The sequence below is a fragment of the Primulina tabacum genome, chromosome 1 (genome assembly GCF_025594145.1).
Source record: "Primulina tabacum isolate GXHZ01 chromosome 1, ASM2559414v2, whole genome shotgun sequence".
In the NCBI taxonomy this organism is placed as follows: Eukaryota; Viridiplantae; Streptophyta; class Magnoliopsida; order Lamiales; family Gesneriaceae; genus Primulina; species Primulina tabacum.
This window is the reverse complement of record NC_134550.1, coordinates 11,919,596-12,063,774: the sequence shown is the minus strand read 5'-3', so window position 1 is coordinate 12,063,774 and position 144,179 is coordinate 11,919,596. Positions and strand designations below refer to the sequence as shown.

At 36.2% G+C, this 144,179-nt stretch overlaps 9 protein-coding genes, 1 non-coding gene and 2 pseudogenes across 18 annotated transcripts; 7 read left to right on the top strand and 5 right to left on the bottom strand.

Annotated features, from left to right (window-relative positions):
* Window positions 1-911: 911 nt before the first annotated feature.
* Window positions 912-2,236, top strand: LOC142517972 (cyclin-dependent kinase inhibitor 3-like). Of its 6 annotated transcripts, none has more exons than XM_075620543.1 (4): window positions 912-1,313; window positions 1,428-1,471; window positions 1,599-1,775; window positions 1,904-2,236. In XM_075620543.1, exons 1-4 carry the CDS (start codon window positions 1,086-1,088, stop codon window positions 1,968-1,970), a joined length of 516 nt encoding a protein of 171 aa, XP_075476658.1. In that variant the 5' UTR covers window positions 912-1,085; the 3' UTR covers window positions 1,971-2,236. The 6 variants fall into 6 exon arrangements, with proteins under 6 accessions (XP_075476658.1, XP_075476667.1, XP_075476652.1 ...); XM_075620552.1 differs by having other exon boundaries at window positions 912-1,335; window positions 1,447-1,471; window positions 1,602-1,775; XM_075620537.1 differs by having other exon boundaries at window positions 912-1,335; window positions 1,447-1,471.
* Window positions 2,237-35,983: 33,747 nt separating this feature from the next.
* On the bottom strand, window positions 35,984-36,835 carry LOC142517964 (ethylene-responsive transcription factor ERF109-like). Its single transcript, XM_075620506.1, has one exon. The coding sequence runs from the start codon at window positions 36,760-36,762 to the stop codon at window positions 36,037-36,039; it is 726 nt and encodes a 241-aa protein (XP_075476621.1). The 5' UTR covers window positions 36,763-36,835; the 3' UTR covers window positions 35,984-36,036.
* Window positions 36,836-42,645: 5,810 nt separating this feature from the next.
* Window positions 42,646-45,345, bottom strand: LOC142541625 (cold-regulated protein 27-like). 2 transcript variants are annotated; one of them, XM_075648115.1, is made up of 4 exons: window positions 45,144-45,345; window positions 44,219-44,362; window positions 43,852-44,113; window positions 42,646-42,755 (listed from the first exon to the last, which is right to left on the bottom strand). In XM_075648115.1, exons 1-4 carry the CDS (start codon window positions 45,258-45,260, stop codon window positions 42,670-42,672), a joined length of 609 nt encoding a protein of 202 aa, XP_075504230.1. In that variant the 5' UTR covers window positions 45,261-45,345; the 3' UTR covers window positions 42,646-42,669. The 2 variants fall into 2 exon arrangements, with proteins under 2 accessions (XP_075504230.1, XP_075504236.1); XM_075648121.1 differs by having other exon boundaries at window positions 43,852-44,098.
* Window positions 45,346-48,922: 3,577 nt separating this feature from the next.
* LOC142505003 (uncharacterized) lies at window positions 48,923-50,083 on the top strand. Its single transcript, XM_075617830.1, has one exon. The coding sequence runs from the start codon at window positions 48,923-48,925 to the stop codon at window positions 50,081-50,083; it is 1,161 nt and encodes a 386-aa protein (XP_075473945.1).
* A 5,451-nt stretch (window positions 50,084-55,534) lies between these two features.
* Window positions 55,535-68,819, top strand: LOC142504996 (methylcrotonoyl-CoA carboxylase beta chain, mitochondrial-like; annotated as a pseudogene).
* Window positions 68,820-69,203: 384 nt separating this feature from the next.
* LOC142541608 (thioredoxin M3, chloroplastic-like) lies at window positions 69,204-71,724 on the top strand. 2 transcript variants are annotated; one of them, XM_075648106.1, is made up of 2 exons: window positions 69,204-69,627; window positions 71,124-71,724. In XM_075648106.1, exons 1-2 carry the CDS (start codon window positions 69,429-69,431, stop codon window positions 71,435-71,437), a joined length of 513 nt encoding a protein of 170 aa, XP_075504221.1. In that variant the 5' UTR covers window positions 69,204-69,428; the 3' UTR covers window positions 71,438-71,724. The 2 variants fall into 2 exon arrangements, with proteins under 2 accessions (XP_075504221.1, XP_075504217.1); XM_075648102.1 differs by having other exon boundaries at window positions 69,218-69,627; window positions 71,118-71,724.
* A 7,404-nt stretch (window positions 71,725-79,128) lies between these two features.
* On the top strand, window positions 79,129-82,043 carry LOC142541596 (uncharacterized). The gene is made up of 2 exons (XM_075648093.1): window positions 79,129-79,309; window positions 80,171-82,043. Exon 2 carries the CDS (start codon window positions 80,202-80,204, stop codon window positions 81,777-81,779), a length of 1,578 nt encoding a protein of 525 aa, XP_075504208.1. The 5' UTR covers window positions 79,129-79,309; window positions 80,171-80,201; the 3' UTR covers window positions 81,780-82,043.
* Window positions 82,044-82,459: 416 nt separating this feature from the next.
* LOC142541585 (putative receptor-like protein kinase At1g49730) lies at window positions 82,460-87,151 on the bottom strand (annotated as a pseudogene).
* A 2,577-nt stretch (window positions 87,152-89,728) lies between these two features.
* Window positions 89,729-90,791, top strand: LOC142504990 (protein FAR1-RELATED SEQUENCE 5-like). Its single transcript, XM_075617821.1, has 2 exons — window positions 89,729-90,360; window positions 90,512-90,791. Exons 1-2 carry the CDS (start codon window positions 89,729-89,731, stop codon window positions 90,789-90,791), a joined length of 912 nt encoding a protein of 303 aa, XP_075473936.1.
* Window positions 90,792-92,196: 1,405 nt separating this feature from the next.
* On the bottom strand, window positions 92,197-92,598 carry LOC142504984 (chromo domain protein LHP1-like). Its single transcript, XM_075617816.1, has one exon. It carries the CDS (start codon window positions 92,596-92,598, stop codon window positions 92,197-92,199), a length of 402 nt encoding a protein of 133 aa, XP_075473931.1.
* Window positions 92,599-112,113: 19,515 nt separating this feature from the next.
* Window positions 112,114-115,377, top strand: LOC142517949 (PI-PLC X domain-containing protein At5g67130-like). 2 transcript variants are annotated; one of them, XM_075620495.1, is made up of 9 exons: window positions 112,114-112,304; window positions 112,390-112,468; window positions 112,601-112,723; window positions 112,865-113,002; window positions 113,801-113,899; window positions 114,054-114,357; window positions 114,439-114,662; window positions 114,774-114,860; window positions 114,965-115,370. In XM_075620495.1, coding segments are annotated over exons 1-9 (1,212 nt in total). In that variant the 5' UTR covers window positions 112,114-112,302; the 3' UTR covers window positions 115,121-115,370. The 2 variants fall into 2 exon arrangements, with proteins under 2 accessions (XP_075476610.1, XP_075476603.1); XM_075620488.1 differs by having other exon boundaries at window positions 114,054-114,662; window positions 114,965-115,377.
* Window positions 115,378-130,438: 15,061 nt separating this feature from the next.
* On the bottom strand, window positions 130,439-130,547 carry LOC142521557 (small nucleolar RNA R71). Its single transcript, XR_012814268.1, has one exon. It is a non-coding gene; the product is annotated as a small nucleolar RNA R71 (small nucleolar RNA).
* Window positions 130,548-144,179: the final 13,632 nt, after the last annotated feature.

Genomic DNA, 144,179 nt, shown 5'->3' with positions numbered 1-144,179 from the left:
TTTTCAACTTTCACTATATGAACAAGATTTGTATTATTGGTACATCGGCGCCATCTAGTCGTCGATCGGGGTTCTAACGAGTTCACAATTACTTATTTAGTAAATTTGGAATCTACTAATTAAATAATAATGTTAGTAATTGTGACTACTATATGTATATGATTCACATAAAATATTTAGAGGGGTTTAGAATTGATTAATTAATTGATTAATAAACAATTAATTAAGAAATTAAATAATAGTTATTTAATTTTTTATATATATCTATACATGGACATGTGTGTGTATCTCATGTATTATTAAGAGTTGGCTTTGTACGATATATATATAACATGAGAATTTTTATTAATTAATGAAAATAGGAATCCTAATGAGATTAGATTATGAATCCTAATATGAGGGGATACTTGATGTGATCATGAATCAAACTTATAAAAATTTCATTGAGGGTCATATAAAATAACACAAGTTTTATACATAGCTTTCGATAAAAAAATTTTATGCCTCATCTCCTCCCTCATACCCCAAATTTTCTCAAAGAAAATTTCGGCCACTTCCACGGTCACATTGCCGCCAATTTTTTGGAATTTAGGTGATATAAACTCTGCACAAATTGTTTAAGATTTCTAATGTAATATATACGACGAACGAAGTCTCCGACCGTGGACTTGATTAGACAATCAAAAAAGGAAGACTGTGTAACAAGTCGCTAGTATATAATAAAACATAACAATTAAACATCCAAATTATGCTTCTTCTCTTTTTAGGTAAAAACTACACATTTATTTTGTATGTGTATGGAGGTCGAATCTGTCTGGTAACGGCGAGGACATGTGCCTGTCACCGTTAACGGGTTCGGGACCACATGCTACGTTAAACCGTCCAGTTAATCTGGATCGAACAAGAATCATTTTCCCGAATCTCCCATTTTACCCCTACCCCCCCTTCATTTCTGGTACTGAAGCTAGAGCAAAAAAGAAAGCCAGCTTTTAACCTTTTAAGATCACACACACACACACACATATATATATCCTCACACGCGCATATATGTAGAGATACGTGTATGTATAGGTAGCTAGGGGGAGATGGCGGAATACTACCTGCAGAAGAGAAGCGAGGAGAGCACCGGAGCGGCGGAGGAGGAAGATATGCTGCTGAATTTCATCAAGAAGAGGAAGCTGTGCTCCGAGTGTGAATTGCTGGAGAATTCCGTATCTTCTGCGGCGTCTGTAGCCTGCGGCTGCTGCGCGGATGACGATGATGATTCGAGCGGTGGAGTGACGGAGAGCGTCGTCGTGTCGCCTGATCTAGAGGTGAGAAACCTGGAATTCCGAGGTTTTGGAGGTTCTGTTCGCTTATCGAGTCGAGATTATGTATATGGTAGCTGATTTTTTGAGCTGAGCTTCTAGGATATCGTTGATTTGCAGTGCGAAAGTTCGGATGGAGAAGTTTCCATGGCGATCAATTGCAGGTATGGTTTGTTAACGAAATTTTGCTTAGTTCAAACAAAGTCCGTTCCAAACGAATTACTTCAGTTATTCATTCACTTCAGTTCCACTGTTTTCATATTTCTTTTCTGTCATTTTGATTCTGATCAGTAGAATTGATCATGAGTCGACTCCAACGAGCGAGACTCGTGGAGATTCCGAGCATTCGTCGCTGGAATCAACGCCGCATGCAGCGTGTCCTCAACGTATCAGCGCCTCCTCGAGGACGGAGATAGAAGAGTTCTTCGCGGCGGCGGAGAAGTACGAGCAGAAACGGTTCGCCGAAAAGTAAGCCAAACCCCTCCCCCACCCACGCACAATCATCGATCCCTACATGGTGCACATGTTAAGACCTATCACCCCGGCTCATTATAGAGGAGCAATGACTTGATTGAATGATTGTGTATCGTTTTCAGGTATAACTATGATATAGCGAAGGACGTCCCATTGGAAGGCAAGTACGAGTGGGTTCCTTTATGGTAGTACCCTTGAAATCAAATGAAATCAAAATTTGTTACTAAAAAAAGAATGGATTCCTCTCTTTTCAAAAAAATTTCCCTTCATATTTTATTCTCTCTTGTTAGTCTTCTAGCTGCTGTCTGGTGTATATGTATCTTCTGTTATGTTGTTCTTTTCCACAATGTTGTTAGAGAAATTATTGGAATTTGTAGTTTGGGAAACATAATATTGGTGTGTGTATATTGCTAGAAGTGTTGATTGATCCAAAACTCGTATGAGCTCATTAGAGACCCGTTGCTTAACCACAACTTGATAAATTATGATATTGGACCTGATTTGATGTAAAAGTAATATCAATATTAAAAAATATCATTTTACAGGGTTAATTTTGTGAGATATATATACGATCCGACTCGACTCATGAAATTTTTATTTATTTTTCCAAAAGTAATAGTTTTCACTGTAGGTATGGATTAGAGTGATATGTCTAATATATATTTGTCTCACATGAGACTTACTTATGAGTTTAAAAAAAATGCGAATTTAGTTGTTTTTTCGTCATACTATGTGTACATTTATGAGACCAAAATATTTAAAAAAATGAAATTCGGAAAATATTTACAAAAATAAAAAGTGCATAATTTACATATAAAAGTAGACTTCAGAAAAAATAAATAAATAAATAAAAAGGGTAAACGTAGCTGGAATCAATTTCGATTTTTAAGTATTTTATTGTCAAAACAACAATGATAAAAAAGAAAAAAGAAAAAGAAGATGTTATTTTTCAATGTCGAAATAATGGAATTTGCCCAAAAGATATTTATTACAAGACATAACAAAAAGATATGTTTTATTCGTTGGCTCGCTTCTACTGGAAAATCTTTATTTTTTTGGTTCACAATATTTGGCGCATTAAAACAAAGAAACTAGCTTCAACCCATCATAATTGTACATGGTACGTCTTAAATGTAAAAATCGTTTATCTTCAATATTTGAGAGGAACAGATATATAACTTTTTCCATATATATATATATATTGTAATGCCCAAATTCAGTACACGTATAACCCCTGCATTAATTAAATTGTTAAATATTGTATTTAAATTTAAAATGATCCTAGTGATACATGATTTATTTAAATTGCATTAATTACGTTTTTGTGATGCACGTTAAAATGATTTCTCGGGTTTCATGTTTCAGGCGATTATTCGATGCGGGATCGAGGAGATGAGACCGGGGACGAAGTTTGGTAATTTTAAAACGTGGTAGTTTATTTTAAGTTGGGTTTGAGGCATTTTAAAAGGTTTAATTAAAGTTTAAGCATTTTAAAGTCTAAATTAGTTATTTAGTGATTTTATGAATTGAAAACTTTTAAAGATTTAGAACTTGTGCATTCTATTTAAATTAGAGAATTTTATTAGAGGTTAGTGGGGAGTAATATTTTAATTACCTTGCTAATTATTGATTAAGCAAATTTTACTCTCCCTAATTAACTAATCACACGTTTTACACACTATTACACACACTGAAATCGTAAAACACACACACACGTTCAGATTTTTATTTCTTTTAAAAGAGCAAAACCTAGGGTTCTTGAGGAACTCAGCAGCCGCCCCTCCCTTTAAAGAATTTCAGAAGTTTTCGGTGATTTTATTTCAAGAAAATCGAGCCACCATCGTTCCGGATCAAGCCTCACTCCGTCTCCGCTTCGGTATCGCCGTATCGTGGGTTTTTAATATCAAAAGGCACTATATTATGTTATTTCTGCATCGATCTCGTCATATTATGCGTTGTGTTGTTATTTATGCGTAAAAATACATTTGTGATGCGTAGAAGTTTGAGCAATTATGTTTAGATCACTTTTGAAACATTTTCAGATCTAAATTCACGTTTTTACTGTCTTTTTTAAATACTGCGATTTTTCGGTCGCGTTTTTGAGAAAACTTTCAACATGAAAATTGTAGAACTTTTTGATACCTTCGATTTGACAGTAAATTCAAATATTTGGATAAAAATTGAGTGAGTTATGATGTTTTTCGTGGGACTGCTCAAACTGAGTTTTCAGAAAATATGTTTATTAATGTGTTCTTGAAGTTTTATCGTTGCAGGCTTCGATGGAATCGACGGATGATCGTTGCTACATCTAGGTATGATTAATATGACGTTGGGTTGGTATTTGGTATGCCGGTTATTGTCGATAGGCACTTGAATTCATTAGACGTCGTAAGAAACGATGGGTGTCAAATTTCTGTGTTGGTGAGATTGTATTGTGTTAGGATGGGCGTCGTTGTTTCGGGGTGTTTGCACAGGTTGTATCAATGTGGTAGCACCGTAGGGTGAGTCTCGAGGTGTCGGTTCATAGTCCGTACGAGCGAGTTTAGAATACTAAGCAATACATGTATTAAATTTTCGTGGATTTCCAACTTGCGCAGGTATCCGGACCCCGGGACGGACCCTTACACGGGGTTCGTGCCCTTGTTTCCTCCTTAGTGTTAGTAAACCGAGTCTAGACAGACCCTTCCACGGACCCTGACACGGAGTCCATGCCTTCGTTTTCCTTGAAAGTGTCAAATTTGCGAGCCTACACGGACCCCTAGACGGACCCTAGCACGGGGTCCATGTCCTTACTTCTTTTCGAGCATTTCTTTTGCGAACCTACACGGACCCATACACGTTCCCAGGCACGGGGTCCGTGTACTTCATATATCTTGGGAAATTCTAATTGTGTTTTGGGAGTTTCATGTCTTGGGTTAGTACGATAATTAAAAGAGGTCAAGTCCCGAGTGTTCTAGAATGTCTTAAGTTATTTATTGAATTAATGGGTGAGTACGTGTGCCTACGTCTAAGCTATGCAAGTTAAGTATTTAAATTCATGTTAGTATGTGCAGCAGCGACCCCAAATGAAATCCAACGAATCCCTCAACGCCAAGTAAGTATATTGACGTGCAAGAAAATATTTTCAAGTTTTTGAGGTATGCTAAATGTCTTGTGATCAATGTATGTATGGGGTTGGAAAGCGTTAAATCATGAACGGGGACCAACCCACCCCGTTAAAGCATGAACGGGTTTAGATCAGGATTGAAAGCGTTAAATCATGAACGGAGACCAATCCGCCCGTTAAAGTATGAACGGAGATCTCATGTATGTGACAGTAGATTCGTCCCTATCAGCCCAGTACTGTGGTTTAGTCTCATCAGGCGAATTATGTTATGGGTCACATTGCTTTGAAACATGCCTCTACACAAAATAATGAAGTTCATGTATGTTTATGTATGTACAAGTATGTAAGCATGTTTATGAAAGTTTTCACGTTATGGCACGTCTAAGTTATGTACGTATGTTCATGTTTAGTGTAAGTTCAAGTTTCAAGTATGTATGTTCTATTTTAAAGTTGCATGTGGTTTTATTACGTATTATTCGTTACTCCCAGTTTATGTGTTGAGTCTTTAGACTCACTAGACTTAATCGATGCAGGTGAGGATGATTATGAGGAGACTGGAGGTGGTGACCAAGGGGCAGGCTTGGACTTAGTATGAGGCTAGACCCGAGGACCGCCAAGTTTTAGTTTTATGAAAATGTTCAAATGCTTTTGTCAAACTTAAATTTTTAGATCTTTTGTTGCAACAGATTTGGAGACGTACAGTTTATTTTATCAAACTTCTGGTTGTTCACGATTTATTTAAGAAAATTTTTAATTTTTTCCACAAATTTTTTGAATAGTAAAAGTATGGTATGTTACAGTTGGTATCAGAGCGGTGTTCTTGTAAAGGGTTACGCCTATTGCCAGTCGCAAGAAGCTCACGAATTCACACCTCGAGTCTGTAAGTTTTAAGGTTTCAAATTTATGTTATGTAGTAAGCATTAAGTTCTGATTTCAGCATGTGCATATTTTAAAGTTCAAGTATGTGCATCTTATGTTGTCTATATCATATTCATGCATGTGGGGTTTACGTGTTGGGTCAATTATTGGAACAATATGCCTCCTAGACGTGTGATCGACTGTGAAGCAAGTGATGAGGACAGAGAGCCTCGAGAGGAGAGAAGAGACACTCCTCCACCTCCACCTCCGGACATGCAGGCACGGATGCTTGCAGGTATGACGCAGTTGTTCGCACAGTTTGCGAGGAACCAGACTGCAGTAGACGCAGGGGAGAGGCCAAGATTGAAGGCAGTGTATTAGAGGTTTAGGATAATGAACCCAAAGGAGTTTTCGGGGACCACCGACCCGATGATAGCTGAAGGATGGATTAAGTCTATCGAAGTAATCTTCGATTTCATGGAGCTGCCAGACGTAGACCGGGTCAGGTGTGCCACTTTCCTTCAAATAGGGGACGCCAGATTATGGTGGGAGAGTGCGTCAGTGGCAGTCGATTTTCAAGTGTTGCCTTGGAATGGATTTAAGGAAGTGTTCTACTCCAAGTACTTCACTGAGGAAGTACGCTCTCGCCTAACCAGGAAATTCATGACACTGCGACAGGGAGACAGTAGTGTTGCAGAGTTCGTCAGGAAGTTTGAGAGGGGGTGTCACTTTGTGCCCCTCATAGTTAATGACGTCCAGAGCAAGTTTAGACATTTTATGGATGGGTTGCGGCCGATATTGCGCCGTGACGTTCGAGTTGCTGGTCCTACTACCTATGCAGTTGCCGTGTCCAGGGCTTTGGCGGCAGAGCAGGATCAGAGGGATATCAAGGCCGACAGGCAGGGCAAGAGGCCCTCTCAGGCTCCACAGCAACAGCAACAACGACCTCAGTTTAAGAGGCCTGTTCCAGGGGCCGCCAGGGAAGAAGCCATATCAGGGACCGCCAAAGGGCAAGGGTCCAATTCAACAGCAGAAATCTCCTCAGAGGCCGGGAGAGTACCCGGTGTGCCCGAAATGCAACCGCCAGCATCTGGGGCAGTGTTTGTATGGGTCATGCAAGTGTTTCAAATGTGGAGCCAGTGACCACATGTTGAAGGAGTGCCCACAGTGGAAGCAACCAACCCAAGGCAGAGTGTTCGCCATGCACGCACAGGAGGCGAACCCAGACACTACACTGCTGACGGGTAATTTATTTAATTCCGTACAGTATTAAATTTTCGCCTTGCATGTTTATTTGAAATGGGATTATTAGGATGTTAGATGTGATTTTTGGTGTCTTTTGCTGCCTAAGACTACTATTAGAACTTTGTGATATAAGTTGTGTGGTGCTAACGTTCATCAAGAGAATAGCTACTCGGGCCTTGATAGATTCAGGAGCCACCAATTCATTTATCTCGGAGACGTTCGCTAGTCACTTGGATATCAAGACCATTGGACTCGATGTGAGTTATTCAGTAACAGTCCCATCAGGGGAAGATATATCAGCTACTAGCGTGGTCAGAGACATCGATCTCGAGCTGCAGGGCCACCTAGTGTATGCAGACTTGATAGTGCTGCCAATGCCGAAATTCGATATTATCTTGGGTATGGACTGACTGACGAAGAACCGAGTCCTGATTGATTTTCAGAAGAGATCAGTATTGGTTAGCCTGTTGGGCATGGAGCAGTTTCTATTTGAACCCGCAAGATGGAGGAGTTTCCCTCGCATGATCTCTTGCATGCAGGCGCAGAAACTTATTTTCAAGGGGTGTCAGGCTTTCTTGGCCAGCATCATTTCAACACCTGACATACCCACTCCGTCACTATCAGATGTGCCAGTAGTCAGAGACTTCCCAGACGTCTTTCCTGATTACGTCACAGGTCTTCCGCCGGAGAGAGTGGTGGAGTTTGCGATTGATTCATGCCAGGCACAGTGCCGATCTCTAAGGCACCGTACCGATTAGCTCTAGCTGAGATGTTAGAACTCAAACAGCAGATTCAGGAGCTTCTTGAAAAGGAATTCATCCGCCCCAGTTTCTCACCATGGGGCGCACCATTGCTCTTTGTGAAAAAGAAAGATGGGAGCATGAGATTGTGCATCGATTACCGGGAGCCGAACAAGGTAACGATCAAGAATAAATACCCATTATCAAGGATCGAGGACTTGTTCGATCAGTTGCATGGAGCTACCAGTGTTCTCTAACATAGATCTTCGATCAGGGTATCATCAGCTGAAGGTGAAAGACGAAGATGTTCACAAGACGGCCTTCAGAACCAGATATGGGCATTACGAGTTCTTAGTGATGCCGTTTGGATTGACGAACGCTCCAGCAATTTTCATGGACTTAATGAACCGAGTTTTCCAGCCCTACTTAGACAAATTCGTCATAGTGTTCATTGACGATATTCTTATCTACTCGAACAGCCAGGAGGAGCATAGCCAGCACTTGAAGACAGTTTTGCAGACCTTGCAGGGTCGTAAGTTATTTGCGAAGTTCAGTAAGTGTGAATTCTGGTTGGAAAAGGTAGCGTTTTTGGGTCACATAGTGTCTAGCAGTGGAATTGAGGTGGATCCAGCGAAAGTGGCAGCCGTTAAGGAATGGGTTGAACCGAAGAATGCTTCAGAGATCCGTAGTTTTCTGGGTTTAGCCGGTTACTACCGTAAGTTCATTCAGGGGTTTTCTTCGATGCAGTGCCACTCACTTCACTGACCAAGAAGAATGCTAAATTCGTTTGGAGCGATGAATGTCAGAAGAGCTTCGATACTTTGAAGCAAGTTCTTATTTCAGCGCTAGTGTTAGCCATGCCAACAGGGCAAGGAGATTTTGTGCTATACACCGATGCATATAAGCTTGGGTTAGGCGCAGTGTTGATGCAGCATGGTCGTGTAATAGCTTATGCTTCCAGACTAGTTGAAGGTGCATGAGAAGAATTATCCGACTCACGATCTGGAATTAGCCGCTGTCAGTCTTTGCGTTGAAGATTTGGAGACACTACTTGTATGGCGAGAGATGTCAGATATTCACTGATCACAAGAGTCTCAAATATTTCTTCACACAGAAAGAACTGAATATGAGACAGAGACGGTGGTTGGAGTTAGTGAAAGACTACGACTGCGAAATTAGCTACCATCCGGGAAAAGCTAACGTTGTGGCAGATGCCTTGAGCAGAAAAGTCGCAGTTGTAGTACAGTTGTCAGTGCAGAGACCTCTTCAGTCGGAGATTCAGAGGTTTGGTTTAGAAGCTTATCGCAAGGGCAGAGCACCGAGGCTGTATAATCTGACAGTCCAATCTTCCTTGCTTGACCGTATTCGTACAGGTCAGCCTTCAGATAAGCAGTTACAGAAATGGAGGCTGAAGGATGAAGCCAAGGGCAGTGTACTCTACACAGTGTCAGATGGTGTTGTGAGACACAGAGGCAAAATGTGTGTAAGGACCGTGTATCGTATTATCGTAAATCCCATGTTGATTATCGATAATTATGAAATTGTCATGTGATTATGTATATGATGTATATCATGACAATGAAAGTGAGAAAATAAGTATTGAATATGAATGGACGTTGTAAGAGCTCGAGTAGAGAAGCCGGACGCCAATACATTATAAGACCAATAATTTTGGACAGAACGTATGGCGCTCGGGCGGTAGAAAATGACCGCCCGAGCGCTAGTGTAGCACAAAATTGTGCTCGGACAGAACTTTCCGCGCTCGAGCGGTAGTTTTTGACCGCCCGAGCGTGGTGCAAGTGACACTCGGGTGCAGAATATCTCGCGCTCGGGCGCAAGAATTCTACCGCCCGAGCGCGATAGCGGTGAGGATAAGAGTAACTTTTTTCCTCTTTTCTTCTTCGGTTTTTATTCGATAACTTTGAGAGAAAAGTTGAAAATTCAATTTCTTTCGTCTGAATCGACTTCGAAACGTTGTCCAAACGCGAAACAAATTATAGATTCGGAATCTTCGCGTTGAGAGCTTCCTTTTGAGGTAAATTTCTTCTAGTTTCAGCAGCTCTAAATATGAAAGTGCTGAAATAGCATGTATTTGAAGTCGAGATTCATATATGTGGTAGAATAACCGATAAGAAACTCATATTCGAAGTCGGAATTGAATTATGTTATGATATCGATTTGATATGAATTTTTAAAGTTTCAAAAGATATTTGAGACTTATATTGTCGATTTTTAATGATGTTATTGATTGAAATGAGTATGTTATTGATGTAGATAAATTATTATACTGATATCTTCAAGTTACATCGACTGGAACGAAGAATTGAGATGTGTTGCGACCGGGTAACAAACGACAGGTATCTGTATTATATGATATATGTTGGATTGGTTTGATTGATTGGAATGAGAATACATATCTATATGCCTTATTTGTTGAGTTTATGTGGCATACATGACATTGTGATTTGAATATCGATGTATAAAATAAATGTTTTGTTAACACACATCGTTTGATGCATAAATCGATACATGACATGCACGTTGAGCTATGATCCTTGGATACCCTGATATGATTTGATTGGATTCTGGGGTTTGTGAACACAATGCTATGTTTGGTATTACATGACCCTTAAAACATAGACATTTGTGGCCCCGACGATTGATTGAGATTTGGGATTTGATGGCGCTTTGTCGACGCTATCATATGAGTATCCCTAATTGAGGTCGGTGTGCCAGCTCGAGCATTGATTTGATAGCGATTCGTTTGATTCTGACATGTGCTCAGTGGATGGACATTTGACCTGATACCTCCACGACATACATGCATTGCATACCATATATCATTGTTTAGATACTTGTGGTATATATGATGGTTGTTCCATACGGAGCTTTGCACACCCCCAAGGGGGGGGCTGTTGTTGTCTTTGTGTGTGGACAATGGCAGGTACTCCAGGATATCAGGAGGCCGGAGAGGGTACTTCTGGAGGGAGTCACAGTTTGGGCTGAGGTTTTATGTTTTGTTCCCAGTATATATATATGTATCTATATACCGGGGCATGTCCCGAGGATATGAGTTGTTTGTATATGATTGGATTTGATTATGTGTGGGCAAGTTTTATGATGTGAGATGAACTACTATTTTTAGTATTCAAATTATAGAAGAAATATTTTGGGCTCATTGTAAAGAAAATTTAAACTCGTTTTCCGCTGTAATTAATTAACCCTAATCAGATTGTGTTGTTATAACGATTAGGAGCTAAGGGCCCCACACAGAGTGTATATATATACCGGGGCATGTCCCGAATATATGAGTTGTTTGTATATGATTGGTTTTAATTATGTGTGGGCGAGTTTTATGATATGAGATAAAATACTATTTTTAGTATTCAAATAAAATGATTTAGGGCTCAATGTAAAGAAAATTTAAATTTGTTTTCCGCTGTAATTAATTAACCCTAATCAGATTGCATTGTAATAACGATTAGGAGCTAAGAGCCCCACAATGTGGGTGCCTAGCGTTGATTCGATCAAGAGAGGATATTATGACAGAGGCACATACATCTCCGTATTCCATTCACCCAAGAGGCACCAAAATGTACAAGGACTTGCAGATTTTGTATTGGTGGCCAGGATGAAGCGAGACATCCGCAGATTCATGTCTGAATGCCTCACTTGTCAGCAGGTGAAGGCAGAATATCGGAGGCCAGCAGGAATACTTAAGCCACTCCCTATCCCCGAGTGGAAATGAGAGAATATTACAATGGACTTTGTGGTTGGTTTGCCGAGGTCAGTCAGAGGATTTAACGTCATTTGGGTTATAGTGGACCGACTCATCAAGTCAGCACATTTCCTGCCAGTGAAGACGACTTTCTCCATGACGCAGTATGCAGAGCTTTATATCAGGGAGATAGTTCGATTGCATGGGATCCCAGTTTCTATTGTGTCCGACAGGGACCCGAGATTTACATCGTCCTTTTGGAAGAGCCTACATGCAGCCATGGGGACGAAGTTGCTTTTCAGTACCGCTTTTCACCCGCAGACAGATGGCTAGTCTGAGCGAGTGATTCAGATTTTTGAAGATTTATTGCGAGCATGTATGATCGATTTCCAGGGAACTTGGGAATCAAAGCTACCTCTAGTGGAGTCTACCTACAACAACAGTTTTCAATCATCCATTGGTATGGCTCCCTACGAGGCGTTGTATGGAAGGAAGTGCAGATCACCAATTCATTGGAATGAGGTTGGTGAGAGAGCAGGACTTGGTCCGGAGTTAGTTCAGCATACTGTAGATGTGGTGGTCAAGATTCGAGACAGAATGAAGACCGCCCAGAGTCGCCAAAAGAGCTATGCAGATAAGAGGAGAAGAGATCTCGAGTTTTCCGTAGGTGATCACGTTTTTATAAAGATAGCACTCATGAAGGGAGTTATGAGATTTGGAAAGAGAGGCAAGCTCAGTCGAGGTTTATTGGACCGTTTAAAATTCTAGACAGAGTTGGGACACTAGCCTATCGTGTTGTCCCTTCCGTCGAATCTGGTCGGGTGCACAATGTGTTCCATGTCTCGATGCTGAGGAAGTACCTAGCTAACCCCTAGCATGTTCTGAGCTATGAGCCGTTGCAGCTTGCTCCAGACCTGTCATATGAGGAAAGACCCGTCCAAATCCTAGAATGACAGGAGCGAAGACTTCGGAACAAAGTGACCAAGTTGGTCAAAGTCCGGTGGCTAAATCAATCAGTAGAGGAGGCCACTTGGGAAGCCTAAGCAGATATGAGAATTCGCTACCCGGAGTTGTTCTGTAAGATTTAATTCGAGGACGAAATTTTTATAAGTGGGGGAGGAACTGTAGTGCCCAAATTCAGTACACGTAAAACCCCTGTATTAATTAAATTGTTAAATATTTTATTTAAATTTAAAATGATCCTAGTGATGCATGATTTATTTAAATTGCATTAATTACGTTTTTGTGATGCACGTAAAAATATTTTCTCGAGTTTCATGTTTCAGGCGATTATTCGATGCGGGATCGAGGAGATGAGACCGGGGACGATTTTTGGTAATTTTAAAACGTGGTATTTTATTTTATGTTGGGCTTGGGGTATTTTAAAAGGTTTATTTAAAGTTTAAGCATTTTAAAGTCTAAATTAGTTATTTAGTGATTTTATGAATTGAAAACTTTTAAAGATTTAGAACTTGTGCATTCTATTTAAATTAGAGAATTTTATTAGAGGTTAGTGGGGAGTAATATTTTAATTACCTTGCTAATTATTGATTAAGCAAATTTTACTCTCCCTAATTAACTAATCACACGTTTTACACACTGTTACACACACTGAAATCGTAAAACACACACACACGTTCAGATTTTTATTTCTTTTAAAATAGCAAAACCTAGGGTTCTTGAGGAACTCAGCAGCCGCCCCTCCCTTCAAAGAATTTCAGCAGTTTTTGGTGATTTTATTTCAAGAAAATAGAGCCACCATCGTCCCGGATCAAGCCTCACTCCGTCTCCGCTTCGGTATCGCCGTATAGTGAGTTTTTAATATCAAAAGGCACAGTATATTCTGTTATTTCTGCATCGATCTCGTCATATTATGCGTTGTGTTGTTATTTATGCGTAAAAATACATGTGTGATGCGTAGAAGTTTGAGCAATTATGTTTAGATCACTTTTGAAACATTTTCAAATCTAAATTCTCGTTTTTACTGTCTTTTTTAAATACTGCGATTTTTCAGTCGGGTTTTTGAGAAAACTTTCAACACAAAAATTGTAGAACTTTTTGATACCTTCGATTTGACAGTAAATTCGAATTATTTGGATAAAATTTGTGTGAGTTATGATGTTTTTCGTGGGACTGCTCAAACTGCGTTTTCAGAAAATATGTTTATTAATGTGTTCTTGAAGTTTTATCGTTGCAGGATTCGTTAGGAATCGACGGGTGATCGTTGCTGCATCTAGGTATGATTAGTATGACGTTGGGTTGGTATTTGGTATGCCGGTTAGTGTCGATAGACACTTGAATTCATTAGAAGTCGTAAGAAACAATGGGTGTCAAATTTCCGTGTTTGTGAGATTGTATTGTGTTAGGATGGGCGTCGTTATTTCGGAGTGTTTGCACAGGTTGTATCAATGTGGTAGCACCGTAGGGTGAGTCTCGAGGTGTCGGTTCATAGTCCTGTACGAGCGAGTTTAGAATGCTAAGCAATACATGTATTAAATTTTCGTGGATTTCCAACTTGCGCAGGTATCCGGACCCCGTGACGGACCCTTACACGGGGTCCGTGCCCTTGTTTCCTCCTTAGTGTCAGTAAACCGAGTCTAGACGATCCCTTCCACGGACCCTGACACGGGGTCCGTGCCTTCGTTTTCCTTGAAAGTGTCAAATTTGCGAGCCAACACGGACCCCTAGACGAACCCTAGCACGGGATCCGTGTCCTTACTTCTTTTCGAGCATTTCTTTTGCGAACCTACACGGACCCAGGCACGGGGTCCGTGTACTTCATATATCTTGGGAAATTCTAATTGTGTTTTGGGAGTTTCATGTCTTGGGTTAGTACGATAATTTAAAAGAGGTAAGCTCCTAGTGTTCTAGAATGTCTTAAGTTATTTATTGAATTCAGGGATGAGCACGTGTGACTACGTCTAAACTATGCAAGTTAAGTATTTAAATTTATGTTAGTATGTGCAGCAGCGACCCCAAATGAAATCCAACGAATCCCTCAACGCCAAGTAAGTATGTTGACGTGCAAGAAAATATTTTCAAGGTTTTGAGATATGCTAAATGTCTTGTGACCAATGTATGTATGGGGTTGGAAAGCGTTAAATCATGAACGGGAACCAACCCATCCCGTTAAAGCATGAACGGGTTTAGATCAGGATTGGAAAGCGTTAAATCATGAACGGGGACAAATCCGCCCGTTAAAGCATGAACGGGGATCTCATGTATGTGGCAGTAGGATTCGTCTCTGTCAGCCCAGTACTGTGGTTTAGTCTGATCAGGCGAATTATGTTATGGGTCACTTGCTTTGAAACATGCCTCTACGCAAAATAATGAAGTTCATGTATTTTTATGTATGTACAAGTATGCAAGCATGTTTATGAAAGTTTTCACAGTTATAGCACGTCTAAGTTATGTACGTATGTTCATGTTTAGTGTAAGTTCAAGTTTCAAGTATGTAGTTCTATTTTAAAGTTGCATGTGGTTTTATTACGTATTATTCTTTACTCCCAGTGTATACGTGTTGAGTTTTTAGACTCACTAGATTTGATCGATGCAGGTGAGGATGATTATGAGGAGACTGGAGGTGGTGACCAAGGGGCAGGCTTAGGACTGAGTAGGAGGCTAGATCAGAGGACCGCCAAGTTTTAGTTTTATGAAAATGTTCAAATACTTTCGTCAAACTTAAATTTTTAGATCTTTTGTTGCAACAGATTTGGTGACGTACAGTTTATTTTATCAAACTCTGGTTGTTCGCGATTTATTTAGAAAAATTTTAATTTTTCCGCAAATTTTTTGAATAGTAAAAATATGATACGTTACATATATATATATATATATATATATATAATGTTGGTCATACGCCTGAAATAATACACGTTTTTTCAGCTCTTTGGTAAATCGAAAATGAATACAAGGGTATTGTCAGGGAGTTGGAATTGATGATATTTGTTGGGGTAGGGTTTTTATGGTTTAAAAGAGCGTTTGGGAATATTTTCAATTTCTTCTTATAAATGTTCAACGTGGGTATATATATATATATCGTGGGTATATATATATATATACATATATTATATTTATATGGCTCATTGGTAATGATATATATGACAAAATATATAATCTAATGTGTCGATTGTTAAACAAGTGTTGTTCCATTTAGTATATTATATTAGTGTTTTTTTAAAAAAAAAATTGTCTGAATATTGAATGTCAAAATAAGCTTTTTTATCGTTTATAAATTATAATAGAAGTTGGGTCATCTTAAATTTTTTAATATATTATTATAATATTTTTAAAGACTAAGATGCCTATATCATGTGAGAATATCTCATTGATCTATATTTGTGAGATGTGTCGACCGGTCCATACCTATAGTGAAAAAGAAATATTTTCCATGGGCCGGGTTAGATCGGAGATCCGTATCACAAAATTGATTTATGAGACGATCTCATAAGAGTTTATATGATTTTATAAAATATATTATCATATTTCTACTCACAAAAACTCTTGTGAGATCGTTTCACAGATCAATTTTCTGATACGGATCTCCGACCTGACCGGACCTAACTCATGACAACACTTGGATGATATCTGATCTACCAAAAGGAAAAAAGCCGATGGGTTGCAAGTGGATTTTCACTGTCAAACACAACTTAGATGGTAGTATCAACAAGTTTATTTGTCGCTTGGTGGCCAAGGAATTTACACAATCTTATGGAATTGATTACCTGGAAACTTTTTCATCTATGGATAAATTTAATACAGTTCGTGTACTACTCTAATTGGCTTCAAATCTTGATTGACCACTCTATCAATTGGACGTAAAAAATGCATTTCTTAATGGTAATCTTGAAGAAGTGTACGTGGAAAGATTTGACACTCCTGCCAATACCAACAAGGTGTGCAAACTTAAGAAATCATTATATGCTCTTAAATAGTCACCTAGAGCTTGGTTTGACAAGTTCACTCAAGCAGTTAAGAAGTTAGGGTACAATCAGTGCCAGGGAAATCACATTATGTTTGTCAAGCAAGTTTCATCAAGGAAGAAAGCCGTTTTTATTGTTTGTGTTGATGAAATCATCTTTAATTGGGGATCACACGAAAGAAATATAAAACTCAAAAGATTTTATCTAGACAAATTGATATCAGACTTGAGCAACCTCAAATATTTTCCTGGCATGAAAGTAGCTCATTCTGAAAAAAGGCATTTCAGTATCTCAAGGAAGTATACAACTGCCTCTTAAAATAAACAAGAATGCTTGGATGTAATCCATTTGGTACCCCAATGGATGCCACTGCCAAATTAGGTAGCAACGACAATTGTGCACATGTACATAAAGAGAGATACCAACGACTTGTTTGAAAATTATTTATCTGACTCATACCATAAATTAAAAGATAGTTGGTGGATATGATTTTTATTGCAAGTTTGTGGAAATCCGTATTTGTTAAGTGGGTAACATTACCAGTTTTAGGTACATCTGGGGGATCTTGGTAATGTGGGACCCTAGAGTGAAGTTTTTAGTTTCAATACAAATTGAAAAAGACGGTGACAAAAAATAGTGGTTTTCAGCAGTTTACAGACCATGTAATCCTAGCGATAGACAGACTTTTTGGGATGAACTGACAGTGCTGAAAGTCATCTATGGTGAGAATTTGTGTTTAGGGGGATTTTATTGTCATCAGATCGTTGAGTGAAAAGATGAATAGTACGCCCATAACTATGAGCATGAAGTGTTTTGATAATTTGGTTAAGGAATTGGAGCTGCAAGACCCACCTCTTTTGAATGCTAAGTATACGTGGTCGAATTTGAGGGATTATTTTATTTATTGAAGATTAGACATGTTCTTATTTTAAGGGAGGTGGGTGGATTTTTTCTTTTCCACAGACGAACAGTTCTATCAAGAACTACCTCATATCATTTTCCAATTATTCTAGATATCTCAAAGGCAAAGTCGGGTTTGACACCATTTATATTTGAGAATGTGTGGTTGAATGATAAAAGTTTTAATTCAGCAATATCATCTTGGTGGAGCGATATAGATCTTCAGGGTTGGGAGGGGTAAAATTTATGGGAAACTTAAAAAGTGTAAAAAGTGATCTTATAAAATGGAATAAAGAGGTCTTCAGAGATGTAGGTTTGAGATACGCGGAGTTAGAAAAAAAATTCGACAGTTGGATGAGCAAGAGATGAGGGTCGATGGACATATGTGTTAGAGAGATAAAAGAAGCCAAATGTGCACTGGAAGAACTGGTGTGTCATAGGATTCAGATAGATAATCAAAAGGTGAAAGTGGAGCAGTTGAGGGGGATCATAAACCAAAATTCATTCATTCTTTACTAAATCATCGTAGAAATAGGTCAGATATCGATAAATTGGAATTGGATGATGGGTCGGTAACCTCAGATGGTGTGCATATCAAGTCTACTATACTAGAGAATTATTCAGTAATTTATATAGTAAATATGATGTGGGGTGTTGGGGCGTAGAAGGATTGGAATGGTGCCCTATTGATGGTGAGTTCGAATTTGAATTTTATGGATTTTTTTCGGATTAAAGAATTATTTGAGGGGTGTTATAAATGGTATTATCATTGAGATATACATATGTTTGATCCTGCAGAAACAATATGTTAAATTAGGCCTATCAGTTTGACAACCAGTTTTTATAAGATTATTGTTAAAGACTTGTCAGTAAGACTGGAGAAGGTTTTAAACAACACAGAGACTCAATGTGATTTTATCGAAAGGAGACAGATTCTAGATTGTTGTCTTATATCAAACGAAGTGGTGGAGGGTGGAGATGTAAAAAAATGTATGTGTTTAAAGTTGACTTTGAGCAGGCATATGATGATGTGGATTGGAGTTTTTTAGATTTTGTTCTATTGAAAAAAGAGTATGGCGAGAGATGGAGAAAATGAATTAAGGGATGTGTTGTGACTGTTTCATTCTAATTCTTTATCAATGGTAGATCGAGGGTTAAGGATGAGAAAGGTTAACACAAGGTGATCCGATTTCTTATTTCATATTTTATAAGGTAGTAGATATGTTGGGTTGATTGATAAGGCCAAGGCAATGAATCTTATCCGGGTACAGCAAGTAGTTAGACATAATATAGAGATTTCACACATCTAATCTGCAGATGATACTTTGTTATTTGCTAATAGTGATCGCCATGTGCGGTTTTTGGTGGAGATACTGAACTCATTTTGTCGAATGTCAATACTAAATATCAATCTAGAAAAGAGCACCTTGTTGGGCCTTAATTGTGTAGAAGGGGAAGTGGAAGGGTCAGTCATAGAGATTGGACGTGGGATGGAGAATTGGCCGATCAGATATTTAGGGGTACCACTAGGTGGAAATCCGATGAAAATTTCATTTGGGAACCTGTTTTGCAAAAGATGTCGAAAAAGTTAGCGAGTTGTGTTTGGTTAAACGTGCATGAGTGAGAGTAGTACTGATATGGATGACCTCCTGGGAAGTTCTCATGCGTCAAGCTGTTGACGTTGTGCTGCTTGATATGATTGGCTAAGTGGGCCGTAAAAGAGTGACATCAGATCTTAACGGGTAATATTGTCTCCGCTGGGGACAAGACCGATGGTAGAGAAATGGTAAGACTGATCTCTAAAAGATATGAAACAACACCAGTAGATAGACACACAGCTCCTGAGACTCATGGGCCTAATAGCCCTGACCCATTAGCACCCAAGTAGTTGCACTCTACTTTGCCACAAGTATGAGAAAATAAAGTTGTGTATTGGCTAACAGTTATAGTTTTTGACCCAATGGTAAGCGTTTGATCCTGACAAGTTGGAAGAAATTTTTTTTGTCAAGGGGATAGATTAACTCTGATTTCAGCAATGTTGAATGTTTTACCGATGTACCTTATGTCTCTTTTAGGGTACCAAGAGGTGTAGCAGATGTATTGTCATATGGTTGTGAGGGATAAAGTCTGCTCCCCGAAAGAAAGTGGGTTTTGGGTATTGGAAAAATTTGTCCGAGGAATAGGGCCCTTTCTAGGAAAATGGTGGTGGAGGTTTTCTGTTGAAGAAGAACCGATATGGAAGAAGGTTATTTTGAGCAAATACATGTTACAAGCTGTTGAAAGATCATTTTACATTATGAGCAAAAGTTTCAAGCTTATGCAATAAGGCTGCTTGTAAAAATAAACATATGTTTTACGAATCTATGTTTCCCACGTGCAAGAAAATGTCGATATGGTTAGAGAATTTTACACGAATAAATCCTTGTCGTAGAGCTATGTAGTCTGATTTAGTGACCGACCGTAAAATTGTTTGAAGAATACTACATGCACAAGGAAACATATATTTATGCATTGTGTTCAGTATTTTATTTTAGAGGTAAATTTACTTCGATGAAACTAGTTGAATCATGGGGATGACATTTTTTAGTACTTTCTATATTCCAACACAAAACTAGTCCCATAACTTTTTTAGATTTATCATTCAATGTACTTTATTTTTGGTGTTTTAGGAGTTTAATTCGGTTAGTTTTGAGAGCATAAAATTAAATGTCAAACCAAAATAATGAGGATGGATACAAAATAGTTGTTAACGAAAATTATTATATTTAATTTCGCTCGTAGGAAATTGAGGCATGCGGCATGACAAAGAGGGCGAGGCGAGAAGGAACAACGGTGGACGGCGAGCAAAAAAAGTGGAATTAAGGTAGCGAAACATGTGAACATGTGAAAGAACAAAGAAAATTGGAACCGAAGAAGAGAAGGAATCTAATCAGGCAACAATTTATTTCACTTTATGAATTAAATGACTTCTGCATTATTTATCTTCCTATCAAAAACACAATTTTATATTTTAAAAAAATATTTGTCTAATTAAAAACTTAAAACTTACCATCATGCAGACAACGTGAAATTTCCTCCAATATTTACCTGCTCGTTCCATAAATACTCGCATGCGAGCATGACCTATATCTTATATTATGTTAAACATATAATATAATAATATTGAGTACTTTTGGAGGGTAAAAACTTGAACCACCGATGACATTGTGAGATCTCCCTTTAGAAGTATGAAATTTTATTCTCAAAATTTCACATGTTCCATGTCTTAGACACCGGGAAAATAGAAAGGAAAATAAACGAGAATAATTATCCCAAGACATATAAAATTTAACTTTATTGTCTCGTGTACGAAGACTCATCAACTCCCAAAATGCAAGTGAAAAATATCAGGAACAAACGAAAGTGTAAAAAAGCTAAACTAAAAGTGTAAGAAGTATGACCCATATTAGAAAAAACGAAAAATGTATTGGAAATGGCGACGGTCATAGCTTACAATTTTGAAAAATGGTACATGCACTGCGTAACTTTAGAAAATTGAGGCACGCATGCGCCTCTTCTTTTGACTCTCGGGCTCCCGATAAACTCATCGATGGTATGAGAAATGTAGCGTCTCGAAAATTTGAAGGTCTACGTAAATCACATGCATGCAAGTTATTAAATTTTTTTTGTATTTTATTAAATTGTTTTAATGCATTAAAAACATATTTATTGCCTGGATATGTGTTTTAATTATTGGTTAAATTAATTATTTAATTTTAAAAAGAACGATTTTTAACGATGCATGATTTACGATTTGCATTATTTTAAATTATTACATGTTTATTTGATTCACATTAAAATGTTTTCTTGAGTTTCATGTTTCAGACGATTATTCGATGCGGAACCGAGGAAGATAGACCGGTGAAGATTTTTGGTGATTTTTAAATGTGGTATTTTATTTTAAGTTAGGATTGGAGAATTTTAAATGATTTATTTAGATTCTAAGCATTTTTAAAGCCTAATTTATTTATTAGGTGATTTTAAGGTTTTAAACTCTTAAAATGTAAGGATCGTGTATTGTATTATCGTACATCTTATGTGATTATCGATAATTAAGGAATTTGATATGTGATTATATATTTGATGTATATTATGACAATGAAATTGAGAAAATGAATATTGAATATGAATTGACGTTGTAAGAGCTCGAGTGGAGAGGCCGGACGCCAATATAGTACAAAAAATAAATATTTGTACAGAATGTGTGGAGCCCGAGCGGTAGAAAATGACCGCCCGAGCGCCAGGGTATGTTAAATGAGTATGCGGGCAGAACATGCCGCGCCCGAGCGGTAGTTTGTGACCGCCCGAGCGCGGTACTAGTGAAAGCCGGGGGCAGAATGTCTCGCGCTCGGGCGCGAGAATTCTACCGCCCGAGCGCGAGAGAGATGAGGATAAGAATGAGAATTTTGTTCTTTCTTTCTTCATTTCTTATACGATAACTTCGAGGGAATTCGAGAGATTTCGAAATTCTTTCTTCCAAATCGACTTCGAAACGCTGTCTAAACGCGAAACAAATTATATATTTGTGATCTTCGCGTCGAGGGCTTCTGACTGAGGTAATTTTCTTCTAGTTCCAGCAGCTCTAAATATCAAAGTGCTGGAATAGCATGTATTTGAAGTTGAATTTATGATATGTGATAGAATAACCGACAAGAAACTCATATTCGAAGTCGGAATTGAATTATGATATGAATTTGATTTGATATGGATTTTTGAAGTTTCAAATGATATTTGAAACTTATATCAATGATTTTGGAGTATGTTATTGATTGGAATGAGTATGTTATTGATGTAGATAAAGTGTAATAGCAATATCTTCAGGCTACATCAACTGAAAACGAAGAATTGAGGTATGTTGCGACCGGGTAACATACGACAGGTATCTGTATTATATGATATATGTCGGATTGATTTGATTGATTGAAATGAGATTATGTGTCTATATGCCTTATTTGTTGATTGATGTGGCATACATGACATTGAGATTGAGATATCGGTGTATAAAATAAATGTTTTGTTAACACACATCATTTTATGCATACATCGATACATGACATGCACGTTGAGCTATGATCCTTGGATACCTTGATATGATTGGATTGGATTCCGGGGTTTGTGAACACAATCGCTATGCCGGTATTATATGACCCATAAAGCATAGACAATTGTGGCCCCATATGATTGGATATGAGATTTGGGATTTGATGGCGCTTCGCCGACGCTATCATACGAGTATCCCATATTTGCCGGTGTGCTAGCTCGAGCATTGATTTGATAGCGATTCGATTGGTTCTGACATGTGCTCAGTGCATGGGCATATTACCTGATACCTCCACGACATACATGTTTAGGCACAACAAGATGTGAAACTAAACATATACTGAAAGTTCTGTTTCCACAGTGTATGTGTGAGTTGAGAGTGAGTGTTGTGTGTATCAGAATGTAGGTGTTGTGCGTAGGTGTTGTAACATCCACGACAACATGCAGCGGAAATTATGATTTTAACACACCTACACGTAGCTGGAATAATGATAATAATACGAGATACGAGATGTAAATTATGCACAAGTATAAAATACTTGTGCGGTGCCTCAGGGCAAAATAATTCACTAGAAAAACTTGTAAGTTTACAAAAACCAATACTAGTGAAAGAATAAAACAACTCCCTTATTAAGGCGAGTAACAAATTGCATCCTAAACCTCTAACAAACCGTATAACCAAAATACATAGGATGCATCAACTGAGAAGTGAAAAAAATCTTCAAAACTCCACACACTAATCAACACGGTGATTAGGTGTTGTCTTCGGATGTTGGCAGCACTTCACAGCAACAAGTTATCAATCACGAGATGGCTTCAATCAGAAAACCTTTTCTTCGTACAAATGCATCTCTGTCTCTCCGAAAGTTTTTGCTCTGTATCGTCACTCTCTCACGCTTTCGTTTCTTCTCCTTTGAGTCCTATTTAACATAGAAACACAATTTCATTAGGAAACAAACTCTTTTTAAAACAAGGATAATATATTAAAGATATTGTGATATCATATCTTAAAGATATTATGATATCATATCTTAAAGATATTACGAGTCATATCAAAATATAGTCTTATATCACATATTGAATTTATACGAGATCATATCATCAATTTCGAGATTATCCTCATGTCTAGAAAGGCAAAATATTAAGGATAAAAAAGGAAAATATATCAAGGAATAAAATTTCTTTCAATCTCCCCCTTTTTGCCTTTCTGGACAAAACAACCCAAAAATGGTTGTACATCTCAGCTCCCCCTGAGTTAGCAAATCAGTGACTCGGCCAACTTTAGTTGACTCCCCCTGAATTCTAAAACCATCAAGAGAGACCAAAACCATCAAGAGAGAAAAAAAACTCAAAATCTCATTATCCTTCATTACTGCCATCATCATCAGCCATTTTTGCTCCACTGGTTCCAGCTATATCTGTATCTACTCTCTCTTTTTGTCCAGAATGGACACTTTCACCCAGCAGAAGCTCATAGTCAGCCACTTGATTTTCATAATGTTCAATGGTTTTCTTGGCATTTTCAATCTGTTGTCGGACCATAGGCAATCTGAGCTTGAATGTAGGAGATAGACAGTGTGACATAACCAGTAGGAGGAACATCTGTAGGTGGCTGTTCAGCTGTCTCAGGCACATGTTCAGATGTTGTATCATCAGTGTTGCCAACATCCGGAGCAACACTGGAAGTCACCCACGGCAGATCAATCTGTCTGTTGCCTTTAAAATACACAGGAGAAATCTTCAGGGAGTCTCTAACAAGGCAGAGATCTTCATCAATGTTCCTAATAAACCCTTGAGACTCCAAGATCCCATAGATCAGTTAGGGATATGGTAGCTTAGTCTTCTTGAAGTCCCCTTCAGCATATTGTAATGCTGTCCTGAACACCAACCTCCCAAAATTAAAGGCCCTTCCAGTGCCAATATTAAACAAAACCAGGGCTTGAGATCTGGTCACAGTGGTGGAATTTGTTGACGGGGTCCAATTCCAAATGGAGGTCTTATGTAGGGCAGAGTAGAAGGACGTGAGATTAGCAGCGCTCAGCTTCTTGGGATAGTCGGGGAATACTTGGATCACACCTCCAGTGAGCACAGAGGTGACAGCATGTATGTCAAGATCCTCGTCAGCTTCCTCAAGATCCGGAGTGTTGTAGAATTCACTGATCACCGACGGGGAGAACTTGTAGATATGATCCCGAACAAACACTCTCCCATACTTCACCGATTCCTCATGTCCAACACTGCGCAGAAGATTACAGTAGAATTCTAACACCACACGGCGACAGTAGGGCATAACAGTGGTGACTGTGGATAGCAACTTTCTGTTTTTGAGAAACTCGACCAGGTTGTATTTCCCATAGGCAGTGACATCAATATTTTTCTCCTCAACCAACTCTCTCTGAACAAACAGCGGCCATAATGCCAAGGCATCCTCAGAATAAAATTTGGGGGAAAAAGACTTACTCACATCATAGTCAGCAGAGTCAATGTTGTGCTCGGTGTTGTCAACATCCACCCCAACACCGGCAGCAACATCAGTAGCATCATCTTCAGAAGACTCGCTAGATTCAGAGTCAATGTCCTCATATGCATCATCACCTTGTTCCTCAGATTCAAAGTCAGATACAGACGATGAGGAGGAGTCATCAGAGGCACCAGGCCGGTTTTGCTCGAATTCCTTCATCATTTCTGAGTCAGGATCATTCTCCTTAGCCATTTGTTTTCGGGCGGCCTTATCTTCTTTGAGCTGAGCAAGAAACTCTGCCAAAGATTGTTCATCATCTTCAGGTTCACCAGGAGATTGTTCTTCTGCAGCTTTATGAGAATCCGTGAATGGGTTTGGCTTTTGACTACCAGAAGTAGAACCAGATTCCTTAGCAGCAACAGTTGGTTTGGGGCGAGCCACCAACTCAAAATCATCATCATTGGAGTCGTCTCCAGATGAGAAATCAGGGTCCAGAATAAATGGGACGGTGGATGCCCTTGGTTTCTTGGTAGGGACAAAGTCAGGATCGAACCCTGCTTGTCTCTTTGACTTACGATGCATAGGAGCAGGGGGAAAGGCTCTATTCACGGCCTCAAAATTTGGGGGATTCTCGACAGTGATTTCGTTCCCAGGTTCACCAGGAGCGATCATTTCCAGCGGGATTGGTTCTTCTGGTACACCCACAATTTCCATGCCCACAACATCGGTTGCGGCTGTGGGTGTTGTGTCAGGTGATTTGTCGCCCATGCTCGCAGCCATTTCACTCCTAATGTCTTGAGGATCAAAGCCAGCCATCTGCGAAATAGAGAATAGCAAAGTAGGGAAGTTCGAAGAAGACAGAAATTTACGAAGAACACAGATACTTTTGCGCGAAAAAGAAAACAAATAGTTAGGGTAGGAGAGATTTTAGAATATGAGGGAAAATAGTAAGCCGTAAAGTTGTTCCTTATTTATCCCTAAATATTTAAGCACACCCCTCCAACGGCAACATTCTGATGAGCCGCAACTTCAGCACCTTTTCAACTCAATTTTTACTCTCACCCAACGGTAACTTTCTGAAACAGTGCCATCATTATTTCAAGAAATCAGGCAGGATAAAACACCACGTCGAATTAACCCCACAAACAGTTAGAAATCAAGAAATTTCAAAATTAAGTCGGTTAGGGTTTTCTTCATATTTCATGAATTAAAAACTGATAGCCCACTGGTCATGATGAATTCACATAACAACAGTATGAATGACTTAAATTTATGCCTAAAGTATGATCAAAAATGAAATGCACACGCATGTGATCAAACTGTGATCAGTCTGTACTTAGGTGTTGGCAACACCTCTTGGCAACACTCACAAGTTGGACTCAAACTTTCTTGAACATTTTTAATTCAGACATGGTAGCTCCCACTCTAGAAGAACGGTCTTCATAGGACTCTTCTAGGTAGCTTTTTCCATCTGTATTTTGACTTAGAAGTGGTAGCTCCCACACTAGAAGAACGGTCTTCATTGGACTCCTCTAGGTAGCTTTTTCCATTTTCTTCTAAACATTTTTTTGTTCTATTTTATTCTCTTTTCTATTTTTCACCATATTGCTCAAGAATTTTCTAAGTCATTATCTACATTGGACAAGATCATGTGGTACACGATCATCCTCAACAGCTTTATGACTTAGATTGAGCACACACCATTCTTTGGAGAATATTGATGGAAAGTTTGATTCACAACTGAGAGCACGCCATTCAGTATCCTACACTTGTACAGGCTTCACACAAAGCAAGATGTATGCAATATGTCTAGCATCCTAAAAATAAAATGCACATGCATGCCGGGTGTTGTCCACAGGTGTTGTAACACCGAGGACAACATCCGTGAGTGATCATTGTGCACACAAGCTGAGAGACTTCCTAAGATTGGAAAATCTCTCAAAATCCAATGGTTTTGTAAAAATATCAGCCAGTTGGTTCTCAATTCTAACAAATTCCATTCGAATTGTACCCTTATCAACCAAATCTCGAATAAAATGATGTCTAATGTCTATGTGTTTCGTTCGAGAGTGTTGTACTGGATTTTTTGAAATATCAATTGCACTTGAATTGTCACAGTATATAATTAAGGTGTCACTGTTGAAACCATAGTCTTTAATCATTTGATTCATCCACAAAAGTTGTGAACAACAGCTAGCAGCTGCAACATATTCAGATTCAGCAGTAGACAGAGATACACAATTTTGCTTTTTACTATACCATGACACCAAATTGTTACCTAGATAAAAACATCCTCCAGTGGTACTCTTCCTATCATCTAGATTTCCAGCCCAGTCAGCATCACTAAACCCCACTAGATTTGTGTTTGTTTCTTTGGTGTACCACAAACCTAAGTTAACTGTCCCGGCTATATATCTCAAAATTCTTTTGACAGCTTTTAGATGAGTGACTTTAGGATCAGCCTGGTACCTAGCACACAAACAAACACTAAACATGATGTCGGGACGACTTGCACTTAAGTAAAGAAGACTGCCTATGATGCTGCGATACTGGGTGTTGTCAACACCTGCCGCAACATCGTCTTTGGACAATTTTTCAGTCGACCCCATTGGTGTTTTCATGTGCTTAGTGTTCTCGGTAGAGAATTTCTTCACCAAATTCTTGGCATACTTGGATTGACATAGGAAGATACCATCATGCATTTGTTTAATTTGCAATCCAAGAAAGAAACTTAATTCTCCTACCATGCTCATTTCAAATGTGGTAGACATGCATTTAACAAATTCATCAACATGCTTTTGAGAAGAAGCACCAAAAATGATGACATCCACATAAATTTGACACACAAGAATATCATGCTTCGATTTTTGAATAAAAAGGGTTTTATCAACCTCACCTCTTTTGAAGCCTAAGTCAAGCAGATATTCAGTAAGCCTTCCATACCATGCTCTTGGAGCTTGTTTAAGTCCATAGAGTGCTTTCTTCAACTTGTAGACATGGTTCGGGTGGTGTGAATCTTCAAATCCTTTAGGTTGGCTTACATAAGCTTCTTCTTTCAAGATGCCATTCAAAAAGGCACTTTTCACATCCATTTGATATAATTTTATGTCCATGTGACATGCAATAGCAAGTAAAAGTCTAACCGATTCAATCCGGGCAACAGGGGCAAACGTTTCATCAAAATCAATTCCTTCAATTTGAGTATACCCTTGAGCCACTAGCCTAGCTTTATTTCTCACAACAATTCCAGATTCATCAGTTTTGTTTTTAAAGATCCATTTGGTTCCAATAACATTCACATTATCGGGTCTGGGAACCAAATCCCACACATCATTCCTAACAAATTGTTCAAGTTCCTCATGCATTGCATCAACCCAAAATTCATCTTTTAAGGCTTCATTTATATTTTTGGGTTCCATGAGTGAAACAAAACAAGAGTGACTTACTTGAGAGTATACGGAAGTCATGCATACTAGTCCCATCATTTTGCGATAGTCTACCTTCTCCTTTCTTCTTGTTTGCATTCCTCCAAATGTTTCTCCAATGATCTGAGATGATGGATGATTTTTCTGAACCTTGCTGGGAATATCAATCTCTTCATTGGTTACACTGTCATCATTCTCAGTATACTTTCCTAGTTCATCATTTGATTCTGCCAGTGCAGGTGTTGTCTCCGGTGTTACAATACCGGGTGCAACATCTGTGTTAGGCAGTGTCTCACTTTCGTTCAGCAGCCCATCAATATCATGCTCGATTGTTTTTCCCGTTAGATCTGCAAGATCATCAAAAACAACGTTAATAGACTCCATAGTCGTTCTTGTTCTCAGATTATACACGCGATAGGCACGACTATTAGATGAATAACCAACGAATAAACATTTGTCACTTTTAGAGTCAAACTTTGCAAGATGGTCTCGGTCATTCAAAACATAACATACACACCCAAAGACATGAAAATACTTAAGGTTCGGCCTCTTTCCCATGATGATTTCATAGGATGTCATAGTAGAACCACTCCTTAAGTACACACGATTTGAAATATGACATGCTGTGTTCAAGGCCTCGGCCCAAAATCTCTTTGAAATATTCTTTGAACTTAACATGACCCTAGCCATTTCTTGCACTGTCCTATTCTTCCTTTCGGCTATTCCATTTTGTTGAGGAGTCTTAGGGGCCGAAAATTCATGAGTTATCCCTCTCTTTTCACAAAATGATATAAAGTGTGAGTTTTCAAATTCTTTACCATGGTCAGTCCTTATCTTACCAACCCTCAGATTATGTAGATTAGTAATCTTAGCATGTAATTTCTTGAAAACATCAAATGTATCGGATTTTTCTCTAAGAAATCTTGCCCAAGTAAAGCAAGAGAAATCATCCACACAAACGCATGAATACTTCTTACTTCCAAGACTTTCCACTTCATTGGACCCATAAGATCCATGTGCAAGAGTTCAAGACACCGTGTTGTCCCAAAGTGTTGCAACACTTGATGGGGAACACGTGTTTGCTTACCCTTTTGACATGCACCACAAACATACGGAATTCCAGAGGATAAATTAGGCATACCTCTCACAGCATCGTACTTACCAAGGTTCTTTAATGTCTTGAAGTTTGCATGACCCAATTTTTGATGTCACAAGTTTAGTTCACTTACTTTTGAATGATTGCATACTAAGTCTTCTCCAAGTTGATAGCAATTATCAGCAGACCTTGTACCTGTCAAAATACGAGTATTAGAATTATCAAACACTTCACAATTGTCTTTATCAAACTTAACATGCAAACCGTCATCACAAAGTTGACTTATGCTTATTAAGTTTGAGTTAAGCCCTTCGACATAAAGCACATTGTGTAGATTAGGCAGTCCATCAACATTCAAGGTTCCTTTGCCAGCAATTCTTCCTTTAGCACCACCACCATATGTCACATGACCACTACTCAGTTCAACATAGTCAATCAAATGGTCTTTAGAACCTGTCATGTGGCGCGAACAGCCACTGTCAAAGTACCATATTCCTGCAATGTTAGTCTTTAATGAAGTATAAATAACGGAACATTGAATCTTAGCCTTTGGTACCCAAACCCTTTTTACCGTCGGTTTTCTGTTGGCAGTGTTGCGTCGGGTGTTATACAACACCTGTGGCAACACCTGTTCTGATTCCCATCTCTTGTAATCATCTCTCAGTTTAAAGCAGTAGGGTTTGATATGACCAGGTCTAAAACAATAGTGGCAGATAAAGTGGCGTTTTCTGGATTTGGACTTCTTGGTAGATATTTGCCTTTTAGATGGAGCACCTTTTTCAGTTTGTGTAGCATTTGAGGTTTCAACACTTCCTTTGACAAAAACAGTTGGTTTTCTCTCAGTATTGGAAGATTCTCCAATTTCGAACAGACTGTTCGGATAACCAAGTCCAGCTTTGTCATTTTGTCCAATCATCAAAAGTGAATCAAGTTTGGATGAACTTGAATTCATCTTGGCAAGAATCTGAGTTGCTTCTCCAAGTTCCTCTTTGACTTTGCATAATTCCAAATCTTTCTTGCTTAAGATTACTTCAAGTCGTGAAATTTGTGACTTTAACTCAGCATTCTCTTTGGAGAGAATTGCATTTCCTTTAGTTCTTTTGATCCAGTCTTCATATAATTCTTCGTACATCGTCTGCACACTTTCTAGAGTGACTTCATCATCATCTACCTCTTGAGTTTCAGACTGACTTGCCTCCGCAAGGGTTGTAGATTTAAGACATACTGAATTCGAAGAGGTGTTGCGGCCAGGTATTGCAACACCTGTGGCAACACCCAAAGGATTGATTTGCATTGAGCGTTTTTCCTTGATCACAGAAGATAACGATGTGTGATTTTCAGATTCACTTGATCCTTGATCATCATCAGACTCTTCATCACTCAGGGTGACAGTCATGCCTTTGTTTTTCCTAAGTCGATTGGCACACTCATTGGCATAGTGTCCATATCCCGAACACTCTCTACATTGCACCGAGTCCAGGTTTCTGACATTAGATTGGATTTGCACTTCGGTTTTTGGTCGAAACTGTCCTTTCATAGGAGTAAACTTTTGAGCTTTTGCAAAAGTGGTGTTATTGGGCAGTTCAGATTTTTGTCCAATTTTCTTCTTTTCTCTCATAGTCTTCAAGTAATCACCAAATTTCTTAGTAAACAGAGAGATCGATTCTTCACCTAAATCAGACTTATCCACCTCTTTAGATATTTGAAGGATTTCATCATACGATTCGGTTGAGGCTTCAAAGGCTATTGTCTTCCCTTTATCCTTCCTTTGTAGATCAAGATTCATCTCAAAAGTTCTGAGAGAACTCATTAGTTCATCCAAGTTGATCGTTGAAGTGTCTTTAGATTCTTCAATAGCGCAAACTTTGACATTGAATCTCTCAGGAAGAGATCTTAGAACCTTGTTCACCAATCTTTCATTTGGTATGGGATCTCCTAGGCCATGTGATTCATTTGAGAGTTGTCTCAACCGGCAGTCATACTCAAGAATAGACTCCTTCTCCTCCATTCTCAAACTTTCGAACTTTGATGTCACCATCCTTAGCCTAGTTTTACGCACACTTGCGGATCCTTCACAGTGCTTCTGGAGTATCTCCCAAGCATCTTTGGCGCATACACAAGTGGAGATTAAATTAAACATCCTTGTGTCAACAGATGAAAATATAGCATTGAGAGCCTTGGAATTAAAGTTTGAAGTTTGCACTTCATCGACAGTCCATGTACTTTCAGGTTTGAGCCGTGTGTCTCCATCAGCATCCTCGAGTTTTGGTGGACTCCAACCATCAAGTACACGTTGCCAAGCTCTTTGTGTGTGAGTTGAGAGTGAGTGTTGTGTGTATCAGAATGTAGGTGTTGTGCGTAGGTGTTGTAACACCCACGACAACATGCAGCGGAAATTATGATTTTAACACACCTACACGTAGCTGGAATAATGATAATAATACGAGATACGAGATGTAAATTATGCACAAGTATAAAATACTTGTGCGGTGCCTCAGGGCAAAATAATTCACTAGAAAAACTTGTAAGTTTACAAAAACCAATACTAGTGAAAGAATAAAACAACTCCCTTATTAAGGCGAGTAACAAATTGCATCCTAAACCTCTAACAAACCGTATAACCAAAATACATAGGATGCATCAACTGAGAAGTGAAAAAAATCTTCAAAACTCCACACACTAATCAACACGGTGATTAGGTGTTGTCTTCGGATGTTGGCAGCACTTCACAGCAACAAGTTATCAATCACGAGATGGCTTCAATCAGAAAACATTTTCTTCGTACAAATGCATCTCTGTCTCTCCGAAAGTTTTTGCTCTGTATCGTCACTCTCTCACGCTTTCGTTTCTTCTCCTTTGAGTCCTATTTAACATAGAAACACAATTTCATTAGGAAACAAACTCTTTTTAAAACAAGGATAATATCTTAAAGATATTGTGATATCATATCTTAAAGATATTATGATATCATATCAAAATATAGTCTTATATCACATATTGAATTTATACGAGATTATATCATCAATTTCGAGATTATCCTCATGTCTAGAAAGTCAAAATATTAAGGATAAAAAAGAAAAATATATCAAGGAATAAAATTCCTCTCATATACAAAGTTAACTCTAAACCAAAACCAATTCAAGATTCATGAGATAAATAAACTGAAATGCTCATAGTGCAAAGATCAACACCATCAATATCATAACATGATCGAAAGGTTTCTTAATAGATGGAAACATTATCTCCATCAAATAATCAACAGAAACGAGATGTACAAGTTCAGATGATAGCTCTCAAGTACTTTTAATAAACTGACCAATTTAAAACTAATATTTAGAAAGTATGATCACTGCCTACGCTGCTGAAATATTGTGGAGATATGCCACCAGAATGGTACAAAAACAACAAAGGTTTGCATTTTCTAGTCATCATCGACGTCTCTCACCACTTAAAAAGTGCATCTGATAAAGAAACTAAAGTTTCATGATTCTAGTAAGAAAGCAAGGAAAAGCAATTTGGAAAGTTTTTTTCATAAAGAGTAAAAAGAATACATCGGAATCCTCTTTGATGATGGCAGTTCATCTCTACACAAGCTCTATCTATGGCAAAATTTGATGGGAGACATGTTAAAATATTTGGACCAAATGATTGAAAAAAACAAGGTACATGGACAAAAACCTTACTTCACTAGCATTAACTCCGGCATAGATGATATTCAAAAGAACATGATCTGATACAAGCGGCGATCTCAAAGGAGCACGAACTACACTTGCAGCACTTTGGAAGTTGTGACTCAGAGTGTGAACATCTCTGGAGGAAAAGATCAAAGGAACAAGTGTTAAAATAAAATATTAGATGATTGTTTGATATGGAAAGTATAGTAGGTGACAATTTGATGATGCAAATTATTAATGTAGCTTCGCTTTCAAAATCATTAAATCACTAGCAAGACAAAATTACAGTTGAGTGAGCCTTATAAAATAGATCATGTATAAACCTTCATTCTGCAGGTAAAACTTAGACAGCACCATTCATAGAGTCAGTAACTACTCCTCTATACTTGCACAGAGAGCTATTCTAATGTGTTATTATTAGCCGCAACAGATTTATGAGAATTTCGATTTGAATCACTCACAAAAAAACCTGGAAAAGAAATCATGGCAGAAAATCACAAAACACTAGAAACAAGATACAAGGAATCATGAAATATACGGTTTATGTCGAAAAGATATGAAATTGGACTAATGTGGAAACAATTTACTTTGGTTCCGCAGTCTTATTTTAGTAGTAGCCATGATCGGGGCTATAGAAACGACTATGCAGATAACTGCTATGGTGAAAAGACGCAATGTATTCCAACTAAATGTAATTGATTCTCGAGGAGTATCATGAGGTTATGAGAAGGACCAATGGCCAACTCAAGATCTACTAAAATGCAAGTAGCTAAATATTTGTTCAAATCAAATTCATGAACACTGTCGGCAATTGTGTGCATTAAATGCAAGTCGGGAAAGTTCATTTTCGATTGGTGGAACGCGTTGCCTTTGATTGAAAATAAGAATACGCATATTCACACTGACGGAGGCTCTATAAATAGAGCTCCCCTCTTCATTCTGAAATTATCCTTTCTTCGAGTTTTATCTCATCTTATAGCATTTGAGTGCTTAGTTCTATAATATTTGTGAGGTGTTTGTTATCATGTATTAAGAGAGTGTGTGTTCTCTTTGGAAACACGGTGAGTGAATTGTACACCATAAAATATTATTGTGGAATTCTTTTCACCTTGCCCGTGGTTTTTATCCTAATAATTTTTAGGAGTTTCCCACGTAAATCTCGGTGTCCAGTTTATTCTTCATTTTCGGGTTTTATTATCTCAAATTTCGCACGTGGGACCAACAAACACATAGGTGATCGTGGACATGGTGGTTATGGACTTACGTCTATTGGGTGGGTCTCCATGTACGATATTGCCGTGATAAGATATTGCTGTCCGTCTAACATCTAAGAGTTGGTCTCTTGTGAGACGGTCTCACGAATCTTTATCTGTGAGACGGGTCAACTCTACCAATATTAACAATAAAAAGTAATATTTTTTCATGGATGACCCAAATAAGAGATATGTCTCACAAAATACGACCCGTGAGACCGTCTCACGCAAATTTTTGTCAGCATCTAAATCTCAACTCTCAATAAAACAAAATTATTTCTTGTTTTTTTCATACGCGAAAAATATATTAATTTGTATATTAGACAATATTTAAAAATTAAATAAGCCAGATATATATTCAAAAAGTCAAGACGACCTATAATAGGAAAATTTGTAAGAATTTTCGAAAATCCTCGATGAACAAAAACCAGCATGAATAATTGATAGATTGATTTTCTTATCGGAAGTTACATTAGATAATCATGTTACAAGTAAAATCTTTTAAGCCGTGCATGATTCAAAATGACACAGTCGGGACACGGTCGGCCAACATATCTATACCTGAAGTTCTCTCTTATTCAACATTGTTAAGTCAAAATGTCACATAATTCAAACTAAAACCTTAACCTCATTAACCAGGCAATTTGTAGGACATATACTGTAAATCGTGTTTGTTTGTCTTAATTTTTAAAAGTGTGGGTTTTTGACCCCACTGCATAGTCTTGTATAGGGTGATCACGGTTCGGTTAACAATCTAAACTGAATCATTCATTCGGTTCGGTTTTTTGTTTTCGAGTTTTTGGTTCAGTTTAGGTTTTTTCGCTAGATTACTTGTGCTGAAAACCATTTTATTTTATTTTTTACATTTTTTAAATAATTTTTAGTTTTTTAAATATTTTGTTATTACTTTTATTAATATTAAATATGAATAAATAAAAAACTTAAAAATGAAAAATTCGGTTAAACTGAAACTATTTTTGTATTTAATCGAACTGTGACTGCTCAATCCATTTTAGTTTTCGATCATGATTTCGGGTGAACGGATTAACCGAATTTTCAGTTCAATTCGGTTTAAATGAACACCCTAGTCTTATTTACCAAATAATTGAGATGAAATAAAAATATAGCCAATTTAATTAAAAAGTAGGTCTCTTGTGAGACGGTATCACGAATTTTTATCTGTGATACCCCTACTTATATTAACAATAAAAAGTTATGTCTCACAAAATACGACCTGTGAGACCGTCTCACACAAATTTATGCTTTAATTAAAATATATTGGATTCCCATTAGTTCGATTTTTTAATATATATTTATTAGTTATATTAAAATCTAAATAATATATTAAGGATGAGGAATTATATGTGGTGTCTCTGTTGTATCCCTTTACAAGTAAAGCCCACAAATTATTATATAATAAGGAATAAAAGAAAATCATAGAATAAGGGCACATGCTAAATATGCACCCATTTAATGAAGCATTGGATTTGAGCACGTGCCACTTTACACGTATCACCCATTTGTAATTAACTATATTTTGAATTGGTCGGTTAAATTTTTATATATTATTTTGGAGTTTCGGATTAAACAAACTATCCATATATTATTTTGATTATCTAGAGTATAATTAATTGGTCGTATAAATTGTTCTATACAGAATTTTGATTATTTAATTTACCAAATTATATTAATATATATTTTTTTTTCAAATTTAATTCGATTTTTTGACATCTCAAATTTCTATATTAAAAAAAAAATAATTAGCAATTTATATATAATCACACGCTTTGAATATTCCCGCCATTAGCAGAATCCGAGGAATCGCCATTAGCAGAATCCATCATCGTTATCCATTGTTGAATCTCCGCTTCCCCGATCGTCCCAAACTCCCACAAATCCTTCTGATCAGGCCTATTCTCAATCACTTGGCAGTTTATATTTCCTTGCAGCGCAGCCGGTGGCGCGGGGGAGGAAGTCGAAGTCGAAGCCGAACCAGAAGTGTTATCCGCGAAAGGGAAATTCAGTTTTGCTCTGGGTCCCCGGAACTCGATCGCCGCCTTATCATAAGCCCGCGCCGCCTCCTCAGCAGTCTGGAACGTCCCCAGCCACACCCGCGCCGCCTTACGGGGGTCCCTTATCTCCGCCGCCCACTTCCCCCAAGGCCGCTGCCTGACACCCCTGTAGTTCTTCTTCGCGCCCACTTTCTTCTTCCCCGCCGCACTTTTGAAACCAGCCTTCTTCTCTCCGTCGAAGAAATGGCATCCCAAGCAACCCTTTATCCTGCAGAACCTGCAAGTCTCCATATCTTCGGAAACAGCAACAAATCCAGAACCTCGATCAAAAAACGGCGGAATCTCGAAATCTTGAACCGGTCTAGCGGCGGAACTATCACCCCCGGTAATCACATTCTTCAAGGCTGCCACCATGACTGCAGCTTCCTCTTCACCGGTCAGCCGCGGCGGAGGATGTGGAAGCAACTCCGGAACTTGGCGGTGGTAGCTCATTTAACTGCTGATTTCAACAAATTTCTCCTGTTCGATTGTCTTTCTTGAAATTAGAAGGTTTAAAAGGAAGTAAATGGGAAGCGATATATATACGACTCATGCCCACTAGTTTAACACGGGATGGAATTGAATTGAATATCTGCTAGCGATGGCACGTGGGGATTATTATTATCTGGGCAATCGGGTCGGGTCGGGTCAAAGGTCACTTTGAAATATCTGATGAGCTGGCAATCGAGCTTTTGTTTTTTTTTTGAAACAGCTGGCAATCGAGCTTCGTGTTCACATTACTTTGCAATTTTAACGGGTCAACGGATACTATGACGTATTCTCTTACAAAAGCACAAAAGCCGGTGCTGATTCAGATGTAGAAATGGGCCTGGGTTGGGAATATAAATGGGCCTGGGTGAACACAAAATGGTTAACTTCGGCCCAATAATATTAAACGTGCGCAGGTCTTTATCTATTATACTGGTACTGTAGTAAAGTCGTGTGCAAACCTAGAGTCCATATGATTCGAGTTACTCGTGAACGGCTCGATCCCGACTCGATTCGAATTTGATTTGATTGAGCTTGAGTTCGAATAGAGCTCGTGTCCCTAAACCTTGTGTGTTTATATTGTTGTATATCCTTTTTTTTGGTTTAATTATTAATATATAATATTTTTTGGAGTTTAATAAATTGAAATATAAATAATTGATAACTTGTGTTAACATGAAGAATTTTTGGGGATGATTTTATGAGATTGTTTATTATTGGTCATAACGTCTTTTTGAATAATATTATTATTATAATAGAATTTTTTTCACTAACTTGTTCAATTTTAAGTTTTGGTCAATTAATTTTTAAAAATTTTCTTTTGGTACACTAAATTTTAATTTTTAGTATTTTGTTCCAATTGGTCATGTGATACCGGAAAATGTTATATTATCAAAAACTACTGGTGTATCAGATGTCACATAAGTTATTGGATCAAAATAGCTAAAAATATAAAATTAGTGTACAAAATTTTTCCAATTTAATATATCATAAACCCAAAATTAAATAAATGAATGAAACAAAAAATCGTTTACCCTTTATAAATTATTGAAATAATGTATTTTTTTTTTAATTTGCGAACAATTTGAAAGTGATCGTTTTGCCTTATTTTTTCGCATAAAGATCCCGTAGGCCGTAACGTTTCCTATCCTTATCCTTGATTATTACTTTATTGACTATTGTCATCCATCCACACTTTTCAAAATTTTATATATAATATTAATTATTTCCACACAACTTCCATATATAAATAAATAATTGAAAACTTTTAATACGGATAATAGATGAAAATATCTCGTAGATTGGATTTTGGATAATAAAATAATATAGGAAAAAATTATCATCAAGTCGAGAAAACATACAAGTACTCATTTTTTAAGTTTCACGGTTAGAAATTTTGGTCGATAAGTTGGGATAAAAAATAATTTTAAGAAAAAAATATTTAGATTTGTTGGGTGCAATAACTGTCCCTGCTTGGTAGAGCGATCGAACCGTGGTGCTTGAGCTGCTGTGCAGTTTAAAAGATTTGAGTTGAACCATTACTACTGGCTATAGCTTTTGGTAAAGCGGCAAGCGCTTGGTCCTACAATTGGTATCAGAGCCAAGGTCACGAGTTCGATTCCCATTGATTGCAAAGAGTGCAATTATTGGGAGGGAGATTGTTGGGTGCAATAATTGTCCCTGCTTGGTAGAGCGATCGAACTGTGGTGCTTGAACTACTGTGCGGTTTAAAAGATTTGAGTTGCACCATTACTACTAGCTATAGCTTTTGGTAAAGCGACAAGCGCTCGGTCCTACAAGATTAGTACGTGTCGAAGTACTAGACTAAAGAATATTTTTGTCTCATGTATGTAATACAACAATACAACAAGATTATGACAAATATTCTCCAGAATACAACGATCTCGTCTTGCTCGCGAATTGCACAGTTTAGAGCAAGAATGAAATAAACAACTCTCATTTTATGTCACAATGATAGAAAAAGTAAAGAAAGATATTGAGCTCAACTTAGAGCACATAAGTGGTTAGAATACACAAATGCTATATTGCATAACAAAACTTTCAAGGAAAAATTGTCTTTCTTTGTGTTTGATGAAGATGTGATTCTTTATTTTCTCTTTAAGAATGTGTATAGTATATATACAAAAACTAACAAAGATTTAATGATCACTATTAATAATAATGATTGATAATATTGATGGAAAATGGATACAAAATTCAATGGTAATAATTAGATATTAATGTAAAAATTTAATATCATTAATTTAAAAATTAAAATCAATAATTTCTTTTTTTTTTGAAGTATAAAATATTTTGTAAAATTTTCCACAATTCCCCACATATTTCGAAGAAAATTTTGATAAAGATGATAAAAATTACTGTGACAAATCGAGAAAAGAAATGCATAAGTGATGGCGCCTTTGGACCTAAGAACCAACATGTAGGGAAAATCAATGTCGATTCACGGAAGTTCGGTGAAATTAGATTTTTGTTAACCGGAATTCCTGATATGAGTAAAGTGGTTTCTTACGAATTATCGAAAAATTTGTTAGAATATGATCCAACCAGAATTTTTAGTGAAAATGAGATTTTGGGCGATGCAGTGGCCTCGCGCCATTTCGGGATTTTATGAGCAATCTAGAGAAACTGCCTAAATTCTTATAAAAGATGACCACTCATCTACGTCACATATGTGATGTATCCATCAAATATGGGTTTTCATAATTGATATAGGCATTATCATAACCCTCTCGATGTAAATATCCACTTGACTTCTTGTTTAATGGTTCGGTCATGTATCCTCTTGATTTGTTTATGAATATATAATATGGGGATATAATCCTATTTTTCAACTGATGTTTCTCATGCGCTAATAATACACCAGTTTCTCAATGCTCAAGAAACAGAAACTAACCATTGGATACGAGAGAGAACAACAATATTAATAAATTTGATTGGTGTCAAATTAATTTTGAAGTAGCCCCCTTCCCCATAAAAATTGGGGAAAGGATGCATGTAAAAATCATAATTATGACTAGTTATATTATGTATATGTAATGTAGCATAAAATATACTTTCATTAATTTTGAGATATTATCTATCAACCATGTTCATCTTTATAATCATCACTGAGATGACACTCACATATTTGATGTGATGAAACATATCAAAAAAAAAAATATTCACTTCAAAATAGCACATTTTGATAGCCACATATCTCAATTTGTTATCAATATATCTCAAAATAATTTTCATAATTCAATATTATTTTATTTGTATAGCTCCTACAACTCAAAAATTCTATCAGTACATAAATGTAGCACCAATGGCTTGCTTATTTACCAAAAATTATAACTTGTGGTAATGGTTCGATCGTTTTACTTAGTATAGACAATTATTGCACGCCAACAATAAATATGTGATCAAAATTGACATATCATAATATTATTAGAATTAACTAAAAAAAAATTTTTGTGTAAGTGATAAGTGCAAGATTTGCACTTAATTTATATAAGAATCCATATTGAATTATGTTAGTTTCGAATGGAATCATGCGTTTTTGGCTTGTTTTGATTATCATTTCAGGTATGGAGTAAAAAGGCAAAACAAACCCAATTGGACCAAGAAAACAAAGCGGTGCGCAAAAGCGGACCAATAAGTTGCACAGCCGCGAGCACCCCATCGGACAGAGGTGCGCGCGCAGCCGCTCAACTTCACGCGCAACCGCGCGCGCACAAATAGAGGCAAGTGACCAGAACCTGGCGCGCGGTCGCGCGAGATCGCGCTCACCCGCGCATACGGAAGCAGCAGAAAACCTGAGAGGCGCGCACCTGCGCACGCGCAGAAAAGAACCAGCGACCAGAATGATGCGCGCGGCCGCGCAACTTAACGCGCAACCGCGCGCGCGGCGTTCAGAAAACTTATAAAAATCCGCGAGCTATGTCAGAAACAGAAGAGGGCCGTCATTGGAGAAAGAAGACGCACGGGCAGCCGCTGTGAGAGAAATTGACACACGAGAGCCGCAGAACACACGCACAACTGGAAAGACGGACGAAGAGAGATCACGAAGACGAAGAACAACGAATCCGGGGACGGAGACGCTACTTCTGATTTGTCATCTCTTCTTCCGCTTCTTTATTTTACTGTGTTGCGACGTCTAAAACGTTGAACATGTCTTGTTTTTGCTTGGATTTCGTGATGAACTAATTCTGCAGTCTAGAGAATGATGTAGCTTTGTGGATACGAAAATTTGACGTGGTTATTTTATATGATTGAATTCCATTCGTATATTTTAATTGTGTTATCTGTGTTTATTTCACTGCAATTTATTGGCCATAAATTGTGTGTTGTTTGATTAATTCTATAACTCGGGAGAGGGACTATGATTATAGATTATTAAAAACACATCGTTGAATGTTTATAGCGTTCGGAAGGCGTATAACTTTAGCGAGGCTTAGGTAAGAACATTGTTTGCATATATCAATGAAACTTGGACTTTAATTAGGAATATTAGAATCGAAGTTTGATTGGTACAATTTATTTGTCACTTGGGAAAGGGGGAATAAAATAATTAAATGTTCTTAGCCATTAAATAATTGGAAATTCAGGAATATAATTTAACTGAGAATAATTGTCGTGGAAACTTGGTGAAATCATTTCTCTAGCTATTTTCTCTCATTGTTAGTTCTCAATTCGGTGATTAGATTAATCATTTGTTTTCAATTAATTTGATTAAACAAACCAACCTTTTAATTGATTATTCTAAATAAAGTTGAGACTATTTTAATTAGAAGAACTGATATACATTTTTATACACACTACTCGTGGGATCGACACTTGTGCTCAAAGTTACATTTTACTATAACTTAACGTCGTGCGCTTGCGAGCAATCAAGAAAACACGCAACAGTAAGAAACAAGATTAGTTTTTCAATCTTTTTTCTTTCATAAGTAATGAAGGTATAATAAGATTGAATTATAAGATAGTAATTTCAGTCAAGCAAAAATTTTAAAATCTTGTAAAGGCCTCGTATAACATAATATCTTGTTCAAAATATAATCATATTCAATGCACAAGTAATTCTCTTCAAAAAAAAATTCCACAAAATTCAAAAAAAAATAATAATTAGTTCATATGTTTTAATTTTTTTTATTCAAATAGCTTTATTTCCAATATATATTGAGATATCAACTCATCAATCACATTTTGTTCACCATCATATTTCATATAAATATTTGTATATATAGATCACAATTTAAATTCCATAACTTAGAAGATCAAATAAATAATTTTACAAGCAAAATATGGCCCCTCACATTTTGCAACATCTCTTAAGACGCCCGATAGTTTGTCAACACAGGGTATATACATTTGGCCAGAAAGCCTCAAGCGCCCACTTGTACCGGGCGGCTTTACATAGACAAAGTTATCATCTGGATCTATATCTCATTAGTAAATATAATAAATCATACATTCGAACATACGCAACCGGAAAATTCTGTTACTATTCTGAACAAAAAAATATGCATAGACATGGTAATATTATAGCAAGCGAAATTTAGTCAGGTGGTGTCATTCCAAGTAACCTGGATGGAAGTTGCTTTTGTTCTTTCCGCTATGTATGGTCCGAGAGCAAAAATTAAAAGCTTTCGATCTTTTCCATTGTCATCGTTCAAAAGTAAAGTCAAGAAGTTCTGGTTTGGCTCCACGAAACGAAGAGTTAACTGCTTAATTCTCTGTCGAATATAATTTCCTGGGCACACAATCTGAACGAAAAAATGCATGTGAAGAAGAGACCTAGTAGGTTCTTGAACGTGAACAGAAGTTCTGAATAATTCAAGACATTACTTATTCATGGCTTGAACCATCGGCTTATGCTGATTTCATCTTTTCCACCCCAGACCTGAGATTTGGTTGGTCATTGTCTTCATGATTCACATAATTCTGACCCGTGCCCTCTGCAGGAAACGAGAATTTCTAATTTTACCATACAATGATAAACAAAATTATGCAATCTGATTCCTTTTGAATTATTATATGAAATTGTTGCGCAAATTATTTTTTAAAAAAAGGAGGATGACTACTAGATATCATAGAAATATAAAAAAATAAAAATGAACCCTCAAACAAGATGCATGCAAAATAAACATTTGATTGTGTCGTGAGCAATCTACTCCAAAACAAGCAATTTTAGCACTTCGATTTTTAAATCCCATTTTACCCCCAGAATTTTAACTTGGTCGACTTACTACGGACATAAAGGTCTTGACATACGACAGTAACTATGAGTCTCAGATGTATGGAATGCCTATACACTTTGAGCATGGACTATTTCCAATTAAACTTGATTATCAAGTTCTTCACCATTGGTGAAGTCAATGGTAGAAAAATAAAACTTTCATTTAGTCAACCACCTTGATCAGCTAACACCTTAGCATTCGTCTAAAACCATATTGTCAATGAAATAAGACATTCATAAACTTTAAGTTTCTGAAAACGGTTATAATAAGAAAAAAGAAAGAAAGTGTCAATCATGCTATTTGTTGACTCCTCGTCCTTACTTCATGGCCAGTAAAGTTTGTACTTGTTTCCAAGAAACATGCAAATGCAAAATTTAGTAACATGAAGACAGAATTATGTGAGAAATACAGCCACATTCAAGAAAGTATATTTCATCCGGGTTTCCATCTGAAACATGTACCAGTCACTTGTGAAACTCAAAAGGGAAAGGAAAACAAAAGAAACTTGCAACAATTGATTCAGCTGCTATGCCAAAAAAGTCACATGTGATTGGAGAAATGAATGTTGCATGACTCGGCAAGATTAGTAAATTGGAAGTCTCAATCATATATTTTAGCACAGTTGAATAATGAATATATATTCTAGCCCCATGAATACTTTTCTCTAAACCAAACAGTAAAATATCTTAAAGTACCCAACATGATTAGAACGATGATAACATAAAGTAAAAAAGCACACATCAAAAGCAGATAAGGATGGCCAGCAAAAAATTAAAAGCAATAAGGAAACACAGTCTGGTCGAGTTAAAGTAACCTTTCATCGAATCAAAAGAATTGGCATAGTACAGGTTCATGGCAGAAACTTGTTGTGAACATGTAGCCAATCCATGAGATATAATCCCTTTTCTGCTAGAATGTTTTTCAGTGTCGTACTGCAAGTCAACTGATAGGGAAGGATGGTGAAAATATATCCATGAATTCTTCATACAGTTGTGAGAATCAGCTGTAGGACACGAGAGAAGCTCATCTCCCCTATGATCAATTTTTCGCCAGCAGCCATGCTGTGAAGCAGTAAACTGGTAGAACTTCAGAAAAATAATGTTTCTGTTTCCCCATTCAGTGAAATATGCAGCTAGGAAAGTAAACTAAAAATGTAATTTCTAACAAGAATGTTCTTCAACCTGCTCGGGAGAATTTATTGGCTTCTTTTGAGTCATATTCTTGTTTACCAAATCCCTAGACTCGTGAAGCTGTGTGACAAATGACACTTCCAAATTATTAAGATATAAGTTGTGCTTCTCATTCGTCCATGCTGAGCAATCGTCCTGGATTAAAAAAAAGGAATGTGAAAATGCTATTCAAATACTCAAGGATGGCCTTCTGTTAATATTTGTAGAGGAAAATACATATTGATGAATCTTCCCCCTGCACATTCTATTGGAAGGTACATCTAAAACAGGAGTTCATCGACAACATTTGACAAAACAAGCAAAAGCACATATCATAAAACCTACAAACTTTCAGAAACATGGTTAGTAGTAGTACCAGACATTAAACCTTCAATTCTTTATTATCCCCTTCCCCATTGTCATGGTAATGCAAGTACCCGCGCATATTATAGAATATATTAAATTTCAAAGAGACAAACAAGCCAAAAAGTGGCCACTAAAGTTTAGATCCCCCCTTTTACCCTCTTTGGCTTTCATTTCCAACTCGGAAGAAAACAATAAACAAACTACTTCGCACAATGATAATGCATTTCGACCACAAAACACTAAGACAAAAAGAAAACAATTAATGCAACAGGATCGATTATTTAACAAACACGGTTGAACAAATGCCTTGTTCCTCTTCATCCTACAGCTATCCACCCCTTCAGGTTTGAAGGCAAGCACCAAAAAAACCTAAATACCAACCGAATCAAGCCTAAAAAACTGCTGCGAACGTGAACCTAACTACATGAACTTCACATTCAAATCTCAACACAAACTTAACTACATCAACCTCACAGTCGAAACAACTGAAAAAAACACTAAAAGATTCAATCTAACAAAATCTAATCCCAACAAATTAATCCTAAAACATTTATAAAAAAACTCGGATTACCGGAGCAGCAACGTTGGCGAGGAGACGCAAAACATCTCCGCCATTCTGAACGGTCAAAGACGAAACATCGGCGTTGTTCCACAGCACCAACTCCTCCGACCGGAGATTTCGCTCCATTTTTGGGATTGAAATTGTCAACGAGAAAGAGGAGGAAAATATCTTAGATTTATCGGATTTAAAAAAATGGAGAAAACCCTTTCGCACAAAGAGAGCGAGCGAGGCGGTTTTGCGTGGTGTGGGCTCCACATGAAGCGCTTTACACGTGTCAGTAACAGCGATTGGTCGCCGCGGAGGGTTTTATTAATCTCCAGCCAGATATTTTCCGCCCCCGTTCACGTTACCTCACGCGCCCGCCCTGTTGACTAATGAGTATTGCATAATAATGACTTGTGAGATTAAAAAGTGCGGGCATGCCAAAATATCAAAATATCTTGCTAGGAGAAATATCGAATTTTTGTTAGGACTGAGGTTATCACAATAAAAAATAGTGAATTTATCAAAATTCTCGTAAATTCGAAATTGTTTTAATGATATGACATTGATATCTAAATATTTGATATTATAATTATAATATATATAAATTTTGATATAAAACGATATATATTGATATCGTACTGAAATATTTCGATATAACATGTATGATATACCAACATATTCGATACGATATCGATATAAATATTTTTAATATAATAATTTTCGATGCAATATACGATATTCATTTTTGGATACCATACAATATATCATCCCTAATTTACAAAGCTGAGTTAAGATATTATATTGGGAAAATTATGTTTTTATCTTTAAATTTTTAGTTTTTAAAATTTTTGATTGAATTATTTGTAGTTATATGACTTCTATTTTTTTTTTTTTTGGTCATTTTTTATCTCAGTCCAATGTCTTCTAATAAAAAATGACGTAAAAATAAAAATAAAAAAATATACATTACAAGATCAACAAATTTTAAATTACATAACTAAATGTGCAAATTCAAATGCAGTTGGTGGAAGGCAGTTTTGGGTTTCTCTGGGTTTTTTGTAGTCAATAGCGAGGGGAGCCGTGGTGGTTTGTTGCTTATGTGGAAGGACCCGTTGAGTGTCTCAATACACTCGTTTACGTCTGGACATATTGATAGTTCAATCCAACATGAGGATAAGAGGTGGAGATTTACTGGTTTTTATGGGCACCCGGAGTCAAGTAACAGACAACTCTCCTGGGACCTTCTCCATCGATTAAGGGGCATGCATGCATTAAGTGAAGTGCCGTGGCTTGTGGGTGGCGATTTTAATGAGATATGTTTTGACACGGAGAAATTGGGGGGCAACCCTAGACCCTTCTCTCAAATGCGGGCGTTCCGAGATGTGCTTAATGACTGCTCCCTGCAAGACCTTCATGCTGAGGGGGAGTTCTTTACTTGGGTTAACCGTCGTTCCTCGGAATTTCTTATCATGGAAAGACTTGATCGGTATGTAGCAACTTTGGAGTGGCGATCACTTTACCAAGCCTCCTAGAGTGTATTCGCTAGAATTCTATCATTTCGATCATCGGCCTATCCTTATTGAGTTGGGAGGTTCACGTCCTCATCCTGCTAGGACGAGGACTATCGCGAGATTTGAGCAGCATTGGGCTACTGAGCTTGATTGCAAGGATGTAGGTTGAACAGGGTTGGAGGAAGAGTAATAGCTCTTTGTCCTTACCCAATCGTATTCGACTTTGCAAGGATACGCTTAAGGTATGGGCGAGAGATCGGTTTGGTAATCTCCCAAAGCAAATCAAGAGCAAACGTACTATTTTGAATCGCCTGAAAACTCAAGCCCGTTGGCATAATTCGAATTACCGAATTGGGGTCCTTGAGCGGGAAATTGAAGAACTGGCATCGAACGATGAACTTTACTGGAAACAAAGGAGCAGGGTTCACTGGCTTGGGCACGGTGACAGGAACTCGAAGTATTTTCATGCATGTGCTTCAGCTAGAAGATCTGGAAATCACATTAAGGGTCTTATGTCGGCACATGGGGATTGGTGTTCAGAACATAGTAGCATGTCTGAGATTGTGGAGCACTACTTTGCAGAGCTTTTCAAGTCAAGCAACCCCTCCGAAGATGATAGGAGGCAGGTTCTAGATTGCGTAACAGCAACTATTGATGACCACCTTAGCTCGATTCTTTGTGCACCCTTTACTTCTGATGAAGTGCGTAAAGCATTGTTTGAAATGCATCCGGATAAATCTCCTGGTCCGGACGGTATGTCTGTCTTCTTCTTTCAGAAATTTTGGGATGCGATAGGACAGGAGGTCACAGAGGCCATCTTAAGTATTCTCAATGAGGGAGCTGGATTAGAGGACTGGAATGCCACTGTCATCACACTAGTTCCTAAAATCCAGTCTCCTATGACCATGAAGGACTTCAGGCCTATCAGTTTATTCAATGTCTGTTATAAAATAGCAGCAAGGAGCCTCACGAATAGGTTAAGACCTATTCTGAAATTGACTGTTAACGAGTTTCAGAGTGCATTTGTCCCAGGCCGTCTGATATCTGACAACATTATCCTGAGCTTCGAAACTTTACACTGGATCCGTAGTAGAAAAAAGGGGAACAAAGGGTTTGGCGCATTAAAGCTTGACATGAGTAAAGCATATGATAGAATGGAATGGAGTTTCCTCGAAGCAATTATGCTGAGGTTGGGTTTCTCTCCCATTTGGGTAGAAAAGATCATGTGGTGTGTACGAACGGTGAGTTTGTCATTCTCATTAAATGGTGAAGTTGTTGGTAACATCATCCCAAGCAGAGGGTTGCGACAGGGTGACCATCTTTCTCCTTACTTATTTGTCTTATGTGCTCATGGATTATCTGCGGCCCTATTATCCCTTGAAGAACGCCGACTCCTGGCTGGGGTTCGAATTGCTTCTGCGTGCCCTACCATCACTCACCTTTTCTTTGCAGATGATAGTCTCCTTTTCTTCCAGGCGACCATGAGGAATTGTGAGGTGATCAGGAATTGCCTCCTTTCTTATGAGAGGGCCTCTGGTCAACTCATCAACTTTGAGAATTCTTCGCTCTCTTTCAGCCCGAACACAGATCTGCAGTTGGCAGAAAATATTAAGTCTTTGCTGGCTATTCCTGTGATGCATGGACATGAGGTCTACCTAGGTCTCCCTGTGTTTTCTGCCCGAAGTAAAAAGCTGCAATTCAGATACTTGGTGGAGAGAGTAGTGAAAAGAATTCAAGGTTGGAGTAATAAAACTTTCTCGGCTGGGGGTAAAGAAACTCTGATAAAATCTGTCTTGCAATCAATCCCTTCTTATGCTATGTCGTGTTTCCGAATTCCAAAGGCAATTTGTGCCGAGATAGAGCGTGAATGTTCGAAATTCTGGTGGGGTGTTGAGGAAGGCAAGAGTAGGATGCACTGGATGACCTGGCAAGCTCTATGTAAACCTAAATGTCAAGGGGGATTAGGTTTTCGCCACCTGGAAACTTTTAATAAAGCACTATTAGCTAAGCAGATTTGGCGCATCATTCGGGAACCAAGTTCTCTTGTTGTTCGAGTCCTCAAAGCAAGATATTTTCGACTATCAAGATGTTATGGAGGCTGGACTCGGTAGTAACCCATCTTATCTCTGGCGGTCGCTACTGTGGAGTCGGTCCTTACTAGAACCTGGGCTGTGCTGGAGAGTGGGGGATGGATCCCGTATTTCCTTGTACAAGGACAAATGGATTCCAAACCATAGAGATCGAGCCATCCCGATGCGAGAAGTAAACAATGTCTCCCGAGTTAAAGACCTTATGGAGGATGGGAGGTGGAAAACACCAATCATTACCCAACTATTCGCGCAGCACCTTGTGGCTGATATCTTGGCGATCCCTATTCCATCTGTGCCGAATGAGGATTCTCGGTTTTGGCCATCGGAACCGAAAGGTAACTATACGGTTAGGGATGGGTATAAATCAGCTAGGGGCTTCTATGACTCGCCGGCATCTTGCTCGAGTCTACAGTTGAAGAGCTTGTGGAAATTTTTGTGGGCTCTTTCGATCCCTCCGAAGGTTAGGATCTTCTGTTGGCGTGTTGCGCACAATATAATACCAACAGAAAGGAATCTACTTAATCATCACGTCTCGGTCCTTGATATGTGCCCGCTATGCCACTCTAATGGTGATTCGACTTGCCATGCTTTATTCTCGTGCCCAATCATAAAACCATGCTGGAAAGGAACGAGGTTCTGGATGGCTTTGAAACAGGTTTGTCACTTGGAGACCATCGATGTTCTTTTATGGATGAAGGAGAAGCTTAGTAGACCGATGTTTGAGGAGTTTGTTATGAGAACTTGGGCAACCTGGCATAACAGGTTGCGCCTGATTCACAAGACTATGCGCCGAGTTGAAGGGCTCAGTGCTGACTGGAGCGAGTCTCTTCTAATTGAGTTCCAACAGGCTCGACGTGCAATCTCTATTGATCCTCTCAAGTCCCTGTGTAAGTCTCCAAATGTCTGGTGTGCTCCCCCGGTAGACAAATTTCGTCTGGACATTGATGCAGTCTTTAATGAGAACACTCATAACTATGTTATTGGAGGAGTGGTAAGGAATAGTCAAGGCCAACCGATTCTAGCCTTTGGGCGGACGATTGATAAACCACAGTCGGTCTTGTGTTCCGAACTGCTTGCAATCGCTGAGGGCTTAAAGGTTGCCAAGAGCCGGAATATCCAGATATATCATGCTTCGTCGGATTCACTTCTAGCTGTGCAAGCAGTCACTAGCCTGGAAAAGAATCTCAGTTATGTAGGATCCCTTGCTAAAGATATTCGTATTCTTTTGGATTCGACGAATGTGACTGCACACTCTCTTGCTGCTTTTGCTATTTCTTCACACTCCCAATTTGTTTGGGAGCCTGGGGAGTTTCCCCTTTGGTTGATTAATCTTGTAGCTAAAGACATCTTAGCTTCTCAATAAATTACGAGATTATGACTGTAAAAAAAATATATATATAACCGTCTGTCATATTATAACAATATAGATATAAAACGTCAAAATGAATTGAGTAGGTCTCTTATGAGACGGTATTATGAATTTTTATCTATGAGACGGGTCAACCCTACTGATATTCACAATAAAAGTAATACTTTTAGCATAAAAAAGTAATATTTTTTCATGGAAGACCCAAAGAAGAGATCTGTCACACAAAATACGACCCGTAAGACCGTCTCACACAAGTTTTTGCCAAATGAGAATTTCTTAGCAGCAAAACAAACTCCGGCTATCATCAGTTGTAATTTTTTATCAACAAGCATTTCTTGCCAATGGTAAGAGGAATAAATATACTTCAAAAAATAAAATAAAATAAAATCAATTGTTGCAAAACTTGGTTTTACAAAGTCTATTATTTTATGTATAAAATTGTATATAGGTATAAAACCGGTTTGCTTTGGATTTCTTTAATCTCAATTTTAATCCAAATTCATTTTTTTAACTTATTTTAAAATAGAACCAGATCGTAATCGACTTAAAATCGATGGTGACAGATTTAAATTTGGTTTGGTTCAATTTCTGTCTACTCTTACTTACTATTAATTATATATTTTGGTAAGCGATCATGACTCGATGATATATTTCTTTTTCATTTTATTTATATATATAAGTTTATATATATATTATTTAAAAAAGGTCTAATCCGCCAATTAAATTCGAGCATTTAATTGACATTAAATAGGGATTAGATTAATTTTTAGATATTTTTAAGAGTAATTAATTTATTAATTAGGGTAATCATTAAAGTTCCCACCTAAAAGTTAATAACTTTTTATTATATAATTGGCTGTTTGGCACATGTCCCTATTCGTACTGAATCAGGGATGCCAATTTTCCTCACGGATTTGGAGCTCTGCAGGGGAAAGCCCGAAACGGGGATGGGGATCCCCAATTTTTTCGGGTTTGGGTTCGGATTCGGGGATTTAAAAAAATCCCCGATGTAATTCGTGGCGGGTATGAGATTACTATCCCCGTCCTCAAAATCCCCGAACCCGCCCCGAAAATAATATCAATAATAAAATAATAGTATTATTAATATTAATAATATAATATTATTATTATTTTTTAAAATATTAATAATCTTATTATTATTAATACTGATATTGATATTAATATTATCTCTAATAATAATAGATAATAATAAGTTTTGGTTTGAGAAAATCTCCGAATTCGTCATCGTCTTGCCATATTAATATTTTTGAAACGGGGATGGGAGCGGGGATGAGAATTTGATCCCCGAAGTTCAGGGTTTGGGGATTCCACAACATAATCATGAAGCATACTATCATGAATAAAAATCAATAACAACATGTCCCATAGTCTATGAAACATGATCAATATAAGCATGCAATCTAAATCAACTCATATCTTGACTCAACTCTTGTCTAACTCTAGGGATCCCGGTGTGAATAAGACGTCACAGTCTGCCACCTACCCTCCCAATCGGGGTGACGGTACCTCTTATTCCTAGACTTCGGTCCTGTCTGTATCGAAGGTCTACAATCGGAGTCAATCTGCTTCTATGCGTCGATACCACCGAACATCTAGAAATTAGGCAATTCTGCCAATGACTCTCCTATCTTAATGCTTAAATATAAATCAATAGACAAAGCATAAACATATAATCTAGTATGTGATTTTGGGAAACTCAAATCAAGTCTAATTCGAGTTATATCTTCCCGAATCAACATGAATTATACCTTTCGTTGTCGTACAATCTTTGTCGTAGTCGAAGTCTCGATCTCGAAATTACCAATACAAATCTGAAATGGCATAATTAATGTGCATTCTATCAATCTTCCACTCAATGCAACACATATACGAATCAATAATAATTCTCTATACAATTCGACGGCATAACAGCGTAATCTTGCGATACCGATAACTTAAACAACAATCAACTAATACAAGGACCATATCATCAATTCATAACCATCACAATCTATATATCAATATCTCAAAATCTGCATAATCTCATACCCATATATGCTGGAAATCTAAACAATCTCATATCATATCCGTTCTTCGATTCGTTTGCAATTCTACTATCATCATAATCATGGGAACACAAAATAGAAATCAAATCTGACTTCTCCCAACATGTATATTTCGAACCATGCTGAAAATGAACCATACTTACATCATTTTGAAGCTTATGATGCAAGGAACACAAATCTGAACTCGGAATTAAAATCGAATGAATGGATCTTGCACAAGCTAATTTCTAAGCTAGAAGAAACTTAGAAGATTCTTTCATGGAGATTTCGGCCTTTGCTGCTGGAGAATGAAGGAAAGGAAGACACATCTAACATGAAGAAACTTAGAAGATTCTTTCATGGAGATCTCGGCCTTTGCTGCTGGAGAATGAAGGAAAGGAAGACACATCTAACATATATGCATGGCCTAGGACACATGGTTTATTTTTCATCAACCACGTCGCACCGCGGGTGCGGTAACTTTTCACCGCGGGTGCGCTCGGCTTTCGGCCTCCCTTCCAATTTTCCAAAATCGACGACCGCGGGTGCGGTCCTGCTTTCACCGCGGGTGCAGTCTCATCCTACCTACTGGCCATCAACCGCGGGTGCAGTCCATTTCATAGCGCAGGTGCGGTGTTGCTTCGGCAACACATTCTGAAATTCAAAATAAATGGCCGCGGGGGCGGTCTTGTTTGAGGCGCGGGTGCGGTTCCTCTCATCAATGCAACACTTCATATATATATATCACAATTTAAAAGTATCAAACGAGAATCGCGGGTATTACATTCCCCGAACCCGAAAAAGCGGGGAATGGGGCGGGTATGTGGGTGGGGATGGAATTCGGGGATGGGGATGGCAAACCCGCCCCCGCCCCGGCCCATTGCTATCCCTATACTGAATATACATTGTAAAAAGGTTCTTGTATTTCTTCTTCTTTATTATATCTATTATATTTTATTAGAGTTGAGGACATGATAGTAACCATCTAAAAAAGACACTAACTTTTTCTTCCAACTTTACCCTTATATGAGGCAAAAACTTGTGTGAGACGGTCGCACGGGTCGTATTTTGTGAAATGGATCTTTTATTTGGGTCATCAATGAAAAAATATTACTTTTTATTGTGAATATCGGTAGGTTTACTCGTCTCACATATAAATATTCGTGAGACCGTCTCACAAGAGACTTACTTTTTATATGATACTAATATTACACTTTTGTTTTTTGTTTTTAAAAATTTCCACACACACTTTTATTTTATTTTTTATTTCAACAATTCAAATATCAATTTAGCCCCTCCATAATTTGTCAAATTTCATTTTAGTTCATCGATAATGATAAAAAAAACTGTAGACACGCATCGTGTGTACAGAGTAACTAGTTCCTAGAATAGTACCGTATCAAAATAATTGGGATTTACATTTTCATCCCACAAAATGAGTCAAAATTACCAAAAAAAAAAGTATAATACTATGAGTTATTTTAAGTGTATATTGTGTGTGGGTGTGTGTGAAAATATTTTATAATTTTAATATTAAAAAATAAATATATTTTACATTTATATTTATAAAAATTGATGTTTTTTTGGAAAATATTATTTAATATTATTTTTAATGCGTTCAAGTAAATTGTTGATTAAAAAAATTTAGTTACTAATTTACTCAATAATAATTTAACAATTTTGTTTTTTTATATCATAATAAAAATATAGAACAAAATTATATTTTAACTTCGATTAAAAAAACAAATTTATATAATTGAGATCTAAGAAGCAAGGATAAAGTAAAGAAAACAAAATATAAGGATATTTTATAGAAGTGAAATATTAAAATAAGATTTTTTGAAAAAAAGTGGGTTATCCCAATTTTTTTAACACGCCTTATTTTAAGCGCTTATTAGTTTGCAACTTTTTTTACAAAACAAATTATAAGTGATTATAAACTGTTTTTTTTTAGATCTTATGTCGTTCATCCAAAATTAAATCTCATGATCTAAACACAATCCGATATAATATTTCTAATAGCAAAAACTCTTGTGGGACGGTCTCACGAGTAAATTTGTGAGATAGATCTCCAATTCAGCTCAACTCATTAAAAATATTATTTTTATATAAAAAAATATTATTAACATTTTTTATAATATGTTAGAATCAGATTGACTCGTATCACAAGCGACTAACTTTTTTCTAATAAGCGAAATATGCATGTTATGGTATGCAAATTCTTATGGAAAAGTTAAAAACCTGGCTAAGGTAGTTCAATTAAATGTGGAGTCCCTAACAACCTACCGTCATATTACGTGTGTATCATGCCCACCAAGTATTAGATATTTTTTCAACTTTGGATAATATAAAATAATACGATATTTTGGATAATATATTAATAATTTCGAACAAGTTGTGATTGTGCACTATTGGTCGACGAAAGCGATAAATATCCAGAGTCTTGGGGCCGACGTTGGAGCAAGTTCTTGAAAGTTTTTTTTGACTTAGACAACCCCGATTGATTCACGTGTGTTTTTTATTTTTATTTTTTAAAAAAACTCTTTTATATAATCTTTGTACAATTTTTACCATTTTTAAAAATTGAAAATATTAAAAAAAAGTTTGAATTTCTTATTTGATTTTTTAATGTTTTCTTTTGATTTAAAATAGAGTTAACACTTGAATGAGATAAAATATTTCATCTGTGAAATTAAAAGGATTAATGATAAAATAGTATGTGAATAATTGTTTTTTTAGATTTGCTTTCATTGTCCTGTATGGATTAAGAACTTACAATTTTTATAAGATTCTTTTTATAATTAATTAGATTAATAATCTATATGCGATATTTTCTTACAATTTTAAATTTATGATGCTTTATTGATTTATAATAATTATTTTTTTATATAAATTTAAATTTATGGGAATTTATTGATTAATTTTTTATAAGATTCTTTTAAAAAATCTTTAAAGATTTGATCTCAATTCATTTTGCTTAAAATACAATTTTGATATATAAATTAAATTGAAAATATATGATAATTAATTTATAATTTATTTGGATATGAATCTGAACGACAGGTTGACGCCACATGTACCTGTTTAAGCGCAAAGCTTCATTCAATCTGAGAATCTAAAAAACGGCGCCGTTTGAGTATGTTGAGTGAATTTGTCCGAAAAATCTCATCATCGGCTTCGGGGCGATCAATTTGGCGATGGAGGCACTATGAATGGATATAGCCAACCCAACTTGAAACCTGTAGGAGACAAAAGGTTCATATGAGAACTATTAACTCGATCGCAGATATTTTTAGAAAATATATTCTATTTTTTTTATTGATAATTTGATTATCTTAAAATATTTAAGATTTACAATTGAATATAATAATATTCTAATTATAAATAAAAATAAATAAATATACCTATGATACCCGACACATTGGACAGGAGCTCCGACTTGTTTGCCCGAAATTCAGCAGCAATGGAAGGCCTTGTGTCCCAACTTCACTCCAACATTCAACAGGTATCGCATTTCAAATGCATGCGTACGATGCGCGGTTGTGTGCTTGGTGAAGAATTTGAGTAGAATCATACTTTGCATGAAAAGAGATGACACTGGTTTTGAGCAGCTATAAAAGCCAAATAAATGCTGATTGATATTTGAAATTTGTTTTGGTGGAATAGGTGATGAATGGTGGTGGAGGAGCAGAGGCTGTGAAAAGGAACGGAAAAAGGAATAAGCTTCTTGGCCATATAATCTACAATCTGGCATAAAGTTGACGCTGGAGAATACTTAGTAATGGGATGGAATGATACTGAGTGGATACCTTAACATAGCCACGTAAAACAACCATCCGGTTGATGGCTAAATTTTTTCAGCAGTCTTTCCGCCATTTGAGTTAATTTTGAGTATTCAAAAGGTGTCTTTGAGTAAGGATTATCCTGTGGGTGGATGGGCTATGGATTCTTTTGGGCGATTTTGCAGCATTTCTCTTCTTTAGTTATATTCCAGCCCCTGGGCACTCCTTGTGATGAGTTGCGTGCTGGACCAGATTATCCTGTTGCATGCGCCTTCATTTGTTCCCAAATGCTCCCCAATTGACACGACACAGGAGTCATGACACAGAGATACGTTGAATATGATTTTTTTTTGCATCGTAAGCTTTTATGAATAAAATGTATTCATTCAATGTCAAAGATCATCTGTGAAGTTCACTTTGATTATCTATGGATGTTCTCAAGTACTGCAGAGTTTAGAAGGATTTTGTCGTATTCGGTGTTATTTGTATGTATTGGTTTTTTTTTCGTTTTTTTTTATTATTACCTCGTTGATGAGCACGAATTATATAGTGTTTTAGGGATTTTATTTTATCGTATTCGTGCTTTTTTAGCGTTTTTATTCCGAGTTTTGAGCTTAATTCGTTTTATTATTGCTATTTGCAGGTTTGACCAAAAGATGATAAAAGCCAGAAAAAGATAAAGAAATTCAAGCTTCGCAATGCCATGTCAGAAATACCCGGAAAAATAGGAAAATAGTACAAAGACCTTCTCCAGACCCTTACACGGACCCCGTGTAAGGGTCCGTGTCCATCAGTCTACAAAGAAGAAACTCACAGTGTCTACACGGACCCCATGCCAGACCTTTATATCCGAGAATGAGAAAACAACAGTGACTACACAGACCCCTACACGGGGACCGTGCCCAGTGTTTCCCAAACAGAATTTTACTGAGTGTACACGGACCCGTACACGGATGTCTACACGGGGTCCGTGCCCTTCGTATGAATATCAGATTTGGCGAAGATTTTCTTGGAGATTTGGAGAGAAGAGATAAAATCAGGCTCGAAAATAGAAGATAAAAGGGAGGAAAACCTAAGATTGGGGGACTTTTGAACGTTTTGATACTAGAGAGAATTGCAAAGAAGACGGCTTGGGCTTGGGAGAAAAGAGAGAGAACCGCACTTCACACGCAAGATTTGCGCACCATCGCTGACATTTTCTCCTCTCTTGTTTTCTTACTTTTATTCATGAATTCGAACATTAGATTTTCTTCTAGTTTTGAATTTATGGAGTAGTTTTTCTTGTGATCGGGACCACGATTGGGACAAACTTTTGATCTTGTTCATTCATTGGATTAGTTGATTTATGAATTATTTTTATGTTATTGATTAATGTTTGCGTAATTTTCATGCTTTTTAATTTGGTCAATTATTTGCATGTCTGTTGTTCGATCTTGACTCGAAAGAGAATAGATTGAATTTAGCTTCAAAATTATTAATCAACACACGGTTAAACCGACTAGAAATAGTATTCGGTTTCAAGGTGCGATTTTAGGCGACAGCTGTGATTCCATCGTTGAATAGTGCGTTTTTGTTTAATTAAATTCAATTAATAATAATTGGACTGTTAAATGAAAATAGGATTATAAACTGTAGAAATAGATTTATAGTTAAATTAGAGAATTTCATCGTGACATCAATAATATGTGGTTAAATAATTCCAATGCGTGACAATAATCAAAGTTTGGACCGTTGTGTGTTCCCGGTCATTTTGTTGAATTTGAAAATTTCCCAAGTTTCAACCAGTTATGCAAATTCGATCTTATTTATTAATTTAGCATAATTTAATTTAATTTAACCAGTTTAATTATCACCAAATCATTTGTTTTTGTTTCCCTAGGTTAAATCGAATAATTTAAATCTTAGTATTTAAATAATAGTCTCTGTGGGATCGATACTTGGACTTGTCGTCCATTTATTATAACTTGACCTAGTCCGCTTCCTAGAGTTATTCCCAACCGAAATCGTCGGTCACTCATATTGTTCAATTTTCCTTTAAGGATTTTTACAACTTGTATTCCCAAGGAAACCCTAAAACGTCTGCTTCTTAAAATTCTACTGAAATATTTTTTAAAAAAAATGATGTAGCCAAAAATACACACACTTATAAACATTTAAATAAGTTAATCACGCGTTTTAAAATTCAACCAATCAATGAAAAAATAACTGCAGTTAATTAAATTTTAAAATGAAATCAATCTCCTAGTCTATTGTTTTAAAAGAGAAGCTCGATCGGATACCAAAAGTACGACGAATCAACTACGTATAATGAGATTAAAAAAAAGCATTGAAAAGTATGACTTAAACCCATGTCTCATAATCATATTATGCAGAAGAAGTGCAAAGTCCTCGGGTTTTCACGTGCACCCCCAGCTCAGCCTACTCAGTCTTCAACGCCTCCAGTCTCCTCAACCACACGATCACCTGCATCAACCACACCTAGTGAGCCAAAAGATTCAACACGCGCAAAATAACTTTCATGATCTTCAAAAGCATGAACATAAACGTAAACATAATCATATCAAATAATGTCATATCGTATCATCATATACATATTCATTTTCCCTTTATTGAATTCAGATCGTTAGTTGTGACTTTCGTATCAGCTCTAATTCGATAGATCTGTCTACGTTAACCGCGATACTCGGCGATGTGGACATCAGCAACAATATTACCCATTCACTGAGCCTTGACATTACATGTTCGTGTTCGTGTTATGTTCGTATTACTCACAACCAACTCACCTCCTTCAAAAACATGTCATCGTATTCATCATTTGTAAAATTCATGTAAGTACATATATTTCTTTAAAACCAAGCATGCAATTTATATCTAACATTAACGTAAAAATCCATGTTACATATCAACATATATGTTTTAAACAATGTTCTAAAAAGCCCGCTTAAGCTCTGTTTAAAAACGCTTAAGCTTGAAGCTCGACAAAAACGTCTCACTTCGGAGAAAAGCGGAAAAAAATTGTCAAACTGTAGTTTGACCGAATTAAGCATAATTAAGGCATTTAATTAAACGTGCTTAAGCACAACTATTCGCATTTATTTATTTTTAAATTTTTTGTTTTGAAGGTATGTCTTTTATTTTAAAATTATAAACTAGGTTTATAATTTAGAAGTTTATTTTTTAATTTTAATTATGGTTAAGCTTGTCTGACAATGATTTGACAAATATTTAGCATTTTTTAATGTGGTCTAGTCGCAAAAACAAATAAATATTGTAATTTTAAGATTTTTATGCTTTTATAAATATGAGAATTAATGCATCAGACTTAAATATATCATATTTATGTATTATTTTATCTATTTATTGGTTTGAGATAATTAAAATACACTAAAGATAAAAAGCGCTTTTTCACACTTAAGCCCATGGTAATCTCGCTTAAGCTTGAAAAGCTTGGAGCTTGACATCCTCGCTTCAGGGCCCTTCACGCTTTTTAGAACATTGGTTTTAAATATGCATTTTCAGTTATCAAGGCACTGCAGGACTGCTAACTCGACCCGCTCAAACTTATCGAACTCGTTAAACATACTTCTAGTCATTTCCTTAAACGTATCCTGAACCCCTGTATTAACCTCCATATTTCGTTTCAGGGCTTAGACCAGAGTCCTGTTTAACCTGAATTAACCCGAGACTTGATCAAATATAAACATAGTTCAACAACTCCTAACCAAACCCCGTGTAATTCAACTTAAACCATTTATAACCACAGACATGTCGTTGTAACTTACTGGAACCCCAAAACGAGCAATATCCACAAAATCTCGAAAAATACATGTACAGGCAAGCGCGCCGCGGCGCCAACCCTGCGGGAGAAATCCCAAAATCGACTTTTGAAGCCAAACTCTATACCATGCCCAACCAGCCCGACCACGCTCGAACCAACCTCTCATAAACCACAACCAAACCTTCCAGCACAGCCCTAGCCATGAACGTCAACCTCATGCCCTTGAATACACATGAACTACCCAACTCTCCAAAACAGAGCCACAAACATGGGAATCGATCGATTCTCCCTCAAACTTGCATCGACCTCGAGAACAACACATAGGTTCCGACTTATCTACTATCAAATCACTCCTGAGAAACATGACAAGAAAATTGTGTATTTTCATGTATAATTCAAGTAAAACCGATGTATAATACTATAACCACAATATATCATGCATATACATTTCAAAACACATATTATGATGTGATCAATGTGAAAAGAAGGGAATCGGACGTGTCTTTGCGTAATTACGCTCGGAAACCTTGACATTGTCAAGTAGAATGGGTACCGGAGGGACGGGGAAGAGTTATTATGAGATTTTCTTGAGGAAACCTAGCAAGGTGGCTGCTGAAATTTCTGAAAGCCGCTGGACGAGAGAGGTGGGGCGGCTGAATGAGTGAGAGTGAGTGATTAGGGTTTTGGGAGGTAGGGTTTGCTATGATAAAAATGCATAATGAGCCATAATTAAAATTAATGTGAATAAGTAGGATTTTAGGCCCACCATATATTAAAATAGGCTCATTAAGCCCAATTACACAATCGTAAAATATTTCGTTTAAATCCGTTTTCAAAAATATTAACCGAACCCTCAAAAGTCTTCCGTTTTGCTAAAAATCGTCTATCAGTTAAAAATACGATTCAACATGTCAAAATACTACAAAGAGCACATTTTCGAAATTTTCATAACAATTGCATCATATATTAAATAATTAAAATAATCATTTAAGAAAATATTTTTCCTTAACTGTACCTGGTCTCCGTTCTTCGTTCGAGCGTGAAATATTGCTAAAAACCCTATAACTTGCAATCTTAATTAAACAGTTCATAAAAGCACATATTCATGTCGTAATCATGCATTTAATGCATCAAAATAATTTAATTAAAATACATAAGAAATTTGATAACTTGTATGCATGCAGTTCACGTGAAACTTTAAATTTTCGAAACCTTACAAATCTCTTGCCACTTGTCACCAAATTTTTATTTTAAAATACATTGTACACTTTGTTTGGCATTTGTTTTAATGTCGACGCTTTTTTGCACTACATATTGCTTTCACATCATATATTCATGTCCATCATGATTGTAGTTTTGCCACTTATATCCCAATGTAGTTTTTAACGTTACTTATTTAAAAAAAATTGGTCAGAAATGTTCATGGAGCATGTACCCAATAATTGGGGTTTCAATAAGCTTCAATACAAGTCAAATGCCTTTTGATTTTTATACTGTGAAACTGGTAATCTAGTGTGGTGTGTACACCGATGCATGTTTGCGTCTGTTCTACGAAGAACTTCTAAGTTACTTATTCATAACTTCTTGTACCGGGTTGTGAATTGATATTGGAGTGTAATGCATATGATTTCATGGTCTTGTAAACATTAGCTCGCTGGTCACGAACTATATGATCAAGACCTATTGCCATCTGGTGGAATAATTACTGGAATTGGTCCAGTGCATGGAAAACTCTGCATGTTTTTGGCAATGACCCCACTGTGAAGGGTGGAACATACTATCCCATCACTATCAAGAAACATCTTAGGGCACAAGAGATTGCTGCTCAATGCAGACTGCCCTGTATGTATCTTGTGGATAGTGGTGGTGCTTTCCTTCCAAAGCAGGCCGAGGTCTTTCCAGACAAAGAAAATTTTGGAAGAATTTTCTATAACCAAGCCGTGATGTCTGCAGAAGGTATTCCACAAATTGCATTGGTACTTGGTTCTTGTACGGCTGGTGGTGCTTATATACCTGCTATGGCTGATGAAAGTGTAATGGTAAAAGGAAATGGTACCATTTTTCTCGCTGGACCTCCGATTGTGAAGGTTAGTTAAAAATTTATAGCGCCTCAAAACCTCCTGTGCAATTTTACTTTCTGCAACTCAGATTGTTAAAAGAAAGTATGACATATATGCATTATATGATTACATCGGCTCATAGAAGTGATGTAAAGTTTTCTCTCACATTTCAGTGGTGTGTTGGGGAAAACCCATAAACCGCAGAATCCATCATGGTAAATCATCAAGAATTTGACTGAAAACTTAAGCGGAAGCGTACCTGAAGCCATAATTCTGAATTCTTTAGAACGTGTCTTGATCTTCCAGATCTACGCGCTCTTTCCTTGAGAGAATCCTTTAGTTCCTCTTTAGAACTATTTTCTTAATGGGAGAGAGAATAGTGAAAGTGATAACGCGAGATCTGGGGACCATGACCCATATTTATAGATAATGTTTATCAATATCTTCTGATATTTCTGTTTTAGCCCATCATAAAAACAGAAATTACACTTATGTCTCTACACATTAAAGGCCCACAACCCATTAGATACATTAAAGCTCAATAACCCGAAACATTAATTGATCACTTTATTTTGGGCTTAACTAAATAGACAACCCACAACACATAATTATTCACATATAAGCCCATATAAATAAATTGATCCAACAATCTCCCACTTGGGCTATATGTGCAACTTTATAATTATGTTTGTGAAAATAACCTTATGAGCTCAATTGTCATTCCGAAATGTATCTATAACCAATCCGGTACATCAATCACATCAACATAGGATCAAAGCAGTCTTCGCTACACTCAAGGTAACTAGACCCATCAATGGTCATATATGCCAACACAACTGAATGACATGGATCATGAAGTGGATGTGTAGCATGGAAATTTCATGCAATGTGACCGTAACACGCCTATTTCCAACTGGTCCTCTCTTTAACCTTATTGAGATCAAACTTTAAATCATAATCAGAGTGTGACTTAACTTGAAATTTATTTCTGCAGAAAATAAATTTACATAACTGTAACTGAAAATGTCTACAACTGAAAAGCATTTAAAATAACAAATTCCCACTAAAACTGAATTTTCTCAATTGACATAACATCCATACTAGCAGTGTGCTCATGAAACTGTTTGGGTGGTAGTCCCTTAGTAAGCGGATCCGCAACCATTGAGTTTGTACCGATATGCTCAATAGACAACTTTCCACTCTGAATTCTTTCTTTGTCAATATGTTTTGACTTCGTCGAGCTTCTGTTGTTATTGGAATACATAACTGCTGATTTATTGTCACAATGTAATCTTGGTGGCTTTTCAATGCCATCAACAATGCGCAGTCCCGTGACAAAATTTTGCAGCCATATTCCATGATTGGATGCCTCATAACACGCTACAAACTCAGCTGCCATGGTGGAAGCGGCTATAAGTGACTGTTTAGCACTCTTCCAGGAAATGGCACCTCCAGCAAGGAGATAGATGTAGCCCGATGTAGATTTCATACTATCTTGGCATCCAGCAAAATCGGAGTCAGTATACCCAATGATCTCAAGCTGATCCAACCTCCGATATATGAGCATGTAATCTTTTGTTCTCTGTAGGTACCGTAAAACCCTTTTGACTGCTTTCCAATGTTCCACTCCCGGATTACTTAAATATCATCCCAACATTCCTGTCACGTACGCAATATCTGGACGTGTACAAACCTGAGCATACATCAGACTCCCCACTGCAGATGCATAGGGAACCTTCTGCATTTCTTTTTCCTCAAAATCATTCTTTGGGCATTGTTTGAGACTAAATTTGTCTCCCTTAGCCACAGGGGTATCTGTTGGTTTACAATCTTACATCCCGTATCGCTTGAGAACTTTCTCGATATAGCCTTTCTGAGATAATCCAAGAATACCCCGAGAACGATCCCGATGTATCTGAATACCCAGTACAAAAGATGCATCACCAAGATCTTTCATCTCAAAATTCTTAGCTAGAAATCTCTTGGTTTCACGCAACAACTCTATATCGTTGCTAGCGAGCAGAATGTCATCAACATATAAAACCAGAAAAATATGCTTACTCCCACTGAACTTATGGTACACACAATCATCGACCAAATTCATCTCAAAACCAAACAAGATGATCACTTGATGAAATTTGAAATACCATTGTCGAGATGCCTGCTTGAGCCCATAGATGGATTTCTTTAATTTGCAAACCATGTTATTTGTGTCTTTAGACACAAAATTTTCTGGCTGCACCATATAAATCGTTTCATCGATGTCACCATTTAGAAATGCAGTCTTTACATCCATCTGATGAAGCTCAAGATCGAAATGCGCCACCAAAGTCATTATAATCCGTAAAGAGTCTTTCGAAGAAACCGGAGAGAAAGTCTCTTTATAATCAATGCCTTCTTTCTGTGTAAAGCCTTTAGCGACAAGACGAGCCTTATATCTTTCCACATTGCCTTTCGAATCCCTCTTGGTTTTAAATATCCATTTGCAACCAATGGGCTTCGTACCTTTAGGCAATGAGACAAGATCCCATACGTCATTGTCCTTCATGGACTTTATCTCTTCATTCATGGCATCATTCCACTTTTGAGAGTTAGAACTTTCCATGGCTTGACGGAAGTTAATACGATCATCCTCCATCAATCCAATTTCTGCCTCATGTTCTTGAAGAAATACAATGTAATAATCTGGCACTGCATTTCTCCGCTCTCTAGTGGAGCTCCTTAATGGCATAGGTTCTGGAGGTGCTTGAGTTTGTTCATCTGGAATGGGAGGATCTCTAATATTGTCTTCCTGTATTGTGTCTTGGTCAAAGTGAGGAATATGATCCTGATCAATGTCCAAGACACCTGTGGGAATATTTATATATTTCTCTTCGAAGACAATATCCCTTACTTTATCTCCCCCCGCAAACTCAACATCCTCAAAGAACCGGGCATTTCCTGACTCAAAAATCGACTTACTCGTGGGATCATAAAACTTGTATCCCCTGGATCTTTCAGAGTATCCAATAAAGTAACAACTAACCGTCCTTGAGTCCAGTTTCTTTTCATTAGGCTTGTAAGGCCTTGCCTCAGCTGGACATCCCCAAACGTGCAGATGCTTAAGACTGGGCTTTTTACCCGTCCAAAGTTCATAAGGGGTTTTAGTCGCTGCCTTAGTTGGAAACCTGTTAAGGATATATGCTGTGGTCTTTAGTGCTTCTCCCCAGAGTGATTTTGGTAAGGTAGAATGACTGATCATACTCCTCACCATGTCCTTAAGCGTTCTGTTTCATCTTTCAGCAACACCATTCATAGTGGGCGAACCCGGCATAGTGTACTGTGGCACGATACCGCATTCTTCCAGGAATCTAGCAAAAGGTCCTGGACGTTGTTCACCTGAACCGTCATATCTACCATAGTCTTCACCACCACGGTCAGATCTAATGCTTTTAATCTTTAAGCCAAGTTGATTTTCAACTTCAGCTTTATAGTTTTTGAACACATCCAATGACTGTGCCTTTTCATGAATGAGATAAATGAAGCCATATCTTGAAAAATCGTCTGTGAACGTTATAAAATACTGTTGACCATTCCAAGAAGCTGAAGGGAATGGTTCACAAATATCAGTATGTATAAGTTCTAAGACGCCTGAACACCTTTTGGCTTCAAATCTCCTTTTGTTAGTTTGTTTTCCCTTTATACAATTAACACAGTTATTAAAATCTATGTAATCTAAAAGTTCGAGAATTTCGTCTGACACGAGTCTCCTGATTCTCTTTTCAGAGATATGACCCAATCTTTTGTGCCATAACGCAGCTGAATTCTCACTGGTTAATTTTCTTTTAGTGCCTCTACTTGTTTGCAGGGATTCATTAAATGAAGCAATAACATCCAAAGAATAAAGATTATCGTATCCTGATAAAGAACCAGAACCAACCAATTTTGAATCGAGAAACAAACTGAATATTCCATTTCCAAAAGAACAAGAATAACCAAATTTGTCCAATGCAGAAATGGAAATCAAATTCCGTCTAAAAGACGGCACAACAAATGTTTCATAAAGATCCAAATATATTCCAGTCTTTAACAATAATCTAAATTTTCCTATTGCCTCAACTTCAACTTTGTTATCGTCACCAACATAGATGAATCTTTCAGCATCACTTGGTTTTCGGCAATCCAGGCAACCCTGCATAGACACACTGATGTGAGTTGTTGCACCAGAATCTATACACCACGTGTGTCTAGGCACTGAAGTTAAATTAACCTCAGAACAAACCATATTCAGAAGCATACATTTCTTAGCACGCCAATCATGATAATTACTGCACTGCTTCTTCATATGCCCATCACTGCCACAGAAAAAACAACCAGAACTTTGAGAATCACTAGGATTCTTCTGTTGTTTCTTCGGAGGCTATGTATCCGCAGCTTCCTTATCATTTCGTTTCTTTCCTTTATCCTTCGAGGTAGAGGCATAATGAGCACTTTCTGTCTTGTCTTGCTTCAACCTTTCCTCTTCCTGGACATAGTGCGAGATGATCTCATTCAGAGACCAAGTCTCTTTCTGACAGTTATAGCTCACCTTGAACTGGTTAAACTGAGGAGGAAGAGATATCAAAACCAGATGCACCAGCAAGTCTTCAGAGAGGTCAAGCTTCAGTGCTTTCAACCTTGAAGCAAGATGAGACATTTCCATAATGTACTCCCTGATGTTGCCCTTACCTCTGTACCTCATTGAAACGAGGCTTGCCAAAAGTGTACCAATTTCAGACTTTTCACTTTTAGCAAACCTCTTTTCGAGGTCTTAAAGGAAAGCCTTAGCCGTAGCAATGTCGCTAGACATTGTGCCCCTGAATGTTTCTGGAATGAACCTCTTCATGATCATCATACACATGCGATTCGATCTCTCCCACCTTTCAAACTCCCTCTTTTTATCAGAGGTACTCTTATCCGTAATGGCGGGAGGAGAGTCAACCCTTATCGCAAGGTCCAAATCCATGACTCCGAGAACTATTAATAAATTCTCTTGCCACGATTTAAAATTCGAGCCATTTAACATAGGAATAGAATTTATGTTGGAATGAATATTTGCAGGAGTGAAATCTGAACAGAGAATAAAAAACAAAGCATACATGCTCAACCAAATATCCAAATAAAATAATCAATAAATTCAAATAATATAAACCCTCATAAACAGAATATCGATCACTCCATTAATGTTTCATATTTGGACAAAAGATTAACTTGTAAGTGATATCCTGGCGCAGCAGTCAAACACTGATAGTAACTATCATGTCAAATAACAACCTTCCTTTAGGCCGATTTATTATTCACATGAAAAACCGAACAACTATCACATGTTTACCACCATAATTGCATGTGTGATTATATTAAATATTAACCTTCCTTTCGGCCGATCAATATTCATATAAACCACATATACCCAAAATCCTTTTGTATTTCAAAATACAATTAATTTCCATAAAAGATGTCACTTTGGCGACATTTTATTTCAATTAATCAATTTTAAAAATACATATAACCTTATCATTATTTGAATTAATGAATATTTAACCTTAACCGAATAAACCTGAACCGAAAAAAAAATTTTTTATAAAATTTTCGGAAATTCCGTACGGGTCGGGTCGACCCGGTTCCGTACGACCCGACCCGAATCCGTACGGGTCGGGTCGGGTCAACCCGGGTCCGTACGACCCAACCCGAATCCGTACCTTTTTTTTTATACCAATTTTTTTTTTAAATTTACAACCAAATCTTTTTACCAAAACTGAAACTTTAAAAGATTTGGTTTTCAACAAAAATATTTTCCAGATCTGAAACTATATAAAAAAAAATTTTCAGATCTGAAAACATATCAATATATTTTCTAGATCTGGAGCCATATCAAAAAGTTTTTCAGATCTAAAACCATAATAGAAAAGTTTTAAACAAAATTTTCTTTTCCAGATCTGGATCCAAATAAATGCAAAACTTTAAACAAATCTCAATGATTCAAACATGAATGGCTCTGATACCAGTTGTTGGGGAAAACCCATAAACCGCAGAATCCATCATGATAAATCATCAAGAATTTGACTGAAAATTTAAGCGGAAGCGTACCTGAAGCCATAATTCTGAATTCTTTAGAACGTGTCTTGATCTTCCAGATCTACGCGCTCTTTCCTTGAGTGAATCCTTTAGTTTCTCTTCAGAACTATTTTCTTAATGGGGGAGAGAATAGTGAAAGTGATAACGCGATATCTGGGGACCATGACCCATATTTATAGATAATGTTTATCAATATCTTCTGATATTTCTGTTTTAGCCCATCATAAAAACAGAAATTACACTTATGTCTCTACACATTAATAGCCCACAACCCATTAGATACATTAAAGCCCAATAACCCGAAACATTAATTGATCACTTTATTTTGAGCTTAACTAAATAGACAACCCACAACACATAATTATTCACATATAAGCCCATATAAATAAATTGATCCAACATGGTGTGCTTGTGACATTTAACAGGAAAATAATTCATTACTTTGTTTTTTTTAACATAACTACTAAAACAACTCAGGCAGCAACGGGAGAGGAAGTTTCTGCTGAAGCTTTGCGGGGTGCGACAGTGCACTGTAGGACATCGGGTGTCTCGGATTACTTTGCTCGAGGTATTCTTTTTTCTCCTCATCACGACTCTCAACTTTACTTTTTACTGATCTACTTTTTGTTTTTCCTATCTTGTAAATGAAAAGCATGCACTAGCTATGGGAAGGAATATAGTAAAAAATCTACATATGGCTGGGAATTTGGACGGATCATACAATACAGTAGCGGAATATAAGGAGCCATTGTATTGTATGATGTTAAGGAACTTCTTAATATTGCGCCGACTGACCTCAAGCAGTCATTTGACATCCGATCAATTATTTCACGGGTTGGTCCTTTTTGTTAACAAGCGTTTTTTTAATTTTATGTACCCTCTAGATTTTCAAAAATAAGACGATCTCTCAAAATGTTGCAGGTTGGTTCTAAATCTGAGGCAAATGGTATAGCTAAATCCGGTGCTGATTGACTGAGAAATAATCTTAAGTTTGATTTATCATAATATAAAATACTTTAAATTAATAATTTGCCTGCAAAATATCATATAACATCGTATTTGTCAAAATAATAATTTGAAATAAACATGGGAAGTTTGCAGTAAAAACTTTTAGATTGTGTTTGATGAATCAATTTGAAATCTATGGATTAATATGATCTTAAATACATATATGATTTATTTGTATATTAGTTATTTTATTCATTGTTATTGTGATCTTTAAATAAGACATTGTTATTGAATAAAACTTGAAATTGATATTAAAATAGGATTTTATTTTTTAAAATAACAAAAATATATTTAAAAAAAAAATCTGGGAAAACAAATAAATTGTGTCGCATCGACTTCCAACTCGACGGCACCACGTGCTAAATTCTTCACATCCCTGCAATTTTGTTCGGATCAAGGTTGATTTTATCCCAATCGCTTTCCTTCCTTCGATTTCAAATACGCACGCGGCGATTCAAAACTTACGTATTTCGTAAAAAATGTGTGTATATTATATCTTTACATTTGAGAACAGATCACACGGCATCATTTAGATTTTTCGAAGGGGCTGTGGTTTTTTTGCTTGTGCTTGAAATGGCTTCGCACGGTTCTTGTTGCTCTTTTCTTCCATTTTCTGTCACGGGTCCTCGATTTGCAGTTGTTTCGTCGATCTCAGTGGGACAATCGCATCCCAGTTACCGATTCGGGCTTTCGTTTGGGCCCGAGAAGAGAATCGGGAACGCCCGGAAGTTGCACTCCCGGTTACGAGTTTCCTGCCTTCGTGACACCAAAGGTATGCAGAATACCCTGCTCAAATTCTTCAAGAAATGCGATTTTTTTGTTTGTTTTTTAATCGGATTCGTTGGTCTTGTATTAGATTTCAATTCATCTATCTCGATTTAAGATCTAATGATTTATAGATTTTGTATTATGATGATCTTATGAGATAGTGGCTGCATTAATGAAGCTTGATGTGTGATTAATTTGGTAATGGAGTTGACATAAACTTCAAATAAACAGTTGATGTTTATGATGAGACCATGTGAAGATCCACTCGGTTTCTATGTAAATGTGGTGTAAAAAAACAAAGTTTTGTCATTGTACAAATGTTATGGCAGACTTTGGAATTCGCCCCTGAAAAAAAAATCAGACTTATGTTGAGTTAATTGATTCATTTTGTTTACCTATACTTCATTGGTAACTTAAGAAGGCTAGCCTCCTGTGGCATGATTGTGGACTCACCTTGTAAAAATCTGAAATCCCTGCTTTAAAATTGATTAGTTCTCTACAATTTATAAATATTTTAAATTATATGCTTCTTACATTGTTTTGAAACCTTGTGTTGTTTGAAAATCACAGATTTAAAACACTGATAATTTCATATCTGAGGTGTTGAAAAATATATTGGTTCTCACACTTGATTGGCTATTTCACCTCAACTTTTTATGTTCTCCTTTTCATCCTCCTCCACAGCCCCTGAAATCGGGGTACTTTGTTTCTCTGTTGTGATCAGTGGCCATATTTGAGTAACTGGATAACCTTCAGTCTTGAACTTCAATATAATCAGTTTCTTTGTCTGTCATTTCGTTTTCTTTGAGATGATTATCATACTCAAGATTAAAAGAATGCAAATTGTATATACAGCAAGCTGTGTAAACATGTGAATGCTGTGAACTGTAAATACATGGAACACATTCAGGTTTAAAAAATTTTGATTGCATTTTCAAGTTGTTTCTACTATATATGTGTGAGTCTTGACAAGTGATTTTTACATCTGGTTATGTGATTCTTCGTAGTAGACAACTCCAGGTAGAAACTTCCTATTTTCTTCATATGTTATTGTATCTAGATTGAGCTGTTGAATAATAGGAATTTGGAGCTCCATATTAAATCAATTTAATGTGATAGATAGTCCCCCCACCTTTATATATCAAAAAAAGAATTTTTTCGTTGTTTATTGGTTGCTGGTTCATCATTAGGTTGTTTTGTTGGTTGTATAGATCTCAAGCTGGAAGATATGTCCTGAGAAACGAACTAATGCTGCCTGCTTCATATTTAGTTATCTTCTTATTGTTTCCTCTATCTGATATTAGATGAAATTTCAAAAATAATTTCAACCAAAGAAAACAGTAAATCGTCCTTATGATATGCAAATTCCATCTCTGCTTGCAAGTATTGTTGCAACTGCAAGAAATGATTGGCATATAAATCCCAAATGCTTTCTACCTGAAAATGACTTGGGATTAATTAATTCTTTTCTAAATGGCCTTTCTTTTCATGCAGCTTCAGTCGTTACTGGCATCTCGTGGGATAAACTAATTTTAAACAGCGATACCCCAGTACTCGTTGAATTTTATGCCAGTTGGTGCGGGCCCTGCAATATGGTTCACCGTGTAATCGATGAAATAGCAACAGACTACTCTGGAAAACTAAAATGCTTTGTCTTGGATGCAGATTGTGATCCACAGATTGCGGAAAACTATGAGATTAAAGCTGTACCAGTGGTATTGCTGTTTAAAGATGGCGTGAAATGCGAGTCTGTTATGGGCACCATGCCCAAGGAGTTCTATATGGCCGCCATTGACAGGGTTCTGGCTTCATAAATCTGTGCAAAAATTTGATGGGACGTCGATCATGCTGAGTGCCGAGTTACGAATTTTATGTACATTGTCATGTTATCGTTGTCTAGGACTCTTGTTGCGCCATTGTGGCATCTCTCACTTCTGGGTAAACTTGTGAATACTTTTTCAAGAATGTGAACTGAAATCAGTTGCTTTGTTACTGTTTTCAATCGAGTCTGGGATCTGCAGAAATAGTGTGTTTTGGGCTTTTATAACTTTCTTGTAAATTTACTTCACGTATCTACTTTCATTTTTTTGTGTGAATTTAACTGATTTTAAATGTTACACAGGTAAAGGGTGGAAAGTCAATGTAATAATAAGAACTCGTATATTTTTCATCATATATATGTATGTACATATATGTGTTTCTGTTTATGTTTCTTTGACAAATTTTTGTTCATCAAAGATTCAAATTGTGTGTACTAAATTTTTAATATACTTCAGAATTTATATTGTGATAATTCAATTGCAACGCATTCAGGTTTTTCTTTCTTAATAATTTTTTTTTTTGCATAAAGTGAATTGTATTTAGTCGAATTTAAACCATCACGCTTTAAAATTTCATCTTTCTTGGCTCAATCTAAAGTATGTTTTTTGTGAGTCGGTTTCACGAATCTTTATTTGTGAGACCGGTCAATTCTAATGATATTCACAATAAAAAGTAATACTCTTAGTATAAAAAGTAATACTTGATCATGGATGACTCAAATAAGAGATCTGTCTCACAAAATACGACCCGTAAAACCGTCTCACATAAGTTTTTGTCCTCTATTTAAACATCACAATTGAGCAAATGTTTATCTTTTTCATAATATAAAAGAACTCAATGAATAATAACGAACAAGACAAACGAGAATTGGAAACTAACAATTATCCACATGAATTATAACCAAATACATAAGATACAAACGGAGAGAATCAAAAATCATAAGAAACTGTTTTTTTTTTCTCTAATGAAGCCGACTTGTAAGTCTTTTTAGCATACTTAAAAATATTTGATTCAAATAAAAAATTATTGAAATCAAGTTGAGCTTGAATATGAATTTTTTTTAATCAAACTCCAGATTAAATTATTTTATTCGATAATTTACGAGCTGCTTTCAAATTTTTTTATTTATTAATTAATAAAATATATTCATACTAAGTAAAAGTATTTCGAACATTTTAAATATTTATTTTCAAGCAATAATTCGAATAAGTCATGAACATATTTGAATCTTTCAAATCTAATTCAAATTCAAATCAATTTTTTAAATTATTTGAGTTTCGAATCGAAATGAGCACAAACATATTTAATTCGAATATTATAATTTTCTTATAACAATTATGCCTTGAATATATTTAAGATTGTTGTGAAAAAGTAAAAATTTATGGTAAAAAGTAAAAATCTCAAACTCTCAAAATTTACCAAACTACACACTTTATAATATTTTTCTCTCTAATCAATTGTGATTTTCTTCACAAATGAGAGATCTATTTATAGGAAATCTTTACAAATAATCCAAAAATAAAATACATCATTACCTACATCATCACACACTAATTTTCAATATTTACAACTCTTATTTTCAACATTCAAATATTCAACATTCAAATATTCAATACTCACATTTTAAATATATTTTTCAACACTCCCCCTTGTGATGATGATTGTCTTCATTACGTGTTTTTATACTGCCTCGTTAAAAACCTTACTAGGAAAAACCCATTGGGATAAAAACCATAGTAAGGGAAAAAGAGTGCAGTCACGTAAACTCCCCCTCATGTTGACACGAACAATTCTTCACAAATTTCGTATATTGCGCATCCCAATATTATATATGTGCTTTCTGAATATTGACGTAGGAAGTGCCTTTGTGAAGAGATCTGATGAGTTTTCACTTGATTGAATGTGACGAACATCAATATATTTATTCTTCTCTAGCTCCTTAGTGAATGCGAAGAACTTAGGAGGAATATGTTTAGTTCTGTCGCTTTTTATGTATCCTTCTTTCATTTGAGCAACACATGCAGCATTATCTTCATATAGTATCACAGGCTTCTCATCAGATGATAATCCGCATGAAATTTGGATATGTTGGGTCATTGATTTTAACCACACACATTCACGACTTGCTTCATGTAGTGCAATAATCTCGGCATGATTTGATGAAGTTGTTACGAGCGTTTGTTTCTGAGAACGCCAAGATATTGCAGTGCCTCCACGAGTAAATACATATCCAGTTTGGGAACGTGCCTTGTGTGGATCAGATAAGTATCCAGCATCAGCATAACCAATTATACTTGGATTAGCATCTTTTGAATACAAAAGTCCCAAGTCTGTCGTTCCTCGTAGATAACGGAATATATGTTTAATTCCGTTCCAGTGTCTCTTTGTTGGATATGTGCTAAATCTTGCCAACAGATTCACGGCAAAAGATATATCAGGCCTTGTACAATTTGTAAGGTACATAAGGGCACCGATGGCACTTAGATATGGTACTTCTGGACCAAGAATATCTTCATCATCTTCACATGGACGGAATGGATCCTTTTCTATGTTTAATGATCTAACAACCATTGGAGTACTTAAAGGATTTGCTTTATCCATATTAAAACGTTTAAGGATCTTTTCTGTATAATTTGTCTGGTGAACAAACATTCCACATTCTTTTTGTTCAATTTGTAAACCCAGACAATACTTGGTTTTTCCAAGATCCTTCATTTCAAATTCTTCCTTCAAGTATGACACAACTTCTTGAATTTCTTTATTCGTTCCAATGATGTTTAAATCATCAACATATACAGCAATAATTACGCATCCGGATGTTGTTTTCTTAATGAAAACACAAGGGCATATTGAATTATTTACATATCCCTTTTTCATCAAGTGATCACTTAGTCGATTATACCACATTTGACCTGATTGCTTTAACCCATATAATGATCTTTGTAATTTCACAGAATAACATTCCCTGGGTTTTGAACTTTGTGCTTCAGGCATCTTAAATCATTCAGGGATTTTCATATATATATTACTATCAAGTGATCCATATAAGTAAGCTGTAACAACATCCATAAGATGCATTTCTAAATTTTCAGATACCGCCAAGCTAATCAAATACCGAAACGTAATTGCATCCATCACAGGAGAATACGTTTCTTCATAATCAATTCCAGGCCTTTGAGAAAAACCTTGTGCAACAAGTCGAGCTTTATATCTTACTATTTCATTTTTCTCATTTCGCTTTCGAATAAAAACCCATTTGTATCCAACAGGTTTTACACCTTCAGGTGTAAGGACTATAGGTCCAAAAACATTACGTTTATTTAGCGAATTTAATTCAACCTGGATGGCATCTTTCCATTTTATCCAATCCTGCCGATTTTTACATTCACCAAAAGATTTTGGTTCAAGATCTTCGTTATCATTTATGATGTCGATTGCCACATTATAAGAAAATATATCATCAATTTCATCTATATCTTTTCGGTTCCATATTTTTCCAGTATTAATATAATTGATAGAGATTTCATGATTCTCGTCAGTTTGTGGTTCTGACAGAACATTTTCATCATCATGTGTTTCTTCAGGAACACCATTCTCTATTTTGTGATCATCATGTGTTTCTTCAGAAACGTCATTCTTTATTTTGTGATCATCGTGTTTCTCTATGAATTTTCTTTTTCGAGGATTTTTATCCTTGGAACCGACTGGCCTTCCACGCTTCAGGCGTTTAATGACATCATGAGTATCTTCCATTTGTTTCTTTGGAATTTCAATTCGAGCAGGGGCATTTGCAGCATGTATATATGATTTAGTTACCCCTTTTGTGTCTGCAAATGCATCTGGTATTTGATTTGCTATTCTTTGCAAGTGTACAATTTGTTGTACATCTTTTTCACATTGTTTTGTTCTTGGATCCAGATGTAACAATGATGATACATACCATGTAATTTCTTTTTCGGTATGTTTCTGTTCTCCCCCTAACATTGGGAAGATTTCCTCATTAAAATGACAATCAGCAAAACGTGCTGTGAACACGTCGCCTGTCTGAGGTTCAATATATCGAATGATTGATGGACTATCATAACCGATATAAATTACAACCTTTCTTTGAGGTCCCATTTTCTTTCGTTGCGGTGGTGCAATAGGCACATACACCATACATCCAAAAATTCTCAGATGAGAAATGTCTGGTTCTTTACCAAATGCAAGCTGCAATGGGGAGTATTTATGATATGCACTTGGTCTGATGCGAATTAATGAAGCAGCGTGTAAAATTGCATGTCCCCATATAGAAATAGGGAGCTTTGTTTTCATTATCATTGGTCTAGCAATCATTTGCAGACGTTTAATCAATGATTCAGCCAATCCATTCTGTGTATGTACATGAGCAACAAGATGCTCAACAATGATTCCCATAGACATACAATAATCATTGAAAGTTTGGGAAGTAAATTCACCAGCATTATCAAGTCTAATTTTCTTGATTGTATAATCGGGAAATTGATTCCTCAATTTTATTATTTGAGCAAGTAATCTTGCAAATGCAACATTTCGAGTTGATAATAAACATACATGTGACAATCTGCTGGAGGCATCAATCAATACCATAAAGTATCTGAATGGTCCACATGGTGAATGGATTGGGCCACAAATATCACCCTGAATACGTTCAAGAAACATTGGTGATTCAGTTTGGATTTTGACTGGTGATGGTCTTATAATAAATTTTCCAAGAGAACATGCTTTACATTGAAACTTATTATTCTGAAAGATCTTCTGGTCTTTCAGTGGATGACCATGTGTATTTTCTATAATTCTTCGCATCATTGTTGAACCAGGATGTCCCAATCGATCATGCCAATTGGTTAATATCGAAGAATTATCAACTACCATGTTTGATTCAATGGGACTTATATGTGTATAATGCAATCCAGTAGGGAGCATTGGTAGTTTTTCAATCACATATTTCTTTCCTGATTTATATGTGATAAGACACATATATTTCTCATTCCCTTCATTCATTGTTTGAGTATCATACCCATGGGAATATATATCATTAAAACTCAACAAATTTCTTTTCGATTGTGGTGAATATAAAGCATCATTGATCAAAAATTTTGTACCATTAGGTAACAAAAATTGTGCTTTACCACATCCTTTAATCAAGTCTACAGGACCTGATATTGTATTCACCGTTGTTTTTGTTGGTTTTAGTTCCAAGAAATATCTTTTATCTCGGAGGATAGTGTGCGTTGTACCACTATCGGGTATGCAAACTTCAGCTTTGCTCATAGCATTTTCCATATTTGAACTTCAAAAAAATATGCAATGAAATAAATTACTTGCAATATATATTTAAATATAACACAAATCATAATTATACAATAAAACATTATTCTATGAATACATGAAAAATAGATTATTGTACATTTATATTCTACCATTATATTGTTCATTTTCAGAGAAATCGTTGAGAAAATCTGCAGCATCAATATTGTTCATTTCTATCCCACCAACATATTGATCATTTCCAGAGAAATCATTCATAAAATCACCAGCATCAAAATGAGTTGAATCACTCAAACGGTCACTGCGTTCAGTGAAGTTGGTCTCCTTTTCTTTCCCCTTTAATGATTCTTTATAAAGTTTACAAAGGTGCTCAGGGGCTCGACAAACTTTGGACCAATGTCCTGGAGTACCACATCTGTAACAAGAACTTTCATATCTTTTTGAGTGCTTCTCATTAACACTTGTATTCTCATGATGCCTTTTCTGTGGATGGTTTGAGACGTTCTTTTGAGATGAGTTATAAAAATAACTATCTCGATTATTTTCAAAACCACGGCCTTGACCACGACCACGGCCAATTCCACGTCCACGTCCACGTCCACGACCTCGACCTCGACCTCGACCTCGACCAAAACCTTGTTTTTGAATTTGATTTTGGTTTCCAGGTTTAAATTCATTTTTACTTACAGCATTTACTTCTGGAAATGCTGTTGATCCAGTGGGTCGGGACTGATGATTTCTCATTAATAGCTCGTTGTTTTTTTCCGCCACAAGAAGACAGGCGATGAGTTCAGAATATCTCGCGAATCCACGTACTCTATATTGTTGTTGTAGAGTAATATTTGATGCATGAAACGTGGAAAATGTTTTTTCAAGCATCTCAGATTCTGTGACCTCATGTCCACAAAATTTTAATTGCGAGATTATTCTATACATCGCCGAATTGTAATCACTGACTTTTTTAAAGTCTTGGAATCTCAATGTATTCCATTCATCCCGGGCGGTCGGAAGTATAACTTCTCTTATATGTTCGAATCTTTCTTTTAATCCCTTCCACAAAGCCATGGGATTTTTTTCAGTCAGATATTCACATTTCAATCCATCGTCGAGATGTCGACGCAAAAATATCATGGCTCTTGCCTTTTCTTGTGACGTGCATATGCCATTTTCTTTAATGGTCTCGCTTAGACCCAATGACTCAAGATGCATTTCTACATCTAGAGTCCATGGCATATAATTCTTTCCCGTGATGTCGAGCGCAACAAATTCGAACTTTGTTAAATTTGACATGGTGGTACTAAAAAATTACGATGCATTTTATTAGTTAATAATTATTGCAATACAAAGTAACGGATAAACAACAAGTACAAGTATTTGTAAAAATAAAGAAAACACACGAAGAGGATATTCTCCGATAAATAAAAGACTCGTGAGTATGATAACCAAAATAATTAAAAATAACCTTGAGAAAGCCATCTTCTTTTTTCTTCGAAAAATTTGATGATGAATAATTTTTAGAGAAGAAGAGAAAGTTGGAGTGATGGAATGTGTTTGTGAGATCATATTTATAGGGCAAAAATAGCCGTTGTTTACCATTTATGACCGTTGGGGTACAAAAAAAATAAAGGTATGTATTTGTATAATTTTATGATAATAATATGATATATATAATATTAGATATGTTTAAATAATTATGTATATCATATCATAATATTATAATGAGTGTCATAATTTATTTTGTTTAAAAACCTTATAGGCTTTTATACTTGTCGTATCCCTTACCGGGAGTGTGGGATGTCGTCTTAACATCCTCCCAGGATTTATAACAAGTTTATGAAAAATTTATTTTTATTATTTCTAATAATAACATTATATTGTATATTAAATAAATACACAATAAATAAATAACAGTAAAATAAATATAATTATTTTTGTTACCTTTTTCTTCTGTTTAGAGCTTGGAAAAGTATGTAGGACTTTTAGAGCTTCGTGCTGATAACGTGTTGTGAAAAAGTAAAAATTTATGGTAAAAAGTAAAAATCTCAAACTCTCAAAATTTACCAAACTACACACTTTATAATATTTTTCTCTCTACTCAATTGTGATTTTCTTCACAAATGAGAGATCTATTTATAGGAAATCTTTACAAATAATCCAAAAATAAAATACATCATTACCTACATCATCACACACTAATTTTCAATATTTACAACTCTTATTTTCAACATTCAAATATTCAACATTCAAATATTCAATACTCACATTTTAAATATATTTTTCAACGAAGATAAATAAATTATTCAATATAGAAAAAAAATAAAACAATTATGGCTTGTTTTGGACATCAAACCTTGAGCGATAAGTATGATTTCGATTAAATATATATATACTCTGTTTCTCTTGGAAAATTAAAAATATATGTATACTTATTTCCTCTTCTCCGCCGCATCAGAAAATTTCGTGATTCCTCTCCGTCGCCGTCGAAGAGCAGCCGCCGCCACTTGATGAGCAAATCCTGTTAATTTTGGACAATCTTTCTTTCATCGACATAGGAATCTCACCTCGCCAGTCCGGTGGTAAAGAGATTTTTACAAACTCACCTACTATTAAATTATTGTTTGTTTTTCTTATTTGGCGAAAATTCTTAGTCCTCGTCGACTCGGGACAAGTTAACTTCCTTTTCTGGCTAGCGCAATCATGTGTGTAGACATTCATAGATATGGATTAGTGGATTGAGTTGTTTTTCACTTTTTTGAGCCTTATTGGATCTATAATCGCTATATGGTTTAGCTGTTTATTTAATTGTTGAAAATAAAAAAAAAACATGTTCTACAATTTTTTTTGGTTGTTATAGTGATGATTGGTCGGATTTCTGAGTAGCCTTCTTAAATTTCATTCTATAATGGGGTCGGGTAGTAACTAGTCTCAAGAGTGCTTGAAAACTGAGTTTAAGCTTTGTTCTTTTTCATCTGAATTTGAAATGTTCTTAGTCATGTTTGGCTTTAGATTTCGAGAGCAACTCGGTTTCTTTGAAACTTATCTTTGGGTTCTTAGAAATTATTTTTCTAGCTACTTAGCAACAGCGTTCCTCTGAAAATGCACAATTCTCTTAATTTTTTTTATTGAGAAAGATCGTGTACTTGATATAAATAATCTCTTCACGTTGCAAGTTTGAATGCCCATGAGTAACTCTAACACAGACAAATGTAAAATATAATAGTTTATGTGCATAGATACTTGATTAGAGAACTTCAGTCAAGTTGGACTTTGCAGCTAAAGAATTTTCGTGCAACTTCTTCATGGACTATGAATCATATGTTCCACCCTTGATTATATAGTGGACAGTGGACTGTTTATGTTAGTCTTGATGCTTGAGTTTTTTTATTCAATTTTTTTTTCCACTGATTATTTATATTGTTTTCATCAATGCCATGAAGGTATAAGTCGTTCAAGAATTTTGTAACTGTGATGTCAAGCTCCAGTACACCTATGTTGGCATTGCAATCAGAACAAGGGCTGACACATTTGGCAATTTCGAATGCAAATCCATCTTTACCACATTTGCATCAAAAGCGAAATTCGTTGCAAGGTCCTGTTGTTATTCTTTGGGACATTGAGAACTGTCCTGTGCCAAGTGATGTGCGGCCTGAAGATGTGGCTGGTAACATTAGGATGGCCTTACGAGTCCATCCAGTCATTGATGGAGCAGTCACAATGTTTTCTGCATATGGGGATTTCAATGCCTTTCCTAGGCGATTAAGAGAAGGATTCCAGAGAACTGGTGTCAAACTCATAGACGTCCCTAATGGGCGGAAGGATGCAGCTGACAAAGCAATCTTGGTTGACATGTTCCTTTTTGCTCTCGACAATCCTCCACCATCATCCATCATGCTGATCTCAGGGGATGTTGATTTTGCTCCTGCTCTCCATATTCTTGGCCAACGAGGATACACGATAATACTCGTTATTCCTTCTGGGGTAGGTGTATCGTCTGCTCTAAGCAATGCGGGTAGGTTTGTTTGGGATTGGCCTAGTGTTGCTCGTGGGGAAGGTTTTGTGCCCCTTAAAAAGACTCTAGTTACTCCTCGTGCAGAGGTTACTAGTTTCTTGCTGGGATGCCAGATCAATGATTATGTAGATGGGCAGAATGAAGAAGAATCAATAGTGTACCGAGGGATCTCGAAAAGCTGTTACAATTCAAGAGATTTTTCAGTGACATCACAGTGTCTTTCGGAATATTGTAGTAGTTCATTATTAGCACCTCAAAATCCGACGACGACCTCCATATCGTGTAGTGTTCCAAATGGTCTGAACATTTCAATCAGTGGTCTTACTTCTTGCGACCAGAATGACTTGACATGGGTGCAACCAGGAGATCTAAATGGTTTGAAGGGACAACTGGTGAAGTTGCTTGAGTTGGCTGGTGGTGGTTTACCTCTAACACGTCTTCCATCAGAATACCAGAAAATTTATGGGAGGCCTCTGTACGTTTCTGAATATGGCGCTATGAAGCTCGTCAGTCTTCTCAAGAAAATGGCCGATGTGATTGCTATCGAGGGAAAAAGCCAAAAGAAATTTGTCTGCCTGAGGAACTCGAAATGCAGACCTGTTGGTTCTCCTCCGCTGATATTGGCAAGGAGGGATAATAAGAAAGGAAAAGGGATCCAGGAGGATAACAGCCATGGTGTGATGGCTGGAGCTGGGTCTTCAGATGAGTTTTCCGATGATGAGAGGGTTGTTCTTGGTGAAAATGATGATGCAGTGGCAAGGGAGAAGTCTAATTTGGAGATGAATGGTCCTTTCCGAATTGATCAAAGCCTCGACAAGTTCAAGTATGAACTCCAAGAAATTTTAGTGAGCTACTCCTGTCGAATTTTTCTTGGTTGTTTTGAGGAGATATACCAGCAACGATACAAAAGATCTCTCAATTATCAAACCTTTGGTGTGAATCATCTCGAGGAACTGATAGAAAAGATGGGGGACGTCGTGATGTTGCAAGAGGAACCTGCAACTAAACGGAAGTTTCTTATTGCTGTTGATGGCTAGAAGAAAACTTCACTTCTCGCTTTTGGCTCGATATCGTCCCCTAAGAAAGGTGGCTCGTTGCTTCTTCCTTTTCATGTTCTATGATACACTCGAAGTTTTATTTTAGTCGAGTCAACGCAATGAGACTCTGTATCATGTTTTCCTAACTTAGTGTTGTCAAAGGTATTTTAGGTGGGACTTGAGGGACGAATCATGACTAAACTGAAATCTCTGTATATTTACTTTCATATCAATTTATATAACGAAAGATGACAGTTTTTTTTTTCGCAACTGCTTCAGTTTGGCATGAAGTGGGAAACCAGCAATGATTCTATTTTAATTTATGCTTCTGCCTCTCAACACAAAGTGGAAGGAATATTTGTCAGAATCTGACGCTTATTTTTTTTTTTGTGGGGGGAAAGAAACAAAGGCCAACTTAGTTGGATGCTTATATTCTTCTACACTAACATAAAAATAAGTTACCCAAAATACTATCTGGGAGGTTGATACGACCTTTTTTCTAAAAAACGACAATATCATCTATATCCCGTCAAACAAATTTATTTTAAAATTATCATATTACTCTTATCGTGCAAAACAAATTATACTTATATTTACTATAATGGAATTGATATTATGTATACAAATCACAAATATTTTTAACATGATTGCAAGTTTGTGTTTTTACAAAAAATCATATCAATAGTTGCAAACTGCAATAAATAATTAAGAAGTCAGCAATACCAAACTTCAAAAATAAATGTGCAGGTTACACAAAGGTAGACCATCTTTTGACAAAATTTCAACTGTCTGAAAAACTCTAAATATACATCAAAAAGGAAGATTATATATTCTTATTTGCTGCAATGTGATTACTGTCATTCAACTTATTGCTGCCCGTGTGATCCCCTTCAAGCTCTGGACACTGGCCTCAAACAATTTTCACCCAAGAATATCAAGATACATACAGTTTCTTACCCTCGGCACTTGCTCTTCTTTAGTAATGCTCCGCAAATTTCGAGCGAACAATTTCGACGACATAAAGGAAACTTAGCCGTCTCTGTCCATTCTAAGTTGGCTTAGAATCATATTCTCAACTAGAAACACACACAGATAACCTTTAAATGTAAACCTTAAATGGAGGGAATATTGTTCGGCGACTGAGAGGGGTTCGTTTTCAAGAGGAAGGTTCGGCTGCAATATGATCTAGATGTGCTCGAAGAAGAAGGTGGGCACTACATATTCTTGCCTCGACCTTTCCTTTCCCTACTTCCAGTTTCTTCATCCTCCACTGCTTGGACAAAATCACCATGTAAAGGGTCTGTACTTTCATATAAAAGCCTGACAACTTGCTTGATTGAAGGCCTGGCCCTCCCTTCTCTTTCAGTACACCATCTAATAATTGCTACTATGGTTTGAAGTTGATCAAAGTCGTACTCATCACCAAGATTCGGGTCCACGAGCTCGGTTATCCTCAACTCTGAAGCCAAAAACACTCGGGACGACTCAACCAAGTTCTTGTTATCTTGTATTACACGTCTTCCGGTAATTAGCTATAATAAAACAACTCCAAAACTGTCGACATCACTTTTTTCTGTTAGCTCGTGTTGTTACATACTCTGGATCCATATAAACTGACAAAATTTAAATTTTAGTATCTCGAGTATATATAGCATTGGATGTAATTTTTTTAAACCTGGAGTTCCTCGTATATCTGGGTTAACAGATTCAAAGCAAATAGAACCATCTTTTGAAGCATGTGCAAGGCCAAAATCAGCAACCTGGGCAATTGATAACGCAAGTAATACCTGGATGAGTATATTTCCTTGAAGGATCAAGCAAACATGAGGACAATTAAGCATGTTGCAAAATGTGACAGTTAACAAAAGCATAGGATCAAAGACACACATAAAAGCTATTAACCAACTAAACCACTGTTTCTGTAATGAGACCAGAAAACAAAAAGATCCTTCATTTCATAAAACATAAATTATCTCAACTATTTTGATGGCATTACCTTGGCAACAAATTTTTCATCTAACAATATATTGCTCGACGTAATATCTCTATCGAAAAGAGGAGGATTGCAATAGAAGTGGAGGTATTCCTGCACAAGAAAACGTTATCACCAACAAATCTGAAAGATTAAAAAACTATAACAATATGAGACCTGTGTAGGTCAGCATAATTCCAGAATTTACCAATGCATTTGCCATATCGATAGCAATTTGAATTCTTGTACTTCAGCTCAGAGGAGTTTTACCTTTGCTGAACAAAAACAATTAGGCACTTAGTATGTCGACCAAGAATCCTTTGCATATGCATTGTTGTAACACCAGATATTAAGTTTGAAAAGAAACATACTATGAAGATGATCCATTAGGCTCCCATTTCCCATAAATTCATAAACAAGAAACCGGCCATCAAGTATATGTTACTGGCATTATATTTCTCTGGCATTTTCAACTAAATGTGGCATATAACTTTTGATGCATGATAGACGATAAATAAGGAAATATTTCAATGTGTTACCTTTCATTTCTTTCAATAGAGAAACCCATCAGAGCAACAAGATGACGATGGTGCAGACGAGCAAGGAGCTCTAGTTCTCTGCAAAACTCTTCCTCTGCCTGCTCCGAAACTTTGCTCATCTTCTTCACCGCTGCAACTAATCTACCTGGAAACTCAGCTTTGTACACGACTCCAAATCCACCTTGACCAATTATGGTGTTAAAGTTGTTTGTAGCCTTCTTTATCTCTTTGTAGCTGAATTTTCTAAACATGCAGGGCGAACCTTCACATAATTTGTAATACATTCACCAACAAAAGATTAGGATTATATGCTAAATGAAAATATCTTGCCATAGTTTTGACGCCAAAATAAGATAGCATACTCTGGGAAGAAACTAAAGCACAGAGTTGAATATAGATGCTGCAAGATATTAGTGGAGAAAATGCAACAAAATATGAAACTTACTTAGTTCAGTAGTAAAAGCCCATCATCCATAATGTAATGCTAGATTTACAGCACAATGACCAATGGTTAAAACTCTATTGAAACTCTCTTAATTTATATTACATTTATCACTTCTTTTATACAGTGAAATATTTTGGAATAAATATGACAGGAAACCTGTGCAGAAGAATTATATAAAAAGCATATCATGATCTAAATAATATCATATTTCATTCTAGAATAAATGCTTTGACTTCTACCACATACAATCCTGAAATTTTCTGGAGGATGGACGAGTGGCTTTTGGGAATGTCTTATCATTCATACTAGTGCTCTCCAGCTCTTCGCTTTTTCGACGGATGAGGATAACAAAGACTACCAGCATCGCCACAGCTAATATTGTTACGGCAATACCTATGGCAGGAACTAGTGTAATGTGGTAAGGACGAACTTTTTCCTTAAAAGATGCTATCAAGGAAAGCTGGGTCGGACTAGCAGCAATTGGTGGAGTTGGAGATGCCTGAGGGGGAAGCAAAGTAGCAGCTGACCCTAAAATTGGAAGAAAAAATTACAGCGAAACTAAACAAACAAAGTATATGAACTATTCAGCAAAGTAACCAAAAAGTCAGGAAATTTCCCGATTTTCATGCCTGGAGGCTTGAGAAGCCCTTGAACTCCAAAGAAACAGCTTGCGACATCAATGGTTGACATGTGATCAAGTTGGCTTGCAATCGCAATAAAGATGCATCTCAACAAGTACTCAATATCATATTATCTACCGGCCCTAGAAGATTTCGAAGATATATAATACTGGCATTCAAACACTTTCTACAAGTAATGTCCTCTGATAAAGGCACCTCGCAGTTTTCCACAATATCACTAAACTTTGGAGTCTTCTGCATTTGCGAAACATTTGATAGACCTTGGCAGTCGTAATTAACGGGTATTTTTGTCCCGAAGCCACAGGTAACTATTGCATTTCTTGTTACTCCATATATTTGAAAAGTTTTGGATATGTCACGGAGGCAGATCTCAGATAAATCCGAACCAAGTTACTTGTTGAATTTGTATACGAAAGGGAAACAGCAATTACTGCATTAATGTATCGGCAACACTTTCCTCTGTCATCTTGGTTGGAGCACAGAAAGACAGCTAGTGTAAAATTAGATGAGCTCAAGTCCAAGGGGTAATCTGCAAACGTGAGAAGAAACAAAACCATATGGCAATCAGGCGATGATTTTCAAGAAAGTAGGTAGATTTTCAAAACAATAACAGATAAGTTTCATATCTTAAAGAATTATTGAATCTCAAAAAAAAAAAAAGACAGTAACAATGCGATCACATTAAATATTTTACATCGATATGCTTCAAAACATGGACATGCTACTCGCACGTGAAACTCGTCGACATTGCTATGATTCGATAATGACATTCACTCAGTAACACCTTGCCTTTATTTAAGCATCATGTCCCCAGAAAACTTGGAAATACAAAAAGGAGGGATAGAAACATAAAGAAGTAAAAGCTGGGAGAATCGCAAAATAGGTGACATGTGATGATAAACTTTTCTTGGGATATTTATTATCCACAATATTTAACTTTACTTTGGAAATTGTAACAGTCATGAATACCTGATATAGTAGTTTTCATATTATTAAACGGAAATGGTGATTCTCTCCCTAAAAAAGCCAAACAAAATAACAAACACCAGGAAATCTTTGATTACATAAAAAGCACAACTCATCCTTCCAAATTTAAACCAAAAGCAGTAAAAATAATGAAGAAAATAAGCAAAGAAAATGGAAAACCATACTAGTATTGCCATTTGGTCATTTGTAAATTCGTGCTTCAAGTGCAGCATCGAGAAATAGCAATGTTTAACTAATTTTCAAGCTGCCTCCGTTCAAACACATCCATATTCGATTCTAATTCATGAACCACACATGCATACAACACAGGAATGCATTTTCCTCAAACAAATTAAAAGCAAGCCTAGAATTAAAATCCCCCAAAATAAAGCATAATGCAAACGCAAATTAACTGAGAAACCAACTAAAAATCGAAACTTTACTAGATTTATAATGAACCCACATCACAAAACATTCAATTCATTCACCACTCACTACGAGAGGCCACAACACACGAAGGGACTCACCAAGAGCAGCAGCTATCGTTGCATAAAGCCGCATTTCAAGAAAAACCAGAGCTAGCATTAGACCCAGAAATGCTTCCGGTCTACACGATTCCATGGCCAAAAAAGCGGGCCCGCAAAGAGAGACTGAAGAGTGAAGCTTCAGCGCCGACGTATTCTAGTGCATTGAGGGAAGAATCTGCGGTGAATCCTTGAAGCAGGCAGGGTCGAGTGGGGTGGGGTATGAGATTCTGGAAATGGAAAATGGAAGTGTAAGCGGAATTTGACCACTTTCTTTTTTGTTCTTAATTTACAATTCAAGACCTTTCTAATTGTGTGTTAATCTCTAATTAAAACACCAATTTATAGCTCATTTAAAATTTATATTATATTATTAAATTTAACATTTCGTGCTAATTAATTTTGGGTACGTCAAAATGATATTTAATTTTTTTTTACCATTTACTTTTCATCGTATTTGTTAGAAACTTTTTTGGTATAAGTTTATTAATATTTTTGTACTTCTTTCTATCTTTTTCCGGTTTTTTCTCAAATTTATCAATACTTTTTAACTATATCCATAAAGGATTTGAGATGTGACTTCACAACTAACTACCGTTTATGGTATTTTCTTTGATAAAAATTTATTAGTCTTCCTAATGTTTTTTTTTTGGGGGGAATATGTATTAGGATGCTATTTGGTTTGTTTATAGAAAAAAGAGTGCTAAATTTATTGGTTTTATTAAAATACAAATGAGTAGGTCTCTTGTGAGACGGTCTCACGAGTCTTTATCTGTGAGACGAGTAAACCCTATCGATATTCACAAAAAAAGTAATACTTTTAGCATAAAAAGTAATAATTTTTCATGGATTACCCAAATAAGAGATCTGTCTCACAAAATACGACTCCGTGAGATCGTCTCACACAAGTTTTTGCCAATACAAGTCAAGTCAAACCAAAATCTATTTAATAACTAAATTGAATCAAACAGTTTTGATTTTGGTCGATTTGATTCTACTTCATTATCATCGAGCTTAAGTTTAAGTTTTTAAAAAACATGATTTACATTGACAAATTAATTTAACATATAAAATATATAAGTCCTCTTATTAAATTAGTTCTCTTCCAAACAAACTCCAGTGCCATCTCCTCTATGCAATTATCATAATGATAACAAAAATTAATAAGAAATATTATGTTATTTATTGCAGACAATTTTAATATGATTTATTTAAATACATAATTCGAAGATAAAATTTTGTATTATAGTTATATTGGTAATTGGCTTCTTTTTTATTTTTGAAAGTACATTGGTAATTGATTTTACTCAAATGAGTTTGCAATTTTCATCTAAATCTTGAAAATATAATTATATATTTCAGTTTCGTTCGTTTTCCGAACAATCCTAATATGAATATTTTTTTTAAAAAAGACTTTGATTACAATTGAAAATGTGACTAATTTCATGGTGCTAGATTTCATACAAATTGCAATTATGATAATTCCAAGAAACGGCAAGTCCAATATTCAGTCGACGCTACCAAAGGGGCACTACCCCCTTCCAGTTATTTTTTGCCATGTGGCAATTATTATTTTTTAAAAAAAACAAAAAAACTCAACCATGATTCACTTTTTCAAAATTTTGCTTCTCTCTTAGTCTCAGCCGTGGTTTTTGAAATTTCTGAAACAAGCTCCTCTCATACAATCAAGCAAGCTCTCTCTCCACAAAAAAACCTCTCTCTTCCCGTTCCTTTTTTTGAGCACGGAAACAAGCTCATCTCATTGAATCAGGCAAGATGAGGCTTTTCTTTGCCACTGTACATTTTTTTTATATAATGGAGATATTTGTGTTTGTTTCAAGAAATTTGGGATTTCTTTCTTGTTATTTCTGTGAAATTGAAGATAATGACCTAAAAATTTTCATTTCCAAACATCATCTTCACCGTCGTATTGTTCCAAGTAGAACCTTGTTTCAACTCGAGGCAGGCTGGCGTACAAAGGAGAACATCTAGTGCAGTAAATTACTTGTAGCAATAGAAGGAAGACGACAAGTTTGAATCGGCATATCTGTTCCCATTATTAAGTTGTGGCAAGTGATATATTTTCCCTAGCAACTAGTGTTTGTAGAATATATATAAAGGCATGGTTGGATTTATGGTTGGTAACCGAATAAGATATTCATAAATTTATACAACCTTTCCAATATGTAAGTGTCTTTAATTTGTCCCGCAAATTAGATGATTAGTTTGGGGGAAAAAATTGATAACAAGACTCTCAAGTCTAGACTCTTTGTGTGTGTATATTTGCGGTATGACACGAGTCAAGTTGATCAAGTTGATTTGCCTTGTGTTATAGTAAATACTTAAATCCATCTTTTTTTTTATTGATCCAGTTGGTTTCCTGCTTGAGAATGGAAGATAACAATCAACTGTCACTTGAAGAGGTGCAATCTAGAAGCTGGAAATGTTGAGGTACCGAATGAAAACTCTTTTGTCCATGTTTTGGAGAGTAAATTGGAAGTGGGGTAGGTTGTGAACAGCGTTGAAGATGCTTATTTATTGTATTGTCAATATGCGAGTGTGAGGAAGGGTGATCAACGATATTTTTCTCATACCAATGAACTTCAATCAAAAGAATTTCATTGTTCATGTGAAGGTTTAAAAGATGAGAAATGTTCTAGTAAAAGGATTCCAGTTTATCAAAAGCCGATCATTAGAACACAATGTAAAGCCAAATTTAAGATTACAAGGGAAAAATGGTGTGAATGGCGGGTGAGTAGATTTTTTGAAGAGCATAACCATGAGATGTTTGCACCTGATCAAACTCACTTGCTAAGATCGGCACGTAATATATCACATGCAAAAAAGTCTACTCTAGAAGCTATGGTAAATGCTGGAATATCCGTCTCTAATGTTGTTTCTTTTATGGAAAATGAAGCATGTGGGCCACAAAATTTAGGTTTTATTAGAAAGGACGCATATGACCATATGAGTCGGTTGAAAAAACATACCAAAGTTGAGAATGGAGATGCCACTGCACTTATTCAATATTTTATAAATAAGGCTAATAAGGAGAATTATTTTTACTGGAATGTTCAATTGGATGATGATGATAGGGTGATGAACTTTTTCTTTAGGGACTATAGATGCGAGGTTGATTATGAATATTTTGGTGATGTCCTGTCGATTGATACAACATATAGAACAAATAAGTATAATTTAATATGTACTCCATTTGTTGGTATAAATTACCATATGCAGAATGTATTGTTTGGCTTGGCCTTTATGTCAGATGAAACTCAAAGTTCTTTTGAATGGTTGTTTGCAACATTTCTTGATTCTATGAATGGACGACAACCACAAACTATCTTTTCAGACCAATGTCAAGCCATAATGAATGCCATAGAAACAATTTTTCCACTTTCACATCATCATTTATGTCAATGGCATATAAATCAAAATGCTCCTTCACATTTTGGGAGTTTAAATGGTGATTCTGCTTTTAAAGGATTGTGGTATAAATGCATGAATTATTGTGATTCTGAAGATGAATTTGAGAGCACATGAAAATATATTATTGAAACATATGATTTGGATGGTCATAAATGGTTGAATGATATGTACAAGCTTAAGAAGAAATGGTCTACTGCTTTTTTTGAATGGAAGGTTTAGTGCGGGACTTTTGGCTACTTCAAGAAGTGAAGTCACGAATATGGTTTTAAAAAAGGCAGGTAACAAAATGAGTTCTTTGTATGACTTTGTGCTGAATTATGAGAAGATTCAAAATAACTGGCGGGAAAGGGAGAAGACTGAAGATACTCGTTGTCGCCATGGTAATCCTGCACAGATTTTGAAAAACCATCCATTGTTGATTAATGCTTCTAATGTTTATACGATCTCTATATATCATCTATTCGAAATTGAAATGGTTAATTCATTGAATTGAAAATCGGTAGAACCACCATCTTGTTTTGGTAATGATTGGAATTGGATTCAAATCAAAGTAAATTCTCATGATGAAAATTCAAGGGTTCGATATGTGGTGTTCAATAAGCAGAGTCATGAAATAAATTGCAGTTGTCATAAGTTTGAGACAATGGGGATTTTGTGTAAGCATGCTTTGATGGTGTTTAATTGTATGGATGTTACTATTATACCAGAATGTTATATTTTGAAGAGGTGGATGAAGAATGTAAGAAATAGAGTTACATTTGACTTTGACGAAAGTGGAAGGGGTGGTGCTAGTCATGTATCTGAAATGGTGTTTGTTAACGAAATAATGAGATCAACCTATGATCTAACTCAACTGAGCAAATCTCATGAGGAGGCAAGAAAAATCTTATACGGATTGGTTGACAGTGCAAAAGATGAAATCTTTAATCTTGTATCAAAGTTAAGTGTAGATGATGAGACACAATGTGATAACATTCGAAGTTATGGAGTTTTCATAGGTAACCCACTTACTGCTAAAGCCAAAGTAGTTACTAATGTTAATATTACACGACACTGGGATACTAAGAGCAAAAAAAGAAAAGGAAAAAAAACGAGAAAACAGAAGTTTCAAGTAAGTTTTCATATTTTCAATTAAGTGAGTAGTTCTATTGAATTAAGTTTTCATATGGTCGAGTATATAGTTCAATTGAATTAATTGTTGTAACTTTGCATATTGTGTTTGACTTGATTTAATTGTTGTTACTTTGTTTGACTTGCTAGGTGCTAAATGTGCAAAAAAGAAGGGACAAAGTTCACAAAAAACAACCAACACACGAGAAATGAGCAATGGAATTTCATCACAACAACACTCAAATTTCACAATATCGCAATTCCCTTCCACATTCGGACACACTCAACATTTTATTCCGTCGCCAAATATAATTGTGATCAAATGAATTTATTTCCTTATAAGTTACTTTGTTTGAGTTGCTATGTTATATTTTTTTCTGTTTAAGATACATGAGGGTAATGCAAACATATATTTAGGTGATCAAATGAATTTATTTCCTTATAAGTTTGGGGGTCCTCATTCATCACAAGTAAGGAATTTTGTCTAAATTTTTTTTAATTTTTTATAAATTGTTTCTCATTAATGTTTTAATATTGTTTAGGGACGTGGTAATTGAAGGAAGACCCTTTGTGCAAGTTCAGTAGTGTAATTGCACACCAAGACAATGTTTCTTTGTATTTTTTTAGACTTTTGGTGTGTTTTGTATTCTACAAAGTTTGTTTATGCTTGTGATAAAGATTGCTTGTTAGACAATATTTTTTTGATTTTCATTTATGGTACAAGTATTGAAACATTTTTTCATTGTTTTTCAAAGGTCTAATGAAAAATAAATTGCTATCTAACAATCTTATTCTACCAAGACTTCTTGGACATTGTTTGATATAGAAGCTTTGTAGCTTATGGGTTTGAGAATCTGAGTGATGGAGCATGTTGTTTTGGAATCAGAATACTTATTCTGGCAATTTGTATAACTTCCCAGAAAATCTGAATGTTGAACAACCACAGGTTCTATTGCAGCACATGTTGCTACTGCGTTCTGTGCACCATCCATGGAGTATGATGTTAGATCTTGCTTGAACCTCTTGACCGAACCAGATTTCCTTTTTTTTGCCCCAGTGCAACGACCTGATTGGTAAATGTCCACAGAATCAGCTTTACTCGATCCATTTGGTAGCATATCTCCCCTTTTTGGTTGGCCTTCCTCAGGAGTAATAATGATCCTATTAGAATCTTCCATGCTGATCGCCATTGCTCCCTTCAATTCACAAAGCTTCCAATCCAATTCACAACTCTTCCAACTATTTCTAGCTAATAAAAAAATGGTTCAAATCCAATGCACAACTCTACAAAAGTTTAGCAATGTAGTAAACAAAATGAAAGTTGAGACCTTCATCCGTTGACCTTATCTCCAACTGATTGGACTTTTGATTGGTGCTAAATTTTAGAATCAAACATGTGGTAATTTCATTACATAAATCAATATCAGAGGCAAGAGAACAAACATTTTAGTGCGAAAATAACATCGAGATTTCCCCATACAATACACAGAAGAAAAACACAACCATCCCAGTAGTTGTAAGGTTAATGTAAATGGGAGAATACATTGACAAAAAAATATCTAATCATCACTATTAATTTTCAGAGATTCAATTTGTTTTTTTATCTCCTCCGTCATCTCTACTAAATTTGCAAGTGCAACTTCCAATTTAACTATCTTTTCAGCTTGAGTGACACTTGCACTTGCATTTGCACTTGCACTAGAAGGTGCGTACGACGTTCTTTCAACACTAGAAGTAGAGGAAGAAGCTGCAACTTGATTGTCCATATACGAACCAAAAGCTTTTAATGCATCATCCCTAGAAGAGAATGACCTGTGAGACGCACCGCTAAATTTATTAACTTGTTTTTGTGCCTCTTCCCAAGTGTCATATACACTAGGTTTACGCCCAATAAAAACTACATATGTTTTTCCCTATATCACAAGAAAAAATAAATAACATTAAAAAATTTGCACTAAATAATTAATATAATTAACAGAAAAAATTTTAAAATAACGAAGGCGCTCACCATAAACAAAAATAATGGTAGGCCAAAGTGTTTTTTTTTTACTGCAACAAAAAAATAGAGAGTCACTACATACATTTCAGATCTTATATAATGAACATCTTATAAATAAATCTTCACAATAAGTATTGGGCAGAATGTTGAATCCTTCTTTGCATCAAGGACTTGATGGCTGCAGCGGAAAATAATACAGTAGATAAGGAGCACCTCCAATCGATACACAAAATCTTTTTGCACCTTAAGGAAGTGTGAGCAATCAGATTTAAGTAAACCTAGCACCTCCAATCAAGCATCAATTTAAGAAAAACGAGCACCTCCAATCGATACACAAAATCTTTTTGCAGAAACATATATATAAGAATACACACATGTTACAAATTTCTATGTTTGCAGGTAGGCAAAGTGTAAGGACCGTGTATCGTATTATCGTAAATCCTGTGTGATTATCGATAATTTATTAAATTGTCATGTGATTATGTATTTGATGTATATTATGACAATGAAATTGAGAAATGAATATTGAATATGAATTGACGTTGTAAGAGCTCGAGGGGAGAGGCCGGACGCCAATAAGTACGAAAATCAAATAAATGTACAGAACGTGTGGCGCCCGGGCGGTAGAAAGTGACCGCCCGAGCGCCAGGGTATGTGACATTTATGTTCGGGCAGAACATGCCGCGCCCGAGCGGTAATTTGTGACCGCCCGAGCGCGGTGCAATTGTTAGCCGGAGGCAGAATGTCTCGCGCTCGGGCGCGAGAATTCTACCGCCCGAGCGCGAGAGAGATGAGGATAAGAGTAACTTTTCTTCTCTTTCTTTCTTCATTTGCAATTCAGAGGTTTCGAGAAAGAGAAAAGAAACTGGATTTTCTTCCGTCCAAATCGACTTCGAAACGCTGTCTAAACGCGAAACAAATTATATATTTGTAATCGTCGCGTCGAGGGCTTCTGACTGAGGTAATTTTCTTCTAGTTCCAGCAGCTCTAAATATCAAAGTGCTGGAATAACATGTATTTGAAGTTGAATTTCCTACATGTAGTAGAATAATCGACAAGAAACTCATATTCGAAGTCGGAATTGAATTATGATAAGAATTTGATTTGATATGAATTTTTGGAGTTTCAAATGATATTTGAAACTCATATTAATGATTTTTGAGTATGTTATTGATTGGAATGAGTATGTTATTGATGTAGATAAAGTGTAATACCGATATCTTCAGGCTATATCAACTGGAAACGAAGAATTGAGGTATGTTGCGACCGGGTAACATACGACAGGTATCTGTATTATATGATATATGTCGGATTGATTTGATTGATTGGAATGAGATTATGTGTCTATATGCCTTATTTATTTATTGATGTGGCATACATGACATTGAGATTGAGATATCGATGTATAAAATAAATGTTTTGTTAACACACATCATTTTATGCATACATCGATACATGACATGCACATTGAGCTATGATCCTTGGATACCCTGATATGATTTGATTGGATTCCGGTGTTTGTGAACACAATCGCTATGCCGGTATTATATGACCCGTAAAGCATAGACAATTGTGGCCCCATATGATTGGATATAAGATTTGGGATTTGATGGCGCTTTGCCGACGCTATCATACGAGTATCCCATATTGGTCGGTGTGCCAGCTCGATCATTGATTTGATAGCGATTCGATTGATTCTGACATGTGCTCAGTGGATGGGCATTTGACCTGATACCTCCACGACATACATGCATTGCATACCATATATCATTGTTTAGATACATGTGGTATATATGATTGGTTGTTCCATACGGTGCTTTGCTCACCCCCAAGGGGGGCTGTTGTTGTCTTTGTGTGTGGACAATGGCAGGTACTCCAGGATATCAGGAGACTGGAGAGGGTACTTCTGGAGGGAGTCACAGTTTGAGTTGAGGTTTATGTTTTGTTCCCAGTATATATGTATATGTATCTATATACCGGGGCATGTCCCGAGGATATGAGTTGTTTGTATGTGATTGGCTTTGATTACGTGTGGGTTTGTTTATGACGTGAGATGAAATACTATTTTTAGTATTCAAATAAAAAGATTTGGGCTCATTGTAATGAAAATTTTAAACTCGTTTTCCGCCGTAATTAGTTAACCCTAATCAAAGTGCATTGTAATAACGATTAGGAGCTAAGGGCCCCACACAGTATGGTATCAGAGCATAGCTGGGAATGCTCGATTGAGTTTTGTGTACACTTGAATAGGCACAAATGAATTGTGCGTATGTGTTTGTATTATTTGTATTACTTGCTCCTACTTGATTTGATTCGAGTAAGTATCTGATGAGATTGATGATATGAGATGATGAGATTATGAGATTGATATTGTATTGTGATTTTCATCATTTGATTTGTAGATGGATCCCACAAATGAAACTGCGAGTAGCAGTACTGAGAGGATTGTTGGGCAATTTGAAGGATTGTCCATGGATGTAGTGATGGCTCGATTCCAGGATCTAAAACCACCGAGGTTCTTTGGCACTGAGAGTGCTGAAAGAGCTGAGGCCTGGCTGAAGGATATCGAGCACTTGTTTAATATTGTTGAGTATTCCAAGGCTCGGAGACTGAAACTTGCTTTGTATCAGCTGAAAGACCGAGCTAAATCTTGGTGGGAAGCCGCTGAGATTGGATTGAAAGAAGCCGGGATTGAAGTCACCTGGGATGTCTTCAAGGCCCAGTTTTTGGAGCAGTATTCTCCTCCTTCTTATTATAGTGCACAGGAGAATGAATTTAATAATCTGCAGCAGGGAACGATGTCTGTTGCAGAGTATGCTTCGAAGTTTTCTACTTTACTGAAGTATGCACCTCACGTAGCTGGGAATGCGAGGGCAAAATATAACAGGTTTGTAAATGGTTTACATCATACTTTGTATACATATGTTGTTTCTGGATTGCCTACCAGCTACGCAGAGGCAGTTGAACGAGCCAAGGCAGCCGAGGCTGGACTTAGGAGAGGAGGTCCACAGTATACTCCTCCACCTCCGGTGTCAGCTCAGCAGCCTACTTTGAGGCCGAGAGGTAAGAAGTTCAAGAAGACTGGTTCTGTTTCTTCGTCTTCTTCGAGCTCTAGTGGATCACAGCGAGGGAGTCCTGTGATTGCTCCCTATTGTAGCCATTGTGGAGGCAAACATACTATCGAGCAGTGTCGAGGTATGTTTGGTACTTGTTATCAATGTGGGCAGAAAGGCCATTTCTCTCGAGTATGTCCGAACAGGGGTACAACTTTTGCTCAACCCCAGTCAGGATTTAGAGGTGGCCCTAGTAATATGATGAGACCTGCTGTTCCTGTTCCATCTTTTCAGCAGTCGAGTGTCCCACGATATCGAGGACCGGGTGGTCAGAGTGCCCAAGTTCCTCCTCAAGTGAGAGTGTATGCCATGACCGAGGATCAGGCGAGAGAAGCTCCTGGTGGCGTGATTGCAGGTATTTGCACGCTTTGCGATTATCCTGCACGTGTTTTATTTGATACAGAAGCATCTCATTCATTCATATCTCATGCATTTGTTGCATCTCACGATATTGAATGTACCCCGTTGTATGATATTTTGTCGATAGCCACGCCAGCAGGGAAGATTATTTTGTCTGAGAAAGTTGTGCATAATTGTGTATTGATATATGAGGATAATGTGGTATTTCTGAATTTGATTGTCCTCCCAATGCACGAATTTGATTGTATTGTTGGCATGGATATCTTGATGACGAATCGAGCTATTGTGGATTGTTGTCATGGAGTGGTTCGATTTCGACCGATTGATGGACCCAAGTGGAATTTTTATGGCAAGGGTTCTCAAGCCAAAATTCCATTAGTATCTTCCTTGGAAATGTCCCGATTGTTGATTAGCGGAGATGAGGGTTATCTTATCTACGCTATTGATATTTCGAATAAGGAGTCTTCTTTATATGAGATTCCTGTTGCGAAAGAATTCCCGGATGTATTTCCCGATGAGATTCCTGATTTTCCTCCTCATCGAGAAGTTGAGTTTAGTATTGATCTTGTGCTGGGGACTGCGCCTATTTCTAAAGCTCCCTATCGCATGACACCTCTGGAATTGAAAGAATTGAAAGAACAATTACAGGATCTTCTCGATAAGGGATATATTCGACCGAGTGTATCACCTTGGGGAGCTCCAATTTTATTTGTTCGAAAGAAATATGGTACTATGCGGATGTGTATCGACTATAGGCAATTGAATCGGGCTACTGTGAAGAACAAGTACTCACTTCCTCGTATTGATGATTTGTTTGATCAGCTTCAAGGTACTTCTGTATATTCGAAGATTGATCTTCGTTCTGGGTATCATCAAGTACAAGTTCGAGACGAAGATGTGCCCAAAACTGCTTTTCGTACGAGGTATGGCCACTATGAATTCTTGGTTATGCCTTTCGATCTTACGAATGCTCCTGCTATCTTTATGGATTTAATGAATCAGGTCTTCCGAGATTATCTTGATCGATTCATTATTGTATTTATTAATGATATTCTTGTGTATTCGAAATCGAAAAAGGAGCATACTGAACATTTGAGACTGGTACTTCAAACTCTTCGTACTAGTCATTTGTATGCCAAATTGTCCAAATGTGAATTCTGGATGGACAAAGTGGTATTTTTGGGCCACGTCATTTCGAGACATGGCATATCTGTTGATCCTGCTAATGTCGAAGCTGTATTGAATTGGCCGAGACCTACGAATGTTCCTGAGATCCGTAGCTTCATGGGTTTAACGGGAGATTATCGACGTTTTATCGAGGGATTTTCGAAAATAGCTAAACCTATTACTCAACTGACACAGAAGAATCAGCGATTCAGTTGGTCAGATGAATGTGAAACTAGTTTTCTAGAATTGAAGACGAGATTGACCACAGCACCTGTGCTTACTATTCCCTCAGGTACCGGAGGATTTGTGGTGTGTACAGATGCGTCTGGTAAAGGTTTGGGCTGTGTTCTGATGCAACATGGCAAAGTGGTTGCTTATGCGTCTCGTCAATTGAAATCTCATGAAACACGTTATCCTGTTCATGATCTCGAATTGGCTGCCATCGTGTTTGCCTTGAAGATTTGGCGCCATTATTTGTACGGAGAAAAGTTTGTTATATATTCGGACCATAAGAGTCTAAAATATCTCTTTTCTCAATCTGATTTGAATATGAGGCAACGCAGGTGGATGGATCTCCTGAAGGATTTTGATTGTGAGATTCAATATCACACTGGATCGGTGAATGTTACTGCGGATGCCCTGAGCCGTAAATTTTATGATTCTGTTCTAGCTTCTGTTTGTGTCGCCAAGGTACATGAAGATATATGTACTTCTGGTTGGATTTTTCACTCGAATTGGAATTCTGTCAGTGTCTCAGCATTGCAAATTGAGCCGAACTTGATATCGAAAATAAGAAAGGCCCAACGAAGCGATGCTCAGATCCAAAAGTCGAAAGAACTTGTATCTGCTGGACATCAGTCTGGATTTCAAATTTCTTCTGATGGTTCTTTACGACTTAATGGTCGGCTGGTAGTTCCTGATGATTCTGATTTGAAATCTGCCCTTCTTCGTGAAGCACATTGTAGCAAATACAGTATTCACCCTGGAGGTCGAAAGATGTATTTGACATTGAGACCTCAATTCTGGTGGAAACGTATGAAGAAGGACATTGCTGAGTTTATTTCGAAATGTCTTGTCTGCCAGCAAGTAAAAGCCGAGAGAATGAAACCGGGAGGATTGCTCCATAGTCTTGAAATCCCGAAATGGAATTGGGAACATATCGCTATGGATTTTGTGACTCATTTACCTCGTTCGCCCAAGAGCTGTGATGCTATTTGGGTTATTATTGATCGGCTTTCGAAATATGCGCATTTCATTCCGTATGAGCGGACTTATCCTTATAAGAGAATGACCCATTTATACATCGAGAATGTTGTGAGACTGTGTGGGGCTCTTAGCTCCTAATCGTTATTACAATGCAATATGATCAGGGTTAACTAATTACAGCGGAAAACGAGTTTAAATTTTCTTTAACATTGACCCAAATCATTTCTTCTATAATTTGAATACTAAAAATAATATTTTATCTCACGTCATAAACATGCCCACACGTAATCAAAACCAATCATATACAAACAACTCATATCCTCGGGACATGCCCCGGTATATAGATACATATACATATATACTGGGAACAAGACAAAAACATAAAACCTCAGCCCAAGCTGTGGCTCCCTCCAGAAGTACCCTCTCCGGTCTCCTGATGTCCTGGAGTACCTGCCATTGTCCACACACAAAGACAACAACAGCCCCCCTTGGGGGTGAGCAAAGCTCTGTATGGAACAACCAATCATATATACCACAGGTATCTAAACAATGATATATGATATGCAATGCATGTATGTCGTAGAGGTATCAGGTCAAATGGCCATCCACTGAGCACATGTCAGAATCAATCGAATCGCTATCAAATCAATGCTCGAGCTGGCACACCGGCTAATATGGGATACTCGTATGATAGCGTCGGCAAAGCGCCATCAAATCCCAAATCTCATATCCAATCATATGGGGCCACAATTGTCTATGCTTTACGGGTCATATAATACCGGCATAACGATTGTGTTCACAAACCTCGGAATCCAATCCAATCATATCAAGGTATCCAAGGATCATAGCTCAACGTGCATGTCATGTATCGATGTATGCATAAAATGATGTGTGTTAACAAAACATTTATTTTATACATCGATATCTCAATCTCAATGTCATGTATGCCACATCAATCAACAAATAAGGCATATAGACACATAATCTCATTCCAATCAATCCGACATATATCATATAATACAGATACCTGTCGTATGTTACTCGGTCGCAACATACCTCAATTCTTCGTTTCCAGTTGATGTAGCCTAAAGATATTGATATTACACTTTATCTACATCACTAACATACTCATTCCAATCAATAACATACTCCAAAATCATTAATATGAGTTTCAAATATCATTTGAAACTTCAAAAATTCATATCAAATCAAATTCATATCATAATTCAATTCCGACTTCGAATATAAGTTTCTTGTCGGTTATTCTGCTACATGTAGGAAATTCAACTTCAAATACATGCTATTCCAGCACTTTGATATTTAGAGCTGCTGGAACCAGAAGAAATTTAACTCAGTCAGAAGCCCTCGACGCGAAGATCACAAATATATAATTTGTTTCGCGTTTAGACAGCGTTTCGAAGTCGATTTGGACGAAGAAAATCGGAATTCTCTCGTGTCTCTCTCGAAGCCGTTGAAAACAAATGAAGAAAACGTACAGCAAACTCGTACTTATCTTCCACCGCTTGCCGCGCTCGGGCGGTCACAAACTACCGCTTGGGCGCGGCATGTTCTGTCCAAATGCCCCTTGCTTCGCGCTCGGGCGGTCATAAACTACCGCTCGGGCGCGAAGTGCTCTGCCCGAACACAATTGTCATATACCCTGGCTCTCGGACGGTCACTTTCTACCGCCCGGGCGCCACACGTTCTGTACAAATATTTATGTTTGTACTAAATTGGCGTCCAGCCTCTCCACTCGAGCTCTTACAACGTCAATTCATATTCAATATTCATTTTCTCAATTTCATTGTCATGATATACATCAATTGCATAATCACATATCAAATTCATGAATTATCGATAATCACATAGGATTTACGATAATACGATACACGGTCGTTACATTTCTCCCCCACTTAAAAGATTTCGTCCTAGAAATCTCAAACATCTCTATATACATAACATTGGTAAACATATATATGTCATCAGTTATAGTACATATCAAAACTAAAATCAGAAAAAGGATCAGAATACATCGAATACAATGGAACAGATGTCATAGAATCAAACAAATGCGGATACGAATCTCGCATCTTGCTCTCCAATTCCCACGTTGATTATTCAACACCATGTCGTGTCCATTGCACCTGTACTAAAGGAATCGATTTATTTTTCAATATCTTTTCCTTTCGATCCATAATTCGAACAGGTTGTTCGACATAGGAAAGAGAAGGATCAATGTAACATGAAACACATCGTGAATAGCAGATAGAGTTGGTGGCAATGCCAATCGATACGCAAGATCACCAACTCGATCCAGAATCTCGTATGGACCAACATAACGAGGAGATAATTTCCCTCGCATGCCAAATCGAACAGTGCCTCTAAAGGGAGATATTTTCAAAAACACTCTGTCACCTTTCTGGAATTCCAAGGGTCGTCTTCGTTTATTCGCATAACTCGTTTGACGATCCTGAGCAGCTTTCATCCGCTGCCGAATCAACTGAACCTTATCGTTCATTTCCTGTATCATTTCAGGTCCAATCAATTGTCTCTCACCAATCTCATCCCAAAATAACGGTGATCTACATCGTCTCCCATATAGAGCTTCAAACGGTGCCATACCGATACTCGTCTGAAAGCTATTATTATAAGAAAATTCAACCAATGGCAAGGCATCTTGCCATCCCATTCTGAAGTCCATCACAATCGCACGCAACATATCCTCTAGAGTCTGAATCGTACGCTCAGTTTGGCCATTAGTTTGAGGATGATAAGCAGTACTCATAGCCAAACGCGTACCCATCGCCTCCTGGAAACTACCCCAGAATTTAGAAGCAAATCTGGGATCACGATCAGATACAATCGAGACTGGCACACCATGCAGTCTCACAACATTCTCAATGTATAAACGGACCATTCTCTTATAAGGATAAGTCCGTTCATACAGAATAAAATGCGCAGATTTCGAAAGCCGATCAATAATCACCCAAATAGCATCACAGCCCTTGGGCGAACGAGGTAAATGAGTCACAAAATCCATAGCGATATGTTCCCAATTCCATTTCGGGATTTCAAGACTATGGAGCAATCCTCCCGGTTTCATTCTCTCGGCTTTTACTTGCTGGCAGACAAGACATTTCGAAATAAACTCAGCAATGTCCTTCTTCATACGTTTCCACCAGAATTGAGGTCTCAATGTCAAATACATCTTTCGACCTCCAGGGTGAATACTGTATTTGCTACAATGTGCTTCACGAAGAAGGGCAGAGTTCAAATCAGAATCATCAGGAACTACCAGCCGACCATTATTCGTAAAGAACCATCAGAAAAAATTTGAAATCCAGACTGATGTCCAGCAGATACAAGTTCTTTCGACTTTTGGATCTGAGCATCGCTTCGTTGGGCCTTTCTTATTTTCGATATCAAGTTCGGCTCAATTTGCAATGCTGAGACACTGACAGAATTTCAATTCGAGTGAAAAGTCCAACCAGAAGTACATATATCTTCATGTACCTTGGCGACACAAACAAAAGCTAGAACAGAATCGTAAAATTTACGGCTCAGGGCATCCGCAGTAACATTCACCGATCCAGGGTGATATTGAATCTCACAATCAAAATCCTTCAGGAGATCCATCCACCTGCGTTGCCTCATATTCAAATCAGATTGAGAAAAGAGATATTTTAGACTCTTATGGTCCGAATATATAACAAACTTTTCTCCGTACAAATAATGGCGCCAAATCTTCAAGGCAAACACAATGGCAGCCAATTCGAGATCATGAACAGGATAACGTGTTTCATGAGATTTCAATTGACGAGACGCATAAGCAACCACTTTGCCATGTTGCATCAGAACACAGCCCAAACCTTTACCAGACGCATCTGTACACAACACAAATCCTCCGGTACCTGAGGGAATAGTAAGCATAGGTGTTGTGGTCAATCTCGTCTCCAATTCAAGAAAACTAGCTTCACATTCATCTGACCAAATGAATCGCTGATTCTTCTGTGTCAATTGAGTAATAGGTTTAGCTATTTTCATAAATCCCTCAATAAAACGTCGATAATATCCCGCTAAACCCATGAAGCTACGGATCTCAGGAACATTCGTAGGTCTCGGCCAATTCAATACAGCTTCGACATTAGCAGGATCAACAGCTATGCCATGTCTCGAAATGACGTGGCCCAGAAAGACCACTTTGTCCATCCAGAACTCGCATTTGGACAATTTGGCATACAAATGACTAGTACGAAGAGTTTGAAGTACCAGTCTCAGATGTTCAGCATGCTCCTTTTTCGATTTCGAATATACAAGAATATCATCAATAAAGACGATAACGAATCGGTCAAGATAATCTCGGAAGACACGATTCATTAGATCCATAAAAATAGCAGGAGCATTCGTGAGACCGAAAGGCATAACCAAGAATTCATAGTGGCCATACCTCGTACGAAAAGCAGTTTTGGGCACATCTTCGTCTCGAACTCGTATTTGATGATAACCAGAACGAAGATCAATCTTAGAGTAAACAGAAGTACCCTGAAGCTGATCAAATAAATCATTAATACGAGGAAGTGGGTACTTGTTTTTCATAGTAGCCCGATTCAGTTGCCTATAATCAATACACATTCGCATCGTACCATCTTTCTTTCGAACAAATAAAACTGGAGCTCCCCAAGGCGATACACTCGGTCGAATATATCCCTTATCGAGAAGATCCTGTAATTGTTCTTTCAATTCTTTCAATTCCAGAGGTGCCATGCGATAGGGAGCTTTAGAAATAGGCGCAGTCCCCAGCACAAGATCAATACTAAACTCAACTTCTCGATGAGGAGGAAAATCAGGAATCTCATCGGGAAATACATCCGGGAATTCTTTCGCAACAGGAATCTCAGATAAAGAAGACTCCTTATTCGAAATATCAATAGCGTAGATAAGATAACCCTCATCTCCGCTAATCAACAATCGGGACATTTCCAAGGAAGATACTAATGGAATTTTGGCTTGAGAACCCTTGCCATAAAAATTCCACTTGGGTCCATCAATCGGTCGAAATCGAACCACTCCATGACAACAATCCACAGTAGCTCGATTCGTCATCAAGATATCCATGCCAACAATACAATCAAAGTCGTGCATTGGGAGGACAATCAAATTCAGAAATACCACATTATCCTCATATATCAATACACAATTATGCACAACTTTCTCAGACAAAATAATCTTCCCTGCTGGCGTGGCTATCGACAAAATATCATACAACGGGGTACACTCAATATCGTGAGATGCAACAAATGCATGAGATATGAATGAATGAGATGCTCCTGTATCAAATAAAACACATGCAGGATAATCGCAAAGCGTGCAAATACCTGCAATCACGCCACCAGGAGCTTCTCTCGCCTGATCCTCGGTCATGGCATACACTCTCACATGAGGAGGAACTTGGGCACTCTGACCACCCGGTCCTCGATATCGTGGGACACTCGACTGCTGAAAAGAAGGAACAGGAACAGCAGGTCTCATCATACCAGGGCCACCTCTAAATCCTGGCTGGGGTTGAGCAGAAGTCGTACCCCTGTTCGGACATACTCGAGAGAAATGGCCTTCCTGCCCACATTGATAACAAGTACCAAACATACCTCGACACTGCTCGATAGTATGTTTGCCTCCACAATGGCTACAATAGGGAGCAATCACAGGACTCCCTCTCTGTGATCCACTAGAGCTCGAAGAATACGAAGAAACAGAGCCAGTCTTCTTGAACTTCTTACCCCTCGGTCTCAAAGTAGGCTGCTGAGCTGACACCGGAGGTGGAGGAGTATACTGTGGACCTCCTCTCCTAAGTCCAGCCTCGGCTGCCTTAGCTCGTTCCACTGCCTCTGCGTAGCTGGTAGGAAATCCAGAAACAACATATGTATACAAAGCAGGATATAATCCATTTACAAACCTGTTATATTTTGCCCTCGCATTCCCAGCTACGTGAGGTGCATACTTCAGTAAAGTAGAAAACTTCGAAGCATACTCTGCAACAGACATCGTTCCCTGCTGCAGATTATTAAATTCATTCTCCTGTGAAGTATAATAAGAAGGAGGAGAATACTGCTCCAAAAACTGGGCCTTGAAGACATCCCAGGTGACTTCAATCCCGGCTTCTTTCAATCCAATCTCTGCGGCTTCCCACCAAGATTTAGCTCGGTCTTTCAGCTGATACAAAGCAAGTTTCAATCTCCGAGCCTTGGAATACTCAACAATATTAAACAAGTGCTCGATATCCTTCAGCCAGGCCTCAGCTCTTTCAGCACTCTCAGTGCCAAAGAACCTCGGTGGTTTTAGATCCTGGAATCGAGCCATCACTACATCCATGGACAATCCTTCAAATTGTCCAACAATCCTCTCAGTACTGCTACTCGCAGTCTCATTTGTGGGATCCATCTACAAATCGATTGATGAATATCACAAATCAATATTAATCTCATAATCTCATCATCTCATATCATCAATCTCATCAAATACTTACTCGAATCAAATCAAGTAGAAGCAAGTAATACAAACAATTCAAACACATACGCACAATTCATTTGTGCCTATTCAAGTGTACACAAAACTCAATCGAGCATTCCCAGCTATGCTCTGATACCATACTGTGTGGGGCCCTTAGCTCCTAATCGTTATTACAATGCAATCTGATCAGGGTTAACTAATTACAGCGGAAAACAAGTTTAAATTTTCTTTACCATGAGCCCAAATCATTTCTTCTATAATTTGAATACTAAAAATAGTATTTTATCTCACGTCATATAATGCCCACACGTAATCAAAACCAATCATATACAAACAACTCATATCCTCGGGACATGCCCCGGTATATAGATACATATACATATATACTGGGAACAAAACATAAACCTCAACTCAAACTGTGACTCCCTCCAGAAGTACCATCTCCGGTCTCCTGATATCCTGGAGTACCTGCCATTGTCCACACACAAAGACAACAACAGCCCTTATTGGGGGTGAGCAAAGCTCCGTATGGAACAACCAATCATATATATCACAAGTATCTAAACAATGATATATGGTATGCAATGCATGTATGTCGTGGAGGTATCAGGTCAAATGCCCATCCACTGAGCACATGTCAGAATCAATCGAATCGCTATCAAATCAATGCTCGAGCTGGCACACCGGCCAATATGGGATACTCGTATGATAGCGTCGGCAAAGCGCCATCAAATCCCAAATCTCATATCCAATCATATGGGGCCACAATTGTCTATGCTTTACGGGTCATATAATACCGGCATAGCGATTGTGTTCACAAACCCCGGAATCCAATCCAATCATATCAAGGTATCCAAGGATCATAGCTCAACGTGCATGTCATGTATCGATGTATGCATAAAATGATGTGTGTTAACAAAACATTTATTTTATACATCGATATCTCAATCTCAATGTCTTGTATGCCACATCAATCAACAAATAAGACATAAACACACATAATCTCATTCCAATCAATCAAATCAATCCGACATATATCATATAATACAGATACCTGTCGTATGTTACCCGGTCGCAACATACCTCAATTCTTCGTTTCCAGTTGATGTAGCCTGAAGATATTGATATTACACTTTATCTACATCACTAACATACTCATTCCAATCAATAACATACTCCAAAATCATTAATATGAGTTTCAAATATCATTTGAAACTTCAAAAATTCATATCAAATCAAATTCATATCATAATTCAATTCCGACTTCGAATATAAGTTTCTTGTCGGTTATTCTGCTACATGTAAGAAATTCAACTTCAAATACATGCTATTCCAGTACTTTGATATTTAGAGCTGCTGGAACCAGAAGAAATTTACCTCAGTCAGAAGCCCTCGACGCGAAGATCACAAATATATAATTTGTTTCGCGTTTAGACAGCGTTTCGAAGTCGATTTGGACGAAGAAAATCGGAATTCTCTCGTGTCTCTCTCGAAGCCGTTGAAAACAAATGAAGAAAACGTACAACAAACTCGTACTTATCTTCCATCGCTTACCCCGCTCGGGCGGTAGAATTCTCGCGCCCGAACGCGAGACATTCTGCCCCCGGCTTTCACTTGTACCGCGCTCGGGCGGTCACAAACTACCGCTTGGGCGCGGCATGTTCTGTCCAAATGCCCCTTGCTTCGCGCTCGGGCGGTCATAAACTACCGCTCGGGCGCGAAGTGCTCTGCCCGAACACAATTGTCATATACCCTGGCGCTCGGGCGGTCACTTTCTACCGCCCGGGCGCCATACGTTCTGTAAAAATATTTATGTTTGTACTAAATTGGCGTCCGGCCTCCCCACTCGAGCTCTTACAACGTCAATTCATATTCAATATTCATTTTCTCAATTTCATTGTCATGATATACATCAATTGCATAATCACATATCAAATTCATGAATTATCGATAATCACATAGGATTTACGATAATACGATACACGGTCCTTACAGACTGCATGGTGTGCCAGTCTCGATTGTATCTGATCGTGATCCCAGATTTGCTTCTAAATTCTGGGGTAGTTTTCAGGAGGCGATGGGTACGCGTTTGGCTATGAGTACTGCTTATCATCCTCAAACTGATGGCCAAACTGAGCGTACGATCCAGACTCTAGAGGATATGTTGCGTGCGATTGTGATGGACTTCAGAATGGGATGGCAAGATGCCTTACCATTGGTTGAATTTTCTTATAATAATAGCTTTCAGACGAGTATCGGTATGACACCGTTTGAAGCTCTATATGAGAGACGATGTAGATCACCGTTATTTTGGGATGAGATTGGTGAGACAATTGACTGGACCTGAAATGATACAGGAAATGAACGATAAGGTTCAGTAGATTCGGCAGCGGATGAAAGCTGCTCAGGATCGTCAAACGAGTTATGCAAATAAACGAAGACGACCCTTGGAATTCCAGAAAGGTGACAGAGTGTTTTTGAAAATATCTCCCTTTAGAGGCACTGTTCGATTTGGCATGCGAGGGAAATTATCTCCTCGTTATGTTGGTCCATACAAGATTCTGGATCGAGTTGGTGATCTTGCGTATCGATTGGCATTGCCACCAGCTCTATCTGCCATTCATGATGTGTTTCATGTTTCTATGCTGAGGAAATATGAACCGGATCCATCACATGTGCTTGCACCTGATGAGGTTGAACTTGATCCTTCTCTTTCCTATATTGAACAACCTGTTCGCATTATGGATCAAAAGGAAAAGATATTGCGAAATAAATCGATTCCTCTAGTTCGAGTGCAATGGACACGGCATGGTGTTGAAGAGTCGACGTGAGAATTGGAAAGCAAAATGCGAGAATCATATCCGCATTTATTTGATGTTAGTCCATCTGTTCCATTGTATTCGATGTATTCTGATCCTTTTTCTGATTTTAGTTTTGATTTGTACTATAACTGGTGACATATGTATGTTTGCCAATGTTATGTATATAGAGATGTTTGAGATTTCGAGGACGAAATCTTTTAAGAGGGGGAGAAATGTAAGGACCGTGTATCGTATTATCGTAAATCCTGTGTGATTATCGATAATTTATGAAATTGTCATGTGATTATGTATTTGATGTATATTATGACAATGAAATTGAGAAATGAATATTGAATATGAATTGACGTTGTAAGAGCTCGAGGGGAGAGGCCAGACGCCAATAAGTACAAAAATCAAATAAATGTACAGAACGTGTGGCGCCCGAGCGGTAGAAAGTGACCGCCCGAGCGCCAGGGTATGTGACATTTATGTTCGGGCAGAACATGCCGCGCCCGAGCGGTAATTTGTGACCGCCCGAGCGCGGTGCAATTGTTAGCCGGAGGCAGAATGTCTCGCGCTCGGGCGCGAGAATTCTACCGCCCGAGCGCGAGAGAGATGAGGATAAGAGTAACTTTTCTTCTCTTTCTTTCTTCATTTGCAATTCAGAGGTTTCGAGAAAGAGAAAAGAAACTCGATTTTCTTCCGTCCAAATCGACTTCGAAACGCTGTCTAAACGCGAAACAAATTATATATTTGTAATCGTCGCGTCGAGGGCTTTTGACTGAGGTAATTTTCTTCTAGTTCTAGCAGCTCTAAATATCAAAGTGCTGGAATAACATGTATTTGAAGTTGAATTTATGATATGTAGTAGAATAACCGACAAGAAACTCATATTCGAAGTCGGAATTGAATTATGATATGAATTTGATTTGATATGAATTTTTGAAGTTTCAAATGATATTTGAAACTCATATTAATGATTTTGGAGTATGTTATTGATTGGAATGAGTATGTTATTGATGTAGATAAAGTGTAATATCGATATCTTCAGGCTACATCAACTGGAAACGAAGAATTGAGGTATGTTGCGACCGGGTAACATACGACATGTATCTGTATTATATGATATATGTCGGATTGATTTGATTGATTGGAATGAGATTATGTGTCTATATGCCTTATTTGTTGATTGATGTGGCATACATGACATTGAGATTGAGATATCGATGTATAAAATAAATGTTTTGTTAACACACATCATTTTATGCATACATCGATACATGACATGCACGTTAAGCTATGATCCTTGGATACCCTGATATGATTGGATTGGATTCCGGGGTTTGTGAACACAATCGCTATGTCGGTATTATATGACCCGTAAAACATAGACAATTGTGGCCCCATATGATTGGATATGAGATTTGGGATTTGATGACGCTTTGCCGACGCTATCATACGAGTATCCCATATTGGCCGGTGTGCCAGCTCGAGCATTGATTTGATAGCGATTCGATTGATTCTGACATGTGCTCAGTGGATGGGCATTTGACCTGATACCTCCACGACATACATGCATTGCATACCATATATCATTGTTTAGATACTTGTGGTATATATGATTGGTTGTTCCATACTGAGCTTTGCTCACCCCCAATGGGGGCTGTTGTTGTCTTTGTGTGTGGACAATGGCAGGTACTCCAGGATATCAGGAGACCGGAGAGGGTACTTCTGGAGGGAGTCACAGTTTGAGTTGAGGTTTATGTTTTGTTCCCAGTATATATGTATATGTATCTATATACCGGGGCATGTCCCGAGGATATGAGTTGTTTGTATGTGATTGGCTTTGATTACGTGTGGGCTTGTTTATGACGTGAGATGAAATACTATTTTTAGTATTCAAATAAAAAGATTTGGGCTCATTGTAAAGAAAATTTTAAACTCGTTTTCCGCTGTAATTAGTTAACCCTAATCAAAGTGCATTGTAATAACGATTAGGAGCTAAGGGCCCCACACAAAGGACCCTACAACAACGTGTACAAGGCTATGGAAAAGAATACTGGAAAGATTGTCGCCTTAAAGAAGGATCGTTTCGACACCTCAGAACCTGCAAATGTGCAATTCATGGCAAGAGAGATCACAGTACTGAAAGAAACTTGAGCATCCCAATATCATCAAGCTAGAAGGAACAGCCACTTCAAGAATGCAATATAGTCTCATCCCACACATACACAATTTCGGAGAAATGAAAATTTCGGAGAAATGAAAATTTTCTCAGAAATATAGTCCCATACCGCACATACACAATTTCGGAGAAATGAAATTTTTCGGGCCATTATCTTCAATTTCACATAAATAACAAGAAACAAAACCCAAATTTCTTGAAACAAACACAAATATCTGCATTATATAAAAAAAATGTACAGTGGCAAAGAAAAGCCTCATCTTGCCTGATTCAATGAGATGAGCTTTTTTCCGTGCTCAAAAAAAGGAACAGGAAGAGAGAGGTTTTTTTGTGGAGAGAGAGCTTGCTTGATTCTATGAGAGGAGCTTGTTTCAGAAATTTCAAAAACCACGGCTGAGACTGAAAGAGAAGCAAAATTTTGAAAAAATGAACCATGGTTGAGTTTTTTTGTTAAAAATAATAATAATAATAATTGCCACGTGGCAAAAAATAACTGGAAGGGGGCAGTGTCCCCTTCGGTAGCATCGACTGGACCCACAGTTTTGGTGTTATACTCATGCTATAAATGCAATAATGGTGGAGTAATTTTGGGTTGATAAAAACTTATATAAGATGGTCTCAATGGTCGTATTTCGTGAGACAGATCTCTTATTTTGGTCATCCATGAAAAAATATTAATTTTTATGTTAAGAGTATTACTTTTTATTGTGAATATCGGTATGATTGACTCATCTCAAAGATAAAGATTCATGAGACCGTCTCACAAAAGACCTACTCTTTTAGGTTTACACATACCACACTAAAAATAGCCACCGTCAGGTTCTAAAGTTAAAATAAAAAATGACGAGGTAAAATTGACCTTTTTAACATCACAAAAATTATAATTATCATGCATAACTTGTACCATGTTTTAGATTACTCCAAATTTACATGCAATTTTCTTTCCTAAATTTAAAGTAAACCGGTAGAATTGGAATCAAAACGCAAGGACTATCCATAAAACTATTGAATTGCCATAAAAGTGTCGAGAAATGTTTAAGTTAGTGGAGTAGGTGAGCATTTGGTAAGTTGTTCAGATTTCGATTGTTCCTATCAACACCTTCTCGGACGAGCATGTCGTACGAGAGTTGTTCAGTGCAATTACATAGCTAATTTGATTATTATACGAGCACCCAACACGTTTCAAGATCACTAGTATGGTATAATATGAGTTAAGTTGCATGTAAATTTGGATTATAAATTACACTTAAAATTACAAAATTATCCTAAATATATTTTTAATTTTTTTTAAAATAAAGTGCATGAATGATTTTGAAAACAAATATATAATCTAATTTGTAACGCATGCCGATAACACAAGGCCGGTGGGCATTGAGCGCGAGCCTCAGCAGTTTGTATAAATAGACGACTCATTTTCAGTTCATCTGAAATCTCTTTCTCCTCCCCTTTTACTGGAAGTGCAAAAAGTCACACAAAAGTTTCCGTTTTCACTTTTTGTTTTCGTGAAAGAAATCAGTTGCATCCTTGGCGCACAAGTTCGATCGATTTACGCATAAATGTAAATGCGTTTTTCCTGTTTAGATTATGCTTATGTTCCAGTTCTATATACTTGCTTACGAATGATTCTTCCTATTTTTACTCAGGTTCGGATTTATGAGTTTCTGTGTACGGATTCTGCTCCTGTCGGCGACGTTGTTCTTCGGCTATTCAGCAGCTAATAAGGTATTTTTTGTGCTTTTTCTTTCCGATTCATAGCAAAAAGGAAGGAAAACAACAAAAATTGCAGAATTACATCTTGTGGATCTGATTTTTTACCGTCAGATACGATTTTATTGTTTTTGTGAACGGTTACAGCAAGGACAAACGTGCGTCGCGAACAAAAATTGCGACTCAGGGCTGCATTGCGAGACTTGCCTGGCAAATGGCAATGTCAGGCCGCGGTGCACGCGAATTCAGCCTATCGATCCTCTCTCGAAGGTACAGTTGATATCCGTTTACAATCCAATGCGTGTCTGTGTTTGGTACTTTGGAGATTTGAAGTGTTTGATTAAGTGAGTGTTTTCCCTTAACTTGTTTTTAGCTGTGCAGTGATTGGTTTTGATGCGATCGATTTTTCAGGTGAAAGACTTACCGTTTAATCGGTACACGTGGCTAACAACGCACAATTCATTTGCTAGATTGGGAGCGAGATCTGCGACTGGAAGTGTCATTTTATCTCCGCAAAATCAGCAGGACTCTATAACTAATCAGCTCCATGTAAAACGTTTGCTTTTTTGAACCTCTCCGTGTCTCGGAATATTCTTCTGGTATTTGTATCTTGCTAGCATGTGCTGTTGCCAGATTTTTAGGAAGGGGTTATAGATTAGAAATATCTCGTATAACATTGTGGCAGTGTCATTTTGTCCATGACTTTTGTAGATTGAATGAGCATGGTGGGTTTACAGTTTCAAGCTATTTAATAGCTTTAAGACTATGACCTGATTGGATCACCATGGTAACATCGAATATAGTTTATAATAGATCAGAGGTAGCTATCATTGAGGTAATAAAATTGCTGAAATGTGAAATATTTCCTACCTTTTTTGGGCATAAAATGTATCAATTAAATACTCTCCTATTATGAAATTTTAAAACATGCTTGTCTTGTAATCAACATGGAGAGTTCTTCCTTAACATGTGTCAGTTCTATGAATTGAAAATTAAGCCATTATCCATGATGAGCTGACTCTGCAAAAAAAGATGGTGAAAACTGTTGATAAATCCTCACCAGGTTGTCGTCCATGTCAAAACGAAAACATTTAGGAATTGGAAGACTACATTTATAATATCTTAGCTAGCCCTGAGTTCATGACTTGTTTCCAGTATTCAAATGTTTTTCTCATGTTACAATTTTCCTGCACTGGTGTTAACGTGAGCTCTACTTATTCAAGACAACCTATAAATAGTCAAACATTATTGAAACCTCTGAACGAGATGATGTGATTCTTTTTTCCAATGCAATAATACTATACTAGTTACATAATACAAAACTTTCTTTGGACAAATGAAATGCAGAATGGAGTTAGAGGGTTGATGCTCGATATGTATGATTTTGAAAATGATGTCTGGTTATGTCACTCATTCGGGGGAAAGTGCTACAACTACACTGCTTTCGTAAGTATACGATCTATGTTAGATATCACCTCACTATTGGGTCGTTCATCATGAACCACTTCATTCCATTTTTTAGATGCAACATCAAGTGTACTATCAATAGACATTATATTCTTGATTTATGTCATTCTAATCTATTGATAATACATCCCAGCAACCTGCTATAAATGTTTTGAAAGAGGTCCAGTTGTTTCTCGAGTCAAATCCTTCTGAAATAGTCACCATAATAATTGAAGATTATGTTACATCTCCCAAGGGCCTGACGAATGTATTTAATGCCTCTGGCTTAAGTAAGTATTGGTTTCCTGTATCCCGAATGCCAACAAATGGTCAGGATTGGCCGAAAGTTGATGATATGGTGAGACAGAATCAACGTTTGGTAGTCTTCACTTCTAAATCTTCCAAGGAATCTACAGAAGGCATTGCTTATGAATGGAGATACGTTGTAGAAAATCAATGTAAGCCTCTTATTCAATCTAATATCTATCCCAAATTGATTTTGCCAAGTAAAATATTCGAAGATCTCTCCTTGGAAGCAGATGGCAAAGGTGGAATGGTAGCTGGATCATGTCCTAATCGTGCAGAATCACAGGCAATGAATCTAACGTCAAGGTCCCTTGTCCTAATGAACTACTTTCCAGACAACCCTGACGTGGCAACCGCGTGCAAACACAACTCAGCCCCATTGATTAGCATGATGAACACATGCGAACAAGCAGATGGCAGAAGGTGGCCTAATTTTATTGCAGTTGATTTTTATAAGGTAAGACATATATTTAATTTTTATCAAAATTTAACTCGAATAAACTCGTTGTGACCACCGAGTACCACATATTTCAAGTACACAACAATTTTTACTATGTAAACCTTGCAGAGAAGTGATGGAGGAGGAGTGTCTGAAGCCGTAGATATGGCAAATGGTCAACTAGTTTGTGGCTGCAAAAGTATATCATCTTGCAAGGTTTGCATTTCTATTGCAGCTTTCTTTATTATACCATACTTCACGAGCTTATTATAACCCGGAGCCATTGTGTTACCAACCGTGGATCGATAATCCTAATTTAGGAAAACATGACTTTCGGAGTATGTGAACCACCTCAACCGAGCATCGCTCCGGGTGCAGCAGCGAAAACCGAGACCAGTTTCGGGAAAATCGATAGCAGACCCTTCCAATTGAAATGGATGTGCAGTCTACTTCTTATATCAATTTTATCAATGTGAACACCAATATCAATGAAAATTGGTGTGACATGGCATCTTATCACGCAGAGAATATATTTTTGGAATATGTTACTATAGTAGGTGTGACATCAACTGACAAAACGAACTATTGAATTGTTAATATAAGAGTTTTAAGGCACGAGTTTGCGAACAGAAATTAAAAATATAATATTTTTTTTTTGTTATTTTTCTTTTTTGGTGGTTGTGACAAGGCTTACATATTCTTCATTTATGACCAATTCTTGATTCCTGTAAGTTTGTGAACTCATTTCTGGAGGTAGATTTGGATGCTTATATGTCTTTCAATCCAATTGTTCTACAATAGGAATATTTCGTTCCTTGTTCCATGTTTAATTATTTTAAAGACGTGGATAAATGCCCTTTTAATCGCATGCAATTATTTACATCAAATAATATTATTTTAAAGACGTGGATAAATAATATCTTCGGATCCTGCAGGGTTTGGAATATGAGATCATGCAGAACTTACTTTTGTCTTATAATTATATAATACCTAACTTACTATCTTATTAAGGAAAAAGGGAATTACATAATTTAAGGTAGCATTAACATCAATCATAAAAACGGCTGAATTTAACATATCCTTGATGTATTACTCTAATATATAACAATCAACATTTATTTATTTATTATGATGATATCGTTAGCCGCTATTTTTCGTACGTGCTATGTTAATTTTTCGTGATAACACAATAATCTACAAACCACACAAACTAGATAAACCGAACTGAACAACATGCTCGCCTGAGTAGGTATTAGCAAGGAATCACACTCATGACCATTAACAAACGTTCATCTGGTTCATCAACTTGTAACCATATTGGGGGCAATCCACATTTAGTCTTACATGTGGGTTTCATTATTTTTTTATAGAAGTCACATGTAATAATGAATAAGGACCGTTGGATACAACTTTAGGATAATACCCTAAAGCACCCGATAACTAAGTCATAAAGACATATTATTCACACTTTATGCAACAAGAAAAATTGCAATTTTAGTCCTGATATATTTTGGGTTTTAATCTTTTAATTTGTCAAATTTTGATTTTCATCCAATAATTTGAATTTTTTTGTTTTGTCCTTTTTTTGTCCGAAACCACTAAATTTACCAGATTTTCATCCAATAATTTGAATTGGCTTAATTCTTGTCACATGTGCCACGTAACAAAAAAGTAAGTGCCAAATAAATTATTTTCGATGGATTTAATGGTTTCGGGCAAAAAAAAAATCCAAATTATTTCATGAAAACAAAATTTTGATATGTTATATGACTATTAAACTCGAATAAGACCAACTTATAAGATTAAAATTGCAATTTTCCCTGCAGCATATGCTTATAAAGACAAATAATTAACCAACTAAAGTAATTAATACTCTAAGAATAACATCTCGTTAACTCATAAAAAACATAGTATTCACACATAATGTAACATGTGCTAAACACAAGTAGCTAATTAATGCCAGAATCCATGAAAAAAATTTGGGTGTTCTCAAATTTTATAAAGTTAAAATCTATACTTCAATTAATTTTGTTTACGAATAAGCAGAGACTTTGAAAATTGCAAAACAAAATAAATATATTTGAAATTCATCGATCAAATCATAAAACATTCTCAATATATAGTCAAAAAATAAACCCCAAATCTCAACCAATTGGCATGCACCTACAAGCGCATGCAACTGATTAATATCCAATCATGACAAGATAAAATGATAACTACGTATAATCAAAATGGAAAAGGCATTAATTAATTAAGCCACCGAATATATTATTTCTGCTGCTGCTTGCTTATATATTTCTTCCACTGGAAATGCATCCTGGAATTGCCCATGAATTCCATTCACCTATAAACAAGAGACTATATATTATATTTGTCAAACCAAATTTCTAGAAATTAAAATAAAATTTTAATTAATCTCGGTTTTAGTTCATCATAAAAAATATCTATAACTAAGAAGAACAGGCGTTGTGCACGTGTTCGATTTTCCCTCGAAAGTGAGTAAATATTCAAGTGAAATACATTTTCGTTCATATTGTTTAGGACCAAAACTGTTACGGTCCATTGAGCGCTAGTTTTTAACGATAAGAACCAAAATCTCATATTGAAAATACGTAAGTAGATTATGAATTAATGAATTGAAATGATATCTCTGTTGGTATAAGATATTTTGGCTAGCTAAAATTCAAAAATTGTTGAGATATGTTGTTCAACAAGAACCAAGTGCATTTAAATTCACAAGTCGATGGATCAAAAGGTACACTTACCCGAGTATGAAAGGTGTACATGCACCTATTGCCATCCGCAGAAACTTGAGCAGAAACCAATTCCAACCTATACTTCTCCATCACATAGCAAATGGCAGTCAGCAAGCCGGGCTTTCTCTGCCCGCAGACGCTGATGTGTGCGTCTCCTCCACAGATGTTCAGGGTCACGTTCGGAGAAGTCCATGTCTTGAAGACGGGTGGACCCGAAAACATTGACAGGCTCCTCGGGTTAATCATTTTTGTTGATGGTTGATCAGCTAAGAATGCTTCTCTTGATCGAACAGCGGGCTTTTTTTGGGTAGTTTTGGATCCATGAAGCCTTTCGAGCTTCTGTTTCTCGAGTTTCTCGAGTTTTTGCTGCATATTCTTTATGTAGTTTACCGCTTCATCAACTATGGTGGATTTGTCCGCCTGCATGCATAAAATATATATGATCACTCATCACTCAATAAATTCATAAATGCTTACCCTTTCTTCGAAGATTAATCAACTAATTAATGCAGTTTATACATGAAAAAAATATTTGAGATTTTTGTATTTACCTCCCTTCTTGTATTCAATGTATTTGACATTTAATTATACTGTCATTTAAAAATACAAAAACTACAAATGTAAGAGATCTAAATGCCGATTAATAATTATATGCGATAAATATCCATAAAGTGTGGCAGGTGCATGATAGATGTAGCACTTAATTATAGGGGAGAATTCAAAATTTTAGGTGATTAGATATTTAATAGTTTTTGGAATAAATTTATGGTTTTAGATTATATATATATAAACATATAATATCATAACTATCAAAAGTTGAAAAGTTGGGGATGGACAAGAAGAACTAACAGTGGCATTTATTGTTTAGAAAGGGAAAACGAAAAAAAGGACAGTCATGACATTTATTATGTCTTACTTGCAAAAATAGAGAACACCAACTCTGTCTAAAGTTGCTTCCTTTGATTTTGACACAAATCCTATGTGTGCTTTTAACATTTCAATCAGAAGATTCTTCACAAATGTACTCAATTTTAGTCAGACTCCCTAGACCAATCATCATACGAAAGAAGAAATTTAAACTAAACATCTTCCTCATTAATTTGTCTTTCTCCTTGAAATGTGTGCATATATACATACACATATATATATATATTCGTTTACATGTATGTATATATATATATATATGTCCATCTAATCCTTCTATTTAATATTTATTTCTTGAAATTCATAAAACTCATGTGAGATGGTCTGTTGGATCAATTTTGTAATGCGTTTATCCAATCCGATCGATTCACCACTACAAGAATAAATGCTTATCGTGACATTCATAAATGTCATCATATTCAATATTTAGTGACATTTTAGTTTTAGTGACACCTCCAACAAATGTCCTCTATTCCAATGTCGTCTTAAACTTCCTGATATTTTTTAATGTCATTATAAGATGTTAATGACAACTTCATACGTGTTACTAATTATTCATATGATGACAATTTTAAATGTCAGAAAAACTCATGTTTTAAATACATTTATACATGCCTTGTTATTATAGTAATAATGACAAATTTATATGTCAGTTAAAATCATTTATAATGACAACTAAAAATGTCATGTATGTTATTTATAGTGACAATAAAAAATGTGAGAATATTTGGGTTGGATAAATATTGGAGGAGGAAAAAATAGATAAAATAAATGTGGGAATAAAAAAAACATATTAGATTAGTTATCCTGACATTTTTAATTAATGTCATTTTTTATATGGAGGGAAACAATTATTTTCCCTCCTCCGATATATATCCAACCCAAATATTCCCACATTTATTTATAGTGACAATTTTTAATTTTTTAATGATTTTTTACGATGTGGGAAAAATAATTGGTTCCCTCCATATAAAACATGACATAAATTAAAAATGTCAGGATAACTAATCTAATATGTTTTTTTATTTTACACATTATTAATTTTTTACAAGTGTCATTATTAAGTATTTGTAACAATATTTAATTAAAAGTGTCTACAAAAAAGTGTCACAATAGCCTTTTATTGTTGTAGTGCACGGAAACATATTATTTTTTATGCTAAAAATAATACTCTTCGTTTTTATGAATCGAGCTTATATGTCTAACGAAAATAAATCCATAAAATCCTTGAAATTTATGTTTCAATCTTGCATCATTTTTTTAATATCAAATATTTGTCGCATGCTATATCATACTTATTATGTTGTAATAAATTTTTTAATTCACGTGCGATCGCGTTTATACATGGATAAAAGCCATGTATTTGAAAAATAAATTGAGGGAATTCATGGAAATAAATATTGGGATGTAAGAAAGGTACCTTTTCAAGAAACAAACTAAACCTTGTACTAATTAACCGAAAGGGGAAAAAAATCAAGAAAGCTGAGATGTGTGCCCTAGAGCTACCTAGCTTGAACAAAATTCATTCATGTGTCCCAAAAGAAATTGATTAAATTGTAATCCCAAAGACTTCTTTTTTTAGAAAATTTTATAAAAAACATTAAAAAAAAAGAATTATTACCTTGGGAGGAAGGTGAGGAAGCAGAGCGTGAAGATTTCCAAACATGTTCCTCATCTTCTTCCTCCTCTCTCTTTCAGTCCACATATGCAACTCATGATCAGGTTCCCCTCCGGCGGCACCGCCTTTACATACGGCGGCGCTCCTTTTTTTTCCCTTGAAGGCTGGCGGAGCTACCTCCTCCTTGGCGGTCGGTTTCTGCCCATCTGTGTTGTTGGTGATGTCCACCAACTTTTTCCCATTGTTTGCTCCATTAATGTCTCCTAAATTTGGGAATGACCATGATTGGTTTCCCCACAAAAAGTTATCCTCATGGCCGAGCAATTCCGCCATGGCTAACATGACCAAGAAATATGTATGTGTATGTGTATGTATAAATAGACCAGAAGTTTATGGTTAAAGCTAGGATATTGTTTGTTCGTGCATCGGTGGAAACGGAGCGGGGAAGGAGAAGAATGCAAGCATATATATACACACATATATGTATGTATATTATATATATGTGTGTAAGATAGGTAGAGAGGTGACAAAAACAATAGCAAGCCAAAGTACTAGGTTTCACAAACCTTAGAAGTTAATTTAATGAGTGATGGAGTGAATATTTTTATATTGGAGATGAAAATTAAAATTTTAGAATTCAAATTAAATAAATTATTGAAGGAATGAATTAAGTCATATATTTTATATTTAAAATATATGAATTTATGCATAAAGTTTAGTTATGTTTTAAAACTTTGTGAATAAAATTCTGATTTTCTAATATATAATAATATCGAGTAAAAAAAATTGTATGTATTAAAAGAGTAAAATGTTCACATGTGAAAAAATATACACTCGAGAGAGATTAAATGGGTCTATCTATGAATTCTCAAAATTAATGTTGTGAGCAAAATATATATTTGATTTTTTAATTTATATATGAATATTAACCATATTATTTAATGATATATAAAAATAAGAAGTTTAATAAAATTTGAATTGTAAATAGAAACAAAATATAATCATAACATTTATGGCAAAGTGCTTCAAAACAAAAGCGTTAGCTAAAGCACATTTATAGAGATGACCTCATCACTTTTCGAGGGATCACACTTCAATAAATCCCTCTTTTTTTAAAATATATATATATATATATATATATATATATATATATTGTTTCTCTTTTCATTTTTTAAATCCCCAATTTGTAAATTTTTTAGACCAAGTGAAATTTGCACTTTGCTAGTTATAATATTTAAGCATAATTTTGGTTCAAATGTGACACAAATGTTTTTTTTTGTTTTATAAAACCAATAATATTGAGATTATGTCCAAGTGTCAGAAAATATCATATAAGTTGTAATACTCTCTTCATCCCAAATATATATTTATATATATATATATATGTGTATATATGTATGTATATGTTGTATTTTCTTTTCTGATCGTCTTAAATATATAATCAATTTTTTTATATACTAAGTAGTCTTATTCTTGTTTTCTCATTACTATACTCATATATAGTTCTATACTATATTATTAAGTTTGAAATCCTTAGAGTAAACTGTCTTAGAGGACGTTAAAATATTTAACTCCTAACTACCCTACTAAAAACCTCTTCAAATCACTCCATATTTTACAAAAAAAAAAAATCAAAACAAAAATTCTCTTTTAAATTAAACAACTATTCTAAATTGAAAATAATTTCGTGTTAATTGTTTGATAGATCAAATTAAAAAAAAATAATAATAATACATGTAAGGTGTATTCATCTTTTATTAGTATTAACGAAGTGTTGGAAAGACATGCAACTATTTTTGAATGAATTAAACAATGATAAAATAGGAAGTTTGTTTGTAAATTGTTTTTCCAACAATTTTCTCTAACATGTATGAAAAACAAGCAATCTAATATATTCGAGACGAGAAGAATATATGTTATTATCTCGGCCGACACTTTTTTTTTTTACTGTTGGCAATCTTTGTAATGATTTGAAGTCACGATTATTTTTATTGCCTCTTTTTATGTAAAACGTGAATGCTCTCACGAGTCTGTGTATAAGGAATATTTTTCTCTCTTTTTTGTTACTTTTTTGGTGTGTAATATTTTAGTATAAATACAAGAGATTTATTTGTATGTGTATACGCATCATTTGTTTCCCTAACTTACAACTAATTATTGGCTTTTGAAATTTGGCAAAACGTTGGGTGAGACGGTTTCACGGGTCGTATTTTGTGAGACAGATATCTTATTTGAGTCATCCATAAAAAATATTAATTTTTTTGCTAAGAGTATTACTTTTTATTGTAAATATCGGTAGGGTTGACCCGTCTCACAGATAAAGATTCGTGAGATTGTCTCACAAGAGACCTACTATTTGAATTTTGTCATTTTGTTTGATTTTTTGATGTGCAATGCTTGGACTATAACGATTCCATTTAAATTTTAATATTGAATTTTTATGAATTCATAACCAAATAGTAGTGAACTAAATTTTTTTGAATTGTACATAACATTTTATTTTTTGCATTCCAAAATGTATTACAGCAAAACCTGTATAAATCAATAATGTTAGGACCATGGAATTTTATTAATTTAGAGAGGTATTGATTAATTGATAAATTAATAATTTATTATTTTAAAATGTATTTTTTTTATTCAACAAACATGAATTTAGTTACATAAAATGTCATTGTTTTTCACCGATATATGTATCATATTCTTTAATTAATATATAAATCAATTCACCGTACATATATATATTTTAAAAATAAATAAGTGATATTCATTATTTTTCATAATTTTGTAAACAAAAATATCAATATAGTTAGTTTCATGGAAAAACAACCATAGAATTATACGTTACTAAATTTTCTTATTTATGATTGTAATTTTAGAGAATTTTAATTTGTGATATCGAGGGGACCATATTTTTATATAAGGGATTTTCAAATAATTATTATCTTATTAATTTATTGGAATTATTAATTTAACACCTTGGCCCAAGTCGAGACCAAAAAAAGTATTATTTTAGATATTATTAATTTATCGATTATTGATTTATTGAGGTTTAGTGTATAAAGATATATTTCGTAAAATGTTTTACATTATAGGTTGTGAATTATTAACAATGTAGGGTAAATCATGGTACTTTTGGGACCTAATAAACATGAAAAATTTATTTTGTTGTTTTTGTGATTATCCTATTGTGGCAAATATATACATGATACAAATACATATATTTATTTTTCTAAAATCTTAGCTATTGATAATGACGTTTAAACAATAAAGCTCGAATACCATCTTTCAATAGCTCTTTCATAGAAGAAACTATTGCTCCTGACAAAATTTGACAGGATCGATTAAGAGGATCATCGTTGAGCTACAATAGCTCGGTTCTTGAAATATTGAACGTCGATGAAATAAATCAAGTTTAGTTTTCAAACCAAGCGGAAGATACTCAAAATAATCCTTCATAGAAACTGATTAAACATTTTGTAAAGTATTTAAATATATGCAAGTTGAATGATTAAAAATATTTTTGTTGAAGCATTCATTCTATCAAAATTCAACCGCTTGGTGTGCAATATTTTGGTATTTGAATAACACATAACATGCTTCAACAATGCATCTTCAAAAACAGTATAAATGATAAGTAAATGCAATAAGTAAATAGACACGAATTTATTTATGGATGTTCGGAGATTAATAACTCCTACGTCACCCCTTCTTCCCATTGAAAAGGATGCACTAGAAGACTTTGATATATACAACACTCTGTACAAACTCATTTCAACTTAGGACTTATCCCTTGCCTAATTAAAACTTCTAGCACACTCTCGATTGTAGGCCACAACCTCATAATCCGCATAATATTTAATGTTTCTTACGTCAAGACTACAAACACAATCTTTAATGTCTTTGTGTGAAGATTCACTCAACTAAATTTTGAAGTTCAACTCTCTTGTATATGTGTGAGTGATTGTGTGTGAGGAATTTATCATTTACAATGTACATCTCAAATATATCATCACACAAGAGCTTGTGTTTTCAACTAGACGATGTATTCATGTTAATTGTTCATGCTTTGAATTCCTTTCAAAAATCTCTTGTTTGATCTTCAAAATGTTGTATTTATAGGTAACAACAATGATATATACGTTAGACACAAGAATATGACCATTTAGAAAGTTTTTCTACTATTTCTGAATTTGCAAAAGGTCAAATTTGCCTTGTTGGACATTTTCCCGAGTTTAAACTAGTCGTTCAGTGGTTGAAATTTAGTCAACGGTTGAAACTCGTCAGCGGTTGAAAATTTATCATCGATTGAAACTGAACTGGTCAGCAGCTCAATCTAGTGTGATTTTAGTTTGTGCAGAACCAGCAGTTTCATCGTCATTTATCAGCATCTTAAGCTTCGATTCAGACTTTGACTTTTGAAGATGATTTATAGATCATCATCTTATCTTTCTAACGCATACTAAATTGTTTCATTTCAATAACCGAGCTGAGAGATATGGTCAAAATACTGAAATTGCTCATATCCAACTGATTGTTGTTTTCGTGCAATTAGTTTGGTCATTCAGCGAACGGTTTAGCCTATATAACATCCGATTTTGCCCAACAGACTTGAAATACGACTTGTTCTAAATTGATTTTCTGATCGGTTGAGTTGGCGAATTGTTATTTGAATCATCCAACTGAGAGATATCATCAAAACTCCGAAACTTGCCAGCATTCAGTTTGGCTAAACTCAGTTTCAGTTTCCTTCTTGTGTTAATAACTTCACATTTGAGCTATAGAAACACAATAACAATTTTTATTAACATCAAAATCAAAATTGTAAATATGAAATGTTCCAACAAAATTAATATTAATGTCTAATTTGTTGATTTCAAACAAATTAGACATCGATTGGCTCGCATTCATGAGATTATAAAGATCTATCAAACGATAGATAAAACAAAGACGTGTAATTCCAATTTTGTATACCAAACAATTAGTATAATATAAATTATCTTGTGATTGGCATTGATAGATGGTTCGTTCATTTGTCGGAAATAAATATCTACAGAAATTATGTTTATTTTTAAATTTTGTGCGAAATGTGATTACTCTTTACCGTCTAACGTGAAATAAATGCTTAACTTGCTATTTTATCGCTTTAGAATATTTAACTTTTCATAAAGTTTGGCTAAATTTATTTTAAATCTACACCATATTTATTATATCAAGCGAGAGACCTTTTTACTAACTGAATTTGGTGTGATTCTATATCACCAAATTAAATTTATATATATAATCTTGTAATCTATAATTATCATATCTCGTCTACATTTAAAATATAAAAAATTACTAATAATTTTTTGTCTTTATCTAAATTTTTGGATATTTGATCATCATTTCACTCGTAACTTTTTTTTTTTGAAATGAAAAGCTTCATTGATCAAACGTGACTCCCACAATCGTGGTTGATAGCATTACAAATAATATCCCGAGGATAATACGTAATAAAAGGATTTGCTAAGGATATTGCCGCTCATGCCAATGTGTGAGCCGCCATATTTGCTTTTCTACGCACATGTTGAATTTTGAAAGAATGATGAGCGTCTAACAGTTGACAGCAGCCCCAGATAATCGATCCAAATTCTGTGTAATCTACATTCTTTGATGTTATTGCGTGCACCACCGTCTGTGAGTCAGATTCAAAGATAACATCCTGAAGTTCTAAGGAGGATGTCCATTGAATAGCCTCAAGTAGGGCGAATGCTTCAGCTTCTTTTACTTCCAACAAACCCTTTCTCATGCAAGATTTGCTCACCATAAAGGTTCCTCTCGAGTCTCGCACCACAGCTCCAAAACCAACTGCTCGTTGTTCTTTAAACAATGCTGCATTGACGTTGCACTTCATAGATGGGTCGGGTGGTTTCGTCCATCGGTCATCCTCATCTTGACGAGAGTTGGGCGCAGGTCCTTGTGGAGATTTTCTTTGAGCTCGAACCCAACTCAGTACCATTTCAAGGCCAAGTGACACTGTGATTTGAGGTGGTCTAGATACCCCGTTCCATAGTTTTTCATTCCTATATCGCCAGATACTCCACAAAACAGCCGAGTAGTTCGGTTGAATGGCAGTAGGGCACTTGTTTAAGCTCTCAAAAAGCCAATTCGGGAAGGAGTCCGCTTTTCTCGCACAATCTGATATTAAATTATCAAGCTTTGCCACTTTCCAACATTCTTTTGCATAGGGGCAGTCGATGAATATGTGCCAGTTGTTTTCCACTCCCGCTTCACATATTACACATTGAGGCACAAGTATATTTCTAGATTGAAGCTTGATCCGGCATGGCAGGTAGTCCCTCGCTGCTCGCCATAAGAAAGCTCGAATCTTTGGAGGTGTTAGGATATTCCATAGCTTTTTCCAATCTCCCTCTTTCTGATTTGCTTGCGTATGGTTCAAGATATTGTCCATGATTAGATGGTATCCAGACTTCACTGTATAATCTCCATGCCTACTAAAGCTCCATATACGTTCGTCTTTTGAGGCCATAGGATTTAGCGAAATGTTTGTAATCTCCAAGACATAACGTGGAATAAATATCTCGTTAATCAGCGCATGATTCCACTGCTTTGTCTCTTGCATCATCAAGTCCTTCACATAAAGACACTCCACCTAATTTTGGTACGGTGTTTGGACAAAGAGGTTTCGAGGATCTCTTAGCCACGGTTGTGTCCATATTTTCACTAATTGACCATCTCCAATCCTCCAGCGTAATCCTCGAGCCAGCACTGCTTTTGAGCACCAAATACCCCTCCATATAAAGCTTGGGTTTGATCCTAAGCTCGTCTCCATGAAGTCTTTCTTCGGAAAATATTTAGCTTTGAGTATCCTTGATAATAAAGTATTTGGGGTTGAAATGAGTTTCCAACCCTGCTTAGCAAGCATGGCTAGATTATAAGCTTCGAGATTTCGAAAGCCAAGACCTCCGCTTTCTTTACGAGTGCATAATCTGCTCCAATTTGTCCAGTGTATTCCTCTCGATCTTTGGGATGTTGAGCCCCACCAAAAGGAGTTCATCATTTTTTGTAACTCGTCGAGGAGAGATGTGGGTAACATAAAACAATTCATGCAATAAGCTGGAAGCGCTTGGGCCACCGATTTCAGTAATACTTCTTTTCCAGCCTTTGAAAGATAATTACGCCGCCAATTTTGAATACGACTCCACAGTCGGTCTCGCAAGTAACTGAATATCACTTTGTTTTTGCTACCAATCAGTGATGGAAGGCCAAGATAGCGCCCCGTATCCAGTGGTTTTGATACCCCAAGTATTGTTGACAGCTCGTGTTTCTTTTGGTCTTCGGTGTTCTTGCTAAAGAAAATCCCAGATTTGTCAAAGTTGATTGCTTGTCCACTGGCCCTCTCATATGTGGTTAATATCCTTTCATCTCTGCGCTTGATTCATTTGTTGCCCGGAAGAATATAAAAGAGTCGTCGACAAACAGCAAATGAGATACATTCGGGGCTTGAAGGCAAATTTTTACATCATGCAACGTGCCTCTATCCTCTGCTTTTTCTATCATAATAGATAGACCTTGAGCACAAATTATAAATAAATAGGGCGAGAGAGGGCGCCCTTGGCGAAGTCCTCGTTCTGGGATTATTGGTCCAACAAGACTTCCATTTATCCGACGATCATAAGCTTTGCTCATATCGATTTTAAGTACCACATCCCCATGTTTTCCTCTATTCCTCCTCTTCATATGATGTATAATCTCAAATGTTGCTATTACGTTGTCTATGATCAATCTTTCTTTAACAAAAGCCGCTTGAGTTTCTGAGATTAATTTAGGCAGGATCATTTTAAGACGATTTGCCAACACCTTTGCTAGCACCCTGTATATCACATTACAGAGGGAGACGGGCGAAGATCTTTCATGGTATTTGGGTTCGCACACTTTGGGACTAAGGGTAAGATAGTTGATAAACATAAAAATTGTACATTAATTAAATGTTTTATAATATAAATATATAGTTTTTGTTTTATTAAATGTTTAAATATTATATGTTTTATAATAAATTGTATAAAATATAAGTTGTTGTGTAATTACAAGTTTTTACTATTTTTTACAGGTTCGATAAAACAAGAATAAACTTGACGTTGCAAATAGGATTAAGATGATTCTTGGACCTGTAGAAAGTTGATGTTAGTATCTACAATATTGGTGGCAAGCATGAGATAAAAATCCTCTCACAATTGGGATCAAATTAAGCAACAAATAAAGTTAACAAAGGAGTGGCAGTTTTACCATGCTCTAGTATTTTGACCATATCTCTCAAATCGCTTGGTCAAATGGTTTGAAAAAAATACCACAACTAGACAACTCAATTATCCACATGTTTCTTTTTATGTGAAGAAGCAAATTCGGAGAAGAAGATTTTCAAAAGTGATGTGTAATATAATATAATATCTTGGAACACCAATGAAGACTTATGTGTAAAAAAATAATATTTTATTTGTGGTTATCTCCCCAAATTTGGCTATAAATAGGGGTGCATTGTAATGAATTGAGATATCCCTCATTCTATGAACAAACCTTTGAGTTCATAATATTTCTCTCTATATTTTTCCTTTATTTCTTCATTTAAATATAATTAGCATGTTAATTTCATATTCAAAGTTTTACACTTTGAATAATGAATAGCTAACTTCCTAAAGTTAAATTGAAAAGGTGAAACTCTTGGCATGATAATAAAGTTACTAAAAGGTAAGAATCTATGTTTTATATTATTTAATCATTATTTATTGTTTATGTTATATTTATTTCTTTAAGCATTTTTATACCCTATTTATAAGTGGGAGTTTTGATTTATTGTTGCTATATGTTACACTAAATTCTTGGAACCATTTAAATGTTAGTTTGGTATTACCAACCATTTAAAGTCGATGTCTTGATTTATTATATATGAATATATTATAATATTAAATTACTTGGAACCATTTAAATGTTTGTTTGGTTTTACCAACCATTTAAAGTGGGAACCTTGATTTACTATATATAAATATATCATAATATTAATTTCTTGGTACCATTTAAATGTTAGTTTGGTTTTACCAACCATTTAAATTGGGAACCTTGATTTGGTGTTTACAAATATATATATATATATATAGCACAATAAATACTTGACAACATTTATAAGTTTTGGTATATATTATATACTTATAAGATAATAATATATAACATAATATAAATATGATTATTTAATATGTTGGAACCATTTTATTAAGTGGATTTCAATAATGTTCGTTAATGTTAACTTTATTAAAATATCAAGAGTGGATCATTTAATCTCAACTACTTAAATTAAAATTTGAACTAATTAAAAATTACCAATTAAATATTCAAACAACTAAAAGAAAAAATAAATAAAAAGACATTGTAGTGGACTTGTAATTACCTTAGCTTCCTCGTGGATACGATATTCGAACTCATCGAATTATACTACTTGTGGACAACCTGCTCTTGGGAGTGCAACAATCAAAGTCGCAACAAGTTTTTTAGGGTAAAAAAATGCTTAAAGAAATAAATATAACATAAAATAAATATGATTATTTAATATGTTGGAACCATTTTATTAAGTGGATTTCAATAATGTTCGTTAATGTTAACTTTATTAAAATACCAAGAGTGGATCCTTTAATCTCAACTACTTAAATTAAAATTTGAACAATTAAAAATTACCAATTAAAGATTCAAACAACTAAAAGAAAAAATAAATAAAAAGACATTGTAGTGGACTTGTAATTACCTTAGCTTCCTCGTGGATATGATATTCGAACTCATCGAATTATACTACTTGTGGACAACCTGCTCTTGGGAGTGCAACAATCAAAGTCGCAACAAGTTTTTGGCGCCGTTGCCGGGGAAGTATAATTTAATTTCAAGTCTATTTAATTTTGTTTATAGTTTATTTTTCTTTATTTGAATTTTTATTGCTTTTGTGTGTTTTTATTCTTTTGCATTTGCATTTGCATGAGCATTTGGTCACGTACACTTAGTGGTCGACTCATTCGAAATAACCCTTTTATTTTTACAAAACATGGCGGAAGAACCCATCCAAGAAAATGTAGATGAAATTCAATCTCAACATGATCATGATAGACGAAGAACACTTAGAGATCACATGAATCCTACACGTACTAGTGCACCTTCATGTCTAGTTTTTCCCCATGATGCATCTCATTTCAATTTTAAGCCTGATATTATCCAACTTTTACCCAATTTTCATGGCTTAGATTCTGAAAATCCATACATGCATTTACGAGAGTTTGAAGAAGTGTGCAACACATATAATGATCTAAATTGTAGCATGAACACCATTCGACTTAAGCTTTTTCCTTTTTCTTTAAAAGATAAAGCTAAAACTTGGCTACAAAATCTTAGATCGGGATCCATTCGAACTTGGGATGAATTGCAACAACAATTTTTGAAAAAGTTTTTTCCATCTCATAGTACAAATTCTTTCAAAAGGCAAATCATCACTTTCACTCAAAAACAAGGAGAAACATTTTATCAGTGTTGGGATAGATACAAAGAATTGCTTAATCTTTGTCCACATCATGGTTTTGAAATTTGGAGAGTTGCTTCTCAATTTTATGAAGGCTTAACACCTAAAGATAGGCAAATGTTTGAATTTATGTGTAATGGAACATTTGAAGATAAAGATCAAAACGAGGCAATTGAGTATTTCGATTCATTAGCTGAAAATGCTCAAAATTGGGACACTATAGGTACAATCGAACCATCAAACAAGATTCAATCTCCTACATCTGGTGGAGGTATGTACACTCTCAAAGATGAACATGATCTTCAAGCTAGATTTACCTCTTTGGCAAGAAAAGTTGAGGCACTTGAATTGAAAAAGAATGGTCAATTAAAATCTGTTCAAGAAATTGCGTGTCACATCTGTGATACAAGTGATCATTTTACAAAAGATTGTCCCACTTTGCCCTCTTTTAAAAAATGTCTACATGAACAAGTCAATGTTTTGAACAATTTAAAAAGGCCAAATTTTGAACCATTTTCTTAAAATTACAATCCAGGTTGGCGAAATCATCCAAATTTTAGTTAGAGGAATGATAATGCTGCACAATTTTCACAACCACATTTCCAAAATCAACAAAATTTTCAAAATTATGCACCTTATGTTATTCCACCTAAAAGAAATTAGGAAGATACATTGAATTCTTTCATTGCAAAGCAAGAGTCTATCAATACTCAAACTGCTCAAACCATGACAGATTTGAAAGATACTCTTGCTAAATTTGCATCTGCACTTAATGTTCATGAAAAAGGTAAATTTCCTTCACAACCTCTGTCTAATCCCAAGGATCATCATTCACAAACTGGAACTTCTGGAACTCAATCGATGGATCAGGTAAAATCTGTTATTACACTTCGAAGTGGTAAGGTTGTGGAAAAATCCATTCTTGAACCTTGTGAAGATGATGATAAATCAACTCCAAAGGGTAAGGAAGTGGAACCCATAACTTGCGAAGAGGAGGTTCAACAGACAGTGTCACCACCATTCCCTCATGCATTGAAAAATACAAAAAAATCAAATTTGAATTCTGATATATATGATATTTTTAAACAAGTAAAAGTTAATATTTCTTTATTAGATGCAATAAAACAGGTACCATCATATGCCAAATTTTTGAAAGACTTGTGCACTGTGAAAAGAAAATTGAATGTGAAAAAGAAAGCATTTTTAGCCGAACAAGTAAGTGCAATCATTCAAAATAATAATAATTTGAAATACAAAGACCCTGGTTGTCCTACTATTTCCTGTATTATTGGAGAACGAAAGATTAAAAAAGCCTTGCTTGATCTTGGAGCTAGTGTGAATTTACTTCCATATTCAGTTTATCAAGAACTCAATCTAGGCGAGTTAAAATCTACTTCGGTAACACTTTTACTTGCCGATAGATCTGTTAAAGTGCCAAGAGGTATGGTAGAAGACGTATTGGTCCAAGTTGATAACTTTGTATATCCTGTCGATTTCATAGTTTTAGATACACAACCTATCGAAGCTTGTAATGCAATTCCTGTAATTCTGGGTCGTCCATTTTTAGCAACTTCTAATGCTCTTATAAATTGCAGGAATGGAATAATGAAGTTGTCATTTGGTAACATGACTTTGGAGCTCAATGTTTTTAATCTTTGTAAGCAACCACATGACAAAGGAGATGAAAGTGAAGATGAAAATCTTATTGAAACTCTTGTGGAAGAAAACATTCAAGAAGGGAGTACTCGTGATCAATTAGATATTTGTTCAATTGAAACTGTTAAAGAAAATATTGAAATTGATCTTGATGATTTTATCAGGTATCACTCGTTACCAGGATCAGAGAAAGAATTTGATGCAAAATATGAGAACAAAGACGAACCACCCATATTGGAGTTAAACCCTTACCAGAAGAATTGAAGTATGCATTTCTTGGAGAAGATGAAACATATCCGGTGGTAATTTCTTCCAAACTAGAAAGTGATCAAGAAGGTAAATTAGTTGATATGCTTAAAAGAGATAAAAATGCAATTGGTTGGACACTAAAAGATCTCAAGGGCATTAATCCACTAATTTGCACACACAAAATTCATTTAGAAGAAAATGCTAAAACATCTCAACAACCACAAAGGAGATTAAATCCACACATGAAAGATGTTGTGAAAACTGAAGTTCTCAAACTACTTGATGTTGGGATTATCTACCCTATTTCTGATAGTAAGTGGGTAAGCCCAACACAAGTAGTTCCAAAAAAATCTGGCATCACAGTGATAAAAAATGAAAAAGGTGAATTGTTAACAAGTCGAGTCCCATCTAGTTGGCGGATGTGTATTGATTATAGAAAATTAAATGACGCCACTAGAAAAGATCATTTTCCATTACCATTTTTGGATCAAATTTTAGAAAGAGTAGCAGGTCATCCATATTACTGTTTTCTTGATGGATATTCAGGTTATTATCAAATTCCCATTGCACTCGAAGATCAAGATAAAACTACATTCGCATGTCCTTTTGGAACATTTGCATTTAGAAGGATGCCATTTGGATTATGCAATGCCCCAGCAACATTTCAAAGATGTATGCTAAGCATTTTTTGCGACATGGTTGAAATTGTTTGGAAATTTTCATGGATGATTTAACTGTCTTTGGGAATACATTTGATAATTGTCTTGAAAATTTGGAAAAAAGTTTTAAAAAGATGCGAGGAAAAAGGTCTTATTTTAAATTGGGAAAAATGTCATTACATGATTACTTCTGGAATTGTTTTGGGACCTGTCGTGTCATCTCATGGAATTGAAGTTGATAAAGCAAAAATTGATGTCATTGCCAATTTACCCCCTCCAAAAACCATTAAAGAAATTCGCTCATTTTTGGGGCATGCTGGATTTTATAGGAGGTTTATAAAGGACTTTAGTTTAATCTCTAAACCCATTTGTAACCTCTTAACAAAAGACACTGCATTTGAGTGGGCTCAAGAATGTCAAAATGCTTTTGATAAAATCATTCGACATTTAACATCAGCTTCTATCATGCAACCTCCTGGTTGGTCTTTACCATTTGAAATCATGTGCGATGCGAGTGATTATGCAGTCGGTGCAGTATTGGGTCAAAGAAGAAACGGTAAGCCTTATGTGATATATTGTGCAAGTAGAACTTTAAACAATGCTCAAATGAATTACTCCACAACTGAAAAAGAACTACTTGCTGTAATATTTGCATTAGATAAATTTCGTTCTTATTTGATTGGATCAACGACTATTGTGTTTACTGATCATTCTGCTATTAGATATTTGTTGACCAAACAGGATGCAAAGCCACGACTGATACGATGGATTTTGTTGCTCCAAGAATTTGACATTGTGATCAAAGATAAAAAAGGAACCGAGAATGTCGTAGTCGATCATTTATCGAGACTAGTAACAGGATCATCTTGTGAAATGACACCAATTAACGATAATTTTCCTGATGAACATTTATTTTCAATTACTACTACACATTGGTTTGCTAACATAGTAAATTTTCTTGTGACAGGAAAAATGCCACCGCAATGGAGTTCTCAAGATAAAAGAAAATTTTTGAATGAGGTAAAAAACTTTTATTGGGATGATCCGTATCTGTTCAAGTATTGTCCGGATCAAATTTTTCGACGTTGCATACCCGACAATGAGGTAAGTAGTATCATTAAATTTCGTCATTCAGAAGCATGCGGAGGACATTTTTCTTCAAAGAAAACAGCTGCAAAAATCTTGCAGTGTGGATTTTATTGGCCCACTTTGTTTAAAGACACCCACGAAATCTGCAAGATCTGTGAAAATTGTCAAAAATTGGGTGCGATGTCAAAAAGAAACATGATACCTTTGAATCCTATTATTGAAATTGAAATCTTTGATTGTTGGGGAATAGATTTTATGGGACCTTTTCCACCGTCGTTTGGATACTTGTATATTTTAGTTGCAGTTGATTATGTTTCCAAATGGATAGAGGCAATTCCATGTCGAACAAATGATCATAAAATCGTCATCAAATTTTTAAAAGAAAATATTTTTAGTAGATTTGGAATTCCTCGAGCCATGATAAGTGATGGGGGAACTCACTTTGTTAATAAATCATTTGCTTCATTAATGAAAAAATATGGTATTACTCATAAAGTAACTACTCCTTATCATCCTCAAACAAATGGACAAGTTGAATTAGCTAATAGGGAGATAAAGCAAATTTTGGAAAAAGCTGTTAACTCAAATAGAAAAGATTGGTCTCTGCGATTTAATGATGCACTTTGAGCATATCGAACAGCTTTTAAAACATCATTGAATATGTCTCCCTATAGGTTGGTTTATGGAAAACATTGTCATTTGCCTGTGGAATTGGAACATAAAGCTTATTGGGCGATCAAAACTTTAAATTCAAGCATGGATGATGCCAACAACTTGCGTAAATTGCAACTTAATGAACTCAGAAATGACGCATATGAGAATTCAAGGATTTATAAAGCAAAAATCAAATCATTTCATGATGAAACAATTCTTAGAAAATCTTTTGAGATTGGTAAAAAAGTTTTGTTTTATAATTCTCGACTTCACATATTCCTAGAAAAATTACGATCAAGAAGGACAGGCCCATATGTTGTAAAGCATGTGTATACTTATGGAGCTTTGGATATTGAAAATCCTAAAAATGGTGATATTTTTAAAGTAAATGGACAAAAGCTTAAACATTTTTAGAAAATGAAATCTTTCAAGAAGAGTTTATTTCCCTTTCTGATCCTTGATTTTTTTTATTTTTTATTTTTTTTTGGTGTTGCATTTAAGTTTGTTTGTTTTTATTTCAGGTCTTCTTAATCTTTTTATTTTCCCAGTTAAATGGCGGATAACGGTACTCCGTGACTCTCATAGTCGGTTAAATCAGTTTCCCACAATTGGTGATAAAAAAATAAAAAAAAATCATTTCTTTTCTTTCAAAATGGATGAAATTCTCTCAAAAATTTGTAAATATTTTCCCTCTATTTCTGAAAATGTTCTAAGAAAAATTTATGCAGGAAGGTGTGAAAGATTGAGATTGCTAATGCAAAAAGGAATTCCAGAAGATATTCGTCTTATAATAGAAGCTAAGGTCCGATTAGGAGGAGAAGTTCCACAATCATTGCTCATTCGGTATTTGCCTGGATTAGGAAAAAGCACTTATGCGAAAAAACGAAGGGCCAAAAGTTTAGGGGTTTGTCATAAGTGTACAAGATGGACTTGTGACAAACGATGCAGATCTTTGGGATGTGTTTCCAATAACAAAGAAGATAAAATTGGTTTAATTAAGAATGGGCTGAGTAAGGAGTCTTTAGATAACATCTTATTGACTCTTGAGACGCATTCTAGTGGACATGTGCATATTGAACTTCTCCGTTTATGGAAACAATTCCAAGATGAGCGTCATAGTCTTGGGAATCCGACTAAAAAAGACCATGTTTGCCAATTTATAAGAAAATTGGATGGAAAGTGTATCCTCGACTCATAGAAGGCGTTGAAGTCGTTTCTGGACGTAAAACCAGAGGAAAATTGTGAGCCAAAATCACACTACTGTTTATATGCATGTGTGTCATTATTGTTTTTACTATTTATTCTGTTTACAGCTGTGACCCATAGTTTTGTCATGATAACATATTACCCCTATAAAATCTCTCATCTTTCTCTCTATTTTCGCAGACAAAAAAAAAAGAAAGTAAAAACATGGCTGGATCATCTGCATAAACATTGAAAAATATTTGTGTATTTTGTGGGTCGAGTCCTGGAAAAAATGAAGTGTTTGTAGAAGCAGCGAATAATCTTGGAAAGATATTGGCTGAGAGAAAAATCCACTTGGTATATGGGGGAGGTAATATTGGGTTAATGGGATCTGTTTCAACATCTGCTCATCTTGGAGGTAGTGAGGTTTTGGGTATTATTCCTACAGCTTTAGCTGAAGGAAATATTACAGGTGTTATGATTAGGGAGGAATTAAAAGTTTTTTCTATGTATGAAAGAATCACTCAAATGATTGAAAATTCTGATGCTTTTATCCCACTACCAGGTGGTTTTGGTACATTAGAAGAAATTTTTCACACTGTTTCTTGGGCACAACTTAATATCCATAATAAACATGTGGGCTTGTTGAATATCAATAATTATTATGACAGTTTGTTGACATTTCTTGATAAAGCTGTAGAACATAATTTCATTTCAGAAAATTCAAGACGGATGCTCATCTGTGCTTCGACTGCCGACCAATTAATTGATGATTTGGAAGCTTTTGTTCATAAGCCTGATCCGATGATAACAAAGATCAATTGGTCGCAATCAAGCAGTAAGAAAAGGAAGTTGGATCATTGATTCAAAAGTCGTGGATTAGTTTGCGTTTGTTTCAGTTTGTTATCTTCAATAAAATTCCAGGTGATATCTTTTTCATTATGTACTCTTTATTAATAGTTATTTTGACATTAGGGACAATGTCATATTCTGATTGAGGGGAGAACAAACTTATAAAAAAAAAATTTTAAAAATAATATAAAAAAAATATATATTATTTTAAAATAAAATCATGTTTATTGTTTGTATCTTAGTAATTTTTGCAAAAATGTCATACATTACATGTTTGAAAGATTTAAATTAGAACATGCATTAATCTATTTAAGAATGTTTAAATTTTTATTTGAAAAAAAAAGTCAATTTTAATATTCTGATCAATATAACAATATGATTTATGAAATCTTTTTGAGTGATTAACCATTGTGATAAAATCAGGTATTAAAGTATATGGCCCAAGATATACCTTATAAGAGTGCCTAAAATTTTAAACTCACACATATTTTGTGAGTGAGTAGAGAGGACTGAGAAAACAGCTTTCGAGCCTTTATTGATCATGAGAGAGACTATCTATTGTTTAGATCTTGAGTTCTTATTTTGAAAAAAAAATAATATTTCCTGAAAAAAAAAGAGAAAAATACAAAAAGAAATATATTGAAGATCTATGTAATTTTTAAGTTATATGCTACGACCCATATATCTCTCATAAAAAAAAGAAAATTTATTGTAATGCCCGAGATTTAATTATTGTAATCAGACGTTGATTAATTGACAGAATTGAGGTTATAGGAACTCAAATGAAGAAGCAGGGCATCGTTACATATAAGCCAAGATGTTGGACCGAACATCTGGCGCCCGAGTGGTAGAAAAGAACCGCTCGAGCGCCAATGCACCATGAGTTTACTTCTTGGACAGAATGTTTGGCGCCCGAGCGGTAGAATATTACCGCCCGAGCGCCAGGAGATGTTCAGTTGAGTATCTCGACAGAAAATTCCGCGCCCGAGCGGTAAAGATTAACCGCCCGAGCGCCGCTTGCAAATATGGAAAATCAGCCACGTTGCGTTAACATGCAAGTTGATATATATATATATATCATTCCTTCAGTAAAAGGACGAAAGAAAAGAAGGAAAATCAGAAGGAAAGAACCGAGAAAGCTTTGGAAGAAATCCTTACGCCTTATAGTTGGATTTGTCCGTCTGATTTTGAATCCGACTTCGGTACTGTGTTCCTATCGACGTAGGCTACAACTGGATGTAAGTTTTGCTACGTTTTGATATGATTTGGAATTATGGTATTGTCAGAATCTGATAGGATTCATATATGATGTTCTTGACATGTTAGACATCGTATAATCGAAACCGGACTGAAGAATAGATACCATATGGAATTGTTATGATTTTCAGAGTTTATTTGATTGAGATTTGATATCAGAATTGAATTGTTATCAAATATGAGATGTTGGAATTGATATCTGACTGATATGGTAGTGCTGGATATATTGAAATTATGACATTATATTGTTGAAACAGAATTTGATTTAATTCTGATTATATCCAGTATTGATTGAGTGGTGTATTGATGTCGTACCCCCAATATTGTTATTGTCAGATTGAGTATTGACAGGCTTTGAGTTCGAGACTTCGACAGATTCAGAGTATCAGAAAGAAAGGTATAAATTAATGTTGAGTTGGGATTGCACAACTCGAGTGAGGTTTGACTCGAGTTTCCCTAAATCACATACTTAGTTTATTGCATTGATATTTGTAATTGATGAGATTGATGTTTGTAGTCTATTGATTTATAGCCACTGCATGTATTGACTACTGATTGTTTAGTCATTGGCTGATTCGCCTAGTCACCGGCTGATTCGTCTGGTTATTGGCTGATTCGTCTAGTTATCGATTGATTCGTCTAAACTTTGGCTGATTCGCTTAATTACTGGCTGATTCGTCTAGTTATCGGCTGATTCGCTTAATTCTTGACTAATTCGTCAATTCTGCGGCTGTTTCGTCCAGACACTGGATATATGAATTATATCGATGCCGTTTAGGGTTGATTCATTCCTATCGACTGAGATTCGATATAATTATCAATATCCAGACATTGGGATCCCTAGGTTAGAGTTGAGTCGAGTCTGAGACGACGCGTTGTTTGAGTCGAGTCTGTGATGACTAGTGGATTTACAGTTTTATATCATTCATGTTTGTTGATTTGCTACATGTTAATGATAACTGTTATATGCTTTTGTATATGTTTCTATATGATTGCATGTTTACATTGTTTATACTGGGATTTATTCTCACCGGAGTTATCCGGGTGTTGTCTTGTTTTGTATGTGTGCATGACAACAGGTGGGGCTGGATCAGGGTCAAGAAGAGGATGAGAGAAGACAGTTAGCGTGGAGATCCGGACTTAGGAGTATATCTGTTATATCACCTGAGATGTAGTGAAGAAACAGTAGTTATTATGATTTATGATTGTACAGAACTTGTACTTAGATCTGAATAGTGATCTTGCAAATGAGATAAGACTTATTTCATATGCTGCGTACTCTCGTATTTTTAAAAAAAAAATTAGACCCTGTTTATTTTAATTGATTAATTATTCCCAATGACGATTAAGAAAATGATTAGCGTCCGGGTCCCACAACAGGTGGTATCAGAGCGATAGATCCTTTACACTGAGATAGAAGCTAGTGAGCGGGGTAGATTGAGTTTTCCTTCCTTGCTTGTGATTGCTAGCATGATTTACTACTTTATATAATACATGTTACTTGACTTATCTGATTTGACTGTGTAATATGTATTATTGGGAATGAATTTGAACCGATTCTCGATCAGCAGTAAGATGATTGGAGGAGGGAACTGAAGTGAAACAGGTTATTGGATTGGGGTACTAATCCATTTGATTATCAGATATGCCTCCTCGAAGAATACCATAACAGGGTAGCACATCGAATCCTCCAATGGATGTGACAGCAACTTCGATGGAAACGTTATTGAAAAGGTTTCAGTCATTCAAACCACCGACTCTGAAGGGTACTGAGACATCAGTTGAGTGTGAGAGTTGGTTAGATAACATTGAAATGCTGTTTGATTCACTGGATTACAGTGATGAGCGCCGAATTAAATTGATTGGGCACCAGTTGCTTGATGTTGCAAAGAATTGGTGGATTACGATAAAGAGGGCCTTGGAGCATCGAGGTACGACTATTACTTGGGATGTATTTAAAACTGAGTTTTATCAAAGATTTTTCCCAGTGTCGTACAGGAAAGACAAGGGGGCGGAGTTTGCCAATTTGAGACAGGGTCAGCTGAACATTGAAGAATATGTGACCAAGTTCTCTACCTTATTGAAGTTTGCTCCACATGTGGCTGGAAATGACGAAGCCGTTGCTGATCAGTTCATCAATGGCTTGAATACCGATATATTTACATCGGTGAACACAGGGCGACCGAATAACTTTGCTGATGCCATGAATAGAGCAAAGGGCGCTGAAGCGGGCCTGATAAGGCAGAGAGGAGCTGCAGATGTTCCTCTCGCACCGAGACCACAGCAACCACCTCCCCGATTTGAGAGTGATAGTAGCAGTGGTGGAAAGAAAGATTTTCTGAAGGCTAGAGGAAAGCAGTTTAAGAAGTCTGGCGGCAGTTCTTCTAGCTCCAGTAGTTCCAAACAGAGTTATACCGGAGCTTACTGCGGAAATTGTGGAGGGAGACATTCCACTGAGCAATGCCAAGGAGTACTTGGTAGTTGACACTTCTGCAAACAATAGGGACATTTTGCCAGAGTGTGTCCACAGAAGGGTTCTCAAAGATCCCAGGGAGCCGAATTATCTGGATCAGCGGCACAGTGGAGTAGACGATCAGCTGCTGTTCATTCATTTCAGCCAGCACCATCTCAGTCACAGCAGAGGCCAGGAGGAAGCCAGACAGTTGGCCAGCCTCCTAGATAGCAGGCCAGAGTATTTGCTTTGACTGAGGAGCAAGCTCAGGAAGCACCAGATGATGATGTTGCAGGTAACGGTTCTTGATGTAGTTATTCTAGCTTTTGTATTGATGAATACGGATGCTTACCATACGTTTATTTTTGAATGATTTGCATTGAATCATGCATTGCCTGTTGAGTCTTTATCTACTGTAGTGTATCTCTTTACCGGTTTGGGAGAGTTTTTATAGCAGTGAATTCTGTAAAATATCGTATACTACAGTAGGATGAGAATGAGATCGAGTTAGATCGTGTGGTAGTTTGTATTGTACTATTGTTGTCTAATTTTGGGACTGCATTACTGATATTGATATGCTGATCAAGTACAGAGCTACCCTAGATTAGTTCCAGAAGAGGGTGAGAATCGGATCTGAGATGGCCAAAGGATGAATATTGTACGATAAGGATTCTAGATTGAGAATTCCTTTGATAATCCGTACTGCCTATGATTTGATTATTACAGAAAGGAGCAGAGAGACTCCTTATGTATTCAGTTGATTTACTGAAGTTGAGTCTATCATTGGCTGATTTACCAATGATAAGAAAGTTATTGATGTTTTTCCCCAATAAGACTTCAGATCTGATTTCAGTCAGAGAGATTGATTTTAACCTTGATTCGATATTAGAAACTGTTGAATTGGTGAATCCTGATTGAGACAGATTGCATTCAGGGTGTGTTATATCTGACAATGATGTATCTGTTGATTTTAGCAGAATTAAACCGTAATTGGTTGGCCGAGGTGGATATCAGTGTTAGATATTTGCGGTTTTATGAGTTTAACAGATCAGTACCGATGAGTGATGTTTTGAATCTGATTGAATATTGCGGTTGTTCTAATTCCGTGTTTGAATCAGATAGTAGACAGTAGGGAATTTATATTGTACAGTCCGAACCAGAGCTGATTTGGAAATATAAGCAGTTCAAAAGTGGATCAGAATGTCCAGAATTTGGTATCGATAGTCAGAACAGGGTATCGATCAGAATATCATGTAAGTAATACTGCATTGTATATGAATAACCGATCTATTATGCCAGATGTTCCAAAATTGAAATGATAAATATTGCCAGAAGTGTGCAATAATTTATTCAGTATGCATTTTGATAGCAGAAAAGGTGTTGATAAAAACCAGGAGATTGGTTATACAGATTATTAATTCTTAAATAGAAATGAAAGTACATTTCTATGGATTGGTGACAAAACTATCGAAATCTTTCTAAGACTGTGCTGCGATGTGATTATGATTGTAATTGACTGAATGCTCGAATCTGCATGTATTATGTTGTACAGGATGATGTACAGATAAGATCAGACGATCAAGAGTTATGTCAGAAAAGTGATTGGACTACACTGAATGCCAAAGTTGATTATATCATACCATGATTTTCGGTTGATTTTGTATTTTTGGCATAATATACCATAAACTCTGGCAATTATCATCTATAGATTGACGGATAGTCGGAGCAAACTATCCGGATACTGGAGAATATCCAGGAAGTGTAGTGCCGAATTTTAGCACTAGTTGACATGATTTATTGTGATTTGTGAATTATCGTACAACAACAGCTATCAGACGAGTATCAAGATGGCTCTTTTAGAAGCGTTGTACGGTAAGAAATACAGATCCCCTCTGTATTGGGACGATATCTCTAAGGTCCCTGAAGTTGGACATGATAGGACCAGAGATATGACTGAAAAAGTGAAGCTGATTCAGAAGAAAATGAAGGCAGCCCAGGATAGACAAGCCAAATATGCCAATGTTCGACGTAGACCGTTGGTATTTGAGACAGGAGACCGAGTATTCTTGAAGATTTCACCTTTCAGAGGAGTAGTCAGATTTGGCAAGAAAGAAAAATTGTCTCCACGATATATTGGTCCATATGAGATTCTTGAGAAGATAGGAGATCGTGCCTATCTATTCGCATTACCGCCTTCTTTATCTGAAATACATGATGTCTTTCATGTATCGCTATTGAGGAAATATCTCTCTAATGCGTCACATGTTATTCAGCCAGACGAAGCCGAACTGGACGAGACACTGAGTTATTTCGAGAAGCCGATTCAGATTCTTGATCGGAAGGAAAAACACCTCAGAATGAAGACTGTTCCGTTTGTGAAATTTCAATGGAATCGTTATGATACTGAAGAAACTATTTGTAAAACAAAATCCGAGATGAGATAAAGATTCTAGAATTGTTTTATTGAGGAAGTTTTCTGTTAGCCTTTGTATACATTTCTTCCTGGTTTGATATGATTCCCTATGATATGATCTGATTGCCTGGGATTTCGAGGACGAAATCATATCTAGGGGGGGGGGAGAAATGTAATGCCCGAGATTTAATTACTGTAATCAGACGTTGATTAATTGATAGAATTGAGGTTATAGGAACTCAAATGAAGAAGCAGGGCATCGTTACATATAAGCCAAGATGTTGGACCGAACATCTGGCGCCCGAGTGGTAGAAAAGAACCGCCCGAGCGCCAATGCACCATGAGTTTACTTCTTGGACAGAATTTTTGGCGCCCGAGCGGTAGAATATTACCGCCCGAGCGCCAGGAGATGTTCAGTTGAGTATCTCGACAGAAAATTCCGCGCCCGAGCGGTAAAGATTAACCGCCCGAGCGCCGCTTGCAAATATGGAAAATCAGCCACGTTGCGTTAACATGCAAGTTGATATATATATATATATATATATATATATATATATATATATATATATATATATATATCATTCCTTCAGTAAAGGGACGAAAGAAAAGAAGGGAAATCAGAAGGAAAGAACCGAGAAAGCTTTGGAAGAAATCCTTACGCCTTATAGTTGGATCCGTCCGTCTGATTTTGAATCCGACTTCGGTACTGTGTTCCTATCGACGTAGGCTACAACTGGACGTAAGTTTTGCTACGTTTTGATATGATTTGGAATTATGGTATTGTCAGAATCCGATAGGATTCATATATGATGTTCTTGACATGTTAGACATCGTATAATCGAAACCGGACTGAAGAATAGATACCATATGAAATTGTTATGATTTTCAGAGTTGAGTTGATTGAGATTTGATATCAGAATTGAATTGTTATCAAATATGAGATGTTGGAATTGATATCTGACTGATATGGTAGTGCTGGATATATTGAAATTATGACATTATATTGTTGAAACAGAATTTGATTTAATTCTGATTATATCCAGTATTGATTGAGTGGTGTATTGATGTCGTACCCCCAATATTGTTATTGTCAGATTGAATATTGACAGGCTTTGAGTTCGAGACTTCGACAGAGTCAGAGTATCAGAAAGAAAGGTATAAATTAATGTTGAGTTGGGATTGCACAACTCGAGTGAGGTTTGACTCAAGTTTCCCTAAATCACAT

What these genes read in the sequence shown, in the direction of transcription:
- LOC142505003 (XM_075617830.1), top strand. Translation starts at nt 48,923, where the DNA reads ATGGAGGATGGGAGGTGGAAAACACCAATCATTACCCAACTATTCGCG.
- LOC142541596 (XM_075648093.1), top strand. Translation starts at nt 80,202, where the DNA reads ATGTCAAGCTCCAGTACACCTATGTTGGCATTGCAATCAGAACAAGGG.
- LOC142504990 (XM_075617821.1), top strand. Translation starts at nt 89,729, where the DNA reads ATGGTAAATGCTGGAATATCCGTCTCTAATGTTGTTTCTTTTATGGAA. An exon ending in TCTGCTTTTAAAGGATTGTG is followed by an intron (nt 90,361 to 90,511) that starts GTATAAATGCAT and finishes TTTGAATGGAAG; the next exon opens with GTTTAGTGCGGGACTTTTGG.
- LOC142517964 (XM_075620506.1), bottom strand. Translation starts at nt 36,762, where the DNA reads ATGAGCTACCACCGCCAAGTTCCGGAGTTGCTTCCACATCCTCCGCCG.
- LOC142541608 (XM_075648102.1), top strand. Translation starts at nt 69,429, where the DNA reads ATGGCTTCGCACGGTTCTTGTTGCTCTTTTCTTCCATTTTCTGTCACG. An exon ending in CTGCCTTCGTGACACCAAAG is followed by an intron (nt 69,628 to 71,117) that starts GTATGCAGAATA and finishes CTTTTCATGCAG; the next exon opens with CTTCAGTCGTTACTGGCATC.
- LOC142541625 (XM_075648115.1), bottom strand. Translation starts at nt 45,260, where the DNA reads ATGGAGCGAAATCTCCGGTCGGAGGAGTTGGTGCTGTGGAACAACGCC. An exon ending in TCGCCAACGTTGCTGCTCCG is followed by an intron (nt 44,363 to 45,143) that starts GTAATCCGAGTT and finishes TTTTTAATCCAG; the next exon opens with GACGATTGCTCAGCATGGAC. An exon ending in TTCTTTTGATTCGATGAAAG is followed by an intron (nt 42,756 to 43,851) that starts GTTACTTTAACT and finishes CGTTTCCTGCAG; the next exon opens with AGGGCACGGGTCAGAATTAT.
- LOC142504984 (XM_075617816.1), bottom strand. Translation starts at nt 92,598, where the DNA reads ATGGCGATCAGCATGGAAGATTCTAATAGGATCATTATTACTCCTGAG.
- LOC142517972 (XM_075620517.1), top strand. Translation starts at nt 1,086, where the DNA reads ATGGCGGAATACTACCTGCAGAAGAGAAGCGAGGAGAGCACCGGAGCG. An exon ending in TCGTGTCGCCTGATCTAGAG is followed by an intron (nt 1,314 to 1,409) that starts GTGAGAAACCTG and finishes CTGAGCTTCTAG; the next exon opens with GATATCGTTGATTTGCAGTG. An exon ending in TCCATGGCGATCAATTGCAG is followed by an intron (nt 1,472 to 1,598) that starts GTATGGTTTGTT and finishes GATTCTGATCAG; the next exon opens with TAGAATTGATCATGAGTCGA.
- LOC142517949 (XM_075620488.1), top strand. An exon ending in GCTATTCAGCAGCTAATAAG is followed by an intron (nt 112,469 to 112,600) that starts GTATTTTTTGTG and finishes GAACGGTTACAG; the next exon opens with CAAGGACAAACGTGCGTCGC. An exon ending in GCTACAACTACACTGCTTTC is followed by an intron (nt 113,900 to 114,053) that starts GTAAGTATACGA and finishes AATACATCCCAG; the next exon opens with CAACCTGCTATAAATGTTTT.